This window comes from Pseudopodoces humilis, chromosome 6, assembly GCF_049639895.1.
Source record: "Pseudopodoces humilis isolate 2021_Gansu_Grassland_sample_001 chromosome 6, ASM4963989v1, whole genome shotgun sequence".
In the NCBI taxonomy this organism is placed as follows: Eukaryota; Metazoa; Chordata; class Aves; order Passeriformes; family Paridae; genus Pseudopodoces; species Pseudopodoces humilis.
The window spans coordinates 35,383,802-35,527,980 of NC_142205.1; the positions used below are offsets into that span (position 1 = coordinate 35,383,802).

General features: G+C 35.7%; 1 protein-coding gene across 3 annotated transcripts; it reads left to right on the plus strand.

The window, feature by feature from the left end:
* The first annotated feature begins 11,626 nt into the window (after nt 1-11,626).
* Nucleotides 11,627-97,512, plus strand: GLRA3 (glycine receptor alpha 3). 3 transcript variants are annotated; one of them, XM_088056919.1, is made up of 10 exons: nt 11,627-11,768; nt 32,764-32,891; nt 38,125-38,192; nt 56,009-56,232; nt 59,088-59,170; nt 69,263-69,400; nt 81,581-81,795; nt 83,334-83,480; nt 88,394-88,513; nt 92,259-97,512. In XM_088056919.1, exons 1-10 carry the CDS (start codon nt 11,650-11,652, stop codon nt 92,529-92,531), a joined length of 1,515 nt encoding a protein of 504 aa, XP_087913045.1. In that variant the 5' UTR covers nt 11,627-11,649; the 3' UTR covers nt 92,532-97,512. The 3 variants fall into 3 exon arrangements, with proteins under 3 accessions (XP_087913045.1, XP_087913046.1, XP_087913047.1); XM_088056920.1 differs by having other exon boundaries at nt 92,262-97,512; XM_088056921.1 differs by lacking the exon at nt 88,394-88,513.
* The last annotated feature ends 46,667 nt before the right edge of the window (nt 97,513-144,179 follow it).

Below are 144,179 nucleotides of genomic sequence, written 5' to 3' on the forward strand. Positions count from 1 at the left end.
TAATGCCAGGCTCTAAATGTCTCATGGTTGCCCAGGGAAATTTGTTTCCTGCCCACTGGCTTTGCAAGATGCCTGCACTGTATTTAACTTCAGAAATTCATTTATATGTGCAACCTCACGATAAAGGACGTTATGTCTCACTACTGCCAATAGGCATGAAGCAGCTTTGTTATTAACTCTGGTAACTCAACAATTTTTCCATTTTCCATTTGTTTCACCTAATGGCCTTCACTTATTCAAAGTGATTCCCATATGTAACCAGGCATGCATAATAATGAAGAAACATTTTTCTGAAGTAATAATCCATAATATAATACCTTTAAGAAAGAGCACTGTGAAATAAGGGTGATGCTGATTATATTGAATTGAAGCTTTTTTCCAAAGCTTACTCCTTAATCTCAGTTTTAAATGCAACCATTTAAATGAAACATAATGGTAAAACATAACTTCCAAGATAAGCCTAAATACATTTCTAAACCTTTACCCCTCATGCTGCATGGACTACGTCATTATAATAAAAATAGTCTGTCTCATTTTAATATTGAAAGAAAAATAAACACTATAATTGAAGTCTGGATTCTTGATAAACACTGCTCAGATATTTGAAATACAATGCTTTATCTTATTTTTCACTGACATCAGAGCTCGCTCCATTCACTGCTAATCTTTGTGAGAAACTGAAACAGACTGTGAAACAAGTAAACAATTACTATTGCCTGAGGAAGTAAAGAATTGAGATGCTTTCAAGAAACAATATGAATTAGCTTGGATTTGTTTTATACAGATTTTGTATTACTACTTTTTCATGAATGCAGGACATAATTTGGTTTTTTTAAAGCAAACAGAGCTTCTGAACTATGTCAAAATCTGTCTGTAACTATTGCTGTTGAATCCTGTTCAAACTAAGTGAAGGTAGCAGTCATCTTTTTCCTAAATGTTTTGCTTTGTTGCCTTATCTGCTGACAAGGATGTCTTAAAAGCTTCTACCCTTCCAATTTTATTAAAAGCTTTTGATGAATGAGATATTTTTGTGAAGAGGCTTTTATAGAGCAAAAGTATTTTGGACCTTCCTCTAACAGACGTATCTTGATATTATTGAGAAACATTAGCAATATTTCCAGCAGATCAGGTCTGCTTAAAAATCCTATATATTAGTAATGTCTCAGACATGGGATTTCTTCTTTGCCTCCATCATCAGGGTGGTACTCAATGAGCTAGATGGGTGTCACATCTACATGCAGCTATGCCAAGAAGCAAATAAACAAGAATTTTTTCTCCCATTTTAGAGTTTGGAAAGAAGAAAGAAATAGCAATAGTGTAGAACAGATTCTGAAAATAACTATTCACATCCTCAGGATTAGACAACATTACAATCTCCAAAGCATTTGGAGACTCTTCGGTTTGTCAGAGAATTAAAAACACAGTTCTGTTTCCCTAAAAGTGGTATGAAGCAGTGCTGTAGAGAGAACAGAACTGTTGACAGCATCAGTTTCTCTCTGTGTTCCTGAAGACTGCGTCCTAACCCTACTGAGGCTTAGAAAATGCACAGCAGATTAATTTGCTTTTTGCCATTACTGCATTCCTGCTCCCTTGGTAATAGGCCTCATATTGTTAGATATCCTAATTGCTGAACTGACACACTACATTTGTAATGCAAAACTATTTACATTTGTATTGCAGTTTTTCATCCAACTTCCTTTATTCCAAGGAAGAGGTCACAAAAATCCACTATAGGATTACTCATCAGCCAGATATTTGAGTTCTGAACATTTATGTCTCCAGATTGAAAGTATGAATCACTCTTCAACATCATTTCTGCATATAGACCACAGCTCCCTATCAGGAAATATGAATGAATTTGAATTTGATCCACCAGGGCCTCATCTATTCTAAAATCTCACACTCAATACAGCTGGCATATTTTTTATCTGTGTCTCATCTCCTTAGCTCACATACAGGGCCGGTTCTTTAAAAGAATCCAGAACATAGTTTGATGACAGTTCCATCAATAAGCACTCTTTCTGAGAATTAAGAATGAAAAATAACATTTATATACAATTGAAGCAGTGATGATAAATTGACCTTGTTAATTCTTCCAGTATCTCTGGAATTTTTCAGGGTTCAAATTGGAACTTCAGTATTAAATACATACTAATAGTACATGCCACTTTTGCCACAGTTTTATGGTTTTAGTTGAATCTGAATTTTCTTGTCTACATCTATGACTGAAATAGACTTGCTTCAAGTTCTGCCTCTCCTCAGGGAAAAAAACTAATGTGCAAAAAAAAATACAAGAAACAGCATTCAGAATGAAGAAACTTGATACTCCAAGTTTGATTGCAAGTTAACATATAAGCAGAACAAGATATTTTCCAATGAAGCTTCTTAATTCAGCAAAAACCCTTCTTCACTGATGACTCAAAGGAGTCAGGAGAGGGGCTGAGCAATCACAAATCACAAGTTTAACAAGGGAAAGCGCACCTGGGATGGGGCAGCCCTGGATGTACAGACAGACAGGAGAATGAGAGGCTGGAAAGCAGAGCTGTGGAAAGGGACTTGGGAGTCTTGGCTGACAGAAAGGTGAAACTGAGTCAGCAGCGCTCTGGCAGCCAGGAGGGTGTGACTCTTGAGGTGTCCTGTGCAGGGCCAGGAGTTGGAGTCAATGATCCTGATGGTTCCTTCCAGCACAGAATATTCTCCAATTCTATGATTGCCAGTCTTCAATAAGGCCAAAACTATGAAATGCACGTGACCTTGCCATCCTGCCAACAAGCACAGAACTCCCCTTCACTGGTATTGTTTTGTAGATGGAGAAAGTTTTTTTCCTCTGAGGTAAATAGGCTTTCTGACACTATGAGTACTGCAATGTGATCATGTGAAGTTACAGATTTCCACTTCCTTTGATCCCCTTATCTTCATGTCTCAAAATATCCTCAAGGATATTATCATTTAGAAATTTACAATTACAAACCTAAAATTAGAAACTTTTAGAAACTGTTAGTTTCCAATCCATAAAAAACTTCAGTAAATGCATGTCCTGGGGTGACTTTATGATACTGGTATCCCCAATCGTCTGGTTTATGTTATATATTAAGTTCTGCACCTTTAAGACTGGCTTTGAGAGCAAGAGAGGGGGAAGAAGAAGCGCGCAGTTTGTGTTAAGGAAAAACATCACTCCCACACATCCCGCTCCTGGACTGTGGTGTCTGCAGCACGGACAGACAGCGGGACAGAGCTTCTCTCTGGCTTTTAGTTAGTTCTAGCTAGCTGAGGCAGAGGAGTTCCCTGGACCTTTGTTTGGTTTTTTCCCAATTTTCTTGGATCTGTGCAAGCCTGCTCTGGACTGAACACCCAGCCAAACCCCGGGAGCTCACGCCTGGGGCCCACCGGGGCCTGGGCCTCGGCACTTTCCAGCAACGGAGGGACTGATAAGAACCTGAGCGAGCCGAGCTACACCACATGAAAAGGACTTTTTTTTTTCTTTTTTCTCCCTCCTAGATTTGCCATCCCATCGAACAGCAAGAGGTTTTATTATTTAATATTACTCAATTTCTGTTAAATAAACAGCTTTTTCCACTTCTCTCTAAGGAATTTTTTCTTTTCCCGGACCAGTTAGTGGGGAGGGGCATTTCCCTGGGGAAATCCCCATTTGGAGTTTTCCTTCCTAATTTGCCCTAAACTAAGACAATGCAGTCTATGGAGTCCCACTGTTTTAACTCTGCCACGTAAAAACATCCTCTGAAATACAACTTGGAAAGAACAAACACAGTTTGCTTGTAGAACAGGATACATTTTCTGCTCCATGGGTCAGGACCACAGGGTTCTTCATGTGCCAGTGCTTTGCAAGCACCCACTTAAGAGTACACAACACATGCATGACCTAAGTGAATGTGTGTCTCTGAGTATAGTGCCTCTTCCATTTCCCATCAGCAATCTTCTTCAAGTGCTCATATTAAGTCCCCCAAACAGTTTTATCTACTAATGCAAAGCCTGTATGAGGACAGTGTCTTTCTTCGCAGGAAAACATTTGTTTAAGTAAGCCCTTGAAATAAAAATCTCAGTTCTGCTGCGATTTTTTATTGTTTAATGAATTTACTGCAAGTGAAAAAAGAAATGCACTAATATAAATTTTGTGTGCAGTGCCTGCTCTTTTCTGAAATTCTTTATCTATGTTCAGGTTTTCTTTATTAATAAATTAAATAAAGCCTTAAGTTCCCTATCAACTTTATATCTACACCTGAATTAGAATTCATGTCATATTGAACTAAAAATGCAGACAAGGATGTTACATTTAATATATGAAACATATATGTGACTAAAATAGAATGCTTTTATGATTCATTATCACTTTATACTTCTGAAGAGTCTTTCAGTTTGTAGTTATCTTAGTTTGTAGTTATGCTGCAGTTATATCAAAAAAAATACTTAAAAATTTTGACATTGTCTCCACTCAATGATAACAGAGAAGAATAAATATTTGAAATTAAGGTATATAAATATTGTCAATCATTAATTCAAGATGAGGCTTTAATATTTCTTTTGAACTACATTTAAGACAAAACTTAATGCTGTGTCATATTTAAGCATATGCTGTAATGTATTTATGCACGTGCATACAAGTCAAATATACACATCAGATTCAGGCCATGTAATAGTTAATAAAACAGAGAATAAACAAAACACTATCTACAGCTGAGTAGTACAAGCTGTCTGTCACAGCTATCCCCCACCTACAACTTGACAATAACCAGAGCAGGTTATATACTCCAGCCTCCTCTAAGTGTCTGGCCATCACTCTAACCTCCTGCTGTTGAAGCATCAAGGAGTGCAGAGTTCAGAATGTCTGCAATTGGATCATCCACAAACAAAATAATTGCCGTGCTGGACCAGAAAGCTGGCAAAAGTATTTACTCTTCCTAAATTCATACTTGTGTTTCTTAGCTCCCAGGACATACTGCAAAATCTGTATACTCTCACGATGAGCAAGAAAAATACTGTAAAGTATGGCAGGATAAGAAAATCTGGGCGTTCAGCTTTAATTCCTCTCTTTTTAGGTACACCTGCTGTCACTATGACTTTGCTGTGTCTGTTCATGGCCATTGAGAAGTGTTTTAGAAAGTCGTTTGGTTTGGGGCTTTGGTGGGTTTTTTTACATTTTAATGTATAATATTCCAATAGAAACAAAGGTAGCCCAGTCCAAAGATTTCAAAAATATCTATCTAAACCCCTTCTTTAAGCACAAAAATCAACACAGCCTAAAATATAAAGCATTGAGGTGTCCTCATAATAAGTCTGCTCACCACAAGACCCACAGATTTTCAACTATATTAAAAAATGGTCTCAACCCACACTATGTTTTACACATGTAAGCAATCATACTTCTAGCATCAAAATCCATGGGAGTTAATTTGCACAGAGGTACAATATGCTTTTCTGTTATTTTTTTGCATGCAAAACTATTCCATGGGTGAATTAAAAAAAAAACCAAAACAAAACACTCAAACAGAAGAAACTGGAAGTTTCATACTGGGAAAATGTCAGGCTGCTCTGGATATTTAAGAACTGTTCTGATATGATTACATGGAGTAATTAAATTCAAAGAAAGGAGCACTCAATAACTAGCAGGAATGGTCTCTCTTGAGGCTTGAGCCAGCGAAACACTCACAGTGCCGCTGACTCCAGCAGAACAGCTCACTTGCTTTGAGCTAAGTAGAGTTAAATGGATTGAACCCTTGATTAATTAATGGAGTTAATAACAAAGTACGAAATTAACTTAGAAATCTTTCTGCTTTTGATTGAACTGTGCATACAATGGTTCATGGGCATTTCTACCCTCTTTATAGACTGTTCTGATTTTTCTTTTGTAAAACAGAGAGGAAATACTAAGTTCCCATTGATTCTTATTTTCTAACAGAAATTATAAGCACATAAAGAGAAAATCAGATCTTGCTCCAAGGCAGTCAAGACACCACAGAGAACAGACCAGGAACACCTCAGGACTTCTTTTCAGGGATGACTACTTTTGGAGTACAAACTTATTCTGCATTTATATCCTTGCTGAGTTGTCTTCCTATAAAGTGAATACATACAGACACTTTTTAAAACCATAATGACTAATATTTAACAATAATTTTATACTTTGATATCAGACAACTTTATTTATATGTATTTATATGTATATACCTGCTATTTACAAGATGGTGAGGGTTTTCACATGATACGCTATTACTCTGAAAAATATTTTACATCTTACACTGAAATAAGTCTTAACATTGACTGGAATCTTACACTAGAAGTAAAATATAGACCATTTATCTGCATTATATTTTCTGTTACTACCCATGTCTCCAGATATTGGTGTCTCATATAAATTAGCACAAATATAAAGATCATGACAGATAAAACTGTTGACATTGGAACTTGGGAACTCCATCTAACTTACGAGAATTAAGGTTTAAGGTAGAATGAGTTTGAGAAGAAAAAATATCTGAAGGAAAATACATGCAATTTTGTGTTTCAAAGCTTGTTAAAAGATTGATAGTTTAATTAACCATGAATTAGAAACAATTTCTTTGTGTGTACCCCAAAATTAAATGTAATGGCAAACAGTTCATCCAACCAAACTAAAAACTCTATTTATTTTAGTTATCCCAAGTCTTGATTTTGAGGTAATACATTTTCAGATTTTTTTTGCTTAAGCCTTGTGGTGAACACCTATATTTTTTAGAGAAAACTGTTCAGCAAATGATCTTATACAGACTCCACTTTATTTTCAGAGACTGAAATAAATTTCTAAGCCTTTTCTTGCTTGCTGTGGTATATTGAACAACTACATTTTTCTTTTTAGTGAAGTTCCTTTTATATCTTAAAAATGGCTTTTCTATTTTAGGACTGTTTTTAGTGAAAAACATTTATTCTATTTGTAGTTTTGTGTTTAGTAATAGGTCAGAGCCTCTGGGTTTTCACACTTGAATGAATTACATCCTGGGGAATCCTGTGTACTGAGAAAGCCAGACTAATTAACATAATCAAACATGTCTCAGTAAAACCAGTATCTAAAACTACAGTGATGTCATATCCCATCACAACACCCTTTTAAAATGCCAGAATGTACATACTGGCAATATAAGTGTGGTAAGGACTACATACAAGAGATCTCTATTCCTTACCATCATGATAAATGTGGTTTTCAACTGTCTGTTTGGAAGCCAGTCTTATAAGAAAGTAAATAACTCTGTAGCTCATATAACTTTATAAAACATTTTTGGTTTATATATTCAATGTTTTAACATTGGAGCCATGGCTGACTTGAACTGAATCTCAAGGATCATCAGATTTTACCCAGTGACTTCTAGACCAAACCCAGAATATACAATTGACCAAGAGCTAAAGACTTTAAAGATGATCAGTTTTGCTCCCTCTTTAGGTACTTCAATCATTTAATTGCTTCAAAGAAAGGTAATTCTTCTTCTATTCTGAATTCATCTTTTATCAGGTTTGTCTTGCCAATTTATTACCTATAATTATTTTAAACCTTAATTTTTTTACCTTGACTTCACAATTGCATTTGCTTCATGCAGATGTCTAAAGACCTTTCAGTTTTTTACACAAAGTTTAATCTTATATTAAAAAAGTATTCCAAGCTGTAAAATTCTTGTAGTTCTATTCTGAAACCTTTCAAATTTGTCAGCTTCTTTTTTACAGAATGATTAAACATACTGAAATATAATGTGCCTTTTTACAGATTGATTAAACATACTGAACCATAATGTGTTTATGATTGGGCATACTAAAATGATACTAATAACTTCTCATGACTACAGCTATGATTAGTTTGTCTTAATAGTACAGAATAATGCTATCACACCAAAAAGCACATTAATTAATCATTCCACCCATATATGCACCTTGGTTCCTCTATGTGAATAACTTCAAGTAGCTACGTTATCTTGCATTCAATTGTATAAACTGTGTGTTAATACCCTGAGGTAGTCTATAATATTGACCTATCTTAGCTCTTGCTGTCCTAATATAGAAATTTTTTCAAGCATCTCCATTTTTGGAACAAAAAAAAAAAAAAAATTAGATACTGTTATGATTCACATTAGGAGCACCTTTAGCCAGTAACCCTAAAGCATTTTTGCCTCACAAGCTACTCCTAGTAAACATTTCTCAAGCTCATAAATACAAGTGATTTTCTTTCATATATAGCTGAATTGTGGTTGAACCAGAGATACAGTAGCTATCCAGACTACTGGTTATAAGGAGAATTAGAGATTGACATTAGAATATTTTGGTGAAAACCTTTTTTTCAGCATACTGATGTTTTCCATTTGTAAAGAATACACTTCAATTAACCTCCAATACTACTGAAAATAAATGATGCAGCTCAGTTTTGTATGCATATGGTACACACCAGCTATCATGTTTTGAATTCTGAGCAATACGATTTGATTTTTTTATCCAGGTACGTGAGGCATATATAAATAAACAACATTAATATTTGAGACAGAAGCTCTGTTGATTCTGGTTTTAAAAGAGATGTTCAAACAAGTCTTGCCTTTCAATCTACTGTAACAGCCAGAAGTATCAAAAGATAACATAAAGATCTTCTAAAGATGGGACATATCCATTGGTTTAGCTTTATATAATAAGCAGGAAAATCTACCAGTAATGATATGGAAAGACTAAAAAGATGGTAATTAAAACAATAATGAATTAAAACATTCATAACAATTAGGAAATATTTTATCAAAGTTTGAAGTCAACGGTATAAGCTTGAGTGTTTTGTTGAATTGGAACCTTTTATAAATCAAGGTGGGTTGTTTGAATTCACTCAGAAGAAAATATTTTAATATTCAACACTACCAGCAAAAAATTTTCAAAAGTTTGAAAACAGTCTCATTTAGCAGAATAATATAATGCAACGTTAAACTGGTTTCCTAAAGCACAAGCAAGCATATATTTTTCCCACAAGGATTTTGAGAAGCTTGAACTCTGCATATCTAAAGTATAACCTGCATTTATAATTAATAGAACTGTTCGTATTGGAGACATGGCAAGTGCGTGATGGTAGTTTCAACTAATAGCACCATAAGAAAAATGTATTTGTCTCAATGCAAATAAATTAAATTAGACCCATTCACTGTTGAAGTACATAATGCACAAAGATAAACAGCTTCTGGAGAAGCAGCCTCACTGCATACTCATTTTAAGGGGAAAGATAGGAGTCAACTCTTCTAAATATAAAAAGAAAGTACTCCACTGTTTCTGTAGTGCACCTGAATGTCATTGACAGACTGTCCCTGAGCAAATAGAGGGATTCGTTAGTTTGTTTGTTATTGTGTTTTAAGTTGAGAGTTTTAACAAGATTCTTTCATGATCATTGTTGACATTCAGGTCTACAGAGAGAACAAAAAAAAGATCGACTTTTTGCAAAGTGGACCTAGAAACTTGGAGCATCCCTTCCTTTATGTAACCACTACGAATTAAAAAAGTTCAGGGAACAGAGGAAAAATTGTTAGTGATATTTTAGTGCATTCTTTGCCATACACTTGATAGGTATCAACAAAGAAATCCCAACTGGCTCTAAAGTGTGTGGGAGGCATTAATATTTAGCGATACCTGCTGGGAACAACCTTGAAGAAAAGCTAAAAAAAAAGAATAGGGATGTTGTGAAAATGGACAATGTAAATTAAGAACAGTGGTGAAAGCCATGTGTGGGGTATTTTTTGAAATTAAAAAGACAATATTTCTGTAGGTGGAACATGTGATTACTTTCAAGATTTCTAATGAAATACCTTATTTCTAACTCACACCTATCTTTAGACATAAGGAATGCATAAAATCCCTGTTTCTTATTTCTTTCCTGCATTTCCTCTACTTGATGACCTTTTAATCAGGTTTTTTTCTGTGTTAAAAGTTGTTCTATATTTCACTCTCTCTCCATCTTCCTTTTTCTGTAATGAGTTTATTACGCTTCCCTCAAATTTCAGTTTCTTTTTCTTTGCTTCATGTGCCTTATCTTGCTGAACCTTTGCCTTTTTCCACATCTGCTTCCGTCTTTGTCACTTAAGTTTTCTGTGACTTTTGATAGTTTAAATAAGAGTCTGGCATGAGATAATCGTGTGGGCTGTGCAACTATTGGAGCTGCAGAAGTATTGGGGATGCCATCTAAGGCAAGTTAGTAGCTACAGGAAAAAAAAAGCAGGCAGATCATACTGAGGCAGTCAAGGGGAGGGAGACAGGCCCAGTCAGATGCTGTTCGCATATGCAGGGCTCTGTCCTGAACTGGTCCTCTCAGATCTCTCTTCCCACTGGTTCTCCCAGACACGATATGGGTGTTCAAAAGCTATTGTCTTTTATGTTCACAGAGCTACCCTGCTTTACAATCTCATACATATTTTCCCCTTCTGCCCTTCTCCAGGTGTAGCCCTTCCTGACAAATCCTTCATTTTACTTTTTGCACAAACCATAGATTGACAGGAATTTCTCAAACAATATTTCTCAATATCAACTCATAAAGCCTTACCCTTGCTGAGGAAAGCAGCAGCTGCTTTGCTTGGAATGTTTGGTTTCTCTGACAATAAATGTAATCACGTCACTTTCCTACTGACACCTGTACTTGTAACCTTATTCTCTGTCCCCCCCATTCTCATTAATAACTTTTCGGTTTTCCTCTTAAGATGTTCTTTCCCTTGTTCCTTCTCATAATCCCTTCCTCTCTCCCTCCCAGTCAAACTTTCAGACTCGTTGGGCTTCCCACCATAAGTTCACCCTATGGCCCTAGATCATCTCTCTCTTCTGAAAAAGTCAAATAGAACCGGATATACTTTTTCTGTGTCAATCAGCACCGTTCTTTCAAAGACGAGAGTGAAATACAGAGGTGGGTTTCTCACTCCCCCCGCCTACTTCCTAAGAAAAAACCTATCTACAGACCTACAGGCAATGCAGAAACGCCCCTCTTTCCCCAATCTTCCTCGACACCCGAGGTTCAGGGAGTTCACCCGACCTCTCTGACGGTCGCTAACTCGTGTAGGCATCGACTCCGCCGCCCCTCTCCCCGTGGGAGGGAAGGCGCTCGGGCAGGGGCCGTTCTGAGCGCGTTCTCACCGCCGTCCCCCGCGGAGCATACCCCCTGGAGCATACCCCTTGCCCGGGGCAGCCCCTCCAGGACAGCCCCTCCAGGACAGCCCCTCCAGGACAGCCCCTCCAGGACAGCCCCTCCAGGGCGCCCCCTCGCCGCCGCCGCCGCTCCCGGTCCCGCCCCGCGCCCTCCGCGCTCTCCGGGGGCGGCCGCAGCCGGCCCCCGCCCAGCCTCCCGCCCGCCCCGCCGCCGGCAGCGGCTCGCCCCGTGCCCGGGATGCGTCCGGCGGCCGAGTGCCGGCTGCTGGCCGGGGCCCGGGGGAGGGGGGGGGGCCGGGGGGGGCCCGCCGCCGCCGCGGCTCGGCGCCGCCGCCGCGGCTGGGATTAGGCTCCCGCTGGGCTGCGATGCGGAGCGGCGGGGCGGGCGCGGCGGGGCCCAGCGGGAGGGCGCGGGGGGCCGCCAGGCGCTGAGGCGGGCGGCGGGCGAGGAGCCGCCGGAGCTCTCCAGGGTGCTGGGGTGCTGCCCTCCCGAGCCCGCCGAGCCGCGCCGCCCGAGCCCCTCCGATGCCTCCGACACCGCCGCTCCCGGGCTCCGCCGCGTCTCCGAGCAGCATGGCACGGATTAGGTACCTCCGCGCGGCTGTCTCGGGGTTTTATCTGTGGGAAGCTGCGGTACTGCTCAGGTGAGTTGTTTCCTTTGGGGAACCAGAGGTGTCCCTCTTTCCGGGTTTCGGGCAGCTGGAATGTCCGGGACGGGGGCGGACAGCCGCCTCGGTCACCGGCTTTCCTCACCACGAACGCCCGGCTACCTTCGGCAGGCAGGCTGTGGGCACAGAAACTGAGCTCCACGCTTCCTGAACGGCTTCATAACATTGCGCTGTCCCGAACCTCATTTTGCATTTTACAAGCAGGAGGTTGGGTACTTCCTTCACTTGCTCGCAGAAGGAGTTTCCCTACAAGATCTGTGAATTTTATCACTGTTTTTAGCAGGAACTGTAGCACCCATGGTATTGAAAATTCTCAAGGTGCAAAGTGTCTATACGTAAAAGTTACAGAAAATGATCTGAGTTGGGAATAGACAGACTTCTTTATTACTGTCAGTTCTTTTCAGCAAAAGGAAAATCACGGATTGCATTAGGTCAGAAGTCTTGTGCAGAAACAGAAAAACTAGCTGAGTGAAGAGAGAATTTAGTCTACAGAAGTTCCTTTAAGAGGGAAAGCATTTGCTTTACTACCGACAGTCTAGGATTTGTATTATGAAAGATGGCAACATATCCATAAATTATGACCTGAGTAGAAGACTGAGGTTCATACGGCTTTCTCTGCCCAGCAGAGAAACTCTAGGTAAAGTGATGTAAAGCAATGTTATTATATCAATGTAAGCATTCTTTTAACACATAGCTCTGTAAATGTGGTGATACCAGGCTAAAATGAACTTGAGTCCCCCATGAGAGAAAACTTTAAAAGAAAAATCACACATGTAAAGAAAGAGACTTCAGTGTCATCATATAGTCACTGCTAATGCAGTTAGCCATGCTTGTTATCAACAAACATTCTAGCTCTGTATCACAATAACAAACTACAGCGTATAACATGGCAGTGCCAGACTATTTTAAGACTCACAGTGTTATTTAAAAAAGACAAAAAAAGGGAAACTTAAATTTGAAAAGAGGGTTTGGGGATTATACATGTAAGGGATTTATAACCACGAAGTTAAGTCAGCAGCATGTATTGCCCCATAATGATGGCACACTTCACAAGTGCTCACAGGTTTATACCAAATCTTTCCTTTTTAAAGTTAATTTAATGACATGCTTTGTATCAACATAAATAGTTTATAACGTGATTTTATTGTAATTGAACAAAAAAAAAAGAGATTTTAAGAAACTTGGTCACATGGTATGAGAGTGACACTGCAAGGAAAGAGTCAATGCTTGTATACACTTTAAATTTTTCAGTGAGTATTTAATGCTCAGGGTAGGTGACCAAACACTTGTGCAGTGTAGGCAATACAAGCAGTACTATGCTATTATTATTCTATTTCAATGTACTTATGGACCTTATTTTTCCTCTGCATATTATTTCATGCCATCCTACTGTTGAATTGTTCATCCTTTATTTTAACAATATAAAAACATTTATTCCAAGAGGGGGGGAAAACTATAAAGTCAGTTATGAAAAGCATACAGGTATTTTGCATCACATAAATCTGGACTAATACTGAGTTGTTTCCAAACACATTCAGTTATCTTATTTAGCATAAATTCCAACTATTCAACATCCAGATAACTGTGGTATTTTAATAGCCTTTTGCTCATAAATAGTCACTTTATGATAATGAACATAGTTACTGTGAACAAGGACTATATGGTGGGAGAAAGAGTTCAGAAAGCTGCTCAGCATCCATGCTTATCTTTCATATCACTGCTGATAACTTTAGGTCTATTATTCTAAATAATACATGAGAAACCTGAGTCAGTTCAAAACACATAGGAGTCTTCTCCATGCTTTCAAAATAGAAATAAAAGGTGAAAAAAATTTAAAATATTAAAACCTGTAAATTTCTCAACTCTTCTGGAGCCATTAATTCTATTTCTTCTCCAACTTAAGCCTTGTGAAATTATTTCCATTGGAGCAAAGGGAACAGGGAATAGTATAATGCTGCTTCCATTCTCTGTTAGACACAGACTCCACCCTTAGCACCTATATAACACTTGATGAGAAGATGGATGTGCTTTGGATTTCTAGGAACAGTCAAACCTTAAGTGGCTTATTTGTTCACACATTTTGGAAGAAATGATGTTATCTTGTCTTACATCATGCAACTGTGAAACTTTTCTACTCTGCATTAAGGAACTGAAGGCTGTGTGAGAAAACAGAATGAAACTAACAATAGAAGTCCTCATTACTTGTCCAACAGCCCTGAGGCTATTTAAAATTAATGTTTAAATCATATGCTCCTGAAGATAAAAAAAATTATATTTTTTAGTGTAAATTTAGACTTGCTACTTTAATGAGCAAAATCTCGAGATGCATGCTTCACAAGAAGAAACTTCACCTGATTATTTTTTTTGCTAATTCATTTTTCATTCCACATCAAATGATCCTTCAAATTGCAATGAATGAAACAAGATGCACATTGTTCATTATAGGATCTAGTTATTAATTTGATCTCTGGAAGATGCTGTAGAAAAAAAAATTAGAAAAGCAATGAAGCTGGGAAAGGGTCTGCTGAGAGGAGGTCTTGTGAGGAGAGGCTGAGGGAGCTGGGGTTGTTTACTCTGGAGAAAAAGAGGCTCAGGGGAGACCTTACTGCTCTCCACAACTGCCTGAGAGGAGGCAGGTGGGGATCAGCCTGTTCTCCCAGGCAACAAGTGACAGGACAAGGGGAAATGGCCTCAAGCTGTGCCAGGGAAGATTCACACAGGATATCAGGAAGAATTTCTTCATGGAAAGGGTCGTCAAGCATTGGGATGGGCTGTCCAGGGGGGTGGTGGAGTCACCATCCCTGGAGGTGTTCAGGAAATTACTGGACATGGCACTTGGAGCTGTAGTCAAGTTGAGAAAGTGGTGTTCAGTCAAAGGTTGTACTTCATGATCTTGAGGTCTTTTCCAGTCTTAATGATTCTGTGGTTATCTGTAGTCTTTCATAATATTGTGCATGTTTGTACTTGCTATATCACAGATTTATGCACATATTGACAATGTGTTAATAGATTTTAAACATCAAAAACAATAGTTAAAGCACATAAGACTGGTTTATGCAATATATTTGAGGATAGGGAGAAAATCTATTCTCAGACCCAAAATAAAAATAATATTACTTATTAATATTACTGCCAGTCCAAGCCTGAGTGTGATACTAAGATGGTCCGGGTACAAAAAACAGGCAAAATCTAAGGAAAATAATGTAATGTAGCTTTAAAATAACTGTAATTTACTACCAAAGAAAGAAAAAAATTCTGAGACATAGTTTGAAGATATAATAATGTCTAAGACTGAGTATTCTTCTGAGTTTTCAATAAAGTAATAGTGCTAACAAAAAATTGTCTGGATTTTTCTGAATTCCAAGAGGTCATGATGAAAGCAAGATCATATTTGTAAAGTAAACGTGAAGATCAGCTCTGTGAGTCAAAAACAGTTGCATAACAGCTCAGGAACTTTCACGGACACCAACACTGATTTGTTAGAACTATGATGTCAGGGGCTCGACAGGAATTTGCTTTTTCCTTGAAGGGTGTAGTGTATCTATTTTATATGCAGACCTGTGTATGGGGAAAGGATGAAAATGTAGGTTGCACTGGGGAGGTGAAAAATAAGTTCTCCCTCTGTGGTATTTCTTTATCCATATTAGCAAAGATCAAGGATCATGCTACAATTAGATTATTGCCTCTTTCCTCATTCTTTTCACAGCTCCATTGGACTTGCATTAAAGAAAACAGTATCACTAACACAGATAATTGCACTTAAAAAACAAATTTTTGTGGGAAAAACCTCCATGCAACCTAACTATGTGGTATATCTGAGTTTACTGTTAAAAAAATTTGAATTTTGAAATCATTCCTGCATTTCATTGCAAATTGATTTCGAGTGAATAGCTATGAGTAACAGAAGTTATTATCCTTTAAGCCAGTATTAGCTACTTCATATAATGAAAGAGAAAAAAACACAACTCCTAAGAACTATTAAATCCAACATAGCATCACAAGCATCTTTGAAAATAAAGATTTTTCTGGTGTTCTAATGAAGCTTCAGTAGCTTATTAATATGTTAATAATTAGACCTACAATGCTACTCAAGAAATAAAAGTGTCCAAATCAAGATGTGAATAGAAGTGTGTAAAAGAAAATCCACTAATGCAAGATGACAGCACTGAGGCACAATACCTTTCCTCAGCAGCTCAGACTTAATTTGAAGGATAGTTTCTGTGTAATAAATCAGTTGACAGACTCCAGGTCCAATGAAAAGCACGTAGCACATCTCAGGGAGTAGCAAAGGAAGGGTAGGTGAGGTGGGAGTTGAGACTCATGGCAGGGCAGGAAGGAACAGGATTCTGCCATAAAAGTTTGCAGTCCCACAGCACTTGTACAGCAGAAGAACAGTTCAAAAGTCCAAACTGATGGACAAAGGTGTCATGAAGAGATGTCCAAGGTCAAGGCCAAAGGGTCAGGTCAGCAGATCAGGCTCACGATCAAAATGACAAAGGTACAAGACTGGGTGAATGCTTGCACACTAGATCATGCAGAGACCACGAGAACCTCCTCAGAACTTCTGAGGGTGGGGAAAAAAAGGAAAAACACCCACAGTTAAAAGAAACAAAAGCAAGTCATCAGAGAAGAGAGGTGAACCCCCACTGGGGGTTCTGCAAAACAAATACAAACAGCGCTGTTTCAAAGCTGAGTTACCAGAGCACACACTGAGCCCTGTCGGTCAAACTCCTGTGATGAAGGGTCCTTCTAAAAGTCTAGGAAGAGAGCATCAGTAACTTTAGTCACTACCATTGTACTTTCCAAAACTCAGGCAAATGTGACAAAAGAGGGTTTTGTGACCAAGAATATGTAATTCAATTTCTCTTGTATTTCAGCTTTACCAATTTCTCCTGTATTAAAGCTATACCACTGAAGATACTGAAATCCCTTTGTACCAAATAGGAGTTTCTTCATGAGTACAAATTTGATTAGGGCTTTAGCTGTTCATTCTTTATTTCTATAAAATCTTGGTTATTTTTCTAAGTGATTACCATCTTTATAATTTCAGGAAAGGCTTGTATATTTATATATTATGCATATATTTTTGTGTTTATGGTACTAAGAAATTTAATTTAAGAAAATTAAGGGATAAATTTCAATTAAAACCATGAATCTTTCAATTCTTACAGTGCTAGTGATATTTTCTTACTTTTCAACTTCTCTAAATTCATTCCTACCCAATTGATGATAACAACTGAAAGCAAGTAATATTGTGAGATAAGTGCTGTGCTTCTGTATGGTGATAAATGTAATAGCTCCTCTATGAGATTCACTTTGTCCACACTTCCTAGGAATCACAACACTCAGAAAAAATGAGTTTTTTGTACAAGATTAAGGCTTCTTATTTTAACAGATTCAGAATACAGGCTTCAAATGACCTTACTGAGTATTATGTAATAATACCTATAGGGAATTATTCCTGCAAATTAGCTTTTCTTAAGTAATGAATGATGAAGAGCCCTTGTGTGTGGTGTTGCTTCTTGTCCTCTTTACTGCTTTTCCCACTAAACTTCATGATGTTTAGTGAAAGAATCAGTGAAGGGAGATAGGAAATAGAAGATATCACTTTCACTGGTATATAGGCATCATGAATAGGTCAAGTAAAAAGCACCTTTTTGCAGATATCAACTACCAGCAAAAAGAGAACATCTCAGAGAGCAGGAAAATACACAGTAAAAAACTATGTTTAACAAGAATGCAGGGCCAAACCAGAAGAATAAGAAGAGCACCAGAAAGCCGAATAGTTTGCAGAGTAAAGTCAAGAGAAAAGGGTGGGAATCTTAAAGACTGTACTTTTTTCTAGTGCAATCTAATATTATTTTTTATGGCTTCTGCATCAATATTATCCTTTCTGGCTGATGCCTTTAAATGGTGTGGCATGGGAAATGTAAGTAGTGACAATAAAAAGAAAGAATGAGAAAAAAAGTAAAAAATAAAAAAATAGACTGTATATATTTATACAAGTATAAAAGAATGTATTTCATTATTACATTTCCAGTCAGGAATGTCTAGCGAATTGCTCCAACACTCATTAGTTTCCTAAAGCACAAGCAAGCTTGAATACCAGAGCAAACAGGATAATAACACCCGATCTTCACTTAACTGGACTTCCACATAATGAACAGAATCACAGACTCAAATAGGTTGGAAAAGACCTCTAAGATCATCAAGTCCAACCTATCAATAAACATCCCCATGTCAACTACACCACGGCACTAAGTTCCACGTCCAGTCTTTAATTAAACATCTGCAGGAACAGTGACTCCACACTCCAACATTTTTAATATAAATCTATACCACGTTCCACCCTGTTACTTCTCTGGGCTTACCACTGATGTACAAAATGACTGGAGACAGCAGGGAGAGTCAGGGCTATTTCTAGGTAGGAACTTCCCTAAGGAAGATCAGTCCTCTTCGATATTGTTATTACTGAAGTTTCTTTCTGGTGACATGAAACATTAGCAAAATGCAGTTTCCAAGGGAAACAGTTTGAGACCACAGAAAAGGTAGAAAGATTTCAAGAGCACTCTGGTCTGACATGATCATGGTCTCTGATGGGGCTGTTGAAATAATGGAGCTGCACAAGTAGTGGAGCTGCTGACTAATACAAATCAATGGTTAGAGGAAAAAGCAAGGCAGCAGATTATCCAGAGGCTCTACCAGTGAAACAGTAGAGTAGAACACAGGAATACTAAGCTTTCTCAAACTGTTACTTAGGTTGAGTTAATTGTCACTAACCTGCATGGGATTCTTACAGTTAAAACTAATTTAGGAAAAGTATCATAAGCAAAATGAAAACAGCTATGAAATTTAAAAAAGCAAACTCATTTTTTTCCTCTAATAAAATTCAAGCTGTAGTTATAACTACATCACCTCCTGTCTTAATATTTTGCTCTTTGCTGCATTCCCTCTTTGATACAAGATGGATGGAAAGATGTATAAAGACGTTTAATCTAAAAAAAGTGTTGGCTTGTGTTACCCATCACACCATTGCTCAAGGCTTCATATATGTTGTGCAGTTTACATTAAGACTCCACTGTGTCTAGAGTTTATCTCTGTTCCTTATAAAATACATTCTGAATATATTCTCCCTTTCTGAATTTTGAAAGGTAAAATATGAGCCTAATGTAATCCTAGCATCTCTGAGGATCCACAAATACCAGAATATATCAATTTCACAGATGACTTTCTACAAAATTGGCTGTTAACAATTTTTAACAACACTTAACTTTAATTAATTTTAATTTCTAAAGTAACCACTCAGCAGAAATACCTAGCTAATACGGTTATACCAGCATGGTTCTTAAACGTTTATTTTCTTTTGTTTCTTTTTAAAAGTATTATGACTTTATGTCTTAGTGGGGGACTGCAGAGCTTGGGAACTACTTTGTGAAAAGTTGGTTTATAATGTTCTGGCATACAGTGGACCTCAATTTCTAAAGGGATCCTGAGTTTTTGTCCTGCTAAGTCTTGTATTTTCATAAAGGGTTCAAAACTGCACTGTCCTTTATTAGATTCAGTAACACACAGGAGAGTCCATTCTCTGGGCTGTGTAGGCTAAGACATCGCCGTCTTCAGGGACCAAGTAAATTTCCAGGTTTGTGAGCAATATACCTGCTGAATAAGAGTGCCCTACTAGATAAAATAAATGTCACAAAGTGGTAAATTGCTGGCAAAAATAAACACCTTGAAATCAATCATGACTAAAGCACTGACTTCGCACAACAGCAGAGTTGTGTCTATCTCCTGTGTTATAGGGTAAATGTCAATTCTGTGCCTAAGCACATATATGGAACTTCTGTAAAGGGATGTTCATCTGTGGGATGTTTTCCCTGATGCTATCGGGTCAGATCCATTACTGACTCAGCAGTATTAGAACTAAATTCAAAGTGGACTGATTTCAGCATCATATCTGGAATCTATCCCCTAAAAGACTTTTTTATTTTCAATCCATAGTGGGTTTTTTCATTGCTTCATTCTGCCAGAAAGAATTATTTCTGAATAGTTTCTTTTATATTTTTTTTTATCTTTTTTATCTTTTTATTATTTTTTTTAAGGAGCAGATTTATCAGAGTTTTCTTGAACTCTTAATTTGCAGGACTTGAAGTAGCATAAAATATCTTGTAGCTTCCCTCAGTTCTTGTGCACTAAAAATTGATAGTCAATTGTTTTGAACAAAATATTGCAAGTTTTTATGACACAAAATGAATATCAAATGTCCCCACTTGAGACAGTAATCTATGATTACAAACTGTACAATACAACAGGGAACTGAAATCAAAAATACTATTTGGAACACTCCATATATGTGTTAACATTTTACCTTTTATCTTCAAAACTTATCCCCAAATTCAACACTCTGCAAATGAGCCCTCAGAATACCTCTATCTCCTTACTATTTCTGTTGTTTCTCTACACGTATCTTTGGATCCAAGAGCACTCAAATTTTCGTCTGTAATAAAGATATTAACTTAGTGCCATGGTCTAGTTGACATGGGGATGTTCATTCATTCAGGTTGGACTTAATGATCTTAGAGATTCAAATTGTGTTCAGATTCCCAAAATAATGGTTAACAGAATGCTCTTTTCCTTCCACTTCAACAGGGATAACTCCTTCAGGAGAAAATGGATCTTGCACATAATAAAGCCTTTAACACAATTTGGGAAGGGGACAGTGTCCTCAGTGCTTCCATGGTGATCCAGGGAAGGGGAGAGGGTGCTCCACCTGGACACCTCCCTCATCTGGTGGAGGATTTGTGAGAGCAGTGGGGGATCAGCCCAGGTCATGACCCTTCCTTCCCTCAGCTTATCTGGGGCTCTTTACACAAAGTTCATAATACTGGGATGATAATTTAAGGGGATGGTGCCATAATGAAGACTAGAAAAAGACTAAATATGTATCTGACGGAAAGTTTAAACACCACTTGCAGTGTGTGAAGGAGAATGCTTGTGGTGGACCAAGAAAATTTTGGAGGAAGCACAAAAGGCTAGCAGTACTGTTTTTTTAACCTTCACATTATTTTCTCTGACTTATTCCGTAAGGAATATGCTTCAGTGCATGCATTAGGAATACTGGGTTCTGTCATTATGTGGCATGAATTCTGTCACTCTCAGCATCACCCTGAAGCTCAACTCTGTTCTGGTTAAAGAAAGTCTTATACTGATTTATTACAGGGTTAATCCTGGATAGAATTAATAAAAAGGAAAAAATTACTTAATCCACATATCATGTAAATTAACACAGTTGATTGAACATCACCATTCCTGTCTCACAAAAAAATTCCAAAGCTCTGAAAATATTTTCTTATTTTTCAATACACAAAAAGAAGTTTAAGTTGCAGAAAGCAGGAAAAATCTCTGCTAATTCTGTGGGGAAGATGTTCGGAGTCTTTGAAAATTAGAACAACTTCAGTTTCCATTGACATTGGAAAACTGATTTTTACTGACAAAATAGAAAGGACACTGGACAATATTCCACCCAAGCCTGCCAGCATTTCATGAAACTACATTGAAACATATATGTTTCCTTAAAACTCCATTTCACGAAAACAGTATTTTTTCAACTAGAAATATTTTATCTTAAGTGAAAACTCCAAATTATTAGTAATAACACAGATCTACACTATAATTAGCTGGCTAATCAAAATAAACAATTTCATGAGAACCATTTTGAGAAAAAAATACTTTTTATAGTGACTTTTCAGGCTATATTCAGCTTTTCTCTTTCAGAACTTTTATCAAACTTGTTTTAGAGAAAAAGTCAAATCCTCTAAACAGCCATCTCACATACTCACTCAAGATACAGGACTGATACAAGCAGAGCTTCCCTAAGGCAAACAGAATAGTGTTTCATTGAATTATGGTTCAGTCTTCACAAATCTGGAGCTTAATTCAAAATCAGTTTGTTATCTAGTTTTTATAAACCTCAATAATTTTATTCCAATGCAAGATTTTATGAGATTTTTATGCTTAGTAAAAATTAAGAAGAAACACAGCAAAGAGGCCATTTTCAGTTTTGATTATGGTTTACAACTCATAAAAGTGGATTTTTAAAACAAAACAAGATAAGGAATAGAATACATATGACATTCTAATTGGCCATTAATTATGATTACAAGAAAGACGTCTCTTCCACAAATGTACACTTCATTGGACACTATTTCTATTTATACTGTCAAGACTACAGCAGCCTAATAAATGCAAAGCTGATGGGGTACTCCCATAAATAAGTCCATTAGAACTAAGAAACTCATTTTTATACATCTCTACAATTTAAAGGACATTTTGAGACGTATTCTAAATACAGAATCAACAAAACAGCTATAATCTGTAGACTTCTGTTTGCAGAATTCACAGGTTCTTCCTAGATCTAGGAAGAATTGCCTTGAGAAACAACAGTTTACAGTCAAAAGTCTCATTTGCATTAATTTTCCTTTCAGCCTTGTGTTGCCTCATTGTCATCAGCTGCATTACCATTCAGTATGGTGGTGAAAGACACCAGTCAGTTCCTGCACAAGTTCAGTTGGTTAGGGGAACCATGACAATAAAAGTAATTATTCAACCCTATCAGCTTTTATAGAAGAATATCTGGTGTAATAACAAAGTATTCAAGAAATTATTTTACTTGGTCATTTTGCAGTCTATCCATTATGCCAAAAATTTTTCTGCATTATTTAGTGAATACGCAAACTACTTTTTATAGTGCGAGAAGAATGCAAGTTCCAACTAGTATGTTTTACAGATTCTGTAATATTTTTAAAAAATATTCCATTCCTTTTATCCAAGTACGACCTATCAAAAGAACCGAATCCAAACCAAAACAAAGTTAATTGAATTTTACGAAGATCTAACCATTTTTAATTAAAAATTAAAGTCAAAACCTAAACCCATTTGCTAGGTCCTTGGAAGAGTGAGAGATTTGTCTGAATTTGAATACTTGAAATATTCTCTGTTCCACTTTGAGTTAACCTTTTCCTCCCCCAAAAGTTGGCTGAATAAATTAAAAAATGTCAATAAGCTAAGATATAAGTTTAGGTAATTTATAAAAACAATCTATACAACAGGTTAAAAGACTAGTGGGGGATACTGGGAAAACAATGAAAAATATTCAGAACAGAGTCCTAATTTATAAAATGTATTAATTCATGTGTTGCATGGCTGAAACTGGCAACATTAAACTTGTCTTCTACAACAAAGCAAAATTACAGTGGCAACCTGTAGTTTGTTTAATCCATATCCTAAGGAAGATTGAAAGCCTTGTCCATAAGACTATGCATGAATGCTGAAAAATTAGTTTTCTTCTTTTACCCTAAGAAATTTGCTTTTCCTAAGGAAGGTGTAAAGCATTGTGCTCATATATATGTACCAAGTCACTAACAAAAAAAATATATAAATTTAACATTATCCAGGCTATACTATACTAGAATGGTGATCATGACAGCATGACTTAATCAGATTTCAAATCGCAGTATTCTCTGGTTTCTCGCTCTGTTAGGAAGAGCTGACACATTCCACAGCAATCCAAAGTTTTTCAAAACTATAGTCCATAATTTATGTACTTTATGTTAACATGTGTCAAACGTGTGTTTACTTTAACAAGCTATTCTACCTCCATGACAAACATGACTAAGGAAGACTGTAGAGCTGGAGGAACTCTCAACTGTATTAATAAATTAGAAAAAAATATGGCACCATAAAGGTATCAGGAACATTAAAATATGCTTGTAAGCATTGCCTGAGCTACAGCAGCACTAAAATTTAATGTTAATTCTGTAGCTGAAACAGAAAAATTATTCAAATCTGAAAGAAAATATTTTTCTAATAGTTGCATTGAAATGCAATCCCCTATATATTTAATGTAGCTATCATTTATAATCACTAAAATAATAAAGACTAGATAGTGAACTTAAAATGGAAAGGGGGCCTTTGTGTTGCACATAAGTATTGCTACTTTGGCTGAAAATGTGTCCTGATGCAACTCTGCATTATCTCTGCAGCATTATATTGAAAAATTAGTCTGACCATTTGCACTTAGTAAAAATAAGAGGACAGGAGGGAAACTAGAAAAATCTAAAACTGAAGAACAGTTGAAAATCTAAATTTTACATAAAGTATTTAAAATTTTCTTGAGGGCTTTTCTTAGAAAATACCTTTTTAGTCTTGGTGATACAATGCTTCTGCTCCTCTTAGTTGATATGAGACTCTGGCAAACGTGAGGTAAGAATTCTGTCTTTGTTCTGATAAAATAATTATTATCTGAAATATTGCAGGATATGAAAATCTGCATTTTCATTGCACTAGGAACTGTCAATTTTATGACCTACAACAAGTAAAAGAGATTGCATCTTTAATTAGCAAGAAACACATTATTGTCAGTTTTAGCAGAAATAAAATGAGAAGCTCTTGCAATCTCAGGCTTTGTTAACACATTGCAAACTTAATTCTTTCTCTGTCTTTTACTATCTTTGGCTTTATTACATGCCACCCTCTTCCACTACTCTTTCACCATTGGAAACTTTTTTTTGTCTCTGAGAATGAAATTAATTTATTCACCAATAAATCATTATTCAAATAGAGTTATTTTCATAATGGAATACAAAGGAGTGGGAAGGAAATTATTTCCTTGTATTAACCTTGAACGGTAGAAGGTGACATTTTCTAATTGAGGCATCTAAACTAAGAGTTCAGTTACCCTGAGTTCACTGTACAGGTAAGTTAAAGAGGTTGTTTTTCAAGGATAATTCAGAGAAAGAGATGGATTTTGTGTTTTGTTTTGTTTCTCAGAAGAAAGAATCTCTGTGTGAGCTAGAATGAAACAGCAGTGACAGATAATTTCTGTCTCTTCTGGATCCATGCAGCTGTGACCCCCTGACACAGCTCCTGGCTTTCCAGAATGGCCCTGGATTTTCATAAATCAATTTTGTGATGAATGACCTCTAATCAGAAAAGTCTGTTTATCTTTTATTTTCCATGAAGCATATTAATTTTCAGTGAAGAGATCGGTTTTAAATTTTATTGAAATTTTAAAAATTGCTTTAAAAAATAATTATCCTGTATTCTGAACTCCCATTCCACAATATTTGCTAATCTTCAAGGTTTCCAAATTTAAAATTCTTTATCACAGTGAAACACAGAGACTTATATTTCTCTTCTGACAAAGCTATCTCAGTTAGCCAGTTTAAATACACCTCAAAAGATTGTGTGTCATATCACTTAACTGAACAAATTCACTTCAATGAGAAACTGCAAAAATCTAGAAAAACCTTAGCCTTATCCCCAAAAATCAAACAAATTAGTGTTGTTTATGCTTTACGTTAATGTACTACATTTTTCAGTGTAAAATTAAAGGCAGATTTGTCTTTCTAAAAAGAGCAGGATTTATTTTTGTAAAAACAAGGAAAACACTAATTTGGGTGGGCTTGGGGCCTTCAGCAATCATTCTTGTTATATTCCTTGCTTTTTATTTTAAGCTGTCACATGCTGGAACATTTTACTCTCCAAAAGATATTTTTGTTCAGGTTTATGTATGTCTTGACTAATGTGTGCAAATTCTGCTTACTATAAACTCTGATCTTGTTAGTCCTTTACCTACTTAATTAGTAGATCAGATAGTTAGAGACATTACCATTACAAAACAAAAAAAAAAGCCATCCTATGCTTCTGACCTCATCAAATTAAAAGCTTGCTTTCCCTATTAATTCTAACAAATGTATTTGATGAAGGTCTATAGCTCTCAGAAGAGGCTTTGAATGCTTTCTTCACAGCACAAAAGCTTATTGCTAAAATTTTCAAAATACAAGACACCATCAGATGATCCAAAACCACCAATTAGAGGATCATTTCCTTCCTAGCAGACCCCTTTAATTACATGGTTACACTGAATAATTTTTGATTTCAAAGCTGGTGGATTCTATCACCATTGCTTACAGCTGTGGAATCAAGGAGACTAGTCATGAGGCTAATTCACCTAACCATTGCTGGTGAACCAGTGAATAAGTACCACTAGACTAATTTACTGAAGTCCTTTTGTGTAGTAATGTATGTGAGATGCAATTAAATGCATATTGGCTGCATTTTTTGCTTTCCTTCTAAGGGTGTAATTAATTTCTTTCAACTTCTCTGGGAAGCATTTTAATATGAAGTGTGTTAAAAACATTCAAGCATCAGCTGGAGAGAATGAACCACAAACACAACATCCAATTGCTCCAGGGGTTTGGCCACACTTGCTGTCTGAGAGAATAAGTTAAATAATGAAATGAAATACTTACTGGACCATCACAACAGTAGCAGCACTGTAGTACACATTGTAAGATGAAATGCAAACCTTCTACCTCTCTGAATGACTAGAATGGATTGTGTTTGAGACAAAATTACTAATTTATGATCAGATGAAAAGAATCTCCAAGACAAATGTGACAGTTACTTGGTGTTAATGTAAGATTTTCAAGAAAAAAAATGCATCAGTAGTTTACTTATGAAAGGGAGAAAATGAACTTACCATAAAATTCAAAGACAATTTTTGTATCAATTGTGTTTAAAAGTAAGTCTGTGAGACTCTGGAAACTACTCTCAGGCTAATTTGGATAAATGACCAGATTTTCCTAAATTGGACTTGGAAACATCTCTCTAGGAAGTTTCCAGTGGAAGGTACAGTTACAGCACACCGTACTCTTCCTTTATCTCTGTCAACTCCCTGTAGAAGCAACAAAACAAGAATACTCAGCAAATGGTGTAAGATGTAATTTCTTCCTTCCCTTATGTCTATCTGTTCTTATTAAGCCCTTCTTAATATTTTTTAATAGAAATGCTGATGGTAGTCCATTACTTAGTTTTTTCAATATTTTCAAACAAATATATATCTTTTAAGGTTCAAACCACACACTGAAAACAATTTTTAATAACCCACCTTGAGGATGAATGTTTAAATGAGGGAAATCAGTAAAAAACAGCACTTTCTGCAGTACAAAAAAAGATAAGTCTCAAAGGCAGTAGGCCTAAATTTACATTTGAAAATATACCTTTTAAAATAAAGCTTGTGTAAAGCACTTTTGTAAGTTTCTTTCCCTTGTTTGTGTTTTGGTAAAAATATGCAGAAGGTTAGGATAGATAGAGACAACTTACAGGTAGAACAAAGTAGTTCTTCAGAAAAAAAAAAAACCAAAATATGAGAAAGCAATCTGATTTTTGCAGCCTTAAATGTTTTAGAGAAGGAAACATTTGTGGGGATTTTAAATGCCCTTTGAAGAGTTTTTCCCAATAATTTTCTTTCAGATGAAGGGAAGAGAAAGATGTTCTCTCAAAAACATGCTTACTTTAAATAGACATTTCAGGAACACAGATTCATGACCCGTGCTTTATCTTGGTAACTAAATTGCCAGCTGATAGATGAGATCTCACATTAAAATTCTGTAGATTTTGGTGCTCTGGCAGTAAGCTGTGTTAACAATATTTTTTTTCAGATTTCTGTAAGAGCAGCAATTATTTTAAAAACATAAAAGAATCAATAATAATGTAAACATATTCTCAGCAGAGGATTAAAAAATAACTGAATCCCATCACCTGCAGTCACACTCATATACGTGACATCATCCTAAGGCCTAGCTCCATCTTGAAACACACAGGGCTATCTATCTCAGCTCAAAATGTTCAACTTTTCCATAACTGAAATGTTTCAGTGATTGAAAGTCTTTTAATTTTGATCTAAATTTACTCCTGTCTACTTCATATCCATTTGCTTTCATGACAACGTTACAGTTTGGCTTACAATTCTTTATTCTTTGCAGGTGCATGTCATAGAATATTCACCTCTCTTTTTCCTAGTTGTAGTTAACCTCTGATTTTTTAAGCTGCTTCTAGTTTATGGGCAGCTCTAGTGCACTTTCCATTCTGGAGCTTGAGCTCCTACTGTGCAAGGAGCTGATGCTCATACAATTGCTTAGTAAGTCAAATACCCAGCTGTGAAAGGAACTGAGCAAGATGAGCCAACATTACAGCTATAACTTGCAAAACCTCATTACAACAACTGCAAGCCTGCAACCCAGCCCCTGTGCAGAACCCTGTGAAGACATCATTTCACACTTGGAACTATGCCCATTGCTTCCCTTCCTTAAGCTCCTCAAATCAAACAAGTGCCTTTTCACAGGCTGAAGATTTCCTCATGAGATTTGTAATGTTTAATCTGAACTTAGCCTGCTCTTCTGTGTATCAGAACTCATTCCTTTTCACCAAGCTAGCCATATATGAAGAACAATACCTTATGTTTTATTAAATTGTTTCTTCCATAAAGCTGTATTGTCTTGGTTGGTACAGTTTGATCTCCTGTTAAGCTACTATTAAACTGTGTGTCCAAATTTCCATTTGAATTTGTCTGTCTCTCATTGGTTTTTCTTCTGCCTTTTTTCTTTAGATAAATGTCTAGCATTTTCTGCTGCCTTGAGATATTTATACACTTCAATCAATCTATTTTTTTACTCTTCTTTTTTGATAAACTAAGCTCTAAAAGTCTCTTACTTGAAGCAAATTTCCCTAACTCTCAGGTCATGGTTTAGTGGCATTGCTCAGTACCTTTCCAAATGCTTTAATGTCCTTTTAAAACTCGGACATGGAATTTGATGCAACATCCCAGAACTGTTCTCATTAATATCGTATAAAATAATAAGTGACCTTCATGCTTCTACTCACTCTTTCAATCTTTCCACACCACTGGATAACACAGTAGTGCAGTGAGAACTTTACCACAACTGTGCTGAGTTGTTTGAGGAATTCTGAATCCTTCTTCACTGCTTTCTCCAACTCTGCCCACATTCACAGGTCATACATTTCTTAATATCCTTCCTCTAATTGTTTTAAACCCTTCTACTTAAATGTACTGACTTTAGGAAAGAGTTTGTTTTCTTCATATCATCAGAATTTATGTCTCTGTCAATTCATTTTGCATTTCTTAGTTTTAAACCATCAATTGCTTTGCATTTTCTTTACAGATTATAGATGGCATTGGTGAACACCATTCTTTCTTCCATTTAGCTTTCTTCACTAAATTTAGGATGTGGTAGCTGATCAAGAGAAGCTGCATCTTGTCTGTGTCAGGCTGCTTCTTACTCTCTAACATTTATATCCCACTTGAAATATCTTCAGCTTGACCTAACAGTTTCTGATTCAAATATGACCTTTTGTAAGCAAAGCATTTAGGATAGTTTCCTATCTCAGTGATTGAAATTCCAACTTGACAGGCTTCAAGGAATTGGTGCAAAGCTCATCTGTCCTCAGATTTAGGTGAAAAAAAAGTTAATGGACAGAATAGACCACAGGCAGGAGTAATAATAGTCCTTGTGATTCTAATTTTCTGACCTTGTCTGGTTTTGTGTGACAGCTTATTTCAAACTAAAATTTTTACCCTAAGTTTTGATGGTGTAAATTTGTCTGGTCACAAATCAGTTTTTAATGATTCTTTTGATATTTTCAATTTTTTTCTTGATTCTTTTCCACAACTTCAGTTATCAAATTTCTTTTCAATTGTTTTTGAAGGCTTAGTTTACATTTTAAAGATGTTTGGGATACATCCAGGAAACTGAAGTCAAGTACTGTTCTATCTGAAACTGGAAAATGGTATAAATCCTTACAACTGTTAGTAATATTTGCCAATAATTCCTGTTCCTCTTCTCACAGGAACAACTCAGAATCACTACCAGGGAGAATATCTTGTTGGTAAATTTTCTTCATAAAATATGAACAGAAGACTGTGAGGTTATAATCTCCCTCCAATAAAAGACTTCAGCAAAGTGAAGCTTCTACCTCTGAAAAGAGTGTACACCTTTCTTTCTCAGCAACTTAAAGTCACATAATGACTTTATACTAAACACAAGGCCGTTGTACCTTGCTGATATTAAATTCCTATAATTCTGCCTGTTAGAAAATGCATGTACAAATTCTTTAAAGACCTGTGACAGGTCAGAATGAATTCCCTCTGGAGGCACACAAAGCCATTCCTTATGCAATAGTTGTGTATCAAGGACAAAGCTATGTGCATTATTAACACTAAAAGAAGCTCAATTCTTAGTTCATGGAAGGAGTTTACCCTCCTTTAACCCCTTAGCCAGAGGCCTAGCTTTCACAGGCAGTGTGCAATAAAAATGAAGAGCCCTTACCATGCAGAATAAATTTTTATATTAATCTTGAAACAGAGAATCCCTTTTTAAAATCCACTGCTTTACTCGGGTTTTACTACATTACCAAGTCTAGCTCCTTTATTAAGAAGATGAATATTCCACAAGTCTTAGATTGATGAAAGTTTTGTTTGTCCAATAGTATTCATGAAATACATATTTACAATAAAAGTTAAATCAAAAGGGCAGAATTCTACAGAACTCAACCAGCTGTTACTCATTACACCCCAAGCTTAGTAAAAGGGAAAACATTCCTTGAAGAAATATTTAGTTACAAATTACAGCTGACTTTTGTTTATTCAAAAGTTGTATCTTTTCATAATCAGGCATTAAATTATACAAGATATTCTGAGATTTAAAATTGACTAATAAAAGCAAATATTAATGATGCCATCATATGAAAAGGTAAATTTCACTTTGATAAAATCCATTGTTACAGCAATTATTATTTTTCCCAGTCAGCATTAGTTACCTAAGTACTTTATTCCAAAAATAAAAAAAGCAAGAACTACAACGAGGAAAGATTTACAAAAAGTTCAGTGAAGTAAAAAAAGAGCAAAGAAATCTTCCTTTCCAGAAAATGAAATTCAAGCTAACAATGGGCCTTTCTATATTTGTGTTCAGGACAATTTATGTATATTAAGAATAAAAATATAGGATTGTATATCCTGTAGTATAGAAATTTTATATACCTACGGACTATATATATATATATATATATATATTCCTTATAGAAGACTACTAGAAAGAAATCCAAGTGTTTAAGTGTATGTACTAAGTGTATACTCACAGTAACTTGATTCTCCCCCTTCTAAGTTGATAATACCTAGCAAAAAGTAATCTGACTCTTGTATTTATTTGCTTTATAGACATTAGTGATGTTTTACAGAAACTTTCATCACTACAGGTTGTAATAATGTGATAAATCAGATCAATTCAGAATGATTGATAATGGAAATTATGTCAATAGGATAATTTCAAACTGAACTGTAAAAAGAAAATGTTGAATACTTTTCAGAAACAGAAATACATTCTGCAGCTATGGGAACAAATAAAGAGCTAGGTTAGCTATTGAAGGAGAGTAAAGAAACATTTTTTACTGAAAGAGATACCAAAATATTCAAAACAATTTAGAAATACCCAACAATTTAACAATTTATGAACAATTTAAGAACATACAAATCAACTTACACATTGAATAGAATAAACACTAGCTAAGCAAATAAACTAGAGGGTAAGATTTAATTTTCTGATTTAATATTGCAACTAAAATACTTAATTGCCATTTTTAATTAAAATATGAGCCAACTATAGCAGGCTGCTATGTTCATGTTCTATGTGTGCTCAAATTTGTAACTATAAAGGACTAATAAGAATTCTTTTTTTATTTAATATAATAAATCCAAATTTCAAATTTGAAGATAAAATTTTAGCAGACCTTCTGAATGGAAGTTTCTATAAAGCTGTAACTTTTAACATCCTGAGTAAAAGAGTCTAGAATATAAAGAAATTACATTCTCTGTCTGTGCTCCACATGGCCTCTACATACATACATACCTGTATGGAATTTTTCTATTTTGATATTCCATCCATTGTTAAGAAACAAAGCTTAGCATAGGTTTTTTATGAGTCAGAAAATTCCTAGAATCTTAACATTACTTCCTGTGTTTACATCTAAACAAAAGCATATTTAAGTAGTTCTAAAAGAGTGAATTGATATGGAGACAATGATTTGGGAAAGTAAAAGAGATTTAAGTCCTTCTGTAACAGACTTTTGACTTGAATTCAGCACAAACATGCAAAGCTCTTTATCTTATTTGAGACTCCAAAAGCCACAAATGGTTTCAATTGCACCGTGTATCACAATGTTATTCAAAATTAATGTATTTTCTGACTGTTTTATTTTTTCAGTGTGTTAGACAGCACTCAAGTGTTCCACTAAACAAAGACTTTTCTTTTGGGTCCCATGGGTGATCACAGTGCCACTACTCTGCTCTCTTAGCATGTGCAGAACACACTTTAGAATGTCAGTGGGAGTTTTGCATGTATATGAAGAGGAAGCTATAGCAGATGGAATTTCTCATGTCACACTGAGAAGAAAAGCTTGTCCTAAAATAGTTTCTTCAGTAAGTTCTTAGGGTTTGGGGTTTTTTTTTTGGTATTTTTTACCCACTGTAGCAGTAACTTTTGTTTTAAAAGAAAATGAAACTCTAGGACAATGTTAAAGAGTACCACCTGCCAAGAGACTGACCTGTTTTATTATGATTACACATCAACATAAAACTATGATGATAGTAGTACTATTCTAATCAAGATCCTTAGTATTTTTTTATTTTTTTTTCTGATCCAGGCTTCTATAACAGTACACACAGTTAAAATAGATCAGTCTCAGAATAGACTGCAAAATACGACATTCCACATACACAGCTACTCCTGTAGATGATGTTATTTAACTCTGTGATAATGATATTGATTACTGCTGACTGAAAGTGATATTAATCTTCAGAAGTTCTGAGGAGGAAGTAACCAGTAACTGTGCAGCATAGCAGAATAGGATTTATGTATTAAATGACAGATATAGAAGGAATTTACTGTTTCAATTTCTTTGCTACTACTATTTTTGAAGCATTAACCAACTTGAAAAACTGTCTTAGCTTTCCTGTTTTCCTGTTCCTACAAAAATGAACTATGATTGACTAAATAAAATCAAAGTTTCGTTAGCAAAACTTCTAACAAATTTTTGTTTGTTTGTTTTTCCTTGCTTTTAGCTTGGTAGCCACGAAGGAAACAGACAGTGCAAGATCTCGTAGCATGCCAATGTCGCCCTCCGATTTCCTGGATAAGCTAATGGGTAGGATGTCAGGCTATGATGCGAGGATCAGACCAAATTTCAAAGGTAATTTTAAAACTAAACTTCCAGGTTTTCAGTATGTCAGTATTACTGCTCACAAAAATGCAATTTCTGAAAGAAATACGAAAACTAAGATGTACATTCACTAAAAAGAAAAAAAGAGATGCCTTCTTTTGCCTTTCTTTTGTATGCATGGCAGTTCATTTCAGCAGCAATACACTCTACACCTGCCACTTTCACAGCTGCCCAATTGCAGGCCTTTCATAAATACACCTTATCCTTAGATATGAGTTGTCTAATAAGGTTTGCTGGTTTCTTTCCTTTCCTGAAATGCTTACTGATGGATTCAGATTCCCGCCTTGGACTGCCATAGCATGAAACACTATGAAAAGCAAGTTCTGTGAAAGATTGTCCAAATCTTCTTATCTGTCTGGTTCTAAAGAGTGTGTTAACGACATCAACCATCAAATTCAGGGCAGCTTATCTTAGTTACCAATTCTACCACCAAATTATATTCCTCACTCCTGGGCCCCATTAGTGCCTTGAAATGCCAAAAGGATCATCTTTCATCCTGTTCTTTTCCCTGTTCCCAGTTTTCCACAGAAATTCCAAGTTCTCAATATACAGAATTTTGTCTCGCCATGTGCCTTTTACGCACTTATCACAAAGGAGATTCAATTAAAACAAAGCAGGTTCAAAGACTGAAACAGCAAAGTTTGCAAATGTAATGACTGTGTCTCCTGAGGATCTTAGCATATTATCCAGACTCAGGCACATTAGAGTATTTAATGAAGGATTACACAAAACATATTTTTAATATGAACATGCAAAGTATCATACAGACAAACACCATCCATTCTAACTTTTGTAGTCTGGAAAGTTTAGGTAAATTTGACTATTCTTTCTTTTTAAAACAAGGAGTTCCAGTGTGATAGTGGAACCATATTTAACTCTATTACTGAATCTTTAAACATCTTTAAATTACCCAGAATATACATAATGTTTTGAAAGAATAAACCTATTGTGATTAAAAATTATATTATTCTTACTTTGCCTTAGTTGCTTTCTCCTATGCCTATCTTCCTGAGTCCAAGAGATTCTCTTAGCTCTAACATTTCACTATAAGGCTTTACTCCATGCTTACTACAAAAATTTTCCTTCAAGCTGGCAGTGCTTTCTCCTCTAAGTCATCTGTCACTGCCTTTCCATCTTAATTCTTATTCAGCAAGAAATGTTATAATTTTTTGACATCTCCAAGTTTCAGAAACTTAAGTGGTTTTGACTCTAAAGCCACTGCTATGTGCTGGTTTTACCAGAATTTGCCCAGTCTGATTCATAAGGACCATGTAAGAGATTTGTCAGATTACTTCCTCATCAGCAAACCATAAACACTCGGTTGTGTATATATAAACTTATTACCCAGGGTTTACTGCAGCTGGAAATGCTTTGCTCTTTTTAAGTTAGCGATGCTGATATTTCTCAGGAAATTATAAACGTGCATTGGAATTTCCAACACATCTCTATATGATTTGGGGTTTGAATTTTATAGTTTGTCATGGACAGCGTCCAATCACAATCTTCTGCTGAGGCAACAGTGAAGAACAGGCAGATGGTTTAGAGATTGCAAAACTAAATTCAGTACTTCTTGAAAGTATAATTCAAAGGATTTAGGGCCTTGTTTTGTAACTATTGAAACTTAAAGAGACAAAACCTAATTTGACGTTGTTCCTTTTCAAAAAGTGCACATTCTAAATCTTCTGGACAGCTATGCAGCTTGAACAGATCTGCCCAGAATGATTCAGACCTACCACTAAGAATAAGTATCTCCTTAAGTGACTTTGCCACTTTTTGGTTAGTTTTATTACTCCTACAACAAGTGCTGGGGCTTAATGCCTTTTTGAGGTTTTAAACTGGTTATAGTTTTAAAGAAAGAGGATCAGGACTAATAAGATAACTCAGATATTAATTTAAATAATTCTTTTTGTTCCAGTAAAATTTCTATGCAGGCAATATTTTTAATGACCAATTTTATTTATAATTAATCTTGGTCAAAAAGTCAAAATTATATATTCTGTCTATGTGTTCTGCTTTTGGATATTGAATCTGCATATGAATTCTTGTTCAAAAAAATATAATAGAGAATACATGGTATTTATTCAGCTATGAAATACAACAGGAAATTAAAAATTATTGTAAAAGCTTTGTTCCAGTTGCAATTTTTTTTTTAATGTTATAGATTAATGTTATATTTTTAATGTTATATAGCAAGGTGCTTTTACTCAGTGTCCACATTGCAGACAATATCCATTCCTGCAAATATGCAAAATACTTTGTTGTCTTTCAAATTTGAACACAATTATGTAACCTAGGTATAAAAACTTTAAATATTAAAGTAAAAATTTGGGCATTTATATAGGAAAATGTAAAGTGTTACTCGCCCTGCTATTGGCAAGCATTTTTCAGCAATCATTAGTTTAGAAGCTTTGAAAGCCAGGACTTAATTGAAAAAAAATTAGTTTAGTAACATATGTTCTTCTCGTCTCTTCCGGAAGCTGTTCATATTTTTGGTCTTTTCATTATTTTTTGGCAAAACCTTTGTGTTTTGGAATATTAAAAAGTATAATTTTGTTTCCTTTAAATTTGTTGATTATTTTACTGATTTTATTGCCAAGTGACGTGGAGAAGTATTACTTCTGTTTGATCTTTACAAATATGTATATTTGCAGATTACTACCTACTGTGTACCTTTTCCACTGTGAAGGGTCCTCTTCCACTTCAGCTGTGTGGCAACTTTTTATAGAATTTTTAATCCTTTTTGACTTTTTGATGTTTTTCTCCCTAGTATATAGATATATTAATCTATGAAATATATTTATATATAATATTAATATCTATCTCTTAATTATAAAAGTTCTCTTTATTTCTGTCAGTTTGGCTGGCACAGAGGTAAGGTTTGCAGGGATATAGTTCATATTCGTGTCCCCACCATCATACCTGAAATCTGTGGGGTTTTTTTAATTCAAGTTATACTGGATGGACATGGTACATATTTCCACTGATTACAAAATTGACACAGGTGATAGCTCACTCACAGTGAATTGTATTTCCACAATTCTGAAAAGATTTTTACAATGTCCGAGTTTATATCACCTCAGCCAGTCAGTTTGCTCCTGTTCACTTGGTCTGAAATGTCTTCTACCGTCCTCATACAAAATTCCAGCAGAATGGCTCTAGTATTTGACACAGCCGGCAATTGGAGACAAATGCTGCTACAAAGACTTCATTTGGTTTTTCTGCTCTGACCTTCTTCACTTCCATGGATACTTCTATACCTTAATCATCTTCTTTCAGCTTTCAGATCTTGGCAGGATTCTATTTTTAACGCCTTGTAGATAGCGATCATTGTTAGCTTTTCTGTCTCTAGTGAGTTTTAGCTCTATTTCTTTTCTGCCTCTCTTTAATCTATGTTCAGCTTGCCTGAATTCCTGTGTTCCAATATGACTTCCAGCTTTTACAGCTTCTCATTCGTGATTCTTTTTGACCATGTTTTGGGAAGTTCATTTTTACTCTCAGCACAGTGTCTTTGAGTTAACTCTAAAACATTTGCAGGCTACTTTTAGCTTCTACTTTTGTGCTCCTTTTAACTAGCTATTAATTATTTTACTGTAATTTGAAATTAGGCATCAGCACTGGAGTGACTTAGAGCTTTTTCTTAATAAACACAACTATGTTGATAAAGCAAACTTCTATTTCAAAGTATAGTACTATTTTAAGCAAGATAGCATCACATCAAATTTGAAAGGATGGCAGGTACTACAACGTGGAAGTGTTTGAAAGAAAAGCTGCCTTGCAAACAAATGACTAACGGGAAAGAGGAACAATTCTCTCCCTGGCAGTTTTTAGACACTCTGCCATCCCTGATTTTCCTTTTCCCCTTGATCCTTTTCAGGAGTTGAGCATGTAAAGCTTTTACTGAATTCTCAGTACAGGATATACTCAACAACTCTAAATAATTAACTGTGTACCAAAGCGACTGCAAGTGCTACCTCCTTACCTGAGAATTCTGCTCCATAGGTGTAGTCTCGGGTATTGCCAAGACTGAAGTACGTGTAGAAGTGGTTTGTTAGAATTGCTGCACTAAACAATTTTTGCTGTCAGGAAAGAAAACTGGGTGTTCCAAGTTCTGTCATATTGGCAGAATTTTTAATGGACATTCTGATTCTTCAGTTATTTAATGTGAAATTTATTGGCTATGTTAGATTTTGCTAGTTGCAAGTCACCAGTAGTGGCAGAGCAGTTTCTTTCTACAGTGATACTAAAAAAGAGATGTTACATAAAGGTCTATAAGATCAGTCTTCATATTCCAGATATAGATCTCTCATCATTAGGCTGTTTACAACTAAAAAACAATCCAGGTTACAGTGCTAAACTGGCTTATTGAGATAAGAATATTGAGTTGTAGGAAGGTAACAAAAAAACTTGAGATGGAGAAACCTTGTTTCTATTGGACACAGATTGAAATTGATAAAGAATAATGGAAAAATTAGCATGGTTTTCCATAATGACATTTTTAAAGAGACTTCTAGAAAATAATTTAAACCCTTTTCCATTTAGAGGCAATTAATTGTTCAGTTATCATAATGACTCCTCTGCCACTACTGATACTTCAAAATGCAAGATAAGACAAAACAACAGTTGACTGAGACCCGTGGTAACAAAGGATTCAGTTTTAAATGGATTCCTAAACATTTTTTTAATTTAAGAGAAATGGGAATAGAATCTAAATGACTTTGTAAGCACTAGAGATAAGAGCAGCAATAATCTATTTATTTTGCCAGTGATGACAGATAACATTGAAAGTAGAAACTGCCTTGAGTGAAGAAAGTAATTTTTCCCCATAATTGTTGTGAGAAGTAACACACATTCTCACTGACATACACACAAAATATTTTTACTATATATTTTAAATGGGATGTTGTTTTATTTTTCCTTTTTATATAGAAGAATGTGTGCAGGTTTATACTGAACTTTGTTGCTGTTTGCTATGGGTTTTTTAATTGCTAAACTTTGCCAGATAAGTAGTGTGCCTTTGAGAAAAATCAAAAAGAAAATTATTAGAAACAATTAAATTTAATCATGCATTAAATTATTTGTGAATGCAGCATCATTTCTTCCAAAGTCAGTAAATACTGTTCTTTAATGGTTTATATTGAATAATCAATCAATAAGCAATAATTCTGGAACAGGGACTAGTGGGTTTTTTTTCCCTCTTTTGCAGGTCCTCCAGTTAATGTCACATGCAACATATTTATAAACAGCTTTGGATCCATTGCAGAGACAACCATGGTAAGATATTTTAACTCACTCTATGTTTGAAGTTAAATATGTTCCATAAGCTCTAAAGCTAGCTTCTCTTCACCTGGAACTAAGCAAAAAAGGAAATCCACTTCTAAGAATAGAAAATGGGAATTCCTAATTTGGCAATTGATTTTTTCTAACAAAAATTTTATTATTATACCATCACACACAAGTAAGTAAAGCCAAGGGTAGAAGGTGTTGTTTTTTTTATTTCTCCCTAAGTTTTATTTTACAATTTCTATGAAATAATTATTAGATAGTTATTGGTTTCTATAATGTTCCACCTTTCTAACCTCAAAAGTGCTAATTCATTAAGCCACTTTTTGATAACATTTTTAAATTTCATCATATATAGTGCATATGGAGTTGTATACTTTATTTTAAAAGTCCTTCTTCAATAGAGTTGTTGCTCTGAAATAATAGATTGACTAAAACTTTGAACTGCTCTAGAAAATTTGTCATAAAAAGAAGTGAATTGCATGCTTTTGTACATACATGTAAAATTTGTCTGCTAAAGAAAGAGAGATGATACAGAACCAGATGATAAGATTTTGACAGAATAAGAAAAAGTCAGAGTGTAAAGGTAGCAGAAATAGATATTGAACTGTGAATTGATGAAAACCCCCAGGATAATCTCAATAAAAGGTGAGACATATGCTAGTAATTTGGACTACAGATATAATCACTGAAATTTAGTGAGGGGAGATATTTGCATTCCATCCCTCTACAAGTGTTTTACATTTTTTTGAAGACATTTAAAAATTCCAACGATTTCAGGAGTCTGGAAATGTACTTCGAATGACAGAACTGAATTGATATAGTAAAAAAAACAAACAAAAAACAACCCAAACAAACAATAATCTACCAAAAACCCCTAATGTAACCAAGGACCTGCAGTCAAGAAAACAATAAGAAAAGTCATGTAGTCAAATATTTATCCCCCTGTCTCCAAGAGGTATTAACAACTCCCTGTTCTTTTACCTACCTTGGAATATAGTAGTAGATGTTATTGAGAGAGATAGATGGCTTTTCTTCAGATAGAAAATTACTTTCATTTGTATTTGGGGGCCTTTCCAGACTGCAAATCCCAAACAGATTGACAGGGCATCCAGAGAGATTTATTCAGGTTCAATCAGAGGATTAACCAATGCCCACATGATTAGAATAGTGTTCCACAGCTACTTCCTAATGTCTGGATGAGTGAATCTGGTCCAAAAGAGGTGACAGACCACAAGGTCAGTAGAGTGCAAAGACCTAGCCACTCGATTGCTATTTAAAGGATATATACAAAACCAGAGTTGTTAATATACAAAAATTGTCCTGAGTTTGGGAAAAGGATGACCAAATTCACACCTAAAGTGTATTTTTTCTCCAAAACCAGAGAATTATAAATATTTCCTTTCAGTGCAACTTAAGTTAAGTTAGTACAATATTTCTATTTTTAATGAAAGTACATTCTGCTCAGTGTTACCTCAAAAGCAGATTGAAGCAGTCAAGGTAGACAACAACCTGGTCTGTAACAAACAGTTCCAGGTAATATCATATGTTACAGAAAATATCAGACCTGGTCAGAGCCACAAGGTTTTTAATTCTCTTGTTTTTATGCATTCAAAACCTGGATATTTAAGCATAACCTTGACCTTCATGATGCTTGTGTTCTGTTCATAATGTATTCACTGATATAGCTCAAAACAGACTTCTACTTATTGTCAGCCACTGATGATCTCCCAGAGACTCAAATCTTTCTTTGCAGAAAAACAAATGCTTTTGTTTAGACAGGACTTTCAATTGTGTGGTTTATTAGCTTTTCTTCCCCCTAACACGGATGGTGAAACTTCTAAAAAATATGAAAATCTTTCTACCTTTAAATGACAGTGAAAATAATCTTGCATTATTTAACACACAGAAATTCTGCATGGTTTAACAAAAATCAATTCATTGCAGTTCAGTATGTCCTCAATTTTCGCTATTTTATCAATTGAATTTACTGTATTACTTAAAATTCAGGTACCTACGTCTTAATTCATTAGAACAAATTTTTAGACTCACAAAGGACTTTTAAATTCTTGATAAATACTTCTTTTTTCAACCTGTAAACAGAACAGGTAAGCAACAAGTGCAAAATAAAACCTGGTCGCTGATACCTTGTATTTAAAACTAGCAGCTGCTAATGGGATATGAATATAATCTACCAGTTTTAAGAGGTCCGAATACCCGGAGCCCTGTCCTTGGCTGTCGCTGCAGTTGTCCCCCGGCAGTGTCGCTCTCTGTCCGGGCCTCCCGGGGGCTCTTGCTGATGACCAAAATCTTTGAGCTCCCTCTGCTGCCTCGGCTGTGCATAACAGAGTAAACAGGCAGAAAAAAAAGGGGTTAAAAACAACCCTCGTCGCTTGCACAGTAGCCCGGTGCCAATTTCACATCGCTGGGCTGAACAGCTCTCAGTAAGGACCAGGAGTGTGGCAGTGTGTGTCTCTCGGGAAAGCACACTCTTTAAACCATCTCCACCTGCTCCAACAGCTCAGGAGAGGCAGACAAACCAAACAAGTAGCATAATTTGGCTTACAGCTTGTCAACACTGTAAATTGATTCTTTCCCTTCCCTTCCCTTCCCTTCCCTTCCCTTCCCTTCCCTTCCCTTCCCTTCCCTTCCCTTCCCTTCCCTTCCCTTCCCTTCCCTTCCCTTCCCTTCCCTTCCCTTCCCTTCCCTTCCCTTCCCTTCCCTTCCCTTCCCTTCCCTTCCCTTCCCTTCCCTTCCCTTCCCTTCCCTTCCCTTCCCTTCCCTTCCCTTCCCTTCCCTTCCCTTCCCTTCCCTTCCCTTCCCTTCCCTTCCCTTCCCTTCCCTTCCCTTCCCTTCCCTTCCCTTCCCTTCTCTTCCTCCTGTTATTTCATATTCTTTCTCAAAATACAAATCAGATAGTTTACAGCAGGGAGAAGAATGCCCCCTCTTGCTAGGAAGCTGTGGTTCTAATTGAAACTGGGTGATTTTAAGTGATCATATGAGCAATTTCATTTATGTCATGTCTGTTCTGAGGAGGCAGGCAAAAAAGTAAACTACCTAACTGAAAGCTCCCTAAAACAGACTTTTATCTTTGGCACTACATAGGATCCAGCCTCACCAATTTTTCTGTGTTATCAAGCTGAGTGGTAGCACTAGATCTGTGCATGTCTCGATATTCACAAAGTAAGAACTTCTCACTCATCCTCTGAACAAGTAAAACTCATTGCTTCACACATATAAAGGAAAACCTAAGTTTCATAAATAACCAGTGTTTCATATTTTACAAGTTTCTGTTATTCTGGGATTTTACACATAAGAATTTAGAAATCTGGAAGAATAAAAGATTAAAAAATTGTGAAAGCCCAGAATAAAATTACTATTTCATTATAACATATTTAATACAAATTAACATGTGAAGTTTTACATTTGAGATAAATAGTAATGTACCTAAACACACATAACATTAAAAATCTGACAAATCATTTGGATTGCTTGGTCATATAAATTAAATGTATACTGGCAATATGGGAACCATATACTACAGAAAAGTAAATACTTTTCTTACTGGTGCAGTGGAACTTAAATTTCAGCATTTATCACAATGCCTTGAAAAGTTCCTCTAGAGAGCTTTTGTAGCTCAATCTATGCTTAGCTTGTATTCACACTGTATCTCCTAAGGCTAAAAGGTTTTGTGATCATTAAGAGAAGTGTCATATATTTTGTTGGCAGTTGCCAAAAAAAAAGAGAACAGATTATTCAGTCACGCAGGGTCAGAATAATATCAGTGCCAACATTAAGTTCACAGTCAGAATACTGAATACACAAAGCAATTAGTCTATTTGGTATGTAGTAGGCCATACCAAAATGTCTGCTTTTACTCTACATAAAGTGACTGATAAATTTGCTCAAGGTTTTCTGAGTTTTAAAGGTCAGGTACAACACTGACCTTAATGCAGATTTACAGCAATTTTTACTCAGTGTGTGTTAATACGCTTAGCGTAATGCATGTGCTCAAAGTGCATTGAAGGAGACATCACAGAGATGTGATGGCAAATAGCAACATGAAGACAATTAACACTGAATTAATTAATTAAATTTTAATTTTACACTCTTAATTAATCTCAATTAACAATTGAAAATCATATATCTCTTATTTGGCCTTACCGTGTTTTTGCTCAGGGTTATTTCTTGATTCAGTCTGAAAAGAATTGAATGTTGATAGGAAGCATGTTATAAATCTTTCTGTACTCCCCCCACTAATGGGATTATCTTGCATTTACAAATAAAATGCGCTTTTAAACCAGACCAACCCATTTTTAAGCCACCATAATTACTGTCCTTTCATGAGCCACAACTCTTGAATTTCTTTAGCCTCATCTTTCTTCAGTAAGAGTTTCTGATTTTGTTCTGTTGTACCTATTCTAGGTTGTCTTTCAATAGATTGCTTGGAAGAAGTGTTCACTTGTACACATTACAAACCTCAATGCTGAAGAGTTTCACCAGACATTTTTCCTCAAATTAATAATTTAGGCTGCTGTTTCAAATACAAGGAAAGAGATGCCTTTTTTACTGAAAATATACTGGAAAAAAAAATAATTCCCTGTTTGACAATCAACTTCCTCCTATCAAGACACAGAAAACTGTTCTTGTACAAGTTTGGACATCAGATTATATAGCATCCTTTATTTTCATACACTGGCCTCGGCCACGCTGATCCCTGGGTCACAGAATCAGGAGCAGAGATTTTACAAATTCTAGTGGGTCTACAGCTGTCCAGTTTGTTACATGTCTGGACTAATCCAGGAAAATCCTGTTGCTGAAGCTGCATTCTAAGCAGAGATATCATATCACCCTCCTGAGATACAGCATCTATTCCATATTATAAGAAAACTCTGTAGGATGCAGCCAAAGTATGCTTCAAAAAACACAACTACACGTACACAACTAACACAACTACATATACAAGATACAAATTAGCAAAGCATCCCTTTTTTTTTTTTTTTCATATTTAAAAAATCATTTCTATGCCCATTGGTTTTCCAAGCAGAAATGGAAAACATTTATTTTTACCCTTCTGCTTTAGAACTTTTAGTCTAGAATAACTTTTAAAAGGGAATCTTGGAATTCCCTGGAAATTACCTGGAAGATACAGGTGAAACACTGTCTGGTTTTACAACCACAAAATGAATGGAGAGGGACAAGAGAATACAAGGCAAAGGTAGCACAGCCATGTCCCAGATGTCCCACCAAGCAACAGCGGATCAAGGCTGATGTTTTCTATCACTAACATCAACACCTGTATCACTAACAGGTGTTGAGGACATGTTTTCGGAGGTGTTGGTTAAGGATGAGTTCAATTTGAAGCTGTGCATAGAAACATGAGGGTCAAGTAACTGATACACTGATTTATCAAAAAAAAATATGTCTATGCTACTATCAAATGCATACAGTATCTTCTGCTTTGACTTCCTGGTCCTTGAAGAAATGTCAAATCAGGTATGCGTCTATGCCAACTTCAGGTATAAACAAGTTGTGAAAATATTTTTTAACCCATTAGTCAGAGGTTGTTTCTTAGGTCTAGGGAAAAAGCCTTGCTGCTTGTGTGCTGGGTGACATTTTTTGAAATTCTTCTTTACATTAATGGAAACCTAGCTTCAAATATTTTTTACCACATTTGAAGAAAAGGCTGAATCCAGACCTACAGTTGCCTTGCTACTCTAAGCTATAATTGTTCTGGTTTATCTGAAATAGAAAAATATTTACCAGGGTAGGTGTTATAATTAGGTCATCCAGACATACCAATGTGTCCTTTCTGGTTCATTTTAACAAGCATTCTTTAAAAATTTGCAGAACACTTTATTATACAGAAAGCTGAATAACTCAGTTTATAGACACAAAACTTTCTACTTCCCCATAGCACTTACTGCAATTAGCTACAGAAGACCTGAAGTGACCTCCTTCATCATCAGCTCAAGCCCTTGCTACTGCATACAATGCTGCTTTAAATACTACCCCTCACCTGTTCTAATGCTTTCTAAAACCCAAATGGTTTCTTTACAGACTTATCAAAGGTTCTTCCAGAATGTTTATCTTCTCATTCCAAGGGAGACTTAGCCTTTAATTAAATTTTTATATCCTTTGTTTACCTAAAATCTTCTAGCAAAGCTGGGGAACAGTTCACACCTCTTATTTCCCCCTTATCTGTTTGTTTACATTGATTCCTCTTCCTCTGATTGCTCATTTTCACTTAAAGGGAAAACCATTACTTGTACAGCACTGCACTATGAAATCATGTGGCATTACTCCCATCCCTTCCTGTATCTTCTTTCTTACTTCCACATTATTATATTAGTCTTTTCAATCTGTTTAAAGGCTGTTATCAGGTAGGCTGTTCCTAAAAATCTACATCTGCAGTATTATCCAGAAAAAGCTGTGAAAATATCTAATTTGAAAGCTGAGTTCTACTCAGTCACTGTTGTAGGCAATCTTACTATCTGTGAAAATAAGATTGTGGCATCAGTGCATAGCTCTGTTCACATCATATGAGGTATGCTCTTTATGAAGTTTCTTATTTTGTTGCAATCATGAAAGATGAACTCACTTGGGGTTATGATTATGTAACACTCGTGATGTTTCCTAAAACTATAACACCAGTGTAAAAACATTATTAAAAAATAGCTAAAGAACTAGGTGAAAAGTAATAGTTTAAAAAAATCTTTAGTGCAGCTGCTTCATGATATGTATTTAAGCAATGGAAATTAATCTCATAATGATATATGTGGCTTTTGTCCTTAACTCCCATTAACGCTAATTGGAGTTAAGTCCATAAATCCCCATCTATCACTGTGAGACTATAGCCTGTCTCCCTCAGTTTTGCATGAACCTGCAATTTGCTAACTCTGTTTACAGTAACAAAAGCTATGGAATAGGATTTTAGAGTAGTTGTTGAATGAACCTGAATTAAGAAAATAAAGGATTTTTGGCTTGTCACCTTTGTCCTAATTTCTGTTTTTGAGTCTAGTGAATATGCCCTAGAAAAATTCCCAGTAAAAACATTCCACATGACCTTGAAATTCTTGATTTGAATAAGCTTCAAAGTATCATTTTAGCATCATTGAGAAACTCCATTCTCCCACCATGTCATCATTCTATTCTGAATACTTGGTACTTCCTGCACTCTGGCTGTGCATATGCTGGGTGTGAATTGTTAATTACAGTAGCCAAAGTAATCACTCAGCATGAAAGAGCTGTATGCTGACTTTTATACATCATACAGATATATTGTAAATAATATATTTTTTAAAAGTTGAAATACATATAATTATTATAATACTTTAAAATGAACCATATAATTATACAATTTATCCGAAGTTCTTGTAAGAATCTGTTTTTCGCATAGTATTTTTCTTTTTCCATAGACAATACATATCATGCTATCAATTATGGCCAAAGCTAGTAGAACAAGTAGTATGATGAGTTTGTGAATCAGGCTTTAATTTTCTTTAAAAGTCAATCTGATCACAGCAAGGTGTGGTCTGATACGCATTTTTTACTGACATGCCACTCCCTATGTCATTACTGCCTTCTTTCTGCAGATTGACACCTTCCTTCTCTCCAAATTGCAGGTAATCCCAGCTCACACGCTTCTCTGCTCCTCTGCCTGTAGTGCTCCAGTTTGCAGAGGCTTTGAATTTCTCAATAATTTTATCCAGGGCTCAAAAGCACTGCAAAGCCAACAAAAATCCCTCTTGTCATGATTTAACCCCAGCCAGCAAACCAATACTGCACAGCTACTCCCTCATTGTTCCACCAGTGGGATCAGGGAGAGAATTAATTGGAAGGGTAAAATCCAGAGAACTCATGGGCTGAGATAAAGAGTTTAATAGGGCAAGCAAAAGCTGAGCACACAAGCAAAGCAAAACAAGGAATTAATTCATTGCTTCCCATGGACTGGCAGGTGTTCAGCCATTCCCAGGAAAGCAGGGCTCCATCACACATTACAGTTACTTGGGAAGACAAACTTCATCACTTCAAATATGCCCCCACTCCTTCTTGCCCCCCTACCCCTTTCTCCCCTCCGATATACACTGCGCATGATGCTGTATGGTATTTCCCCTTGGTCTGTGGGTGTTAGCCATGCCAGCTCTGTCTCTTCCCAATTTCCTATGCACCACACCCCCAGGCTCTTCACCAGCACAGCATCTGGGAAAGCAAAAAACACTTTGTCTCTGTTAAAGCATAGAACACCTATATATTATCAACCTTGTGTTCAGCACAAATCAAAACATAGCCCTGTACCAGCCACTGTGAAGTAAATTAACTTTACCTCAGCTCAAACAAGCTGCAGCCTTCCCCAGAGTTCGGAAAGATCCCAACTTGCAAGCCTCTAGGCTTAAAATTTAATTTTGCCTAGGAGCAAATTTAATCCCATATCTTTCTTCCCCAGAAAAAAAAAAAAAAAAAAAAAAAAAAAAAAAAAAAAAAAACCAGGCAGCCACCTCCCCAAGGCATTTCTCACTGGAAACAAGGCAGTGTGAATAGGTACTGACCTAAACTTTATTACAACCATGAAGATAGTGAAGGTGAATTAAAAACAAATGTATTGAATGTACATAACTGACAAAAAGTAGGTATTCATTGTTTCTTGTTTACCTGTTTTTGATGATAAAACAATAATCTTCAAAAGAACTGGTGGAGAATCTGAATTTATTCTCTTGCTTTAAAAAATAAGCAGTCTTTACATTGCCTGATCTCAGTCACTAGGTTTCTTTTTCAGTTAATGGATTTTCAAAACGTAAATGTATAGGAACATAAGCAAGCTAATTTATTGGCATAACAGGATTAGTTAAAGAAGATTTCTAGTCTGCTTTCCATCTACAAACATTGTAAGCTATAATACGTGGGATCTCTCACAATCTTCTTTTTAGTTCCTTTATCTTCTTTTAAAAGATTTAAATTGAATGAAGGTTTAGCTACTTAACTCCTGGTAGGATTGAAGGGATAGAATACTGAAAATTTGATGTTTCTAGTCAGCCATTATTAGGTCCCTTGATTGCAATATGTTTTTCCTTATTTTTGTGAATGTGGCTGCTCTACAGTTTCATAAAACTGATTATATTAAATACATAATTTCCATTTCTTGTTAATGTATATCATATATATACATAAAATATATTTTATGTACAAATATAAGAACAGTTTTAAATGTATATATTTATATTTTACACTGGTTAATTATTTCATTAATTTTGGATTGTTTTGCTTCAATTTTTAAGCATATTAGACCTTACAAGGTAAAAAGACTATTTCCCAGCTTAGCAAAATGTAGGGAAAATGTTTTATATTTGTGCCTGTGACAATGTTCTGGTACTACTGTAGTATTACAAATTATAGTATTTGAGATCTTTTAAAATAAGGATTCACTTCTTAATAAGTAACCTTTACTTCTACCCCTTTCATCATGGATCTACTGGAAGCCCATAAAATTGACATTTCTTCTTTCTCCCTTACTACTCGGCTAGACCCACATGTACTTGTTCACAAAGTTAACTTTTTCATGAAAGGAACAGATTAGCAAATCGATACTGAATGGAGTTTGTGTCTGTCAAAGTTTTATTTCATTGTCTGAGTGCATTTAGTGTGGCTTTAATAAGCTCTAAGACTCCCTGAGTTATCTGGGAAGGTAGACATATCACGGAATTGCAGGAGACATTCAGCCTTTTGAACCAGCAGACAAAAGGCAAAATATCTTAGGGCTTTTCAAATGCCACTAGATGACGTCTTTGGGTAGTCAAACAAATTGTTCTCTTTCTCCTCAATACTGGTACAGTTCAAATATACACAAAATATGATGTGTTGCCATGGTATCTTTGTAAAGCAACATGATTTTCTTAATAGACCTCTTGGTGTATTTCATGCATATCAATAAAATTAAGGTCAACTCATATCTGATCAAGTTTGTTTAAAGTTAGAAATGTATTTCTTCTCCTTCCTGACTTTAGCAGGTGTTTAGACTACAAGAGTTAGCAGGTCTTGCTTCTTGGCTTGACCTAGTTTAGCTTTACCTTTTATTTTACCTTACTTACCTTATTCTAGACAATGTCATATTTGTCTACCAACACAAGGAAAGCATCAGGGAAATTTAATATTGAATTCCAAAAATTGTATTTGATCTAATTCAGTTATATTTCTCTGAGAAGATGAAAAAGAGAATGATTCTCACTAAAGATTTATAAAATTAGCCCATTCAGTCACTCATTGAAACCAGTCATACTCAAAGGGCTAACACAAAATTCATTAATAACAAAATGGAATATATAGCACCAAAAATTCATGTGAGAAAATGAATAATCTCAGAAAAACTTAACTTTTCACTTAGCAAGAAGTACCTTCTGCTGTTAGAGCAAAAACTTCAGGGACACATCATTTGCCTGCAGAAAAAAACAAGAATCTTTTGTCAACTGAGAACATGGCAAGGACCAAATGAAAATAGAGGCTTAGTGTAAGTTGTTTGTTCATGTAATTGTCATGTCCTTTTTCATCTAATCCCTTATATGACTGCTTGAAAGTGCAAACATTTTAAAAGCCCCTGAGCTAAAGCTTAAAAAAGCAATTACACTGAACAAGTTTCAAAATGTGATTTTAGTGTAATGCATTAGGACTTGGGAACACACAGCTTCCATTAAATATGGGAGTAGTATATTCAATCTTTAACTAATAAATATTCTAGGACATGCAGTAGGAGCTATGACAAACATTATTATACAGTATGACAGTACTATAATTAATCTTTTTAGGAATAAGCATCCTGGACATTAACTGCCTTTGACTTCTGATGATTATATGTGAGCACAGAAACTAAATCCAGTATTGCTTCTGATAATAAACTCAACAAAAAAACTCAGTGCTAAAATAAACTGAACCCATCCATTTGCAATGTTTTAGCCCTAAAAGATATGGAACGTAAGCAGATACTGTAGCACATTGTTGAATTCAACTGATTTTGAATGATTTGTAAAAAAGACAAGGGAGTAAGTAAGGCAAAAATCAAGGAGCTGTCTCAGAAACCACTGACTATATTATTTTTTTAGCTAGGGGTTGAATGACAAAGTCCAATAGCTCTGTGCTAATAAGCATGCTGTAAATGACCCAATACTTTCTCTAAGGCAAAGACAGAACTGTAGTAGTTGCAGTAAGTTCTCATCTTCCATCATTTGCAGTGGTGGCAAATGAGGTGTTAGTCACCCCAGGAGAAAATAAAGCAAGAAGCACTCATCTGTGCCAGCCGGAATGCTAACACGAGCTGTACCGCTTCGGAATCCAAGGGTACAAAAGCAGGTGGCACACCTAGGGAGAGAACCCAAGGGCAGAAGTAGTGTGTAAATTTATTTGCTGAACTCTGAATTTTTATTTTTTAAGGATGTCTGAGAGGTCTGACATTACAGGTAACAATGTTAAAGTACTAGTTTTAGCCAGCTCTTTGCCAAATGAGTTCTAGTTATATTGACTTCAATATGAGTATTGATGGATAGTTATTGGAGTAAAACTCTTAAAGGAATTAGGCAAAATGGAAATAAAATTTTAACCAAACCATTCACAGGACACCCATCAGGATATCCACTAGTTCTGAAATGTACGAAAACAAACAAAACCAAACTAAAACCCCAAAAATTAACTTACCATAAAACCCCTCAAAACCCTAGAAATATTGAAAACATTAATACATGCTTTAAAATCAACTGCTCAGAGGAGCTGTTCATCCAAATCCATCAACAGTCTTTTCTGAATAACTCAATTTTTAAATCTCTCTGATATCAGAGGCAAGTTAGTCCTCACCTCAACCTCCCATCCATCTAGGCTGTCCTGCTTAATGGAGGGAGCAGGAGCACGCATAATTTTAGATTTAGACTAGGATTAGAGTTTTTATCCAGGAACTGAGCAGTCCTTATTGCTCATCCTCAGCCTTCAAGGGCTGAAATCTAGATATCCTAATCACCGACAAAGTATTTAGCCAACTAACTTCAGGCAGGACCAGACAGGAAAGTTTTCCACATGTTTGCGTGTGGAACTGGATTATTTTCCTTATACAATAGAATCATAGGAGTGGGAGGATTAGAAATAAAAATTGCAAGAAGAAGTCATTTTCCTAAGGCACGTCCATGAAGACATTGCTGTATGAGGGAGGGACCAGAAAATTCACAAAGTTGCTTCATTCCAAGGGAGTGGTACAGTACTGCAATCGCTCTCAGCCTCTCTATGGGTTCTGTAACTCCAGAGTCAGAACAGTAAGGACATCCTTAGTTTTACCCACTGCCAAAATCAGCTTTGGAAAGAGACATTCCACCTATGGAAATATCCAGCAGCAGAACCCTCTGTGCCATAGACAAACTCTTTATCATAATTAACACCGTATCTGCATTGCTTCTTGTAATGAATGCCCTACAGCTCTTCAGTACAGAAAAGCTTGTTCTCAGGGATGTTTGGCATTACCCAAATATTGGTACTCTGACACAGATTTAATGTGTCAATTAAAGCTAATGACTAAGCAATTGATTTAAATCACAGTTAATTTCTCTTTAGCTGCTATGGTAAATCTTTGATGGATTAATGAGTTACATTTAATGGTGGAGCATGGAGCTTGTTGCAAGTGGTTTTCACTCATTAATTGAAATGCCAAGAGAATAGCTATATGCACTATCCTTGCTGCAATTCAGCCCTCTAATCACAGAATCAATGTTAAGGGATTGAAATGGACCTTAAAAAGTGTGTAGTCCCAACTCCCCTGCCATGGGCAGGACACCTCCCACTAGACCAGGTTGTTCAAGACCTTATCCAACCTGCCCTTTGAATGCTGCCAGGGTTGCAGCACCCAGAACCTCCTTGTTCCAGTGCCTCATCACTCTCACTCTAAAAAATTTGTTCACTCAAACTCCTCCAGGCTGAATGGTCCCAACTTTCTCACCCTGCCTTTATAGCAGAATGTTTTCCTGTCCTCTTATCGACTTTCTGGCTCTCCTCTGGACTTGCTCAAATAGTTCGCTTCTTATGCTGGCAACACAGGAACTTTAAACAGTACTCCAGTAATAATGCAAAGATGTAATAAAAAATAAATAATCCCCTTATTTGCTATAATAAGTAAGACCAATGAAAATATCACCAGTGTTTTTTAGCATGAGAAAAGAGATGAACCATTTCAGTTCAGTCTAAATGTATTGAAAGTTAAGGAAGGATATTCTTGTCTTTAGATTTAAAATGTTTTCTTCCTCCCCTTTGATATACTTACAGAAAGCAATCAAGAAATAAATTAAGTCATAACACAAGTCCTTTGCATTATCAATTTAAACAAATACATGAAACTTTTCATGTCTATACTCACAGAACTGACCACCCTGTCCAGTCCTGTATCATCCTCCCCTGCACTTTCTTTTACATATTCTTTTGAACAATTAAGCCTGCACCATAAGGAATCTCAGTAATGATGGAATTCCATCTATTAAGCATGAGGAAATACAAGGCAATCCTTCAGAATACAAAAATTATATTTGCATTTCTCAAACGTGAGTGTGAATTTCAACGTTCTTCTCCTACTTTGATATGGCAATGGCATTGGTACCCTGCATGGAAAATGACTTGACAATTTGAGTGGCTAACTTCAATTTAAATATTTGAGTTTCAATTTCTGTTTCTAGTTTCAAAACTAGAAAAGTTTTGTCAAAGGCATATTGAAATTTTTATCTGACAAACTTTTGGTCCAGTCTGAAATTTTCAGCTATAGAAAGGAAAACTAGAAAATTCCATCAATTTGGACAAAGTAATTACCTAAAGTGCAGCCACAGTGCTATAGAACTGTATATAAATTTAAAATGGAAAGATGTTATTACTAAAAGTACTATTATGCCACAGGCCATCCTGTCTAATTATACCAGTCAAGGCAGCAATAAAAAGCATGTCAAGTTGCATGTTTTTCAGACACCAAGACAGTAACTTTTGAAAATCTCAGCATTATAAATTAAAACTATCAGTGTGTTCTGTAGCATATAAGCTTTTCTTATACGGCAGTAAAAATGAGCTTTCAATAGGAGTGTAAGAGTTAACACATAAAGAAAAAAATTTCCACAAGAACAATATTTATTATAGTGTCTTATGTTCATTCTTAGCAGTCTTCTTTCAAAGTCTGTAAGATTTCCACGTTAAAATTTTACAGTGAGTTAAAACAAGTGAAGGAAGAATAATTTGACTACATTATACAAAAGACAAGACTAGATTTCGCTTAGAAGTATATATTAGGCAAAATTATCATAATATTTGGAATGGCAACAGAGGGAGTTCTGTAATTTATGCATGAAATTCTGGAGACTTGGTTCAAATAACAGCATAAAAAATTATGAGAGCAGGTGATATTCAATGTTCAAATGAGGGGCATATTTTGGGATCTCTCAGATCTGGAAGGATTCCACATGCAGTACATATGAAAAATGCATTAAAGAAATAGTGAGAACTGGGAAATTAGTACTGTGAGATTTGTGCAAAAATCTCCATAAAGCTACATTCTGTATGTTATGGTAATATAGCTCTATCTGTACAAGTATAATGAAGTAGAAATCAAAACACTCTGTAAGTGGTTCAGATTTTACTGTGTGCTGGAAATTGCTAATCAAAATGTTAGTACTGAGGTCCATGGTGGCCTGAGCCTTGGCATGGACAGAAAAGAGCAATTATTTGATCTCTAGTTTTTATTTTATTGAGCCTTATGAAGCAGATGAACAGTATCCTGACCCTCTAAGAAGGTTCACCTTGTGGCTAAGGTTTTGAAGTGTGGTGAAGCAAGTGCAGCCCCATGTCTCTCTCGGTCTGGAGAACCAGGGTGCAGCAGCTGCTCAGACAATGGCAGCCTTGATGTTACAGATGAGGCTCTGGAAGTCACCACAACTGCAATGATGATTGTTCCCCCCCCCAAGGGACCTTTCTGTCACAGTTATTTGAATTAGGAGCCATTCTTTCAGGCAAACAGCATATGACAATACGGAGCCTCTTGTAGGATAACAAATCAATTCAGGCAGTTTGATTCAGGTGTCTGTATTTGCATCAAAAAACCCTACTTGTTTAAAGCACTTAGGCCTTGTGCTCATAATGTGTAATTATAAATTGATATGATGAATACTTTTCCTTCATAAAATAGCAGTCAAATATATCTCTTTCCTTTTGATAGATTAGGATTTTTTTTCTTTTTTGTGAACAATGATTGCCAATTTAAGTCAGTTTTCAGGGGAGAGACAGAGAGAACAATGAAAAATAACTCAGGTTGCTTCAGTGAAAAGTTTAACCAGGACTTTTTTTTTATCTTAAAAGCTGGAAACAATTTAAACTAATAAACTTTACTCACACTGACATACAGCATAACTTATTATAATCTTGAAAGGATTCCATCATTTGTCATTCTCCATTTTCCTTTTACATTTGGCCTTCCTGCTATGCATTTTTCACCTTTTCTGTCTCACACATGTGAGAAGACCTTTACTCTGCAACTAATCCTGTCCATAAATTTTTCATGTTCTACTGAGAAAAGTAAAGTAAATAGACATACCTCAGGTTATATAATTTAAAATATAAAGCTTGGGCTGAAGTGCAAAGTCCTGAGAGCTGCAGTCCTCCACACCAGTGCCCCAGGTTTAGAGCTAATGCTTCCTTCAGCTCAAGGATTGCCCATGCTGGGAAAGGCAGCGGAGCCATCATCCTCCTTCTTCTTGTCCTTTTGATTTTACACGGCAATCTGGAATGGTAACTGGTGCTTCATGGTATTTGGGATGTCATGCAAAGAAATAAGGCTATATCAGGGGTTATTATTCCCTCTTACTAGAGGACACCAAAAATACAGTTTTTGAGCACTGAGGTACAAGCTCATCTAAGAATTTTGTCTTACTTTAGAAACATACAGAAAATACAGGCTTGTTTCTGCATCTATAAACCTGGCTCTGGTTGTATAACTTCGTGGTACTAATTATAAAAAATACCAACAGGTTCTCATAAGAACTTTTTATGGCTTTTGAGGCTGTCACTACCCATGATGAAAAAGAAAATGTCTTTCAGTCCTTTCCTGAAAGGGATTCTGGTCTGTTTATGTGTGTGTGTTTAACAAATTAATCAACAATTTATTTCTTTAAATATAGCAGTTAACTATTCCTATGCATTTAATGTTACATGCTTCCACTTGGTCAGAGAGCTTTTTTCCTCTCTGCTGGAAACAGTAATTTGAATTAATTTCATTCTTCAAGTGTAGTTTTCTACTTACTTTCTTTGTCCTGTAAATTTTAAAGGTTATGTGAAGATAAAATTCTTTATCAGGACTTTCTCTGTACAATTTACAATATTCTAAATTGGCAAGACTTGGTAAGCATATTTTTAGTGTATTTGGCTACCCTTAGACAAACTGAGTAATTAAATTGACCAAAAACAGCAGGATGCTGAAGATACGAAAAACTGTTTCTCATGAGTAAATGTTGCATATTGAGGTTTCTGTCGCCTTTATTAGGTCCATTGGCACAATTCTGCCCACTACATGGCTGCATGCTCCAAGTTTCCTAAGAGCAATATCAATAAAATGCTGGATTTTTAACCAACAATTTCTGCACCAATGAGGTTTTAAAGAGTTATATAGTCTAACCTATAATAACCAGTATCCATAGTTTTTGGCTAAATTGTATTTCTCAGCCCTGTACACTTCATTTCCCATTCTGACCCAAAAAGTTTTCTTGTTAAAATAAATTTCCATCATCTTTTTTAACCATAAACAAGTGATATTTTTTACTTTTGTTATACTTAGAAATGTCATGTAAGGTCTGACAACCAATTGCCACTTTCCCCCTGCAGGTAACCTATATCTTTCTCTACTTTATTTTTACCTTTCCCATTAATGCAGTTCAAATAATGAGGAAAATCTTATTATGACCAATAATAGTATAGTTCCTATGCTTTTATGTTCAGTCTCAGTTCTAAATGCAATGTAACGAGAAGCTGTTATTCACCTTTATTCAAAACCAAGTGTTTTCAGAGTGGTAAGGTTTTAAGAAAGTGTGGAGCCATAAATACATTTCTGACAGAATGTATGTGCAGCTCCTAAACGACTTCCAGAAGTTTGAAGCACTCACTCATTTTTTCTATAAAAGAACTCTTGATTAAGACAGGACTTTCTGCAGAAATTAAGGTGACTTCACTTGTAGCTAACCTAATTTATGGTAAAGACTTATATTGTTTCTACCCTGTTTGAAGAGAGGAAGAAGGAACATGTGTCCTCCTCAGACTGCTGCACGACAACTTACTGCCACACAATATTCAATGGGGAACTGAGGCAAAGAAAGCCTATGTGGTGGGTCTAAAACAAGTAAAGATTAGAGAGAGAGAAAAAAAATTAATTTAACTTCCCTTAACCTGAGACAGGTTCTCACTGACAGGGAGAAGGAGGTGGGAATACCCCAGGTTTGAGCAAAAAAAGGTAACATCATAAAACTCTTTTTATGCTTCTCATTTCAAATTCAAGATAAATTTGTGATAGGGGTTGAGTTATATGGAATTATATGAACTGCACATGGAGGTTGGATTTCCTTATCTTAGGATTTTTTTCAATTGCCCTGAAATGCATCTTTATTCTTATCCATTGTGGCCCCACTAATATAAATAGGTATCATTCTGGCATTCAGCTAAGTAATTCTTTTGTCATCCACAGATGGACAGGGGATTACATGGCTAAGAAATGAAATAAAAGCTAAATCCCTATGCTTGATAAAGCTTTGCTTGTTTTCTCTTTTATTCAGGATTACCGAGTGAACATCTTTCTCCGTCAGAACTGGAATGATCCACGCCTCGCATACAGTGAATATCCAGATGACTCTTTAGATTTAGATCCATCCATGCTGGATTCAATTTGGAAACCTGATTTGTTCTTTGCTAATGAAAAAGGTGCCAACTTTCATGAAGTTACAACAGATAATAAGTTGTTGCGGATTTTCAAAAATGGAAATGTACTTTATTCCATCAGGTGAGTTTTGAATCTAATGATCTTTTCATGTAGCAGCTCAAAAGCATAATTAGGAATTGCTAAAAAATATATTCAGTTTCTAGTCACACAGAACTATTATGTGTGAGTTTTGAATGCAGAATTTTGTCAACATTCATTGTTAATATTAAAATAGAAAATGATTGCTCATTAGGCATGCACATAGTAAAAGTAATAAGAAAAGTATCTTTTGCATTATAAAGTACAGGTACTGAGCCTAGAGGAGCTGGGACACTGCACAGAACAAACAGTCCTGTACTATTATAGTCTGAGTTGGCCTATGTATGAGTTTCACAGTCTGTAGCCTCCAATGTCATGACAATGCAATGTTACTTCCTTTCTCCCTTATTGCAGTTGCACTTCAACATGAAAACATGGCCTGTTTGAGGAAGAATAACATTTAAAGATTAGTCATTTACTGCTGGAGATGGAGAGAAAACTGGAAAGTAAATTTTTGAAAAGGTTTTAAGAAGCTGAAAGCAGCAATCATAAGTACTGACAAAATCTAATTATCCCACTTCTCTTCCCTCCACTTTCCTTTTAATACAGACATCAGCAGGCATTTTACCACTGACTTCAAACACCCAACCTATTGAGAAACACATTGGATATAAGTATGCTAATGCCCCACTAGACAGTATAGATTTGGTATTGAAGCAGTGACTCACTTGTGCAAAATGTTAGTCTTTCCAAAATTAATATACTATTGTCCACTCAGTGCTTTGCTTTGCATGCCTTTACGACACTGAATTAATGCATAATTAGACTCTTTGAAGAAATATCAGGAATCTGTGAACAGTTTGGGTACTGGAGAAACAGAGAACTTTATGACTTGCATGGATGTGTCAGTGGCAAGAGAATCTCCCTCCTCCTTCCCTCCTTCCAGTGCAATTAGGCAGCACTTTTTCAAGCTTACACAAAGAGAAAGGGTTGGGTTAACATTCTTATGAGGATTTCATATCCAAAAGGAGGTTAGTCTGCCACTCTGGGAGCATTGTCAATCTTCAGCGTCACAACATGTATTCTGGCAGTAGAAACAGATTCAAAGCAGGTCAAAAGGATTCCTTCTCTGGATTCAAGTAGAAAGTAGATTTAAATCAATTATCTGCAGACTGTCTGAGTCATCCCAAGAGGCACTGGCTGCTGTTCCACTCTAATCAAATAACTCCCTACTTCTTCCAAACACATACAGCACACAGTATAGACCCCACCACTCAGCAGAAACAAGTTTAGATTGCACCTTCAGTACAATTCAGACCAAGTCCATGGCCACATAAAATGGAGTGAAAAACCCCAAATGTGAGAAATATCACATTAACTTATAAAGGCAAACATCAACTATGCTGACAGAAAATACCAGATAGCTCCTGTTTCCTATGAAGCCAGAAGCTTATGAAGTTTCTTATGAAGCCAGAAATTTTATGTTGCCTTGATTTAATTAAACTACTATCGTTTCTAAAACAGATTTAAAATCATATAATTGGCATCTAGTTTAGTTATGTGCATTTGAGTAAGTTAACCTTCTGATAAGGGGAGATTTGTTAATTGTTAGTGTGCTGACATTAAAAACAGAAGTTTCTAAATTTCCTTCTTTCGAAATTTCCTTCTTTCTAAATTTCTCCTCATCCCTAATTGCGCTGGAACAATTAAGGCAAGAAAATAATGGAAGGTAGCATTCCCAGCTCAATGAATACTTAATATAAAATACTAAAATATTTACTGAAGCACAAAGTCCAGGTACCTCTAAAATGACTTCCTTTGTTACCAGCCTACTAGCTAAAATTTGTCTTTGGAACTATTTTTAACAGCATGGGAATAGGGGATGGGTCTGACTTCTCTCCTCAGACTCTCTAATGCAAACCTGTCACTGTTTGGCTAAACAGAAATTATAACAACAATGAATCAAGGAGGTTTGGTCAGAAAAATAAAAAAAGTAAAAGAAATATACAGCCATACTTGCCAGCTATTGCCCACTTCCCTTTAGCCCCAGTGCCAAAAGCAGAGGAGTGTATTCAAGGGAGGGGGGATTAGAGCATTTCCATGCTAGAAGAGCCTTATGTGTAAGCAGCTGAACTGAAGCTCCTCAGGTTTTTGTTGGACATTCTATCAACTGAACTGATTAATGAAGGTAGAGTCATGGCCCTGAATAATGAATGGGTACCTAGGAATGGCCAGGGAGGGAAAACATGTGCCTTTTTCTTATATAAATTCTTCTTTCTGATTCCTTGGAGAAGTTTTACTTGAAAGGTAAATTATTGTATTTATCTAAAATTTAAAAATACCACTTTGCCTATAATTTGCAAAGAATTCACAGGAAGTATTAGGACTAACACCGATGCACAGCTACAGTTCAAAATTGCAGGCATATTTAGGTCTACCATCAAAATCATAAAACATTTAAACTTTTGTGTTGACATTTTAAACACCTTATTTTAGGAGAGTAACACATAAAACTACTTTTCCTCCACAATTTTCAGCTGGCATATGTTGGGAAATTCTTGCAAATTTGGGTAAGTTTTATGCCAAAGATTTGAAACAGTCAACAAATCTGTTGTAGCACAAAAGGGCACACTGTTGCTGCATTCCTTTAGATTTGTCATTAAGTTAGTCAACCCTACTGAAAAATTTATTTTTTTGAAAGTCTGTATATTTTTTTTCCATGTTGTCATACTAGGCTGAGTTAGATGGGTTCAGCTAATAGAGATCTTTTTTGAGAGCTTTCTACTGAAACATGTATTCTATTTCTAGTTGCTTCCATTGTATTCATGCATTCTTCCTGCACAGTTCTATGGCTTTTTTGGGGGTGTATTTTTAATGGGTTTTTTGTGTTCTTTCAGATTGACTTTAATACTTTCCTGTCCGATGGATCTCAAAAATTTTCCAATGGACGTGCAAACATGTATAATGCAGCTGGAAAGCTGTAAGTTTGCGTAATGTATTATCCTATACATACTTTTGCAGGGCTTGTAACAGCTATACAGGAAGTAGGAAAATCCCTTGTAGTGGTACAAGAACAAATTTTCAAAATTAATTTTCTATTTTATCAGTAGAATCTGTGAAATATGCATGATTTTAAGAGGAAGAGGTTCTTTCATATCTATTTGAACTGAAAATCAAGAGTTTTTTATATATCTGAAGTTATCATTAAACTTAAGTACCCAGTGACAGTTTATACAAAATTTCTGCTTATAGGGTTTCACCATAAGTCTTTGTGTGTTCACACATACAGAAGGTGAATAATATGGGAGCGCATAAAGGAAACATAAGAATAACTTAAAGAATTTAAGGGGATTGTTGGGATTTTGATTTATGGGATTTTATGTGAAATAAAACTATTATATTCTAAGATATATATTTTACTTATCTACCTCTTTATTTTATTACTTAAAAGAGGATGGAAAGTGTAAAGCAGCTATGCCATTTCAAGGCACAAACCCAAAAGGAGAAATCAACCATTCTATCTGATGCATTATATTCTCATCTTCCTTGTGATATGAAGTATTTTGGAATTGCTGTTTACCTTAAAATGAGAGGACTTTGAATGAGAGTTGCAGCAGAAAAATCTTTATAATGATGCAAAGAACAAAAATAAAATAAAGTAAAGCATTTTTTGAAAGCTTCCAGCAATCCTAAATTTGTGCAGATTAATGACAGGAGCAAGACAGATTAAGAAGTATTCATTTAAAGATCTAGTTTTACAGTTTTAGGGATGATAAGTAAAATATTTCAAAATAAAATAATTTTTCATATAGAATGAACATACTGGACTATTTGAAGCATCATAGATTAGAAATATGACACACATAATTTTATTAAGATATTTTTGGAGGTTTTTTTCTTCTTTTACTGGGACAAAGCAGCACCTAAGGGAAGAGGAGGTAATCATCTATCAGTCAGTATATCACAGCTGTTTGTTGTATGGTATGCTTTTATAGAATATTGCAGGGTGAGTATAAAAGCCAGATTTATTATTACAATGGACAGATGGTAACATTATGAAGCAGCCTTTCAATATGAGGACAACACCTGAATCTGACAGCAGAAATTTTCTACTAAAATCATCATTATATGACACAAATGTTAAGGAATTTAGGGCAGTATTATATATCCAGGATTTGAGCAAAACTCCACAGTCCACCTGAGCAGATGATCCTATCCATAACCTCTGTCACCTGTATAATTAATGTGACTAAAGAAAAGGTTAACAGGAGGCAGTTGCATCAGAGTACATGCAGATGGCAAGTATTCTCACTAAATACAATTATGCTTCAAAGAGGAAGAATTATTGTGTTTGACTGAACAAGCAAAATGTATCATTAAAAAAAAATATATTATGTAAATTATGAAATTTTTGCTTTAACAGCTTCATAAAACTCAGCTGCTTTTTTCCTTTCTTTCAGCTGCTGTGAGGACAGGTCAGACAAAAACTAAGTTTTCTGGAACAAACAGGCATCTGGTTTGCTTTAGAGAAACCTTGCAGGAGCCCACAGTTCCCACAAACTGCACCACAGGGAACCAACATTTATTAGTTGAATAGCACTGTAGATGTTCTACTGTATTTTCCAGCAGAACATTTTTCACTGAAGTCTTGTTTTTAATCATTGAGTTCAGTGGGAGTAAATTCCCAGCTGCACATTCACATGGTAAAGAGAGGCAGTTCTCACAAAAGAAGAGCTGAAGAAAATACAGTTTCAAATTCTTTATTCACAAAGATCAAATTTGATTTCATAAGGAAGTTACAAGTAATAAAGCTTTTTCCATATTGCCTTGTCTAATTCTATTTTACCTGTAACTTCAGACATCAAAAACAGACTGTGGGAAAAGATGATGGCCTGAGGCAGAAAATTTTGCAGCGTGTGGGAGCTCTGGATGTGCTTACATGTCTGATAGCAGAATAACCAGTTATGTTTTCAAGAACAAGGCAGCAGTTCCCTGAGATTATTTTGGGACAGATCCAAAGCAGATATGTGACCTAAGTTCCAAGATCCTAGATTTTTGAGAGCAGGAATTCACCTGTCTGTAGCCAGTTTCTCTGTACAGGAAGGACAGGAAAGGAAATAAACTACTTGGAAGTTTTACAAAATAAAAAAACCAAACAAACAAACAAAAAAAAACCCAACTAGTTTATATGAGAGTGAACTCTGAACAATTTCCAAAACTTAGGAGAGGATGAGCAGAAACATTCAAATTCCAGGCTCTCTGGCTAAGAAAAGGCATCCAGTTCTATGTAAAATTATAGAAGAAAAAAGGAGGATGGGTGATTTGGCATTTTCCCAGGCTTCACATCAAATTTCCTGAGGTAAGAACTGACATAACCCTGAGAGCCCAAATCCATCCAAGCATCTCTAATTTCTAGGCCACAGTGTCATACTCTGCTCTGGCTGTCTGCCTTGCATTTTTTGGTGCACATTGAGGCAATGTAAACAGAGCGATCAAAGCACTAACCCTAGTGGTTAATGCCTTGTCTGGGGAAGTAGAAGACATTTGTGTTCAAAACAGAGAACACAGCCCTCTCATGTCCTGGGTGAATGATCTGACCACCAGGCTATGTTATAAAAACCAAAGTGTTTGCAGGAGCAAAACAGGAGTAGCCATGCTTCCAGATGTTTCTTTTTGAAGTGGTGATCATTGCTGGTTTTTCCACAGAGTGCCAAGCTGTGTAGGACATTGTACATTATGAATTTACAAGGCACATTTGTCTCATGGTTTCTGTAAACTGTGTCTGATCTTGCAAGCCTTGTTCCTGCATGTGTCACTAAGCAAATTAGTATAAATTGCTCATCTTTTATTTTTGCTCATTTTACCACTGTGTTGCAAAGGCTGACAAGAGACAGATCATGAGTTTTGTCTCTCATTTAAAGTAGTGATTTCTTCTAGTACTAGATACTTTCCTTCAGTATTGATACTGTTGTCCCATCATGGAAAAGTCTAAAAGAAAAAATCAAGTATAGCCTTTTTTCCCAAATGAGATCTTTATTTTTAGCTGGCTCATGTAATGTTTTCTCCAAGGTCGGTCTAAGCAGCTGGATTTGCCCCTGGCAAAAGTACTTCTTTAGATCATGAAGTGTCTGAAAAATATTTAAGTGGAAATGTCTCCTATTTTTAAAGGATTTATTTTACCAAATGATTTCTCAGCAGCTAGAATGAACTGCTTTTTTATCTTAGAAAGGGAACAAATGAAAATGCACATATGAAATAATCCCTTCTACAGTTCTGTGCCTTTCACCAGGGCAGCCTATAGGCATGTAGGATAATTTTAGTTTTATTCTGCTTGAATAAGATACAAAGAAATGTCATCTAGATACATATTTATTTCTGTGGCCTGTCTCCCAGGAAAGAAATAGTTTTCTTTCATATGCTAGAGCTTGTCTTCCTTTTTCAAGTTTTGCTTTTACCTTAGAGCGTTCTTTTATTCATAAATTGCAATTATAACTTTATGTGACATTTAATATTCCTGAATTTTCAAAGAATATTGAAAAGACTAAGTTACAAAAGAAAAAATATACTATGAAAAGCAACATAGGTAAAGTATAAAACATTTTCTTACCCCCTAATTTTAATTTTATATTTATTTTTAAATTTAAGTGGCCCTTTTTTCCCCTTTTTTATTTATGGAGGCTTTTTAGTTTTTCTAAGCAATCATGCTCTTGTCTTCTGGATTGTTAAAGAAAATTCCCTCTATACCACATGATTCTTATTTGAGCAATTTCTTTCCCCCCTGTCTCTAATTTTGAGCTTGTACAAGGGGAAAGATGGGTATGCAGGCTGCAGAAGTACAAGGCAATGCATTATAGAAAAGTATGTGCACGTTTTTCCTTTCCCACAACTGCACAAAGGCAATGTAAGAAAGATAAAATAACTGGAGTGTATTTCTCATCTGCCAGGGAATCCTCAGGTCTCTACATGAATGACAGAAATTATGGGCACACTGGGCCAATGCCTGTCTGTGCCCGAAGGTATAGAAACCATACTGCTTCTCTCCATTTCAGTAGCACAAAAACTATCAACTGCTCAGGCTGTGGCTTTTATTGTTCAGATGTGTGACTCAAACTATTGTGTCTATCTGAAGCGACACATGACACACAGCTACAAACATCAGGATACTTGTAGTCTTCAGCTCCTGACCAATGCAGGATGAAGGGGCAGTAGTAACTGTATAACTGCTGCTGACATTCAGAAACTAGAATAAATGTGATAGCTGAACACCTATAGGTTTCAGCAAGGGATAGTAGGTTTGAGAGATGTGCTAGAGTGCTGAGCTGAAATGTTATTCTTTTCCAAAATTCAGGCTAAGACGAATAAACCTATAACTCCCCAGGGAGAGATTCCTTCAGACGACTTAAAGGGCAGTGCAAGGGGCAGACACCTTGTAGAGCTGCTCAGAAGTACATTGAATAAAATCCTGCCTTCTTGGAGCTCCAGCACAAATCTAGCCTTGAAATGAATCACAGCTCATTTCTGAAGCTAATATATTTAGTGTGTAATGTAGAAGAATTTGTTCTAACCTCAAGCCAAAACCAGACTCGTTAGCTCTGGCATATCTTCCCCCTGCTATGTTGCTGGGAATTCAGGGCACAACTGAAGTGTCTGTCATGCTCTTAGGAACAGTAATGTGCAGGCAGCTTGTCCCAGAGGCAAACTGCTGGGATGCCTAACAGAAGAGCAGTGGAATAACCCTAGTCAACATGACTGTAGTTCTTGCTTCAACTGGAGACCTGAAGTGATGGGTTTACTGACTAAATCCAATGTTACTTTTGGACCTGTACCTTACTAAAAATTAAAGAAATGAGAATGGAATTTAGATAAATCATTTGGATTAAAAAATAAAAAATAAATTTTGTAGTTGAACTAAACTCTTTTACAAAAAAGCCAGATACACTCAGTTGTTTTATGCTGTTTTAGACATGTGAATGTGAGGAAAAGAGTTGGGTTTTAATACACTTGTAGGTATTTTTAAATGACACAAGGGAAGCACAGCTGTCCTGTAATTAAACAGAATGAGTAGAAAATTTACAGGATATATTGATATTCAGCTGGACCACAAGTTTGCCCATGATTTGGAAAGATATGCTAAAGGTGGACAGACAAAGCAATTAAAATAGTGTCAGCAAATGTGATAAAGGAATTATGTTGTAATTGCCAAGACAATGAGGGTTCAAAGGTGTAGAGCCTCTAAAGGTACAGGGGAGGTGCTTGCCTTGAATAACATATAAACATATGTGACAGTGTAGTCCTTGGAGAAGCAAGAGAAGAGATGTTAGACACTTCAACAGTTCTTCAAGAAACACTCGTTGGATCTTCACTGTCTTGTCTATGAGATCATGGCCTTTTCATGCCTACCACTGATACTGAATTAGCTAAAATAAAATCTTCCTACTCTTTGCATGCAACTGATAGAAATATCTTGGTTCCAAAGAGTTCTATAGAGTAATGTGGACTGATGTGAGTTGAATGGGGCTCTGTTAATTTAAGGCAGGCTTTAGTCCTATATGTTCAAAATTGGATGAATGGAAAGTTGATATTTATTATTAATGGCAGTGTAAAACAAAAACAAAACAAAAGACAAAGATACAGTCTAATTCTTTCTTTCAAGAACCTCATATGAGTGTTGATTTCACCATTTTTGAAAAGATAAGTATTTCTGGGAAAGATGAGTCAGACTAAGGGAAAAGTTTGGTTTTTCTTTGAAGACACTTTAATGTCCTTGATACTTAGAAATATTTCAGCAGGATCACATTCTTTTTTTCCTGAATTTTTTTCTGGAACCTGTAACTGAAAATACTGAAAATTTTTAGTCTAGCTAAACAATTTTCAATGCTGTCTAAAGACTACAGTTACTGTGTCTGTCTTGTCCACCATCTGCCAGAGTTTTGTATCAATTACATGAACTAAATAAAATACCACTACAATTTAATTTTATTTGATGTCCAGTCATTAAAAACCCTCCATCAACTATTCCAGGCACAGCTCCTGAGAACTACTTTTCATCAATGTCTTATCTCTTCCACCTTCTCCCTGTGTTAGTGTGATGGAATTTTACTTTAATTTTGTCACACTTATCACTCTCTGTTGCACATTGTTTTCTAAAATAACATTTCTGCCTACCAAATCCAAGTTTCCCAATTGTTTCAGGCCCTCTTCCCTTCTAGTAAATTCTACTTAGTTCCCTAGTTTGTCATATTAATCTCGGGCAGAGCTTTCACTCTGCCAGTATATGCTTCATTAACTAATTACCTGGAATGACTTCAGGCTCCTGAAAATTACTTGTCTCTTTAAGAGAACAGTTTGTACAGAGACTACAATGCCAGGCATTCACACACTTCTTCAGTTTTCCTGAGAAATACTCCGCCTGGAAACATTCTCCTCCTGGGATGATGTCTTTGTCATATAATTACCAACAATTTACTGCCTGCTTTTGCATTTTAGATGTGCAAGACCTCAGACTTTGGGTTAATAGAGAGAGTATTACTGTAACCTAACCAGCCCTGTAACTCCTGAGCACCACTGTTCAAACATAATAAGGTTGTTTCTTCTATCCTTTCTTTATGGTTCCATGATACCACCTAGATTTTATATAATTAGTAATATCTTTATAGAATTAAGTAAGACCAAGTGCTGCATAGTACCCAGACAAAAAGAAATACATTGCCAGCTGCTCTCTCCTTCAGCCACAGAAGCCGGTGTTTGTCCCATAAAAGACAGCTTAACAACTGTACTTCCTTTCCCAGCCTTCATTCATTCGTGCCTTGAAAACCCAAACCCTAACACTGCATTTCAGTGACAGAGGTCTTTACTAACCCACTTCATTTTGTTTAGGTTGGCCTGGTCCTGAAGACCATGCTGGTTTATAGCCTCCATTGCTTTCAGCTATTAAAGCAGAATAAAAGATTTCACTTTTTGCACCAGTGAGCTGCACCCTCATATACTACCTAGGCTAGTGACAGTCAGTCATTTATTCAGCAATAAAACTTACCCACTAGGAATTCCCTACATAACACTGTACTTCCCAGTCACTGGTAAAAAAAATATCTGGTAGCAATTTATAATAGTCATCAACAACCCCTCACAGTCAAAAGAGAAAAACTTCTGGTTTTATGAGAGGCTAAATACCATGTTTGGTTGCATTAATTCCTTATAGGCTCCAAGGAGAAATGTCTTGTTCTTTATAACTGCTGCCTATTTCAGTGCAGTTCTTACAAGTTACATACTATGTCTAACAACATAACTAGCACATATAGCACGAGTTTGTACTGGTAACCACACATCCATTCAGAATAAAGCCTACACATTTCAAGACTACACTTTACTGCTCCATTTGCACAGAGATAACTGTGTAATGGAACACAACTTCTGGGAGTTTTTATCTCACAGACCATTTGGAAATTGCACATAGTGTATTTCTAATCTTCAAAAGCAGACCAGTATCAGTAACAGGCATTTACACTTTTAGTTAAATATATGTTACTGAATGACATTTTTTTTAATTGCTTTAAAGATAATGCATATTTGTTAGTTGGGTAGCCAGTAGCCAAGAGCCAAAAGCTCAGGTGGACTTCAGGTTGTTATTTCTAGAACAGGACAGGGACAGTTATTACAATTAATCAGCAGAGGTCCCAAAATTAGTGTATCAGGGGATTGTATTTTAGGCTCATTGCATATATAACACCATATACCTAAACTGTAATAGTATAAATACTTTGGTACGGTAACCACTGATCGTTTTAAAGAGTGATTTCCATAGAAATATCTTTTTCCCTTTACGCACATTGCACACAGTGCCAAGAGCATTCTGAGTGTTAAGCACTGTGCTATTCAGCAGGTCCTCCTCATAAAATTAATTGAAAAAAGATATTTTCTTTCGATTTCATTCAAGCTGATTTAATTTAGCATACTAGTGGAAACATTATACTATTTTAAAATTATTTGATATAGCATAAACTCACATCTCCATTAATTTCTCTATATTTTAAGGCACCTTTAATTTATGACTGTGACCTTGACTTACAAAACTGGTTACAGTTTTGAATGCTAACACTATATTTGGGCATTTAAAATGTAAACATGACAAAAATTAATTATCATAGTAGCATTTTGAATATGCTGCTATTGTTTGTAGTATATTACATTACAGAAGAATTAGTAGGCAGAGTAGAAAATCAAAATAAAAAGCACGCATTAGAGATGAATGAACCAGATTTAGTGAAATACATTTTGACACAGCAGTTGTTTCTTGACAGTTCAATGAGTTTTACTCAAGGAATATCACTTCTGGCCATAATCTACATGCTTCGAGCAGTAATCTGCTTTACACACAACTGCTTTTTGTCTGAATTCATGCAAAGTTCGATAAGATATATACTTCTGATTTTTCACAGTTTATGCCATTTAATAGTGAATTCTAACTGTGTTTATGGAATATCATGCAATCAATCAGAAAAGCAAGTGTTTTCTTGCAGTTTTGATATGTCCCTGGAGCGGCTTGAGCAGCGTCTGATCTTAATTACTTATTTTAAAAGGATATGGTGGTATCATTTTTATCATATTCATCCAGCCTCAAACAAAAGTGCCAAGTAATTCAACAGTCAGCCTGAGTTCCTTTGAATACCCTGTATAAGGGTTCTTCCCAAAAGAAACATCAAGAATTTAGAAGGAAGAAGAAATGTAGAAAACATTTTTACATTTATAAACATTAATTCTTAGCTCCTAGGTTCATTCAGCACAGATAAGAAAAGATGAAGTGTATCTGAGTTTTTGGGTCAGCAGATCACGTCATTGAATGCCATTAATAGGTGTATTAAAAGGGTAGCGAAGTCACTGAATATAATGGGGTAAGATTTATGCCCACACAGCAAAGAGGTTACTTTCTTTGCTGAAACTCAAAATGTCAGTAATTTTGGGCAGACAATTACTCTTAGAAGGTTCTGAACAATATACTTGAAACAGCAATTTGTTACTGAAAGGTTAAAAGAATTTCTGGTTCTCAATAGTATTTTTTCAACAATTTATTAGTATTGGACTAAAGCAGAAAGGAAATATTGCAAAGAAGCTGAAAGCTATATAAATTAGATGAAAAAATTATCATTCTGGTACCTTCTGGTTCATTCTAGTATATGTAGCTCAAACCTGAATGAGAATATGAAGCCTTTTTTTTCCAGCTGTAATAACCAGATAAATTTTATTTAGGAAAAAAAAAATAGATTGAAATGCCTGGGAGAATTAACAGATCACATATTCAGAAGAAATAGGGATATTTTCCCCAATGATATGCCATGCAAATTTTTATCTGAGAGAGGGAAATAGAAGGAAAAAGTACTTGTCCTTTGTAAAGTCTGGGCCTTGATTAGTATGTATTTTGCTGTTGTATCTAATCTTATACACATGCATGAGGTATGGATAAGTGCAGGAGAATGAATATTGAAGCTGAGTGTTTTTTAATATCATTATATATCACATCAGTTAATATGAGAAGATTATAATCATTTGCTTTCCCATGTGTTGTTCCAGTTTCAGAGAAAATCAGTTTTTCAATTCAACTAATACTACTGCAGAATTTTAATTCATTCTTGTCTTTGAACAATTTGCACTTAACCATTCAAATTGACATAAATCCATAAACATAACTTTGACAATCCACATTTCACCTCAAGTAAAAGCAGGAAGAGATCTGAGTGTGAAGGGCCTATTTTATCCTTCATGGGCTGGGGAGAAAAAGATGTTCCCAAGCACACAAGAGTTTTGGATGTTTAGCTAATTTAAATGATTTTGTTGAATCCATTAAAAGACCATCTAATTATTAAGATTTAAAAGAGTTTCATAAGACAGCCATTTTGTCTCTTCCAATTCAGTGTGGTATAGAATAGCAGATAAAAATTTGTGATCAACGAGTATAAGCATGCCCTCTGTATTACCTCCTTTTTATAACATTTATTTTAAATATTTTAATTTGATATGTTACTGCTTTTCAAAGTCTGCAACTAACTTAGAGTTTATTTGGGTTTTTTCTTTGTTTTAGTTGGATACACAATGAATGATCTCATTTTTGAGTGGCAAGAAAAGGGAGCGGTTCAGGTAGCCGAAGGTCTCACTCTGCCACAGTTTCTGTTGAAAGAAGAAAAGGATTTATGTTACTGCACCAAGCATTATAATACAGGTAGGAAAGAGATTACAACTGAAAGACATTTAACATTTATTGTTATAATAAATGTCACAGTTGGGTTGTATTTTAAATGTTCTCACTGAATTCAGAAGAGGCTTAAAACACACAGGTGTATTGTGCAAGGTAATGCAGTCTTAAATAACTGGCAAACCAAAACTACCTGAAGACTGGATAAACTTCAATTTTTGGTACCTTAAGTAAATATAGAGTTGAAATAATTCCAAAACTGTTCAGTCAGGGGTTTTACTTATTCAGTAGGTGCCGTGACCCCATTTACAATGTGGGATCTGAAGCACTGCTGAAATCCAAAGGTCTACACGCTGTGCACTAATCATAGCCTGTCTCAGTCGGGAAAAAGGGACATAGCATGGCTGAGCCAAGCTGTTCCTGCCTTAATTCACGCAGCAAGGGGGCAACGTGAATGAGCTGAAAGGATTTTAGTGTGCAATGGCAAGGTGTACAAGCTAGACATGAGCATGCAGTGACAGGACAAGAGTGAATGGATTCAAACTGAAAGAGAGTAGGTATGAGGAAGAAATTCCTTACTGTGAGGATGGTGAGGCACTGGAACAGGCTGCATGGAGAAGTTGTGGATACCCCATCCTTGAAAGTGTTCAAGGCCAGGCTGGATGGGGCTCTGAGCAACCTGGTCTAGTGAAAGGTGTCCCTGCCCATGGCAGGGGAGCTGGAACTAGGTGATCTTTAGGGTCTCTCAACTCAAGCCATTCAATAATTCTCTAATTCTATAATTCTATGATACTGAATCATTGCCTTTGTTGAACTGAGGTATTTAGCTCATCTCTGGGATTATTTGAAAAAGTAGGGGATTAATATTAATATTAATATTATAGTTATTATATTTTTATTTTTAATTGTGAAAAACTATATCAATAACTGAATCACGAGCTTAATAATCCTGAAAAGCAAAGCCTAAGTTGCATAGTTTATATATTTTCTTGAGAAAAAAAATAAAAAGTTAAAGGTCTTCCATTCTAATCCACGTATCTTTAAATTCTTGCTCTCCAGTATGATTAAACATTTCTTAAAATTCAGCAGAATCATTTGGATTCTGCTGAAATGTCAGGGAGAGAAAATCAAATAGATGGTGTTCATAAGGCATGTCCTGCTACAATCAAAATTAAGGAGGAGTGCTTTCCAACACTGAGTTTTATCGCAACTGCAGTAGTGCCCTAAGAGAAGGGAAGGTTCTGTCATAATTTCCATTTAGAATAGGATGATACTGAGAGAGATATTTTGAACTGTTCCCTAAAATAAATTGGAAACACTTAACGTGCACTTCTGTTGTACAAATGCTAATATTTGAATAATCCTTAAAAACCTTCTAAAATATATGATACATATCCTATAGCAGAATAATTTTTTCACTCAGATATTTCTTCATTAATGATAAGATAGGAATTCCTATTTTTTCCTTTTTTCCTTTCTACCATAATCCTTATGACAAATAAGAAAATTTTATTTTCATTATTTTCCACTGTCTCCCTTGAAATATACAAGCAACTTACCCTTTTTTTTTAGGATTCTCCTGCTTTTATGCCATTTAAATGTGTCTGCAGTTGTATTCTTTATCCGGTATATGATATTAACTGATGAGAAACCATGATATAGAGTATTCTTCTCCTTTTTCTAATGTTCATTTGCATAATATGACGCATCAAAAACCTCAGAGAAATTGAGACATTACTGTGATGCTTAACCTGATACTGAATGGAAACCTGGTTTAAAATTTCAGAATTTCCAGTGATTTTCAAAGCCTCCATCCAAAGCTGAGTTGTACTCTTACTCATTTGTCTGAGAACTTACATTATAATCGTCAGAGTTTAAACCTTGTGTTTTTTACTAAAACTTCATTTTTTCAGTATTTTGAAGGCACAATATTTTTCTTCACAACCTGTTTCAAGCCTATTTAACCTGGTATTCATTTTTATCTAAGGAAAAATAGGAAAATATGCTATGCCTACACTAGACTAGGTTACTTGGGCTCAAATTGTATGTGCTGTTTGTTCACTGTGGCCCTAACCTGAGTGGAGAAGCAGGAGCAACAGATGTTATTAGCTGCATGGGAGGCCTCATGGCTCTCAAGATGTGGCTACAAGTGTGCTTGTCTCCATGTAATTCTGTCCCATTTAGGTGAGAAGAGGGGACAATAAGTCTAGAGGACAGTGTGGCCAGTCAGCAGCCTTTTGTATTCTGTATTGCTTTGGCCAAACTGCATTTCTGTGGCCAAACATGCTCTAAGAGGTGAGTGCAACCTACAGCCCTTGAAAGATGAAGATCAAGCCTGTACTGAAAAAGTAATTGGACCATTTAACTTGTCCACAAAAAAATCAAGGTGTTTGGTAACACAGAAACCTTGGAAGCCTGGATGCAGTTAGAGGATGGAAATGTTAAAAGATGTCAGCAAAAAATAAAGCAATTGCACAGCTGTGGGACCTGCCTGTGATGGGCAGAGGGGAAAATTGGGATGCTGATGCTGAGCAGGAGGTGGAAGAGTGTGTCTCACCAGAGGAAGCAGCTGAGTGGCCTGCTCTGAGTTACAGCACCAAAATTACAGGTACAGAACTTTGTCAGGGCAAATCAGAAAGAAAAGGTGGTTTTACCCATGTAGGACTACATTTGTTGTGATAGTCTCTTCAAGATAAAAGTATTTTGTTCAAAGTATTTTTTTTAATTCAAATCTTCAGTATGAAGCAAATTAAACCAGATTAGGAGGGTTTGGTTTCTAGGAGAAGTAAGAACTCCTTTTAATTCTTTGTTACAACCAATACTATTAACTACCATTTGTAGGCTAAAACCCCATAAACATTATATTAAAAGAGAACAACAACTATTTTCACTGTGTTACTTGGATACATCATCAGTAATGTGCTTTTTAAGGCTTCTGCAATGAGATATTGCAGGAAGATATGCCTTTAGGATACTTTGCAAGAACAAAAATTTTAAAAAGCAATTTTTAAAATATGATGTGAAGTCTATTTCTCTGGCCTATGACAGATTAGATAAAATGAATTCTTAAAATAACGCTAAGCAACTACAGCTGGTATGTAGTAAGCGACCAAAGAAGAGTTTTCAAATTAAATTTAGTTACAACACAGGATGGAAAGCTCTTCTGAGACATCCTGTAAAACAAAAAAAATCCCAAAATTCTCCCCGTGAAGCAAATTAACATGAAGCTTCAGGACAGTATGTGGAAAGTCATCAGTGCATGTCTCATCAGTGTTTCATGCCCAGTTGAAAATGGTTCACTGTAACCAGAGCTCAAAAAATAAACTGTGTCTAAATATAGAGATATAACAGTTTCAGCAGCAGTACAGCAAAATGGCTCATCAAATCTTGTGTTCTGAGGTGACACAACAACATTTCTGATAATTTTCATTTTTTGCATCCACAGGCATATGCACAGTGACCAATTTGGAAAGTGAAGTAGAATCATAACAACCAGAAAAATCACACATTAACCATTTGCATTACAAGGATGGTCTTGTTTGCCGCCTTCCTATGTGACATTAATTGCTTCCCTGGGCTATTATGCAACACCTAAATTTTATTGCAATCACAGATAATTTCAATCACAGCTGCAAAAAAGCTGAAAAAAATATCTAAATATACAGTAACATGAGTTTATGCATAATAGCATTGGCTCAGAGGCACAAATGAGTCTAGGCTTTACTCCTGTGTCGTGGATAATGCTTTACACCCACACTTGAGCGATGCTGCTCAGAACTGTCTTAGGTCCAATAATGCCTTTTGGATCAAAAAATTGGATGTAGTGGTCCTTGAAACAGGGGAGCTGTGATTGCTGCCCTCACCACCTGGACTGATAAATTCTGTACATGACCATTTCTGATAATTGCAATCTTGATGAACAGCATGTTTCCTTAGCTCCACACTCCCCATCTGACTTCCTAATATGCACATCCCAAAAACAATTTTTTCTCATGATCCCATTTTTCCTCCCATAGCCAAAAAAGTTGCTTCACAAACTGTAGATTGTGGCCCTTCTAAGTCTCACCTTCGACTGACCTAGTGCCTTATATTCAGCCATTTTGCTGCCAGCTTGATGACAGTGATTAAAGGAGACACAACTTCAATGTCTTACTCTCACAACAATTCAAATCCTTACTTGTGTTCACAAACAGCTAAACCACTCTTTTTGAGACTATAGGAGTGATTTTTAAGATATTACTTTTTAACTCCCTCAGGTTTTTTTTCATAGATCATTCCTCCAAAAAGGAGGTTTGTACTTTTTACCCAGGAGATAGTCTATGGGTGTGAAATCTCTGAAGCTGCTCATTCCTTTGCTGAAAAAGCAGGAATTATAAACAGTTTTGTAAACAGTCTGTGGCAGGCTGAGGATGTGACCGTCCCTAGATGCACAAAATGGCACTTCCTGACTCCAACAAGACATTTTTCTCAAGGGCAAAGAGGCCACAAATGTCAACCCTGCACTGATCAAAATTTGAGCATTCTACTTTAAAGATTCATTGAATAAAAAATTCATCGTCTGTCCTGGAAGTGGAAACATCACATCTAGATACCTCCTTAGTTTCTGTGTCTCCCCTCTCTGCCCCTGCTAACACAGTGCAGCACATGACAAGTCTTTCACATCACAAGACTTCTGTTCAGCTTGACATCTCTCAGGCTCCCAGGCCCAGTAGACCTGCTGCCTACCCAGTCCACCCCCAGCCTCTATCAGGGCAGGGGGCTGCTCCATCCTCATCACAGAGATGTACATTTGTCTTTGCCTTGATGTTGTGCTGGGCTCTCCAGCCCACAAAGGTCCTGCTCAATGCAGCTCAGCTCTCCATTCTGAGGGACATGAGAACTGCAAGTGCAAATTTACCAATTTAACTTTTTCATATCTATTTTCAGCTGTCTTTTACTGCAATCATTATCAGTCTTACACCAATGTCAAGTTTATCACCTGCCTCCGAATTTTTTTTTTAAAAAAAAAGGAATGTAAAAACCCTTCCTGTATGGGAATCTATGAGGTGACAGCCTCAGCACTGACTTCCCCCAAAATATTGCTGAATTCTACAGACCGTGACTTGAAAGAAAAACTGAATGTTAATACATTCCTAGAGTCGTTTAGTGAATCCTGGCTTTAGATACATAGAGAAGTGTCTAGTTCTATATGTTGGACACTGGAAAATCATAATTTCGATTCAGGCTCTATGAAGATAAATACGGTGTTTTATCTATTTTATGATCAGGAAGAAATGAGTACTTTTATACTCAAAAGTATAAGCAAAATACACTCAAATTGCAATTTATATTAAAGAGCAAATTGGAAAGTTTCTAGAGAGCACACTTACCAAGTGCTTTTTTATTATCCTGACTTCTTAAAAAGGTAAGAAAATAATTTCAGCTAAACTTACCTATATATAATCAGTTTTATAGTTACAATCTCTTGAAATAATGAGCTTTGCATACACATAATTTATGAATTTTATTTGTTGTTTAAAAAATTGTATCACTGAAAGGCAAAGGAACAGAAAGCTGTATTTCAGTAATAAGCAGAGTTCCTCTCAAACAAAAGTGTCACGTTCTTGGAAGAATAAAAAGGAAATGTCTTTACTGAACAGGGTAAAATCAAGTGGACTGCTTTTCTTGTGGTGATTCCGATAATGACTCAAACAGAAGAGAAAGTTAAGGGGACAGTATTGCCTTATGGAAAAGTCAGTTTATGTATTTCATTCTCATTCATCCTCTGTATGAAAATCATCTGCTATTTTGTCTGCAGTGTTATACGTAACATGCTGCTGCCAAGAGATGTTACCTGCAATCTTATTTTAGCAGATGCAGAGAAAAAAGAAAGAACACAACAAAAGGCAGAAGGAAAGTGCTGGTGGTCTATGTGATCCCTCTTATGGCAATATAGTTTTATTTCCTCCTGAGACTGTCTATTTTCAGCTAAAACTTTTCAGTTAGAAGATAAAATTGTCCTCAGAAAATTCCCTTTCAACATTAATTACTTCCAATATAAAAAGGTTTTGGGTTTTGTTTTTGGTTTGTTTTTGTTTTGGGGTTTTTTGTTTGTTTGGGTTGGGGATTTTTTTGTTTGGTTGGTTTGTTTATTTGGTATTTGGGGCTTTTTTTTTTCATCAATCCATTTTGTCTGAAGACAGCTGAAGCCAATAGCCACTTTCTTACTGAGGGCAATGATTTTTGCCAGGGTGATTCTACCCTGTATACTAGATAAAACATTAGGGTTTATATATGCAGGGTCTTTAATAAAAATGTTGATTAATTAAATGATCAAAGATTTTGTGTCAAGGCAATTCTGATAAAACTTCATCTGTTCTTTAACACACAAGTATTTAAAGGACGAGCTTTCTACTACCTAGCACTCTGAAGTTCCCCAGCTCAGGAGACAAGTGACAGAACCAGCATTAAGGAAGGGCTGGAGAAATACAGCAAAGGGAAGGTGTATGATGGCCAGCAGTGAGATCACATTTGCAGTGTGTATGTCATGAACTATCCTCAGTGTGGGTTGTCCTGCAACAGGTGTTTGTCTAGAGTAAATATTTGTCCTTGTACAGAGAGTAGATAGGATTACTCAAAGCATTGCAGTGGCAATCATTTAGTAAGAACCTGTAAGGATCCAAGTATTAAAATTTAGTAGTAAGAATTCAAGGTATTGAAGTATAGAAAACAGTCAGAGGCATAAGATACAATAGCCATATTACATCTATCTATACAAAACCTGTTTCTTGAGTCCACCTATTGTTTCATTTTGGAAGAAGAGTCTTTAAGTTTTGCCTTGAGAAGAAGGAACTATCATTACTTTTATCTCTATAAGGAAAAGTTCAGCTGGTTTTTGCAATATGTTATCTCTTCCACATAAGATGTCAAATTCTGGTTGTAACATGTCTAAAAATGTTGAACACAACAGAGGTTTAGAATAACACCGAGAGGCAGATACTCTGTCTAATGTAATTTTCAAGCTCATTTTGAATTTAGGATCTCTGTCAGGATATGGGGAATAGAGGAATTGAGGTGCTTAAGAAATAGCTTTCAGGAAGACAGACAAGTGGCAGAAGCTCTCTATTGTATTAAGAGACCTAAATCTGAGTCAGCCATTTAGGATGAGAATATCCGAGCCACTGAAGTTGTCTCATTCTCCCTTTCTCCTTCCCTGCTGTCTCTCAGTTTTTTCTCTAATTTCATGCTAAGCCTTTGTCTCTAGCTTTTTTTCATGAGGAAAAATGAAGTGTTGTTGCACAGGAACATCATCACAGCCCAATTGCCCCAGGATTCTGTTAGCAAATCCCTATAGCTAGCAATATTTTGATTGCTTGTTGGCTATCAGTCACTGGTAAAATCAGAATTGTGTAGTCTACATCCGTACTGACAGATGTGTTGGAATCACAATATGAAATATTTGCTTCCCAGATCAAAGACACATATTCTGCAGAGCACCATAAAGATTTATTCAGATTTTCTTAACTCAGTTCAGTTTTGCTAACCTTTAAATCATCTCTATTCAGCAAGCATAAGATTCTTATTTTAAGTAAATAGATTAATGTAATTTCATTAAACTGTACAGTCTTTTAGCTACAGTTCTCTCTATATACATAAGATATTTCACAACAAATCATTTATTAACATTATCAATGACTTACAAGGTCAGACTACTATTTTCTACTATCTAAAGTAGCATCAAGAATCCTCAGCAGATAACTTTCTGTTCTGCATGGATAAAAAGTTGAACTCTGCATGCTTAGCTCTTTTCTAATTTGTTTATACTTATTCATTTTTTATTTTATTATGCTATTAATTTTTAATTTCATAGTAGTTAATAATTGTTACTCCTTTCTTAATTATTTCTCAGGCACATTATTCCCTTGACTCAGAATCCTGAAGTAATTCTCCCTTATTAAAACTTTCTGTATAGCTTCAAAAACAGCTACTCAGCCTTCCTGGGAATCATAACATGTTTATGACATTGTAGGTGTACAGTAATAAAAGCTTTCCCCAAAACACACCTTAAGGTCTGCTAAAAGGAGACAAACACTTTTAAGTCCTACCAACTCTTACCTCTGGGACAGTTTGAGACAGATGAAACTATAAAAGAGGACTCTTTATGGCCTGAATTTACAACTTATGCTTGATTTCTCTTGCACATCCCACGCTACTGACAATACATTTTAATGACACAAGCATACTGCTGCCTGCATAGCCCATTTTTTAAACAGCACATGCTAAAGTCAGAGGAGGCTGTGTAGTGTGAAGGTGACCTGAAGTAGCAAAATGCTCTTCTTGGGTTACTCACAGTTGGCCATGCAAGAAACAACAACAAAGAAAGTGTGTGATCTAGATATTGACTCCAAAGAAAAGCAATTTATGCTTTCTGGGGGAAAGAAATATCATATAGACTGACACAATTTTATTTTTTCACTATACTAATAGTTTCAGCATGGACATTGCATAGAAATCTTGCCAGTCCAGCAGCTCTAACGTTGTTACCAAAGAATATGGGTAAGAGACAAAAATGCACCATCACATGCATATACGCCAGTACATTCACCTCGCATGCACAGGTAACAATGCTCATCAAGTCAGCACTTTTGGGCCCTTTCATGCACTTAAATCCCTGGTTAGACTAGACTTACAAAAACAAAAAATGTAACCTCAAATCAGGAAAAAATATTTATTTTGGGAAGCCCTGCAAACCTTTTCAATCTTTTGCTTTACAAAAATCCATTTTATGGATTGTGTGCACACTTATATTTAGACAGCTTTAGTCTGAAACTACCATCAGGTCTTAATTTGTTGCTCAGCCACAATAGCACAAGGGATTCCTATCCTCCTGCTAGGCACTCTGTGACATTCACAGTGCCTGTCAAAATGAACTCGATCTTACCCTTCATGTACTACAAATGAATTATTAGAGCAATGCTCTTAGTTACTTGTCTATCTCATTCCCCAGCTGAGGTGACTTTATGGATATGTCGTTTCTGATCCATTCAAGCATCCAGTCAAATAGATTAAACCACAGCTAACCTGGCTTGAATTTGAAATGGAATTCAGGAAGGGAAAGGAGACCCACAGCTTCAGGTGGGAAAAAACAGCACAGCCTCTTTTGGCTGGACTCACATCTGCTAGTACAAGGGGTTTCTTTTTTCAGTCAGCTACATTAGCCAAGTTTATGCAAGTGGTTCTGATTTCAGCCAGGAAGGGCAAAAGCTAACATCGGCTCTTTCACACTTAGACCAGCAACTACTGCAACTGCAGTGCTAGACTGACTTCAATCTGCAGCTTTTCTCCAATACTTGGTACTGGAGCAGCAGAGAAGAGGGTCTAGCTGGGTAGCCACCAGTCTTCTGGAGGAGCTGCTATATATTAATTTGTCAGAGCTGCTATATATTAATTTGTCAGAGCTGTACAGGAAGAGAGGAACACAGTAGTCTTGACTAGGAAGCACTGGAAGTATGCCTGGCAAGTCCATAAAGTCTCTGGGTCTAAGACAAAGACAGGACTCTAATTCACACATGTTGTGAAGCTAAGCAAAGGTATTTTTCTACTTTGAGACACGTCCACTTTCTTTTTCCTTTTTCTCTTTTTCAATTTTTTGTTTGTTTCAATTTGGTGTTACAGGTTTTGAGGCTTTTTTTCCTTGGCCAATGATATTTACAAAAATACTAAACCAAGCAAAAACATACTTTTGTATAATTCTTCTGACACATCATTCAGTCCTAGTTCTGGCCTCTTGATTATGCCTGCTTTTTGATCCCTTTCTCCGTGGTTACAATATATTCCATTTGCACTTTTTTCATTTATAATCTCTTTAATTTTTTTAGGATTCTGTTGTTTACAACTATTCTTCTCTTCTACCTTAGTTCAATTAGATCTGTCAAATTTGCAACCATATAAAATATTCCATATCAGAGCTACTACATTATTTACTGTTCACCGTTTAGGACCACAGAATTTTTGTGCTGAGTGGTCTGTAATAGTTCAAGTCCACTGAAGTCCTCAGGAAAGAAACTCAGATCTCTTATCCCACATTTCTCTGGATGGAAAAAAAAACAACCTACAAACAGTAGCTAATGTTTATTGACATTTCATATATGCGTATGCATATATTAGTCAGTCTGATGCTCCTTAGTTTTCCTTCCTAATTTGTTTTGAAAGGAGAATATAAGACCTTATAAGAAGAAAATTTTGCATGCTGAACAATTCTTACTGATATGGTGCCAAATAAAACGGCTTTGCTTAGACCTAGATTGGGCTGATGCATTTCTGTCACTCCTTACCACCACAATTTACTGTGATGTATGAGACACAGACTGATGCTGTCCAAGGCTGCTGAATTAACAGAATGAATGTCACCAAAAAAAAGAAATCTTCAGGGTAAGAACCAGTTAAAGAATATGATTCCAACAAAGGCCAGTTAGGGCAGAACTTCTGGTATATGGGGTGTAGTGAACAGCTAAATGAAAGACTAAATTGCATAGGTATCCTTTTTAAGGCCATGGAAGAGAAGCATAGGGTAATATCCTGGCCTTTCCTGAAGTAAACACCAAAATTCCCATTCACATTTTTAAACCAGGATTTCATCCTGTGACTGAGGTAGAAATCAGTCTTGAAGCTGGGGTAGCAGATGGTTGAGGCAGGATCTGGGACACAGATTTCGGGAGTTTAGATAGGATTCAGAAAATGCTGGCAATTAGGAATGAAACTAATAATTGAACTTGCAGATATAAAACTCCTGAGATACGAAATGTAACCTTAAAATTAAACATCATAACAAATGTCTTTCTAAATTTTTTTTTAGTGCCTCAGGAGAATAAAATTGTCATAAAATTGCATTCATTATGACATCATAGAAAATCTAGTGGCCTGTTAAAAGAACTATTATGAAAATAATGAAGTTCAGAAGTACTTAATATCCCTAGAATAAAAATATTTCTTTGACTTTATCTGAAGTTCATTTCTGTATGCCTAACACATATAAAACAAAATACATTAGTATATGATGGGCTTATAAATCCATTACATAATTTTTTTAATCTGATAAGCATCAACTCTCTATTAATGTGGAAAAAATTCGTATAAAATGACATTTTGGCAAATGGAAATTGATTAGGAAAATATCTTTCAAAAATAAGTTGAAAACATAACCAAAGAGCTTCATACCACTTAAGAAAATATAATGATATAGCCTTCCTTCTTAAATTTAGAATTATAAAATGTTTTTTCCTCAAAATAAGGAAGAAAACTGAGTTATGTGTAATTGTTGTTGTGAGAAACTCTTTTATGTATACACTATTTACAGTAACAGCATTGCCTTTAGCACCATTCCTGTGTGACTTATATGGCCATTGGGCAAAATTAAAAAATCTAGATCTGTGAAATAATCTACAGCTTGAAGGGTGGAAAAAAAATTCAACCACACAATAATCTGGCTAATATAAAAATATGAGTTTATTACATTTTTATGAGCTACTAATAGATTTGTTGTTGTTTTTGTTCTGGTTTGAATAAGTGTGTAGAAGTTGCTTTATATTCAGTATCTGGATAAAACTAAATCATTTAATTACCTTCCTAAAGTTTCCTAATCTCTGGTCTTTCCAGTCTTCAAACAGTGTTTGAAACTTGATCGTTTCTCTTATGAGCTGGAACAGTTTGAATGGGGACACAGCGAGAGATTTAGCAGATTCTCCTATTGATAACGTAATGCTCATACTAATACCACTATTTTTCCCCAATTTTTAGTTCAATAAAAATAAAATTAAGCTTAAAATTAAACCAAATATAAAGGAGATATTATACAATGGGGAAGCAAACATTTTCCTTGTGCACAGAAGTATTTCCAAAACATAAGTTTCAAAAACGGGTGATCTCACAGAGGAAATGTAAATTTCCTATTGTTATAATGAATTGTGGGGTTTTTTTAATAAGAAAATATATAAATTTCGGACCATATCAAATTCTTAATTTTTCAGATATTCTCCCCATTTCCAGTAGATACTCCTGTTATAATTGGGTCTGTCTTTATTGCAAGTCACTGTAGAGAATTGAAAACATAAATCTTTTTCTAGTGAACAAATATAATTGACACATTGTACATTCTTCAGGAGTGTGCACTAGATGTTGACAGTAAAAGCATTCTATTTCTCTTGAATATTTCTTCTTTGTTGTAAAAAGGAAAGTTTACGTGTATTGAAGTCCGGTTTCACCTTGAGAGGCAGATGGGTTACTATCTCATCCAGATGTACATCCCGAGCCTCTTGATCGTGATTCTCTCCTGGGTGTCCTTTTGGATCAATATGGATGCAGCTCCAGCCAGAGTGGCTTTAGGCATAACAACTGTACTGACCATGACAACACAAAGCTCAGGTTCACGAGCATCTCTTCCAAAGGTAGGCTAAATTTCCTTTGTTTGTACCATGTTAATCATAATGTTATGTGAAAAACACTTTCAGCCAACCTTATGTGTTTTAATTATTAGCATCCAATAATTTTCTAAATCAAACAAATAATTTTGAAATATTTAGGGGATTTTTGATTCTCCAATCAAATATATTCTATTTCTCCTTTGTCTCAACTATATAGCCAGCCACATGTCTAGTTAATTCCATAAACCCTAACAAATAGTGAAAACAATGTTATTCCATGTTGCATAAATCCTGCTTAACAATTGACTGGCTCATCCTTTCTCACATTCCAGTATCTGATTACATGCTAGCGGATATGACTGAAATTCTAAAGGCCATAGATTCTTACCATAGATGCTCAATTATATTCCTTGCTCCAAACTGCCTAAATTATTAATTAGCTCACTAGTTACACATTTACATTAAAATGTAGAAAAACGTAAACCTTAACAGCTCCAAACAATTGCATAAAAATGATTCTCAACACAATGAACACCACTTAAAGTTTATTTCTATATTAACTAATTCCATTTTCTGAGTTGTAATTGCTTTAAATGTGTTCTGTTTCATTTATTCCTTGACCATCTTCATGTTCCATTGCAGTTAATAGAGATAAAATGTATACAATAAAAATACACAAAGTTCAATTCTGTATTAGTTTTAACATTATATTTTTAGGTTGTCTATTTAACTTTTTTGTTAAGTAAAACAAATAGCCCTTGCAGATTTGAGCATGCTTTGTGTCCCAAATATATGGAACTGGATGCATCCAAAGTTAACATCAACAGATAAAACTGAATGCTCTAAAAACTCAAAAAAAGCAACAATGTAAGAGGTTAACAGAGAGCTGCAGATTATTTTTGTCACATTTTGAGGCCTGAAGTTAGCTATGTTTACTTATATAGAAAAACTCTTGTAACTCTGCAAAGACTACTTTCTTGCTTGAGATCATGTCCTGCATCTGAACTTGGCAATACAGGATTGCAATGAGCTCTAATCTGTATCTGATTTTTAGTTATTTCACTGTGTTAGATTGACAGGATTAATTTGAAACTATGCATTCAATTTACTGTGCCTATATTAGCAGAAAGTGAACACATCAGGCCTCTCCACCTATCTCCTTTCTTGTAAATTTTTATTCCACATCCATTTTAATTCAGGAATTCCCACTGGTCCCACTAGAAGCTGCTTTTTGCATCCTCAGTGCCATTCACAGATCTCAGTCAGACAAATGAAGGAAGAGCATGTGTATTTTGAGGTTTATTTGGTTTGTGATGTAATACAAAGTATACTGTAAGGAACTGTTAATGATTTGAACACATTTTGTAAAATAATATGTTTTTTAAACAAAAATTTAACATGGATTGAATTGTTGTTCTTATTGTTGTCTGTCATGCAAAGTTTTGTTCGATAAAAATACTGTTGGGATGTGGAGGTATTAATGCACTTCCTCCTGCCATGAAATACTAAACTTCACATCTGTGCTTTTAGCATACTCAGGCTTCTCCTGTCTCCTCTCATAGGTGTCATACGTCAAAGCCATTGACATCTGGATGGCGGTGTGTCTGCTCTTTGTATTTTCTGCACTTCTGGAGTACGCAGCTGTTAACTTTGTGTCGAGGCAGCATAAAGAGCTTCTGCGGTTCCGGCGCAAGAGGAAGAAGAGCAAGGTAAAAGTAATGGTGTTCACAGCTTTTAAAGGGTCTGACTGAATTATGCCAGGATCCAGGGTTCATTTGGTAAACATACTGCAGCTTGAAGTGGCAATAGAAATAAAATGGCAGCACAGCATAAAATTCACTATGGGCAGAGGGTCACTACAAGGACTATGAATTGCATAAATCCAACTTAAATTCTCGAAAGAGGGATTAAGAGGGATTTAAATGAGGCATGGGCCATGTGGGAGCCATCTGCACAAGCATGAATTTCACTCTGTTGGAAGAGTTAGATTATACTTCAGTGAATGAATGTTACTAGTATTTGAGGCAGTTTTTACTACACTGATATCCAACAAATGTTGTTTCCTAATTTCATTCTAATACTCAATTCAAAGCCTTAACAGCTGTGTTTCATGCAAATATTTTTGCAATACTCAAAGTACTTATTCAAATAACATTATTGGTAAAAGAACAAACATTTTGCTTTAAAAGGCTGGTAAGTTTGGGGTTTTTTCTTCCATCCTGTAATTTTGTTTTAGTTGTTCATATTATTAGCAAGAAACTTAATTATAGTAATGGTTATAAGAGCTGGAGCTATACAGACTTCCAGTAAAATAACTCACTACCCTTGTGCGAAGCCAAACAGCTAAGGCTACAAGTTTGAATTCTGAAATCTGTAGTTAAATCAAGCAATAAAGAAAATCTCTTATAACGTGTAACTCCTACTTCAGATATTACAAAGTGTAAATAGTTCTCCAGCCTGCTTATTAAATGAGTACCCCTCCAACAATATCATGCAGAGCCTGTGGATCTGTGGATTACTAGTGGATGAAAGTTTGACCAAAGCAACACAATTCAGTTCAGCCATATTTCATTCCTGAAGACTTAGTCTACCACCTACATCACCAGAAGACATTTTACAAGTTTCCCTCTTAGAAGATACTGAAAATCTGCACTGCTGTAAAGCCTACCTAAGCAGTCCCTATTAGTAAGACTCCCTGTTTAAAGGCAGGCCAGACAGTCAGGTGAAAATGACGCTTTCATACATTTGCCTTTCCCCATGTGTTGAGTCCCAGACTTCTTCAGTGGCACAGAGAAACTCAAACTGTAGACAAGAGGATGATTCAGACTGCAAGTACCTGCATTCAACGTTTGACCCTGTGAAAAATGTGCTTCTTTCTTCCTGCTGACAGTAGCAGAAAAAACTGCAGTTTTGTAACTTGGAATATGGCAGCTCTCTGAAAGCTGTCCTAAGGTTTGGAATGGGAAGAATGGGGTGGGGCAGATGTGAATTACTGTACAGGGGTAGGTAAGTCACAACAAGTGAATTGTGTATCAAGCAGCTGTGGTAAGTGATATATTGTGTCACTATACTTTTAATCCATTTAGCTTTCTCACCATGTATTGTTGTTCTGGATCACAAGCAAATTTACCACATTCAACTTAAGTGATATCTTTCTTAAATGCAGGTCAGTTAAAATGACCACAGGATTAGGAACTGGCATATAGTACCTTTCTTCCTCAGAATCAAACCAAATCTCTTTTCAGCTCCCTCTTAGCAAGACTTCAAATTCACCAAAGACATTCATTCAGCAATCACAATCAATTCAATTTCAGCTTAGAGGTATGTGAGAGAGGAACCACTATATAAATGGACTTCTAAGAGAAGACCTTTTAAAGAAAAAAGGTTTGTGCATTAATAACTGCATTTACTTAAGTGTTTTTGTGGATCATGGTATTTTTGAATTCACATTTAAAAGTCCTTATTCTAATTTTATTCTTCATTAGACAGTCTTTAGCTTCAGGTAGATTGCCTGCTAAATTCTCATAAAATTACAGGATTAGAATTAGAGCCTTTAGAGTGTACAATAAAGTACCAAGTACTTCACTTTGATTCTGAAGGATGGAGACATGCATTTCAATGCTTTTCTTCGTAACGTGCTTCAGATGTTGGTATTAAATATATTTGAGGGTATAGGGCTTTCCCTTCCCCCTGTACCTATATGTTTCATCATGAGACAAGATTCTCATCTAAATTTAGCACAAAATGCTTTGTCCCTATACAAGATTATGATTTTAGAAAAATAGTAATTTTTCAGAAAATATTAATTTAATGAAATGTTTCTTAACTCACTCCAATTTCATGTAGACCTAGAGCTACTGGACAGATTTAACCTCTGAGAAGGCATCTTCTCAAGCTCTAGAGACAACTCAACTAATTGCTTCTTTCTTTCTCGATGTTCTATGAAACCTTTCCTTGCCCAACAAGTATACAGGAAAGAGCATGGAGATTTTATCTCTCAAAAAGAAATTTGGATCACTTCTTAAACCCTCTGGTATACGAATAATAAATGAAGTCTTACAGATTAAAAATTGCAGCTAATAACTTCCTTACCACAAATTTTATTATTTATTCACCACAACTTAAAACATGAAATGCAGGCCCTAGGATCATAACTCAAAGTAACCTGATTTTCCTTCTTCTTTTGTGTTTTTTAAAGTCAGTTACTGTAGCTCATGATTATAAATTTTGTATGTTTGTTATTTCTTTGGACTAGGTCAAGCAGCCACTGGCTCTCAAGGATTAGATTGTACTGACTTTGAAAACTACCATATATTAAAAAATGTTCATTTGACCATAAAGTCAAGAGGTGAAAAGAAGTTACGTAAAAAGGCTACATTTTAAATAAACTTCAGAGGCTTCCTTGAACATTAAATCTTCCTTGGCAAAGAGAAAAACAATATTCTATTCAGTATTTACATCCAAAACTATTAAAGAAATAAAGCAGCTAGGATAATTTATTAGAATTTTTCCTTCTGTATGCTTACCATCTTGGAACATTTTACTTTGATCGGGTTTTTCTCTAGGTGAATTCTAATTGTTGAATACAGATTTTTTTGCAACTGGCATTAGGGTACAGCAAATCCTCTAGTGACTTGACATGTTGCAAAAGTGCAAAAATATATCAGTTTGGAAATGTTTCATTTCAAATATGTGTAGGGAAGCTGAAGAATTTCCAAAGTCTGTTTTGTTTGTAATTAAAAATATATGCTTGTTGCAAGAAATATTTATTTTTACCAAGTAACCAAAGAAATAGTCCTATGATTGGATTTCAGTGTCTTTGGGAGGTAAGTGAATCCATTTTCCTGACTTAAGATCATTCATTCCTAATTTATTCCAGCCAAAAAAAAAAAAAAAAATAAATCAACAAGCTCCCCTGAAATCTATTCCAATTGTTTAAAAAAGGTTTTTTTTACTAATGCATTTTTTGGCCTGTCATGGCTTGTCTAGAAAGGACAGAGAAACCAGACTACTTCATTCCTTCATGCCACCATTTGCATATTTCTATTCAGTCTTTTCTATAAACATTCCCAGTAGATACAGTTTTTGGTTTTGGTTTGCTTTGGGTTTTGGTGTTTTTGTTTTGGTTTTTTTTTTCTCATCCACCTTCCCTGGAAATTCTCCTAATAAGTCCATATAATTCCTCAAAACTATGTTTGCAACACGAACAACATGAAACCTATACAGTTGAAAGCAGCTAAATGATCAAGTGATGCAATTAATACAGTTGTTTATCCCAACCAATTTACCATTTGCCTTTTAAACAACATCATTTTACTGACCCATATCACAACAGTGATCTTCCATATCTTCTGTGTCTTTTTCCAGAGAAACACCCTGCAGAGACATTGGCTTTCCATCTAATGCAAAGCTGATTATTTCTGGCTAAATGTCATACTTATTGATTCTTCTGTATTTTTCAGATGCTTTGTTCGAATCATTGAATTAAATTTTATTTCTAAATAAATCCTCAAACAAATTTTCAGGTTTCACAGTTTGGATTTTTTAAATTAATTAAAACTATGGGTATGTCCTTCTGAAAACACAGAGAAACTGGAATCTCTCTCTTAAGAAGCACATTTGAACTCAGATAAGACCCCTGCAGTAAATTCCATAGTTATACAAGTTACAGTTATGTACAGAACTGCAACAAGACATTTTGACATCCAGAGTTCTATCCTTTCCATTTTCCTTATGCTTTTCCACTTACAGTCACTGCCTTTTTTTCACACCATCTGGTTAATTTGTGGCCTCCTTTCCCAGACAACAATAGCAGCAGCATCAAAGGCAATTCTTAGGTACAACTGCACCCTCTGGCCACCATTTTTATGACTGTAAGTATGGACTTCACTCAGTGATTCCAAATTACTTAGAGGCAAATTTCTTTTCAGAGGCCCTATCCAGTTTGTACAGAACTAGCAAAAATTCTGTAGTGTCTGGGATTGTGTTATTAATTCATTTATAAATGAAAGCTGTTGTTGCAACATAATGTGCAACCTACTCAATGGTGTTTTCCAATAAGCATCACAGTAGATATAGGAGATTTTTTAAAAAGGGTATAATGTCTTTATTATTACACACATGGCATAATGAATCCTGAGAACAGAGGAATTTTGGCTCCTGGTTTGAGATCTCATTTGATGCTTAGTGTATGAGCTACAGTTCTTTGACAAAAAAGAAACCTGGCCAGAAAAAAAACTATTCAGAAATATTATGATGCCATTCCCCCAGAATGAATGCTAATTATTCATTTCCTTCCTAAAAGACAAAAGGAAAAAAATGGCAGAAATCATACAGGGATACTGAAACACACCTTGATCATTGTTTTTTCTTAGTTGCATTTACATTCTATGGGAAAAATATTAACTCTGTACATATACTGAACAATAACAATTTGATTTTAGGTTAGTTGTTAATGTATTTAGGTTTTGGGAATATTCAGTCTATTAGTTCTATTTTCCAAATCTAAAGATCGCCCTATCTTTAGAGAGGAAAATAGACATGCACACTAGATTGTCTTTAATGGTAATCACGCCTTTTTTCTTTTGTTTTCTTTTTGGTCAACCATCCGTTTTGATGAAAGTATTTTGAGGGAGTTCTTGATGGAAATGAAATCAGTGAATCATTACAGCATAGCAATGGCTTGAGATGTGCAGGACGTATAGACGGGACTTTGCCTCAAGTCTACAGTACAAATTTAAGGGTAAACTATGAAGAAGATGTCCCATTTGTCATAATGTGATATCCAACCATTAACAGAGGCCCTGTCCCTTTGTCTACAACATCTTCCCATGTGAACTTCATACACCTTCATTGCTACCTGTATGTGATGACGTGAAATGTTAGTAAAGGTACTGTCTTGTTAATTTCATAATCCATTTTGGTCTGTTTAAATCTGGATTAGAACATTAGAACATTAGAACATTAGAACATTAATACTAAAATTTTACACTGCTTGTAGTGGAAAACAATCAATACCACTTCCCTTCTCAAAACTGAGCAGTAAAAAAGATAGTGTTCAAATTACCAAAGTCAAGGCTTCAGATAAATATTCAAGTCATTATGACACCTTACAATCAAATGACTAGAGTTATTTTCAGCCTTTATATACATTTTATTTCTCAAAATAAATGTATGAATAAGCACACCAACAGAAAACACCATAGTCACAAGATCACAAAACTCAGTTTTCTATTCATTTCCAGCTAAGTATTTTGTAGAACAACACTGATACAGAAGTAAGTGAATTGAAATTATTTCCTTTAGACCACAAAAGAATTCTAACTTTCCAAATAAAACTTCTTATCTAAGTTTTTTCCATTCCTTAATTACAGTAATTTTAATAGAAATTATAAAATATTTAAATGTAACTGCATGCAGAACAACTTTCAAGTTGTTAATTCTAAAGCTGAATGGGTAAAAAATGCATTTAAATCAAACTCTTACTAAAGTTCATTCATAAAAAGATTTTCAAAGTTTTATCAAAAATCTATAGCAAATAGTTTTCTTTTCTTTAGTGATGATACACTAAAAAGGACACAAAAGAAACAAAAGCTTCATTATCACTTAAAAGAATAATTCTATTAGTTCAGCCAATATGCAGGACTTTTTCAGGGAGATTCACTGTAAAGGCTCTCAACTGAGTGATACAAGGTATTGTCCTTCAGATGCTTTCTGCATTTGTAGACTCAGACACATGTATTCTGAGACATATTTCTGATCAAAAAGAGGGACTTCAGACAAGTCAATCAATAGAAAAAAAAGAAAAGGGATATCACTGACATAAATACCTTCAAAAAAGCACTCAGAGCTAGCACAGATAATAACAGTAACCATCTTTCCTGCTGTGCACAAGCACCCTCAGATATGAATCTGAGGCCAACCTAGTGATTTTTCTGCTTTGTGAATCTGCTGGAAAACTTGCAGAACCACGGTTTGAAAATTCAAGTTGCTGCTCCTGAAAAGAATTCTGGCAGTTCTTGGTATGCTGCAGAAGGTGTCCTTTCCTGCATATCCACCAGCCCTGGCACTTGGGAGTCACTTGGCTGGATCCACCATCCTGCCTACCCTTGTGGAGACACCATCCAACAGACACTGGGCAGAAATGCTGGGCTCCTGCAAGGAGCTTAGCATCAGTTCAACAACAGAGAGCATTTCCAAGCAGTCTGCTTGCAGGTGAAATACAGGAGGTCTGCAAGTGCAAAAATAAGGAGAGACCTGACCTTTAAAACCTTCTAGGGGTATCATTCCACTCAGGTAAACCTAAAACAGTGACAAGAAAGTCTTAGTATATACTGTGTGATCCTGAAAACATACAGAACTGAAATCTGCTACTCCAAAGAATCCTTTTATTATCTTTCTCTGCCTGTGCAGTCATCAGCATTATTTTCTGGAGGAGCATAAAAAGACAAAATCCTGAAATGTACATATGAAGATGTTTAAATAGCAAGCTAATAGTAAATTCTCACAGTACATGCATTTCTAACTTAATATTTCTATTATATGGTGCATGACTACAGCTATTCTAGAATGCAACTACATTAAAGATGTTATTTCCCATTCTTGTCTGACAGGAGAGGAACACTATTGCAGTAATTAAATTTCTGTTTTATCACGTCATCAAATAATGATCCTATCATTTTGTATTTCTGTTTTTCATTTCCATAGTAAAGTCAGTCAGTGATTTTTCCTCCTCCTATTCTTTTATGTTAATTTTTCTTTATTTTTATTTCTAAAAGGGAAATTCTAATACAGATTTTATATATAGTAGTTTCAGTGAACTTTATCAGTCTCTATGTTTACTCAATTTACATATATGAAGATGTGTTTCACTTGGGTGACATCTACAGCTCTGCTGGATGGTCATGCTGATGGCCAAATAGTTCACTACAAATTAGGAAATTCATCTGCATTCTTTTGTAGCTAACATAGTCAACTTATATTGATAATAAAACCCGTGGTTTTTTTTTAAAACAAAGTAATTAGCAATTATGTGACAGAAGCTTTAAATATTTTTCAAAGAATTAATTCTTCATTGAAAAGTGTTTTCAGATTTTCTAAACGTTACAGACATTTTCAAAATTAAAAATTTTGAACTTTGGATTTAAGTTGTGCTCATTGAGAAATTGTATTTGTATAAAATAAAACAAAAAATGCTTCTAGCTACTGAATTGAAACTGTAATTACTTTGAAACTTGCTTTGGCAAATAAATATTTTTTAGACTTTTATTTTAATTTAAGCTAAGAAGAGCTTTAAAATATCAAAACTTCTCCTACAAAAGAAATATTGGCAGCTGCTCAACTATTTTTGGCAGCTGCTCAACTATTTTGTAATACTTATGAAAATCACTTCTCAAAATACTTAGTTAAGAATTAATGTAATAAATTCTATATTACATAAAAATGTAAAATCCTAAAGCAACTAGACTAAATTAGACATGAAAAATTGACATTCCTGAATTAAAATTAGTATTGAGAAAATGGTGAATGCCATCAAAGTCGCATAATTATTTTTGAGTAATCTATGTAAAGAAGGAGTACACTGGAATATATTTCAGAACTAAATTTAGCCCTGACTTCACTGATTATGTATCATTTATTTGTCTGCATATGTGCCTTTTTTATTACTTAAGGATACCTAGTTAAAATAAAATGGATGTCTCCAGTCACAAACTACATTTTTAAATTGTATGCTATGAAAATATGTGTATCTTCAGAACATCTACTGTTTCCGTGCCATGTGATTAAGAATCGCTTTCTTTTATAGTTCCCTAGTCCTGAATGTCTTTGCCAGTTTTCCCCTGAACTGACAGAAGAGTGAGTCAGAAACAAAATCTGGCCTTTAGCTTCCATTTCCTTTATTTTAAACTAAGACACTTTGCTTGCTGTTCTCTTTATCTGACGCATTCACAGGGAACAGCAGAAATTAGGCATACAGTTCAGATTAATTAAATATACAGAAGCCAAATAGGCAGAATTCTCACTAAGATAATGAATGTGCATATCATTAGTGATTTTATGAAGAGTATCTCTAGAGGCCAAGATCCTGGGTTGTAAGGCAATGTACAGACTTAATAGCTGTTTTCTAAAAGACCAGTGTGAAATTTGTCCGTTTGAAGACTGCACATATTTACTGTGAATGAGGAAACTTAAACCAAAGCAGAAGTTCTTTTCCCTATTACCACTAGTTTAGTAGGTTTTCTCATTTCTCTAAATAGATTACAGAATCTATAAACAAATAGAAAAATTCTGTTCTTGTTAGCAATCCAGCAATATTTTTGGCAGATTCTGATAGGGATGAAATTTCAACAAGTTAAGGTGTGGATTCAAGAAGTCAATGAGGTAATGGTGCAACTGCTATTTAGCAGCAGGTAAGATTTCTGTCAATAATACTTTAAAAAAAAAACAAACAAATGTCTTTCTCTTTTTCTTTCTTTTTTTTTTTCCAGCAGGATGATGATACACGTGATAGTCAGTTTAGCATTACAGCATACGGAGTGGGCCCATGTGTGCAAGCAAAAGACGGAATAACACAAAAGGGGCCAAATAATCCTGTTCAAGCTGTACCAAAAAGCCCTGATGAGATGAGAAAGGTGTTCATTGACCGGGCCAAGAAGATAGACACAATATCCAGAGCTTGTTTCCCGTTAGCCTTTCTGATTTTCAACATTTTTTACTGGGTAATCTACAAAATCATCAGGCATGAGGACATTCACCAATAACAAGATTTAGGCTTGCAGTACATAAAGATCTGGCTGTCACCCTCAACAGGAGGTTTTTCGTTAGAAATGCACATCAGAAAAGTGATTGGAAGAGTTGAAAGCAATGATGGGGAGAAAGAGGATCCTGCACGGCCTAAAATGACCAGCTACACTGGGATGAAAGAATGACACCCAGAGAAGATACATCTGCTATTGCAAACTCTCCTTGTCAGACTAAATATTTACAACTTTTTCATTGAAAATCACTCTCTACTGAAGCTTTACTGCCAAGTATTTATACATACTGTTACATAGTGGTATAACTGTACAGTATTCTTTGATGGTCCTTATTTTTTTTTAATTATGGTGTATTTTTAATTTTAAAAATGTTTCCAGAATAATCTAGGTGAATCCCACAGTGTTACAGAATAGATTAGTGTTTGTAAGTTTTATTTTAATTTTACAATATAATGACAAATTACTGATTGGAGGAAACAGTTTAAAGGACTTGATCTATTCTTAAGGACAGTACTGGTGGTTTTATAATTTAACATACGTAACGTATTTAAGTCATGTAATTTATTCAATGTACCTCATATTACTGTTCCCCTGGAAGGTGTATGTTGAAATAATCTCGGACAGCACAAGGTATACAGTCTAACAGTCTACATCTCATATGAGAAATATACTAAAATTTGTAAAGTATTGATTCCTGGAAGGATTTGTTCCTTTTAATTACTTACACTTTCATAATTGAAGCATATTCTTTAATCTTTTTTATATTTTTAAGTGGTTTTTTTTCTCAATTCATAAAACTCATACAGCTTGTGAAATACATAAATTACATCAAAATTTTGCAATGCTTCATTTTGATTCATTGCAGAGATCTTGGACCAAAACTAAAAGCAAAGAGTCAACTGCTTCACAGAAGCATTTGGAGGATGAATACAGTTATGTTTATGCACATTCATCTCCTATATATTACATAATGACAGGAAGTTTAATTTATGAATGTGTCAAATTTTCTGACTCATTCTTTGAAGTTTGTTAATATGTCTTAGATACTGGTTAAGAAGCTCTTCACAACTTTGGAAAACCTTGCAGCTCTTCTAAAATATAAAAAAAGACCTGGATGGTCTTTTACATTAACTGGATTTCACATTAATAAATAGGAGAACAACTATTAAAATGTCTAGAAAAATCTTCCCTGTCAAGGTTTAAATAAGCCATATTAGTTGCTTCTTTTAATTGTAACACCATACATCACATTTATGGCACCGTGTCTAGGCAAGAGTATTTACTTCTGTCAATCCATTGGCAAAGCAAAAACATGCTATGATGTGGAATATAACATTTAGAATTATTAGATACTCTAAGTCCAGTAGGTGAGGCTGATTCTCATTACAAAATATTTTTATTTTGAGTACATTTAAAATCTGTGCTTTGTTGATGACCAGAATATGTGTACAAAAACAGAATTGGCTGGAGGCAAACATCTGGTGCACTGCCAAAGGCACCCTGCATATGAAGTAACAGAAGCAATGTAACTCTGCGGTGGGGATTGTAACATAGCAACCTTGGGTTTTGTTTGTTATTCTTTTCCTCCCAGGATTAGTTAAAGAGATTCTATAATAGCAGCTCTTACATTTTCTTAAGTTGTGTCAGGAAGAACATGTATAACCCACCTTTATTTCAAAACTATTATTCTTTAATAGTTTTGCTTCATTTATAATCTAAAATTAATCCAATTCACTTTTTTTGATTTTTTTTTTTTCTGATCTTGTGTCTGCTTCTTTTATCTTTTTTATTTCTTTATGTGCATGTTCCAAAAAAATCTCATTCACTTTTGAAGGTGTGAGGGCGTATCACAAATTTATGGCTGACATTCATCTCTCTCAAATTAGGGTTAATTTTATTGTATGAAAAAGTTATGTTAACATGTTTCTGTTATCAGCAAAATCAACTGGGTTTTGTTTAAGGGCTGTTTTCAAATGCACAAAACATTTGGCAGCTGATTCTATTTTGATACGATGGAACCAAGGTCTCTCTGGAGCTGATGGTTTTGTAGACTTTTTTTAAGGGAACCATAACATTTAGCAAGGTAACAGAAGCCTCTGTAGTCGACTAACTGTGTGTTTTTCAAAAGGAAATAATTACTTTAAATTTAAGTTTAATTTAGATTATTCCTAAATTACTTTGTAAAAAGTCACATGGTAGAGAAAGAGAGAAATGTCATTTAAGATGGTAAGAAACTTCAAGGCACAAATGCCTGCTATTCACCACTGACGAGGGAAATAGTCCAAAACTGCCAGCAGACATGCCAGCCCTCTGTGCAAAGCTGGAATCAACAGCCACTGACATCAGCTAAGATTACTGTAAGAGATGATTTTCTTTTTTTTGCAACTGTATAATGAAGCAGCAGGAAATTATGTTGAGTTGCAAGAATTGAAAGGTACCCTGCAGTATTTACCAGACTTCACTGTTTATGTTGTACTCCCATCAAAGAGGCAGTGGAAATGCAGGAAAAAAAATCATCAAGGAAATAATGCTTGAGGCAAATGGTATCTAGCAGGGTTCCTCCTACATATAAAAAAAGCCCCATCCATTAGCAGAAGTAATAGCTACCTCACTTCATTATCACTGAAGCTGGCCTCTGCAGAGAGCAAGTCCTTGGCAAAGCCACACAAGAAGGCTTCTCATAAGCACAATGCCTGTGTGACAGGATAATGCAGCTTTGTCCCAAGTCATCACTCAACACAGACCCTGTACTGATCTCATGTGATTTCTGTGGACCAGCCCTATACTTCAAAAATTAAATACTGGCACTTAGAAGAACATTGTAACACAATGAGAACAGAGGGAGGCACTGTAGGATCTGGAGGAATACCGCAGTAACAGAGCTACTGAGGAGCTGACACAGTCACCATAAAGGGGAAAAAAGGGATTAGGCACCCTTAGTATTTTTTCCAACCCTACCCTGTCTCCTTAGGTACACTTGCTCAGGTGGAAGCAGTAACTACAAGAGGAAACAATTTATATCATCTGCTGCAAAATTTATATTGTTTTGTGACAGTAGTTTCTACCTATGCAGATTGACTTCCACACCATCCTTTCATGGTGGAAAGAGAAGTGGAACAGGAGGAAGGTACGGGAGGAAAAGTCTGGGCTGTGCACAGCAGAGCAGGGGCCACAGGGAGAGAGAAAGCCCAAAGCAGAGCCTGGAACCTCTTACATGAGTGAATGGCTGAATCCATGTCACCCCTCATAAGGCAAAAAACTTCAGTACCTTGAGAGAGGAGCAGAAAAGCCCCTTAGAGGTGCAGTAGAAATGCTCAGCTATTACTGTACCAAACTCCAAATTAATTTCCAAACAGCTAAATGCATTTTATTTTTAAAACTAGATCCAAATACCAACACAATAAGCTTGCATAGTTAGAGGGATGGCTTCTTTCTCTATAATGCTGCAAAACAATGTGAAGATGAAAGGGAATAAGGAACATTAGTATTTTATTACTTAGAATTCATCTATTTTAACAACAAAATAAAGTAGATTTTACTTTCAAAGACTTTTTACAGCAAGTAGTATTATTTAAAAAGGTTATTATAATTCAGAAAGAACAGAGAATTTACTTAAGATTTAATTATTTTTCATCTCAATCATACATTAGTTTTCTTTGGATTCCTTTTCTTATAGTTCATTCCAAAATCTGCTTTATAAAGATTCATTTGTGATGTATGAGAGATTATTCTGTTTACTCACTAGACAGAAATATTTAGGTGATTAAATTTGCACTTTACATTTAAGGAGTGAGGTATTGCTTCCACTGTGTATAATCCCTTACAGAACTGTAGACTGATAATGTAGATAAACATAGAATATAATACAAAAGATAGAATGTGTACTTATATTTTTTAACAGTAGGGAAAGATAAAAAGTCTTCCTTAACCTTAGAAAAGTAAAAGTATTATTTTCAGCAATAATTTTATAGTAGAAGGAAATGAATCTATACAATTCCCAGCCCAAGCTGACATGATTGGTTGCAAGATACACTTTTTGTGCAACTTCTGCTCTCTGAGCTATCATAGAAATTAATCTAATCCAACAGAATAGAGTTTGGCTTTAAAATGTGAAACTGCTGAATGAGCTAGAAATACATACAGTACCCCTGTGAGGTAGTAAAATAACTTTCCACATCTTACTGCACAATCATGTGGTTATTTAGGTGAGTACAATACCAGATTTCACAGCTTTTTTCCTTTTTGAGACAACTAAGAAGAAAAACATATATCTCAAACCAGACTACTTGTTAGTAATAAAATGGGTGTTCTGTTTTGGAGTGGTTACAGAAAAGGTGTCTTCAGGCAACAATAACCTACAGTAATTACTGAAGTACTATCAGTTTGGAAGGCTTGTGGAAGCAGGTTAGATTGCTAGAAGCAGTGGATTATTGCCAGAAAAAGTGTTGGCTCATCCAGTCTTCTTGACATTCTCAAATATTACTGAACTTCTTCACTTTCATCTTTGTGAAATATGCAAGAAACATTTCTTACATTTGTATTTTAATGTACATCAGAGTGATATTAACAGATGAAATGGACTAAAGTAGCTACTGATGTTCCATGAATGTGGAATTGTGAGCTGTATAAATGAAATTGTGCCATAAGCTTTTGACATAAAGGTTTAACATAATATATGGTATTTTGTGTGTTAGTGATCCTGGCTTTTTTAAGGCTACAGAGAGAAAAAATAAAACTTGATATGATAGTGTATTAATAACTTGTCTGTGAGTTTTCAAAATATTCTCCTGTGAGTTCTCTCTGACAGCAATTTCATCTCAAAGTACTTCCTTTTTTGGCAAAAAATCTATAAATGTGTTGTGCATGGATTTGATTAGATTCCTTTTTATTGTATTACAGTATCATATTGCACTTAAACTGACATTCTCTGCAGTCAGAAGTGTTAAAAATGTGAAATTTATGGTGTCACCCATGTCATTGTAGATATTTTGTTCAAAAAAAATAAACTTATCTTTTTTCAGAAACTGTGAAATAATTTTTATATTTTTTGGTAATGAATTTAAAGTCAAAAGAGGGACAGAAAACCACACTGGCATAAAAGGATGAAACCCTCAGCAGTAGTTACAATGCACTACCATTAAGTATTTCAGGAGTGAAAGCAAGAGAGAGGAGTAGAGTGCCTTTGATTGTTATATGGGCTCTAGCTCTGAAAAAACAGCCTTGTTCTGAAAACTCAGAGAAAGTTATCCTGATAAATGCCTATTGAAATAAGTACAGCCACTCCAAAATAGTCCTGCTGAATTTAATATCAAAAAGGCAAAGAGTTTCACTTGCAGCAAAATAGCCTTATGAAAATTTTATAGATCTCTGAGCCCCTCCTATGTATTCCTTGATAGAAAACTTGAAGTTAGCAGATAAGAAGTCATTTGAGAGCAGTGAGTTCTTCTAATCTGAGTACAGCAGTGTTAATACTCTTATAAAGAGCACAGTCAGTAACAGCCACGTCTTTAGGGGACAACACAGCTGTTTGTCACTCCCTGCCCACATGTGACAAAGGGCAACATCAGTTCATGCCTCTCAATTTGCTTATCATATTGATGGGACACAAAACAGCAACTTTGACATACTCATAAAAGGAGTGTTTCCATTACTGATTGCAAGTAATTCAGTTCTGCAAACCTGTAGCTTGGAGCTTTATAAAATGGAAATTTCTCAAAGGAACAGTCAAATGAAAAAAGAACACCAAAGAAACCTTAGCAAAAATCTGGAGTGAGCCTTCACAGAGCCCACAGATCTGCTCAGATCTTTGCTATTTGTGACAGCTGTTGCTCCAGCAGATCTATAGCATCTTGTCTTCCCTAAAGCGAAGCACAGCTGGTACCTCTGTCTTTATTCAGATATATTCACAAGCAGCAATGTCATGAAATTACTGCAAGTAGCAAAATGTTATCATGATGTGGTACGCAGTTCCCAGAGCATGAAAACTGAAAATGCACTGTACCGGGTGTGCAACAAGCAATTAAACAAAAAGTAATAATGTGACCCAAGAATCACAAGAAAAAGAAATAACATCTTAAAGAGATCAATATGTGAGTTATGGCATAAACTATGTGGCCCTTTCAACACAATGTTCTGGAAAAACAGATATCAAATATCCTCTTTTCATGATTGCATATATAGTGACCTATTAATTTTAAAAATACCTAGCTGTTGCAAATCATTTTAAAATATTTAATTTCACATAATCCATACAGTGGATTTTATTTTGTACTATCAGGATCTGAGAACATTTTTTTTTTTTCCTCAGAATAAGACACAAGCTTGTGAATTTAAAACCTGGAACAACAATCCTCAAAAATCACAGACCTAGAATTACAGAGCAATTTTCCTTTTGGAAATGAATCATACTTTCTCAAAAATGTATTAATATTCCCAAAAATTTAATCAACAAGTATATATTTTATATATGATATTTTTCTCATTAGCAGAAATGAAATATTTAAACATTTATTTCACAGAGTTACAAAGTCTCACATTGGCTGAGGTTGAAAGGGGCCTATGGAAGTCCTCTTGTATAAACCCCCTACTTACAGCCAGTTGCCCAGGGCCACGTTCAGATATCTTTTGAAAATCCCCAAGGATGATGACTCCACAGCCTTTGCAGGTAACCTGTGCCAGTGCCCAGTCCCTCTCAGAGTAAAAAGTGTTTCCTGATATTCAGAGGGAATGTCCTGTGTTTTGATTGGTGCCCACTGCCTCCAATCTTGCCACCGAGCACCTTTTAGAAGAGCCTGGCTCCATCATCTTTACATCTTTGCATGCTTCACAGAGATTTTCACAGGAGTTGATGAAATCCCCCAGAGCTGGATGCTGTAGTGCAGGTGTGGCTGTGCCAGTGCTGAGCAGAAGGGAGCCATCACCTCCCTCAAGCTGCTGGCAGCACTCTGATGGCATCCAAGCCTAACATTAGCAGTCCTTGTCACAGGGGCTCGTTTCCGGCTCCTGCTCAGCCCGAGGCACACAGGACCCCAGGTTCTGGACACCGCTGTCCAGCTGCTCATCCCCTGCATACACTTCTGCAGGGGGTTGTTGCTCCTCAGGTGAAGGGCTTTGCACTTTCCTTCACAAGGCTGAAAATACATTTCTTGTAATATTAGCCCCCATTAAAGTAATCTGTATTAAAAACATCTGCTGAGGTATTGAGTTAGCCTCAACCCTACTTATGTTTTATTTCCTCTCTTAACAAGCCAAATAACATGCTGACCTGACTTGAAAACTTCTCAGTGTTACTTTGGATGTGTTTCGTTATTCTCGTTAGGCAAGTTTCGTAGGTACCGGAGACATTAAAAAGTTGTTTTTAAAAGTACATGATACAGCTGCTTTTCCACCTGGATATGAGGAAGAACTTCGCTGTGTGGGTGAGTGTGCCTTGTAACAGATTTTCCAGAGGGGTTGTGGAGTCTCCCTTATGGAGATATTCAAGATCCGTCTGGGCACCATCCTGTGCTGTGTGCTCCGGGATGACCCTGTTTAAGCAGAGAGATCAGACCAGATGAGCCACTGTAGTCCCTTCCAGCCTGACCCATTCTGTGATCCTGTATGAAGTAAGAGCAAGCCTCATGAAGAGATCAGAACATATCTACACGTTACTCCATACTTAAAGTATGTTAATTAGGATTAACATACTTTAAGTAGGAGGTTATTGGATATTTTTACAAACTTCAATTATACTTCATTACATTATACACGAACCAGGCGTCCCTCCCCACCCATTTCTTGCTTTATTGTAGGAAAACCATGGATTCTGAGCGCAGTATAAATTGCACCACAAGATGGCGTGCCCTCATACGGATTGAGGCATGTTTTGGGAACAGGCGCTCCGTTTGAAGACAAAAATCTTAGCAAAATACGCTTTTCCTGAAGGCATTCCATCCACTGGCAGTCATTATTAAAAAGAAAATTTATAAAATATATTTACTATTCATGCTAAAGGTCAGAATTCATTTTGAAAGTGATGGAAAAATTGTGAGGTGATGCTGTCTTAGAAACACAGTTAAACCTTGAAGATGTTTGGAGTAGATTCCTCAGGGTAAGGATGCCTTCAGAGTACAGGTACAGCTACAGGTACAAATGCATCACTTATTACATATGCACAACAGTCATTCCACTCATTAACAGCATGTATTGTCATGCTGTCATAAACACGAAGAAGGAAGTATAAGAAAGTTTCAGGGTGACTTCACCGCAGCTTTCCAGTAGCTGAAGGGAACTGTCAAGATGAGACTTTTTACAAGGACGTGAAAACTTTATACATAGGTCAAGAGGGAGTGGATAGAAACTGAAAGACAGCAGGTCTAGATGAGATATTAGGAAGAAATTATTCCCTGTGAGGGTGATGAGGCGCTGGAACAGGTTTCCCAAAGAAGCTGTGGATGCCCCACCCATGGAAGTGTTCAAGAGCAGGTTGAATGGAACTCTGGGCAATCTAGTCTAGTGGAAATTGTCCCTACCCATGGCAGAGGGGTTGGAATAAGATGATCTTTAAAGTCCTTTCCAATCTAAAGCATTTTAAGATTTTTATGATGTATAGGTTTCACTGAGGAATGGCCAACTTCATATTATCTCATATATAAGTTGTGGTGAGCCCATAAACTTCAGCAATATTAACAATGTAAATCTGTAACTCAGTTTCTCTTTTGATAGCTTGTTTTATCACCACCCTCTTGCTTTCCTAGCAGACTTCACACCTTTACACATTCACTGAACAAATATGGAAACAGCAGTAAGAGCACCCTGAAATTTGATCTGAAATGATACTGAGAAGATTATTACAGATAGATACGACAGAATAGTTGCAGACTAGAATAGATATACATTGTACCTCTAATATACATTTATTGTTTTTCCTTCATTTCTCAAGAGAATACAAGATACTGTTTCTTTCATGATTAAGATGTTAATTAAAATGGACCACGATGAACACTATTAATTTTGAATTTAGTACTACTTAATAAAATATCTCTCCAAAATTAAAGAATTGTGTGTTAAAAGCTCACAGAAGTATTTACGACTTAAAAATCAAGGAATATTGTGATTGTTAAACTCTTTTCTCCACAAGCTTTGCAGGCTCTCCTCAGTGATCATTCAACTGAATTACTTTACAGTTTGTATTTAACTGCATTGACAATAAAAGAAGGTCAGTAAAAATTAGTAAGGAACAGCATATTTTACTTCAATAGGAAACTTTTGAATTGTATATGACTGTGGTCAGACGTAATATAGAAACAATTTTATAGTACACAGCATTTTGAGAAAATAAATTTAAAAGCACTTTCAAAAATAATCTGTCCCCTTTCCAGTAGCCTCACATTCAGTTAAGGTTTATAAGAAAAAACTTATTTTTTTACAAAAAAACCCTTTGAATTTTGTTATTGAAAATATATGAGACCAAGTAAATTTCTGAAGATTTCTGAAGCAGTATCAAAGCAGCTTCTAGATGAGGGAACAAGGAAAAGATTCTAATGATTGTGGCAGTAATTCAGTGTTCAAGCAAGATCTTGATATAATAAGGCCCCTTTCTGAGAGCTCCTTACATACCGATTTCACCCCTGAGTTAATTCCTTTATTTGTTAATGTCACCACCAGAATGCTGCTTTCATTTGAAAGGCAGTACATTCCAACACCACCCTATGACACAGGGCAAGTGTATTAATTGGTTTATTATCCCTGCTCACCTTCTAATTATTTCTCCCTTGTGACCAGCATCAACATTTCACAGAGCTGCTCCATTTGTAGAACAGTTACATTGCCTTGCAGATTATTAAGCCTCTAACACTTTATTCTCACCTGTAGTACTCATGCTTGTGCTCCTACTCTGATACTCCCTGCAAGGGAAAGTATGGACATATTAACATGAAAACCCCAAGCATTCTCTTGGCATAAGAGTTACTAGAAAATTCCTCACCTCTTCCTTTACTACCTAATCCTGGAATGACCTCAAGATTTTTCAGTATTAGTGGGTCCAAATAGTCTTAAGTCTTCTTTCTGTAAGTATCTTTTTCACTACACATTTTCAAATTATCAAATCTATGCCTAAATCATATCATAATTTTTTTTTTTTTTTTATTCATTCCTTCCTTGTGTTCACCTGGGAAGCACCAAAGGGACTGCAGGACAAGTAATGTAAACACAGAAAATCCTATCCACTCTCTTTTCTCTTTCCCTGTCCACCCTCATAATCTCTCCTGAGCCTGTACTAGCTCTCATCCAACCTTATCCTACTCTCTAATACTCATGAGATGTCTACAGGGTAATTTCAAGGTACAGCCAGCATTAGTGCATTTGTCAATTTTGTAAGGGTACTTAACCTTTTTTAAATTAAAGCAGAATACTTTACTTGTAACCACCAAAACAACATAATCTGCATGCCTCCTGGGGCATATGCAAAACTATCCAAAACAATTTTTTTTTCATAGTGTCTAACCAGGCTTCCAGACCACTCTGAGCTGTCTACCTGGGAGAAAAACCTTGTAATATCATCTCTGTGGGAATGTTACAAATTATACATGCCCATCCATCTTGCCTGATGTAAATCTCCATTGATAAAGGTAATTCAAATTGCATAGTCAATAGTTTTAATCAGTGAGTGACTGAGTTAATTCCGGGCTGCAATTTTCTGAACTTAATATCCTTAACAGAATTTTAGTGGCTGGAGTTTCTGTGAATCTGTTTTGAACAAGAATTTGCTGTTGAGACTGTTTGGGTAGCTACCAATATCCTTGTCTTGTGGGTCTGAAGTCAGTGGAAAAATGTCTGAGAAATTGGATCAGGATGGTCTACCTGCTTACAAAAGGCAGTGGTTACATATCTCATTGTAGCTGGAATTTTAATCACTGTTTTTTCAAAGGAAATTGAATTCTCTTCTTTGACATAATCTTTCCAGAAAACTTCAGTTTACTTCAGACCTTAAACAGATGTTCCCAACTCATGGAGCTAGGCAAACTGTGAGTCTTTTCCAGCGTTTAATTGTTGTGTGCCTGGAAGTTAATGAGCTATTTATTCTCTTCATAAAAATAAAGTGCAGCAGAATCTAAACTGAACATCTGAACCAAACTTGAACATCTGTAAAATATTCTTGCCATCTTGCCTCTCTTAATTCTGCTACCATCAAATCTAGCTCTGCCTTAAGCAAAAATATTTCTTCAGACCTCAAGAGTGGCTGGTTTCAATTATAATATAATATTTTAAATAGTAAAATAAATACGGAAAATATTGTCAGATGGTAACATAGTACCATGCAACATCCAAAAATACTACCAAAAAATTATTTCCATCATACAATTTTTTGACACATCTTTTATCCTCTAACCTATTTTTTTGTTTGTTTGTTTTTTATTTTTTAATTCTAGGAATAAAACCCTATGGAAACAAAGTAAATATTTTTGTTTGTGCTGTTTATATTTAGACAGTAAATAGTCAGCAGCGGTCAAAACAAGGAAAGAAACACTTTAATCACCTATCTCTAGACAACATATTTGGGTTGAGATTTAGAAAAAAACCACTTTTTTCTTTTTATTTCAAGTTTTTAGAAAATATACATAACTATCCCAAATGGGTCATGCTTTTGTTCCTTTCCCACTTCAAAACTCAAATTGAAATTTTCTATATCAACTTTTTAAACCCATTAAATGATAACAACTCTTGTCTTTCCCCAGACAATAAACTTATTAACATAAAGCAAATCCTTTGTGGAAGGAAGTGGACTCCAGAATCTGCATGTACCCTCCAAACAGATATACCATTGAACTGAGATATTTCTGACACTGCTCTAAGTCCAAACATATAAACATCCTCCTTGGAGTTTCTGTGCTGATAAGAACTTCCCTTTGATCATCCGAAACAGGAGAAATTTGCACAGGTGATGAAACGGATTCTACCTTTATTTTACCTGCAGAGGAATCATCCTTGGCCATTGTAAAGAGTAAAAATTACTTATGAAATAGATCTGTCTAAATAATTTGTTTTCTTATAACTGTGCAAACAAAAATTTTCACAGTTATAAGAAAACAAATTATTTAGACAGATCTAAAAAAAAAAAATAAATCAGGCCAAAGTTTGTTTATTTTTAATCAAAGGAAAATTCATCTTTATATGAAATCAACAATTTTATTGGAAATATAAATAGGTGATAAATAAAATAAATAAAATACATTGAGTAGAATTAAAAATTATGACATTATTTTCAGATATTTTGTAGTGGGCTTAACCAGTCTGAATTCCAGATGCCCACCAATGCCACTCTGGCACTCTTCTCCTCATCTGGATTGAGGAGAAAAAATATAAGGAAAGGTTCATGGTTCAATATAAGGACAGAGAGAGATCATTCAACACTTACTGTAACAGGCAAATCCCAGAGTTGACTTGGAGAAATAAACTGAATTTATTACCAGCCAAACCAAAGCAGGATAGTGAGAAACAAACCCAAATCTTGAAAACACATCCCCACTACTCCTCCCTACTTCCCAAGCTCAACTTCCCTCTGTTTTTCTCTACCCCCTCCCCCTCAGTGGCACAGGAGGGTGGGGAATGGTGGTTGTAATCAGTTCATTATCTCTGCCACTCCTTCCTCCCCAGGAGGAAGACTCCTCAAACTCGATCTTCCTCCATGTGGGGTCCCTCCCACGGGAGACAGTTCTCCATCAACTTCTCAAACATGAGTCCATCCCACAGGCTGAGGGGTACACTTGAAATATTCCATAACTAAATGTTTTGATTAAGAAAAAAAGGTCCAATACCAGTTATGTGATGCAAGTTTATATATTCAGTGTATCTAAAATGTGTGTTTTAAGTGAACATAAAATCATAGAAGTAAAAGAGATTTCGGAGTTGGCATAGAATCAGATATATATGTGTGGACAGATACTTATTAAACCTGATTAAAAGAACTTCACTGCTTCTCAGCAGCTCATAATTCTTACTCTCAGAAATTCTTTTCTAAATACCTTATGTAACTCCTTCTTTTTGCGATTTAGGTAATTATTTCTCATTTTATCTTCAACAAACAGGGAAAGCATTACTCCCTTCCTCTTTGCTAATGGCTTATTTACTACATTCCTTCTCCACACCATATTTCTTTATTTTTCTCTTTTGTTTTTCAAGAAAAAAAAATAAAAATTACTTATTCTTTTCTCGTAGATCATGGTTTCTAGAGCTGAAATCACCGTTGCTTCTCTCCTCTGTGCATTTCAGCCAATCCTCTGCTTGTTTTGGAGAGGAAAAAACAGAACTATACCAAGTATTCTAATGAAAGCCTTGCTAGTGAGGTGCAGAGAAGAGGGATTACTTTGCATGTTTTGGTTATAGGGTTCTGTTTATATGTTTTCTTTTTCACAGCTTCTTGCCTCTGCTGATTCATGCTCAGCCGTACCATACTAATCCATATATTTTATTTTGTGCATAAATACTAGTAAGTCTCCTACTTGCTATATCTATAGCTGTATTTTGCTCTTATTTGAGCCAGATATTTTGGTCACATCTTGTAAACCTTCCTTTTAAAATTCCTTCCCCAGCTTCAGAAGTCTTCAAAGGTTTTAGGGCTGTGTCAGTAGAGCTGTCCCCATCACTCAATAATAACAAAGTTTCCCTGTCATAGCCAAGATACATATTATTCACATGCTGTAATGAGAGTGCTTTTAAGGAAGAAAGCATGAAATTTTGAGTAAATATTCATCTCATGCCATTTCTTGCTTTCAGAAAATTAAAAACAGATTTTCCATCCTTCCCTTTTCATACATACGCTCATAGGCACAAACTGATTTCAAATGGAGGATTGTCTCAGTGTTAGACAGCTGTTAGAATGTTCCCAGCATATATCTGTCATCTAAAGAGGAGGAGTCTCTGTTACTGGATGCAGAATTTTTGTGATAAACCTTAGAAGAACATCTCAGTGTAATTCCTCAAAGTGTTTTGGTTGCACGATAGTACTTTTTTAGAGAGAGTAAAGAAAAATCTGAAATTGCTGATTAAAGCACTGACACATTTAGGTCATAGCAGTGTCATTTACAGAAAAACATTTGTCTTCAGAGAAGAAAAGGAGGTGAATTCAGAAATCTGTAGTATCTCCATAAAAAACTGTTTTTAAAGTTGTCTTTCACTCCTAGAGAATGTGTAATTCAATTTTTTGAGTTTTTATATAATTGCAATGATCTAAATTGCAATAAAATACAACACAAATTAATATTCTTACATTTGGGTTTCCAATATTTCCAAGAATACAGCCACACCTCTATTCCCTCCTTCCTGTTGCTAAGGACAATGTGTTCAGAATCAACATTTATTTTTAATTTTTCTCTTAACCTGCCAAACTGTTTTGCATGTCAAGGATTATTAAATGGGACTGCCAGTTATTTCAGAGAGCATGTGGGAGAAAAAAGACCTAGTTATCCTTCCAGAATCCAGAAGCGTCAGTAAATCCAAATGATTCCCTTGATGTAATTTCAAACATCTGAAAAAACAAAAGTAACCCAATGTAAATTATTTGCCTTAAATCATTAAAGAAGCAAGAAAAGAGACCCGATTCTTAGTACATTTTGTTTCATATAGTTATTATCTGTACAAAATATATACAGAAGAAGGCATTAATTTTATAATTGAGAGGGAAGGCAATGAAGTATTTCCTCTATCAAAAGTAAGCTCTTTGACGTAAACCAGTGGCTGTTTTTATATCAGGTATCTCAGATCCACTGTGTAATATTTGTTCTTTTTAGCACTTTCTAAAGAAAATACATTAACCATTAATTAGTGATAGTGAACTGTCCTTTTGCTTCCTTCTTCCATATCAGTTGGATCTTTGATTTCTATGTGAGAAGGGGAACATGAGTTTATGTGCCCTCTGGGAAGCAAAGTAAGTATCAAGGAGTAATAAAACACTGAGAATTTCAATATTTCAAGAAGAGTCTTTCTTCCTTTACCTTAATTTCTTTTTCTAATAAGGTCTTGTGGTTCATACTTACTGGCTGTCATGGTTACTAAATATATTAAAATAAGCGACAGAATGCTATTTCAGTGGTGCTATAGCTGTGATGTAGAGAAGTGGATTCTGTTGGAACAGGAATGAAATCAGAATTCCTTACATAGTATGGTAGGAAGAATTCCTATCCCTTTTTTCTATTTGGTTTGTTTATTTGTTTGTTTGCTTACCTTAGGATCCTGGCATTGTTGTTTTTACTTATAGCTCATCCAAGAGGTTCTATAATCTTGACTTTGCTCTTTTCCATGCTTGCAATGGAGTAAATTACTACAAAAATACAAGGTTGTAGAGAAGAAGGGCTGGTTGTGTGACAACACTTAAGGAAACAAAATAACTATCTGAAGACTAACTGTAACTTTACAGTGATTTCTTTTGTTCGTTTGTTTTTTTTAATAAAATAAAAGGAGACAATGAAAAGAGAAAAAGGGATAACTGGATAAAATTTCCACAGAAGTATTAATAAATAAATATTTTCCACAGAAGTATTAATAAAACACATTATTTTTGACATGGAAATTCCCTGGGTGGTTCTGGTGTACTGTCACACCAGGGCCATTATGAAATCATAGGCATATATATTCCTGGTTGCAAACACTCCTTCAAACAAGTAGATGCACTTGATTAAGTTACATTTAATAGCTGCTGCTTGGTCAATCCTTTGACTGTTTAGAAGCACTTGGTACAATTCCAGATCAACATTAGCAGTGCACCTGATCCATCACAGCAAGTTCTGTAACTCTCCAACAGCATGTGACTTAAAATTCGGTTTCACAACCTCCAAATACAGCTGTTTGGAAATGTGTAAAACAGTTTCCATAAACTTCTCAATGACCTTGTATGAGAAGAAAGGAGGAGCCAACTTCCATTCAATAGTATAAAACAGAAAGTCTTCAAATTATTCAGTAAACTAGAATCTGGTCTGCTTGAAATGCCCAGATTTAGAGATGACTATCGAATAACTGTCATGCATTGCAGGACATCAAAAGGCAAAAGGAATCATAGGAAGCATAATCAGATACGCTTGCATTAGGAAAAGATCCCTTTCACCAGTCCTGGAACTCTTCTGAATGAATATGTTCAAACACCTAAGGCAGATCCAGAGAAGGACTACAGATTGTAGATTACAAAAAGATTACAAAAAGAATATGAAATTTGTCTTTCACATGAGATGGCTTGAAGAGCTTAGGTTTTTTTAATCTGGTAACAGAAGCAGCAAGCATATATGACTGATTTGCAGAAAGTGAACATGATGAGGGTGTTTATCCCTCATCAGGGATAAACACCAAGAACAAAAAAAGAACCCTTTTAAAGCTAAGAAAGAATATCAGGCAGAAAAAAAAAGAGGTCATTAGTATTTTAGACTTTCTTCTTATAGATGAGAGTCCTAACTTGTAGAGTTTTCAGTATTTGGAATAGATTTCTAGTGAAATCAGTAGGACTAAAAGTCTTCAAAAAGAGAACTTTGAAGGAACGTAATGTGCTTTCCTACAACAGAATGGGATTTCTCTCAGTGACTTATTCCCTTCTAGTCCATTGTTCCCATTATTGTGTGAATATGTTCTGGTGCCCATACATACACTATATGTGTATGCAGATAAAACTTGCAGTGTGTAGAAACTACATGTTATTGTACAGTGCTTTTTACCCATGGCAGTGTGTTTTTACCCATGGCAGTATTTGATCTGACTGCATGCATGTGAAGAGTAAATAGAGATATGTGAAAGGTTGGCTAGGAATTAAATGTCATAACCTTTTGCCACTGCAAAGCAAAATATGTACTTTGGGTGTATAGCCCTGAGTCAGTGTTTTTATTGACATTAAATTGTTATACAATATTTTTATTTTAGATAAACACAAAGACAAAGCAAGAACAAATACATTTTTCCAGGAACTAGTTAGGGTACCTCAGTATACCCTGAAAAACAGCGTATAATTTAAGAGTGACTCATTTGGGCACCAGCTTTGAAGGATTGTTCAATTCCTGCTCTATCATGGACTTACAATTAGTCAGAAGAAAGCCAAGTGGGACCTATTTTTACTATTGTTAGTTCAACCACAGTGTTGATGGAATTACTGAAATTGGTACTAACTCACTCACTGTATTGAGTGCAGCACAGTCTTCAAGAAGGTGCAATAAAAAATTAAGGCAGTCCAGCAACCCACTGACAGTGAAAGAGGTGATGTCACCCCTTCCAGCCTCCTCCCTGATACCCAGACACACAGCCCTGCCCTCTCCCTCATACCAGCTCTGTGGCTGCCCTTCAGAAATCTGATTCAGCTCACTAAGCTCACTATTTCTGTTTTATTAATAAAAAAAAGGGAATGAAGAGTCAATTCCAGGTGCCCAAAGTCAGGACCATGGGAGACAAGGCTATGTTTTTAACCATAAAATATTATTCAATTGATTGAGTCATGTGAAACTACATGCACAGTCTTTAAAAGGGATGAAAAAAAAACCACTTCTCAAGAGCAATAACACTGTTTCCACAAATGTCTTTTAGGCAATCATTCTGCCAAAACATTGAAGAACAGAAAGGAGACCTAATTTTTCAAGGATTATACCAAAAAATACACTCATTTTCATTTCATTTAGTCATTCATTAATCTTTAAATTGCTTCTGGATAGATAAAAATTTCCATGTATTTGTGAGTGTATGGTATGTATATAAATAAAGAATAACCCAGTTGCCCATCTCATGTTTCAAGACTCATTATTAACATTTAAAGCCAAAAAATATCTTTGGCATTGGTGATTAGAATATTATCCAGAACAACAACCCAAAGTACCTAAAGAAGCAACATTATTTGCCCCATAGTACTGAAGGGTTTCTTGGATATTTCCTTGCTAAAGGAGCAAAAAGAAGTTGCAGTATTTCTTGAATCAGCTGGCAAAGGCCCAACCCAAGGCCTTTCTCAGGCTAGCAATCTGTTAGGCTGTTACTGAAGTCCTAAGCAGTCCTCAAATTGAGCTGGATTAGTTTGAACAACTGGACATTTACTGCCCCATTTTGACTGAAATGATCCCAGGAAAAAATACATGAATAATTCAGCTAACAGAGCTGATGGAACTGTGGTTTCTGGCAAAATTTCATAATACTCTTCCAGGTTTGAACAATTCCAGCCAGCTTACTTCTTTTGTGATGTGGAGTTATGCCTTAAGTCCCTCATGAGACACAGGGATAAGACCCGTGGCCTGCTGTCTCCAGCACACTCAGCTAGTTAAACCTGAGCTGCTCAATCACTTCTACTGCAAGGCAGAATCTGGAAACCATCACTAAAAAAAGCTGAAGTTCTTCTCCAATAAATTCTGCAATTTTTAATTGTATCTAATGTTTTTACAGATACGGTGTCTTTTCTACAATACTGATTACCGTGTTATCTAACAGCTCCATTTGTATTTTTACACTACATCTTAGGAGAGAAAAAGATTCTTTTTTTCTATATGTGAATACAGAAATTATGAATAAGTACCATGAAAAATTATTTTAAAAATTTAAAATGAAAAAACCAACTCAACAAATTACTTAACACTAAGCCAATAGCAGCATCATGTCCCATCCTTAAGTTCTTTAGTGATGCAATGTTAACAAAAGAAACATGGGATGGATTTAATGTTTTATTTTACTGCTTTCATCCATCTTTTTTATGCTCAGTGGTATTAGCAAAAGCAGTGCAGCATGTTCTCAGCCACTCCCAACAGAAAAACCCAGGAACAACCTAGGCAGTTGGAACAACCTTCCCTTCTCTTTCTAAAGAATCAGCATCCACTTGCTGTGCATTTGAATAACATTGTTCTTCAATAAAATGTGGTAAGGTTGTGTTGATTTATTTGCATTTTTTTTTTTGTATCTCACTGATAGAACCAATCCTACAACATACTATGCATAGATAGCTCTGCATGACTTTATGCAAAAGCAATCCCAATGGTTTCTTCTGTCTTCCTTTTCAACACCTATGCATTTCTTGCATTTGTAGGAGTTCTTTGCCAAAGAAATGCTTTCTTTTTCTGAAATGCTAAAATAACTAGTTATCCTCAGACCCATGGATTACCTCAGCAGAAAACAGATTGCAAATTTTTATGAGTGTCACACCTTTCTATTTCCCTTAAACTCTCTTTCAATTCCTTATTTTTGTTCAAATGTTCCCCATTGTGAAGGGAATTGCATGAAAATCACAAGTGCTGCAGTTGTACTGAGGAAATATTGCTGTGCTTTGTAATGAGTCAGACTGGATGGAGTCAAAACATATGACTTGGTCTTAAGAAATTCTCACTGAAAAGTAATCAAAATTGCAGCTATACATCTATCTGCTTTTACAGAGTATATAACATCTGGACTGAAATTCGCCCATCATCCAATCTAAAGTGATAAATATTCTCTTTTTTTTTTATTTGTTAGATCTACTCTGAACTATAAATATATGATATTTTTAACCCTTAGAAATTTATAGAAAAATCTGGAAACAAATTTCTGTGTAAAAATTATGATGCCTAATCAGAATATCTTCATTTGTTTCCTCTTTCCCACAGTGTCAGTGGAATGTTTCATGTCTTCATGCAACTTCTGAAAGCTTTATCTCACACTACTCAAAGTCCAAAAACGAAGTTATAGACACAAACTTCTCTGTCACTGTAATTAAAGCCACTGGCATGTGATCCTCTATCTCTTCTGGTATCTTTATTTACACCCTTCACTTGATGCAGCTTCCTCAAACTGCAACGTTCAAATGTGAATTTGTCCCATGAATGCCATTGCTTTTTATATCTGCATTTTGGAGTGTTTTATGATGAAAGGAGAATGATGAAATTCACTTTACAAAAAAGGGCTGAATGAAAGTACTTGCACAGTTTTAGAAAGCCATATTTTTTATGGCACAGACTTTAAACCTTGCTTTCACACAATCATGGCAATTACTCTTTAGAAGAAATAGTATTGGAAAGGGGATTGTTGCAAAAGGTGAGAAAAATTTTGCACCAAACTTATGGCTAAATGCCCTCTGAATGTGGAAGTTTTTGAAATCTGAAATAAGTCATTCTTGTTGATTAATTCAGAGTTTTTTCCATGAACATGGAGAAAGATTTCATTTATTTGTTGTTTCCCTTTTTTGTTTTGTTTAGTTCTCATTTTTCCCTGAAAAAGTCTGAATGAGTTGCCTTGACAAGCATTTTTTAAGACAAGATATATTCCAGGGAGTTAGTGTAAAAGAATTTGACTTCATGTCTTCAGAAGAGGATGGGGAATGGTTATGGTGTATTTAAGAATAATAAAACACAAACCAGAGTGAGATCACTTATCCTGAAAGTTTTCTTTTATCATTATCTCACCAGTTTCACCCACTCATTTGAATATCAGCTTGTTTTGAGAATGTTGATGTACTACTGTCTCTCACTTGATCCTGTTAACTCAAAAATACATAAAAGGCAGGTTTTGGTGCCACTGAAGAGTCTTCGTCATGAGTAGCTCATTTCACACAATCTAGGAAAATGAGGATGGAGAAATCTTTCACCCTGAAAATTCACCTGGTGAAGTGATGGAGGAGGAAAATGTTGTACTATCTATTCTACAAAACAGACTTGTTTCTTGTGGTCTTTGGCTCAGTAAAAATAAACATCTTTTAAGCCTAAAGCAATCTCCTAAATTTAGAACTCTCAGTTGTGTACATATTCTTGTGGACATTATGAAAACAAGAAGTTCACTGTTACATGTTAAATTTATACTCAATAAACCTGCCAAGTGTGTTTCCAGTTGACTTAGAAATATGTCAAGCTACTGCCTTGGAAAAGAGGATATTAAAATGTTTGTTGATAATTTTGTTTCCCCTGGAAAAAACATTGAGGAGAGAAGCCTTCCCTGAGCAGTCCCATAATGATAGTGACCATGTGTTTCAATTCACAGTTTGTTCTAGTTAGAACATACATGAAATTGATGAATTACTGATACGCACAACTGTCCTTGCTTAAAGAAAGGTATGTAGGACAATAAAATCTTCAAGCAAAATACAGTATCAGATCAATTTACAGAACTCTTATCTTGAATGTACTCATCACTTTCCTGCCAAAGTCCAGTGTCACCAGGTGTACAGTTGTCACAGCAAAACTCTCCCTCTGACAATTACTGTTGGAGCTTTCATTCAGAAGTGTGTCATCTGTTTTCCTGTAGGCCCAGTGGGTAGATCACTTAGGTGAAAATAGGTGAAAGCACATGGTATGGCTGAATATCACCTGATTATTTTGAATTGTATTGTTTACATACACCTATGTACATGTATGCTTATATAATGTATGTAAACAATACCTTGTATATTGGCTAATTGAAATATTTTTTATTCCTACAATTCCTGCAGAAGACAGCAAATATTTAGCAAAAAGCCAAGAATTTTACTCTGTATTATTAGGAGACTGAAAATATATGTGGTGTTATGGGCAAGTGTCCTGGGTGATCACTGGGGTTACCACTACATGACTGACATACAAAAAGTTCACTTGAAAGAGGAATTACTGTAAGAATCTCTGCCCTAACTGCAAAAGAACCTTTCTACACCATCAGTCCATTCCTGTATCTCCTGCCTTCTTGTAGCCATAACTGGCACAGAGAGACAATGTTTTCCTACTTTGCTTTGTTTTCAGTCTTCCATAACAGAAACAAACAGAGAGAAGTCATGCATTGTATTAAACAGTTATTGCAAAATGAATCATTATCTGACATACATCAGGAAAAAAATATGAAATCAATTATGGCATGTTCTAGCTACAGCATTTGGAATCTTGCCATTTGCCAAACTTATTTTCCTTTCTTGAAAACAAGTAAATGTCCACTCAGTTTGCTTAGATACTTGTTACTACCAATTTTCTTATCAATCTTAGCTGTTATTTATCCATATAGCATCATCAGTATTTGTTCTTTAAGAGCCACAAACTTCCTACCACCAAGTGAATGTACTCCCAAGTAAAGAAACACACACAAAAAAGGAAGAAAACACCAAAACACACAAAAATAAGGAACTTCTTGCTGAAAAGAAAAACATTTACCAAAGCCCTACTCTGTAGAGTTCTCTAAGGAAAACCTCAAAGGTCTGCATAAGAATGTCTTCAAAGGTCTTGACAGCAGGCTCTCTCAAACCAATGGGGGAATGGGAAGGGCCTCAAATTCCAAAATTTGGGCTATGAGCCACAAAACATTTAACTGCTGCTTAATTTGAAGCACGCAAGTAGTCCAAATGACTGTAAGCTCTGTGTGCCTGTGTCTACCTGCTTACTTACTTACCTGCCTGCAGCTAGCAAATTCTTTTCCAAGCATGGAAGTCATTCGCATGGAGATGTGTCTTCAGTAGGAAACTAAGTGTGTTGTCACCTAAGGTAACAAATGCCTAATAAATTCCTAATGAAGACAGGCAATTTGTGGCTTTCATACATTAGCAATTCACCACAGCAGATTGCGCTACAACAAAGGTCCAGCTTGATCTCTAAATTCATGTTGAAATTCTGAACAGATTTATCTTCATAAGGACTTTACCTCATACTAGCAATCTTATTTATCATGTGCTAGTTAAACTGAGTAACAATTTTTTGGAGAAAACAAGATGTGTGAGAATTCATCTGTTTACTTGAGCTCTAAATTACAGCTCATCTGGAAACAAATAAGTCTAATGATTACATTGAGAATAGTCTGGTGATCTTTATCATGTTAGTGTTACAAAACAAGGAAGTTTCTTGAACTGTTAGGATGCAAATAACTACGGAGGAGGGGAGTTGACTATGTGTTGGGACAGATATTGGTCCCTTGTTAAGGGCCTTCTTGGCAAAATTTGCTAATTAGACTGAATCATGTAGAAGGTTTTAAACTAAATAACTTTTTTCTTGGCAAGCAATCATAAGGTTAACATTCTTTTAAATATCCAAGCCAGGGCTCTGGTAATTTGCCTGATTTTCCAGATGAAAAATACACATGTAATGTTCCTAGAATATTGTTTGTTATGCTTTAGGTTTTTTAGTGGAGATACTTACCTGCTTTATTGCTTTAGAAAATGGTAATTTGAGAGTAGTTGTTTTTTATTGCTGTTTCGCTTTGCTTCATTTTTGCATCCATTTGCAGACCTATGCTGAATGAAAAGCTTAGTAGAGGCAAGATTCTTCAGTTTTGCTTTCAGGTAAAATAGATTAGGTTAGCAGTATGCCTTTGGGTGTCTTTTTCTGCTTTATATTTATTTACCTGGTAGAAAAGCTGAGGTTCCTTGTCACTGCATGCATTTTGCTTATAGTAATTACCCTGATGTAAAGGCTTACTTAATAATCAAAGACAGAGTGAGGCTTTTATAATTGCGGGGTTTGGATTGGTGGTTGCATGCAGTTGGTAAGAGTGTGAAGCCTGATGCCTGCTTTTAGTGCTCTGAAATTATTACTGTTTATTAAATATTAAGAAATTTGCTTTTCCCTTCCAAAAGAACCTACATGGAACCAAGCTTATTCCTGTCTTGCTTTCAGATATATTTTTTCTGAAATAGTGTCTCTAGGTACATTCTAAGTAAAAATTTAATGCAACTCTGCACTTTATCCTGTAGTACCACACCTTTACCATGGCTCCTGAACAGCAAGCCAAGTCAGTACAAACCTAGAAGAAACAACTACACATAAAAACTCATATAAAATAATTATCAAATTGCATTAATATAAATTTAATTAACTTAGTTAAATGGCAAAGCTCATCCAATAATTTCCAGTAAATATGTACATGTTTTTATTCATACTCCCCATTAATCACATGAATATTATTCTTTGGCAGTTTTACTCTTTGAACATGTTTATTGTAGAGGTGGGCAGCCTGCTTGCATGTAACAGAGAATGAAATTTGGACAAATTTGTTAAGAATACTACTGTAAATGAATCAGTTTCGATGAAGTGATTACTGAAATTCACTAATGTAGAGACTGATTTAATTTACAATAATATAAATAAGTAATAAATAGAAAATGTAAATAAATAATGAACCAGAACTGAAGCACAGAAAAGTATGAGACCATGGGCTCTGTGTAAAATTAGTATCCCAGTATCCTGATTTGAAAAGACAAAGGAAGTAACGAGGAAAAAGATAGTGCAAGGCAAGCACAGATTATATTTTCTCTAATATGTTCCTAGTCTCAATCATTTTCAGTTTATCAAATTTCTTGAATGTCATGTAGTCTATCTATCTAATAACCCCTCCCAGGTACTGGCACTACATTTCTAAGTGTCTCTCCAGTTTGCTTGAACACAGGTTTATTTTTTAATATAAAATATCATTTAGCAAAAAGTTCAAAATATATACAACACCACTACATGATGAAACACCTCTCTCTGTTTTAAAATACAGCTTTATTCATGAGCCCCCAGTTCCCATCCTGTAAAAGACAGTGAAAGTTCTCTCTAGCTTCTACACAACCATCTCCAGATATGATCCCGAAGAACTTTGCCATATGCCTATCTGGTCATCTCTCAGATGAACATCACTCAGTTTAGTCATTATTCATTCTGAAGCTGTTTTATACCTTTGATCGTCCTTGTTGTTCCTTGAACTTTTTTAATTTCTGTTGTAGGTCTATATTCAGCTCAAGTGAGATAAGGAAAAAAATCACAGAATTCTAGGAGAAGATGAATCATATATTTACAAAATGGCATAAACATTTATTTGGCGTTTGCTCTTGCATCCTTTTGTAATAATTCTTAACATTCTTTTTTGTCCACTGCTGAATGTTAAGTCAGTGTTTTGACAGAGTTATTTATCATAGCACCGGTTCACTTATGAGGAGCAAAGTTGCAGATTCCCTCATGTAAAGCTAGGATTTTCTTTCCTTACGTGCATCTTGTTATACATATCTAAAATGAATGTCAGATGCCTCCTCATTACATTATCAAATAGGTATCTAAGGTCCTTTAGCTGTCTTTAAATGCTCTAATAAATAATTTTATCTGAAAACTCTTTCACCCACTGAGAAAATAATTTTCTAAATAATTTAGAAATATGTTGATAGGCCAAGATGCTTATCCAAGATGCTGTGGAGTGCAGTGGAACTATGGTGGTAACCTCTCTCGTAATGAAAACATACAAATTCTATTTTGATTATCTTTAACCAGTGTTTTATCAATGGGACCTTCTCTCTAATTCCATGATAACTGAGTCCCCTTAAAAGTCTTTGGATAAAAACCAAGAGAGGTAAACTAGCAGTCAGATTACCAAGAAGGTTGCAATGCAGGACTTCTCTTTAGTAAAGCTATACTGATTCTTCCCAAAGGATTGTAATTATCCATGTTTCTACTCTCAATTAATTTAATCTATATTAAGGTTATGATCCCTTAGATAATTAAATGTTTAAGTATTTTGCTTACTTGAGTCACCTTTTAAATGACATGAAGCTATCATAATTAAATGTTTAAGTATTTTGCTTACTTGAGTCACCTTTTAAATGGCATAAAGCTATCTAAATGGATGAAGTGCTACATCTTTTTCAAGAATGTCCTGCGCTCCACTACGAACAGGCAATCTGATCCTTTTACAACTACACAAAATATAGATGTATAAGTGCACCCCCAAACACCTACGCTACCACAAAATGTTATTCTGTAATGGTGATGCATTACAATGACTCATTTCTGACAGCTAAGCTTCTTCTAGAAGCTGGAAGCAGCTTTCATACAAACAGATACTTAGTCTGGAGAACTAGAGATAAAGAATGGTGTTTGGTGACAGAATTTTTCATCATCCTTTGGGCTCATTCTGAATTCCTGACTAACCAACAGCTGGGAAACCTTGTATTAGAAGTGACACCATTTGGGTTAAAGCAATAAGAGATACTAAACTAGATAGATAGATAGATAGATAGATAGATAGATAGATAGATAGATGACAAAATAAAATTAAAGAAACAAAACAAAACATGAACAAACTTAAAAGCAACATTACTAAAATACAATAGACAACTGTCAGTGATTTCCAGTCTAATTTCTTGGCAATTTTTCAGAGAAGTAGAGATGTTTGGATGACTCCTCATACAGCTCAAGGCTCCAGGAAACAATATAATACTAAGTTATTTAAAAGCTTTGCTTTAATATTCATAGAAGCAAGGATTCTCAAAGCTCATAATAGAGATTCTCAAAGCTCATAATAGACTTTCATTATATGTAATGGTTGTGAATAAGCTTTGATTCTGATAAAGTCTTCAAAGTAATTGCAGACTATCAATTTTTATATATATGAAAGAAAAGCACCCAGAATCTTGTAATATAGCTGAGGTGAGAGGCAAGCAATTATGTATTTCAAAGTACCAAAAGATATGTAGCCAGAGTGGAGCAGGATAAAGGAATAGGAGACTTTAGAAAAGACACATCTTCTAAGACATAGGCACAGAAATAGAAATCTTGTCCCGTCTGTACTATTCTGTCATTTCAAAGGATCCTAGAGAATGTCACATCATTTTTGAGTCAGCAATTAAAACAGCTTCTTATTTATTTCAAAACAAAAGCAGCCTCATGAAGGAAGTCCCTCAGTTGCCTCCAATTACTACATGCTGGTTTGCATTGCAGGGCAGTCTCAGAATGCATTAATTGAAACACTTTTGGGTGAGACAGATTTACAGCGCAGGACTTCACTTCCACATAGTAACACTTCAGCTTATAACAGACATTCACTTCATGTGAGCCAAGAGCTTATCTGAAGTAATCTCTCCCACTGCAAATGTGTTGCATGGATGTCCTCAACAACTTGCTACCAGCCAAGGCAGATATAGCCAGAATAAAAGGGACATCAATAGCTCACACAGTGGAACAGTGCATGTGTGCTATAGCACCCAAGTACTGCTTTGCTCAGCCTTCAGAGCTGCATGTTGCAAAATTTATAAAATTGGATTGTTATGACTCCATGTGCAGACTAGAATTAAGTTTAGCTTATGGTACTACTTAAAATGTATGCCTGGAATTTACTCTGCTTAAACCCAAAACAAATTAACACTGAGCAGGAAAAGTAGTTGAGTATGTGCAGCAGATGTATTTTCCACATTTTGATAATCAAAAGTGATACTTGGCCTGAAGTTCTGTTTTCCTCAGTTCAACTTTTGAGTTAGATGCCAGGTGGTAATAAATACCACCTACTTTGGTGTTACACCTGTAAAACGTAGCAGTTCCAAACTCAGGCACTTGAACACCACTTAAGGTCAAGTCTTCAGCTCTTTGTTCTCTCATGACAGATTGAGAAACCATATTATTTTAATACAAGTGTTGAATTTAAGGGCATCCAGCACACACACACACACACACACAAACCCCAACTGTAATTTTCAAACCCTTGCAGGTGTGCAAACATGCCAGCAGAGTACATGTATCAGTCAGCCATTATTATCATGCCTCTTTGCATGAGACAGATTCAAAATTGTACCCAAGTATCCCACAAACCACAGTCAAGGATGAAATGAGCAAATAAAAAAGATTTATTATTTTGTCACAGCTAAAAAAGTCATAATTTGTCTTAATCCCAGGTCTTTTCTAAGCATTATTCCATTTGTTCATGAACAGATGTTCAGCATAGACTACTTGGTGAAAACATATTTACTTTACTTGACACACAAAAAAGACCAATATTGGCAAGTTTGTTTAAACAAGGAATCCTCTAGACTATGGAACTCCTGAGGCAGCTACAAGATAGATAACATCTAGCTTCTGGAACAAGGGCAATGAGGAAATTGTTTCAACAAAGCAACAGTGAAACATATGGAGTTATTACAGACATCCACGTAATAACTGGGACATGATAATTACAATGTCAATCAAGGTGGAACATGATCAGAAACAGATGAAAGGGAAGGCAAAGATCCAAGCAGAAAATATTAATTTAATTCAAGTGAAGACTAAAAGATGGTAAATACAAAAGGAATTTAGACAGATGACAGCAAAGATGAAGACTTCAGCAGAAGCTAAAATGAAAATTTTATAGTACAGGAAGCTGTACAAAAGATTCTGCAGATAATTAGAGTAACCACAAAGGGTACCCAAGGGAAGACGGCTTTGCTGAGACAACAGGATAACTTGGCAGTGGCCAGAGAAACGTGATGGAGCTCTACAGCAACTAGATACAGTGTTCTATTATGTGAGTCCTTGCTGTCCAACAAATGGACATAAGTTCATAGCTTTAACTCTCCTGTGTCTGACTTTCCAGACATCACATTGCTTTTCAGGCACTCTATTCTTTTCTAGACTAATCTCTCCAGCCCAAACATCATTCCAGCATGCAAAGATAGCTTGGAAATTTCTACAGTACAGGTAAAGTGAACTCTCACTGAAGCAGAATGAAATGCTATAGAAACTGAGAAGGGAAACCTGGCTGCCATATTTGCCAGTAGGAATTACAGCACATAAAGTTTCAACAGCAGAAAATGGAACAGATGAGACAGAGAGGTGTTTTGTTGTTACATTACTGTGAGTCACATCTAATGGAGTACTGTACAGGATGTTAAAATCATAATAATAATTCCACAAAAACTGGTCAGATGAGAAAAGTCAGTGCTTCTTGAGATGGATACACAGTATAGATGTTTTGGAGAGGACTGCATAATTGGCAATTACTTATTGCTTTTCTGAAAATCTGTTTGCAAGTAGGATATGAAGAATGACTTTTTCTGTGTAACATACACTGCTGTGATTCGCAAGACCTCAGTAAATTTGCAGTAGAATATTCAAAGGTACAAAGAGGGTACTATGCCAAAAGAAGCAGTCAGATGGTTTAGACCACACAATACAAAGGCCTGCATGACAGTCTTAGGCAGGTATTCACAATCAGACAAGGCTGGTGATAAAAACTGAGCTCAGATGAGTTAAGTGTTAGCAATCTCTAACCTACACTGATATTATTAGCAGATTATCACAAGTATGCCTCAGGCCTAATGATGAGGACATTATTTGTCTGAAGTATTTTTAATGGGAAATGGCAGAGGGAGTGTATTGTGATACTATCTTTTCAAATTAGTCACAAATAATTATCAGAAAACTTCCATTAGCAAGAGGTCTCTTATGTGAGGCTCAGAATCAGTGAGACTAGCGTATCAACATAGGCCATTGTCAACCAAAATCTCATTAGCTCACAGGGTTCTATCTGAAATGCTATGTTCTTGGTCTCACTGCATGTCTGGTGGTGCAACAGTTAGGAAGAGAAATCAGAAAGTATAGAAACCAATGGATCACATCCTAATGTGATGATGAATCCAAGGAAGGTGAATTACAAAATCCAGAGGACAGACTAAGGATCTAGTCATGACAGCTGGAACAGCAGGAGGTGTAAATCAAGAGCAATCCACAGCAACACTCATCCAAGGCTAATATGTAAAGTGGCATTACAATGCATGTCCCTATGCATGATTGCCACTAAGGATCAGAAAAGTGATAAATTTGTTATGCCCCCCCTTCACAGTTACTTCTGACAGTGAAAGAGCAGTGGTGTAAATAAGATAAGCGTAATGGTCCTACATGATCTCTTTGCTGTGTATTCTAGTTTGCAATGATTTGGGGTTTATTTTGTGGAAACACATATTTGACATTGCTGCTTTGTAATTGATCTCAGAAAGAAGATAGTTGTACTTAATTCCTTTAACTTTTTTTTTTTTTTTTTTAAGAAAAGGGAAGAAAAGAAGAGGTAGAAGGACTGTTTCACATCTCAGGAAACAAGCTGCTTCCTTGGTCTTATTAAGATCTGGAAATTTTGCCAAGACAACATTTTTTTCTTTCTAACACTGAAAGAATATTTGTGATTTATGTGCCTAATGAAGTAGTATATTTTACCTGGGTCCACCCATATGAAATAGCTTTAATTTTTCCATCCCAGATAAAATTGTAATATTTGTTAGAATCTTCATTAAAATATATTCTATACAGAAATAACATGGATCTTATATGAGATGTGAGTCTTCCTAACATAAAAATTCATATGATTTTCTGTCACTAAGCTAAGAGACAAAGTGGAATGCTAATATTTACACCATGTTTTCATTTTTTCATGCTGTCACAGCTGTCTTAGATTAAACAAAACAGTTCTATTTTAAAGCAAGAGACTGTACAGTTACTTTAAAGAATTAACAGAACTTCTAGAATATTTGTTTTTAAGAGACTAATGAGAGATATCAATATTAAATAAACAAACCAAAAGACAAATATGCACATTATCTAAATAAAAAACAAGTTAGAAGAGTAGTTTGGCTATATATTTATCCAAACATGCATACATATCTGAGGTTAGCTATTTAAAATAATAAATATCTCCATTATTTTATTGTCCTACATACGGTTTTATTTCCTTTCCATTTCCATGTATTATTCATAAGGAATAAGGAATACTACTTGTACAGCTAAATTTCTCCTTCAGTGACACAAATTTAATAAATCACAAGACAAGATATAAATATATTTTTACCCACTGAAGTGAAATGAAGGTCTATACTTTGATGTAAAACTGTCAAACACCACATTGGCTTTACTGAGATTTCAAAAAATATATTCGGGAAAAGTACTGAAGTGTGTTGATTTGGTTCATATTTAGGTGGTGCCAATTCTAGAACCTGTATTAACAAGAAATTATAAATGGAGATCAACAGATCTCTTCAGTGTTGCTTTTGTCACCTTTCTTGGTGACCTTTCATGACCATTCCAACATCTAATAAATTACTTCTGATGGATCTAGAGTACAGAAAATTCAATCTTATCTAACAATGAATAACTGAAAATTCAAAAAAAAGCTACTTATACCAATTAACCTAGGCAATTTTATTACCATTCATAGCTTTTCTGCCTCTTTTTCACATATTTTCTGTCCTCACATCTTATATCAAAACATTTCCCTGCAAGTTCATCTCCATGTTTTAACTTTATACTAGTTTATGCCTCATTGCATATTCTGTAGATGTTTAGACCATGCTCCTGTATTTTCTTCATTATCATCATTATTATGCTTAAGGCTAAATTAGTTACAGATCAGCATGCTCTTATGACAGGGGTGTTCAGATAAAATAAACAAAAATAATGGCTTTGTATATATATATATATATATATATATATATATACTCAAAGTGCTTCAATTTACAAGTAAACATTAGGAATAGTATAATAGTATATGAGTAGTTTCATTGAATTGAAGCTGCTTACCTCCTAAAGTTTAAGCACATGTCTAAATATTTGCAAGATCTGATCTTTAGAAGAGGAATAGCTTTGTATACTAACTGCATAATAAGATCCTTTGATTTTGTCTCTGAGGCAAAAAAAAAAAGCTGTGACCTGTCACAATTTTCTAGTTTATAAATGAGAATTATTTCAAAATTATTTGAATTTGGACATAAAAGAAGCAATGAAGCCCTATATATTCCCCTGATATTCTCATATACTTTTGGTATATGTAATAGGTGTTTTAGAAGAGTTTAACATAAAAACAAAAGTTTTGCTTTGGGATTTATGGTATCTCATGAAGATTAAAAGTTGTAATCCTGTGAAAAATTTTCATCCATAAGGACTCCAGCCAAGTTCTGCCTAAAGAAACATAAATCTGGAATTTCTTTATTGAAGTCAATGGATATGTTCCAGCTTTAAAGGGTTGCAAGTAAGAGTAGAGTTTCGCCTCACATTATAGTCACAATAAGAAATACTTCAGAGTAGGATATTCAGAAAATTATTTTGATATAGTCTTCCTCTGGAAGGAAATATTTATAGTTGTTATGCTTTCAGCTGGAAAAATATGGTTATTTATTCCAATCCTTGCAAAATGAGGCTGATAGTTTTGCCACATAGGATGAACACAAGACTGAGTCATGGTTACAGTATGCTGGGTGTGGCTACAAAAGAAAGAAATATTCCTTACCTTGACAATATTTGTTTTTTGGGGGGGAGGTGAGGATGGGGCAAATATGGGTGATTTTATCAGTGAATGGGTGTGTTCCCAGTAAATTAACTGGGTATGCCAGCTGAGTGGGGTTCTCTATGAACTTTTAGTACCAGAACATAGTAGCAAAGACAGCAAATTGTCTAATAAGGAATCATAGGCAATCATGAAGTTGTAGGAAAACCCTTACACTAAGTCTGAAAGTGCCTAAAGCATCTGAGAGAAGGATACATTTTTCATAACAAGTTTTTCCAAGTTTCTGCTATTGGGTGCAAGGACAGATAGATCACACATAGTTACCATATTTGTCCATTTATAACTTCCAGATTACTCACTAAAATCCAGTACAGTTCAGCAGCTATGTGGATTAAACACAGGTGTCAATATCATGTGTAAAATGTTAGAGCAGAGCATTTTTCCTGTTGCTTCTGGTCTGGAACAGCCTGCTGCTATTCCTTCCTGGAACCCACTAGTCCATTATTTTCATCCAGTCTTCACCTTCCACTTCAAGCTCCCTCCTCCCCGATTTCCGCGGCTCATGCTCCCTGTGACCACAGACACACTGCTGACAGTACCTACCCCCTCCTTTCACCTTGCAGAAGTCACCTGAACATCTGACTTATCTGAGTACTTCTTCTCAGAGATCAGAACTTTAAAAAGGCATGGGTTACTAAATGCAAATATTTGCTCAGGTAAGTAACGCTGTCTGTCTGTGCACGTGCGGAGCACATTCCTTCCCACCTTCAGACTCCATTTCTGTGTGTCAGGTGAGAGCCTCAGGACCTCTCCCAGCATCCAGCAGATCAGGGACTGCCAGCTGGGCACAGGGAAGTGTTGGTCCAGGGAGGCAGCCCAGATCCCAGACCCACAGATGCTCACGGTGCCTCCTGTGACAAGCGCTCAGGCTGGGCCTGTGACATGCACCGGGCCCAGGTGGCTCCCCAGGCCCTGCCACGGGCCCCTTGAAACCATCCGTCCCCTTGTCACCTGCTGGGACAGGGCTGTGTGCGGTGGCCTGTGGGATCCACAGACATTGACACATTCTGGATACATAGGCAGTGGCACTCCCAAGGAGGGGAATCATGGTGAGCTGAAAAACCATCCTCATATTTAGCCCCACTGTCAGAGGGACTGAGAAGAGGTGAAGGCCCCTGGCCAGATAATATACAAACACAGTCCTTCACGGGGAAAGCAGCATCGGACAGAGATGGATACTCTCAAAAAGCATATGTAAGCAAGAAGAAAGTTACAAAATGTGTCTCCTACCTTGAATAAAATTCTTTTCTTTTTTTTCGTTTTGTTAGTGTTAGTCCCATTCCTTATGCTTCTCACAACATCCAGTGGTCGGGCTGGCAATGTGGGAGCCATTTCACAGTCTCAGAAAAGTTCTAGCAGCAGGTAATCCAGCTGACGGTGACCTCTTAGGCTTCTGGGCTTTGATTTTTTTTTGTCTAAATATCACCACTGATCTATCTAACCTACTCTAAACTGAAAAACTACTAAGTTTACTGGGAAACCAAAAAGTGTTTGATATACCCTATGTACTAATCTGAACAGTACATTCTGCATCAATCTGCCTTTTAAATATCTGCTTGACATAGAGAGCCCTATAAATGTTGTTGCAGGCCTGAAGAAGGCTTTTTCTCTGCTTCAGGGCTTAGTAGATGGCATGTTTGCCAAGATGATACACAGAGCATTGGGGGGTGCTGGATGTACAGCTTATTCTTCCAGATCTCAGGGGAGAACAGGAAGCTCTTAAAAGTTTGTTTCTCTCTCATTTCCCTTATTAACACACTTGTTCTACATTTGTTTTGTATTCACCTCTGCCAGTAAACACCTTTCAGCAAGACCCCTAGCAATTATCTCATGAATCAGAATAGTTGGGATGGACTTTAAAGTGAAAGCCTACTTTTCAGTGAGTTAACCAAAGAGAATTTTCAACCTAAAATGAACATGTCCCAGAGAAATATCTGCATGCCAGAATTTAGCCCTGATGCTTTTCAGCTGAAATTCTATAATTTAGTTCTCCTATGAAGATTCTCACTTCCCACATGAGGGAGTGTAGTGGCACATGTGAGGGAAACTCAAACAAATATGACTTCAAACCTCTCTTATTTTAAGCTCTTGTATCCCAAAAAACACTGCCAGGTCACATGAAATCCCTCAGAGTTCTTCCCTGAGGACTGGCCACACATTGCAACAGAACTGCAAATATTCAACACCCTTCTTACTCTTTCTTATTGCTGCTAAGTCTTTTTAAGGATGGACACACAGACAGACAAGAGACAGACAAAATATTGTCTATATGTCAACCTGCATACATTGAAAATTTTCTTCTGGAGATCAAAAATTGATTTTCAGGAACTCAGTTCACACACTAATTCAATGGCACATTAAATAATAAAAGATAGCATGCACCAAAATATGTACTAGGTATTTCACCTACTATTCAATGAAGGGAACAGGAATTAGTCTGGACAAGTTGGTCCCTCTTCTTAAGACTGTGTTTACCTTAAGTTCCATTGTATTTCCTTCCTAACCTCAATATCCTTTCTTGTCCCATTTTAGGAGCACAGTTCTCATTCCATCATTAAAGTGCTACTCAATTCTCTGTTACAAAAATAAAAAATTACTAAGACCTCAGTGATATGTTAATTACGAAAAGATGGTAACTAAAATATTGTTAGTTTCTTCTAGAAAAACTATTTTATTTTCTTTTATCTAAATATACTCTTCTCAACAGACCTTATCATTTTTCATGCCAAGTGTTTGCTGCTTTACCTGTGTTCCCTATGACAGTGAAGATATTTTAGAGAAAGTCTTCAATAGCTGGATTTATTTTTCCTCAGTAAAATGCTGATAATGGAACAGAGACTTTACCTGCAAGGAAAACATTACAGCATATGACAGTAAATGTCATATTAGTCTAAAACATAAAAAAAAACAGATGCCTTTAAGTTCATAACCCTTAATGTTGTTCTGCAATAAAACTTGGGCTAGGCTCTAAATCTTTCATTACTGACAGCTAAAAGTAAATAATCTATTGTAAATGATGTAATTTTCAAAGCCCCTTTCTTTCTCTTTGCAATGTCATAAGAAAGCTTATGGCAGCTTTTATAGCTGACACCTCAAAATCCCTGATGGCAAAAATAATTTGCTGTTTAAAAAATGTCCTTGTTGACTATAAAAACAGTGAAACCCTGGTTTCCAGTGAACCCATGGTCAGGTCATCCACAGATTAATGGGCTTTAAGCCTAGAAGGTACTATTATGATCATTTGTTATGACCAGATACACATAGCAGAGCAGATCAGCAAGTAAATGCTGTATTAAGTCAATAATTTTCTCTTGAATTGAATTATATCACAGTAGAGAAGAACTGAACTTCTATCAGCTATATTTTAAGAAATTAATGGGAACATAAGCTGGGAATACATGGTTGAAAGAGAGCTTGGAAGAGAGCCTTTACAACTGGATCCATGGTAATAAAACTCCAGACTCATTTGGCAAGCCAAATTTAAGGAGAAAAACACTGGTGTTTCTAAAGAAATACACCTACAGAGCTACTCTTTCATCCTCTGGACTGTGCATTCTCACTCAGAGATGTAAATCTCTTAGCTTCACCTGCAGGTGTACACCTTGCGGGATGGCTGTGACTTTTTGAAGAACAGTTTAATAATAGTGATATTCTTCTAATGTCCAATCCGAGATTTTTTAAGGGTCAGTCTATATGTATTTGTTCTTGTGCCAGCATTGTTCTTTAACTTAAACAGATCAGTTCCCTCATGGTGTTTATCCTTGAGGAGAGCAATCTTAGCCACTCTTGGCTTTCCTTTTACAAAGTTAAATAAATCACACCCTTCCACTACCTTTCATAACTTAGGACCTCCACTTCTGTTGTCACCCTTGTAGTCTTCTCTGCAAATGACCTAGTTTCAGTTTAATTTTTTGCATGTCTGTGACTGGAGTTTTAACTATTCCAGATGACTGCTGCTCACTGGCTCCCCTGGAATCCTCCTGGTGGGGAAAACTTCAGTCTCATTTGCCTTTTTTCATGGCTCCATCCCTTGAGCAATTTAGGCCCATGACATGACTATCAAAAATGCTTTATTGTTCTCTTCCTTAACTACTTACAACTAAGAAGATGCAATCTTACAGCAAATATCTTTGTTATCAGCCCCGAAATCATATGTTCACAACTATGCTGAATCTCCATATAGATGACATTCTGAACCAAATCTCTTCTGAGCAGATCAAACAGTAGCAAGAGACATGCATGCATGGCTAAGAACAGTTGAAGTCACGGAATGAAATTACTAAACCTTCTTATTTAACCACAACAGGATTAAGCTTAATGCTTCCTCATACAATAATAAGCATTTAGAGGGAGCAAAAAGCCAAACTTGGCAGCATTCAAGTACAGAGAAATCTAAAAAAATATTGTAAATCAATACACAGTGGTTAGAATCTTTTTTCCGGTAAAATTTTATTAAGCTTGGTAAGGTTTTTTTGTTAAAGAACAAAGTACTGAATACAATGAACTTACTAAAAATTTTGCATGCTTTCATACATCAGAAATAAGGAAAGGGAAAAAGGAGACACAATTTTTATTTCCCAAAATGTGAACATAGACATAGCAAGCACCAGCTTGTGCAGAAAAGTCTGTTTGAGATTAAAGTTGCAAAAAATAATTTCATAACTTGCTAACTACTTGCATTTCCTGCCTCTTAAATGAATTTGCTTTAGTAGTGGAAGGTTTTCTATACTTACCCTTGAAAGCAATAGTATTTCAGTGAAATGGGAGTCTAGGTGCCTATTTCTATAGTGAATGTCCAGAGTCACCCTTCTCCTTCCTGTTCTTAGTGTCTCACCCTTTTCTTTCTGCAGTCGCCATAAGATGGACTGTAACAGGAATAGTTGAGAGCCATTCCACATGCAGGAAGTTAGAATGCTCTTTCAGGAGGTAAAGGACATGATTTCAAATCTTGACAGCTTCTCAGAGAAAATGCCAGACTCTCTCTATGTTCAATGTATGACTATCCCAACCTCCTGCAAAAGAAAAGGCGACCTCTCACTGGATTTGTGAATACACTCCTTCCTTTTGCTTTTCTGACAAAACCTGGGAAGCATTCCTTTTCAGCAAAGGGTTTTGCTAAGAAGTGGGGAATGAAAGTAAGGATCAAGCTTATTTCAGTACAGCAAACAACAAAACATATCCATTTAATAGAAAATATATTTTTCTTTTAATTATCTGGTTAAGTAGCCAAAACAGAAAACTTTATTTTTGTTCCATTTTCCATATCTTAGTCATTGCAATGTTCTGCAGCTGCATATTTTGACACTTTGACAGATGCTTCCAGATCTGCCCAACGGCCGAGGAATGACTCTCTTACTTGGAAGCGCTATCTGAGGCATGGGAACACATAATGCTTTTTAAAGGGAAACTGAACTACTTTTTAGACCATTATGTGTACAAAAGGGAAAGAACCATTCTGCCCTGCCTTGTTTCTTACATCAAAATGCTCACTGTTACTGCTGAGGAATATTGGCCGTTTGATCTGATTCTTTATGGAATTTTGTTATTATGCTATTACTTATTATGGAGCTGTGCCTCAGGCACTGACTTCAGCTCTTTCTAAAACTGCAGATGATCAGTTGGAATTTGCGCAATAATGCCGATTTCAAAACAAGACTGTGTTTGCTTGTGCATTCATGCAAATTTACGGGCAAAATATATACCACTTAAGGAAGAGTGCTTTTGACAGTTTATATTAGAAGATTACATTTTAGTATCACAGAGCAAATCCTAGATCTTTTCTTCATTTTCTTCACATAACTGAAGACACAATCTGCATTTACAATACCATACCTCCTGTATACAGTATGGGGTTTTGTGCAAAATGGCCATTTTGTTCAGAAAACACCTCTGGCTTCTTTAAAATGCAACCTTTCAGTCCATTTGTTTGTGTTCTGGAATGCCTTCAATCCAAAAGATATCTTCTGGCACCAGACATCCCCCAAAGAAACACACTCCTAACTTCCTCAAAGGGGGTCACTACTTTCTTTTTTGAAATGTTCTTTATGCACATTTACTCAAGTAGCAAGACCTTTGTTTTCAATTTTAGATAGTTTAGTTCCTGTTATTTTCTGTAAAGTTCTGCAAGGTCTTGAAGGTTATCTGTCCTTTGTTCTAGCTGAGAGAACATGCTTCGGCAAGTAGATTTTGCTAGAGATCTAAAGCTGAAGTCAGTTCAGTCTGTTCTAAGAACATGGGGTATTTATATATTTTTTTTAATTTGAGTACATTGCATATTAGTTCTGAATGCTCAACAGATTAATGCCATCCCGACAAAGTAGTGACTAAATTTGCATTAAAAGAAAGTCTAAATTCTGTAAAGAATGTTTCACAAAATTAATCTTCTGAGACTATATCATTCATATGATTTGTATAAGGATAGTGTAAGCATGAAGAATTGCTTTTAGTTACATCATTCAGAAGTGAATTTATAGTTGTTTTTCAAAGATAATTTGGTTTATTCGGTATCTTTGAAACATTTTTATAATTGCGGTTGTTATTTTCTTTTTCACAGTTGAAGGATTGTGCATGAATGTACTTTGACTTGACAGCAAACAATTATATGATGTAGTGTGTACAGTACTGTATGTGATTTTGTCAAAGTCAGAAAAAGAGCTATGAGGTTAAAAGATTTAGAGGAACACATCTACTTAGGCCATTTCAATGGTTCCATCCACAGGATTAAGTAGAGGGATATGTTAATCAAGATACAACCAAAAAAGTTCAACAAGGGTTTTGAGAACAAATTTAAAGGTTGATGCAGTCTGATAAGGATATTGTCTTGAACACAGATAGATTTCAGTGATGTCTGTCAGGTTTTTCTGGACTTCTTTTTCCCTTGCATTGGTGCTTCCTCATGAAAGAAAGGAAGTAACAATAGATGTATCAGTGTTCTGACTCCTGAATGCACAGAAATACCAGTTTGCTAGAAGAGCAAAAAATATTTCAGGGTTTAAAACAACATCATCCATGTGAAAAATAAGTCTACATGCATTTTAAGAACTTCTAAATTTTCATGCTTAAAGTTATAATTTTTGCTGCCTCTGAAGTTTTATTGTCATGTTCCAAAAGCTCAGCAGAAGTTTCTAGGATTGCTCATTCATGATGCTGCACTTTTCCATAGACACCATTGGGAGCATTTTATTCTTCACCTGTTACAAAGTGCACCACCTGGTAAACTGCTCTTTACCAGGGCATGTCCTCCTTACCATATGTTTTTATTTGTTTGATACATGAGGCAGGGCCATCCTACAGACACTTGTGGACAAGAAAGAGGATGAGTTGTACTCTGCAACATCACCTGATGTACAGAAGTGCTCTTCTCATGGTAATACAGAGCTTGGTGGATGCCCTTTTTAAGACAAAGTATATAACGTCTCTGCTACTCCCTAGAGGAAAGCATAGCTGTGGTCAGCATCCTCATGCATTACCTGGTGAAGTTTGTCGCTCCAGGGTGTTTGAAATTATATTTTTGCTGCCTCTGAAAAGACTTGCTAAAGTGTGTTGAGCCATGCTGCTGGAATGAATTGATGAAATCATGAGAAGCAACAGTTAAACTTGAGATTGCCAGCAGACACTGTGCTTGATTCCATTTCACCTGAAGTAACCTTCTGGGGAATACTCTTTTCTGTGATTGTTTTTAATTTGTTTTATCATGCTCAATTAATACCCAGCCTTTTCACATCACAGTCAAAACTTCTGCATGGCCATCAAAAGGCCATTCAACAGTTTTGGGTTAAAAAAATTATGAGTGAAGGTGATATCTTACCAAGTAATATGCCACTTGATCTCCTAATAGTGTCCAGCCTGGTGGTGTGAAAAAATGCAACCATATTCTTTCAGTAATTGAAAGCTGATCACAATTACAGATTCAATTGACAATCTCTGAGACAAGGGTGACAACTTTTGAGACTTTGAAGAAGTTTTCTCTGGTTATCCTAGGCTGATTACAGTCTTCTTCCACATCATTAACATTCTCAAAGTGAAGGGCTGTACCTCTACGTCAGAGTTTGGTTTAGGTAATTCACAGTCACTGATTCTTGGGAATCATATTGCAAAACTTCCAAATTAACTGTTCCACTTAGCAATGTTCCAGAAGTAGAGGACTTCTTTCTGTTTCTCCTTCTGAAGTAAAGGTCAGAGGAATGCTGCGAACAGCCTGTACTGCTGTTCCTAGAACCATAAGCACAGTTTGTGGCTTTGGAAACTGTGAAGTTGCCAGATCAAGCAGAAATATTGTATTATCAGAGGTAGTTCCCTTTCTTGGGAAATTAATAAGTCCCCATCCTCCTTTTCATCATTCAAGAAGTATACTTATGTATGCAATCAATCTGTTTTTCTAGAGAATTACTTACAGACTGCTCCTTCTGCTCCTCTGGGCAGTCCCTTCCCTTCACCACTGTAAATAGACACCGTTTCAAATGGAAAGTCTTACAACTACAAGAAGGGGTAGACTTCAAGTCTTATTGCAGTTTCACAGTATTACAGAATGGGTAAATGTCCTACAGTGACTTTATGATGCTTCTATCCTCAATCATCTGTTCTGTTGATGCTGGATGTTAAATTCTGCACCTTTATGACTGGTTCTGAGAGCAAAGTTGGGAAGAGAAACATGCAGTTTGTTATCAGAAATGACACTCACTCCCCTGCATTCTCTCTCACAGACTCTTGTCTGCAGAATGGACAGACAGAGAGAGCTCTCCTTTGTTTTTAGTTAGGTTTTTCTTTTTAGCCAGCTGAAACAAAGTTCTCTGGACAGTGGCTTTTCTTTTTCTTGGAACTGATCAGCCCTTCTCTAGACTGAAAACCCAGAAAAACACCAGGAGTTCACATCTGTGGCCCACAAGGGCCCAGGAGGCAGTATTTTCCAGCACAGGAGGGACTGATAAGAGATGGAGAGAGCCGAGCTACACCCCACAACAAGGACTTTCTGAATTTGCCATCTCTTCAGAACAATTAAAGGTTTTATTGTTTAATATTATTCATTTTTTATGCTTGTAAATATTTTGCTTGTTAAATAAATATTTTTTTCCACTTTTCTCCAAGAAAATCTTTTCCTGACCCAGCTGAGAGAAAAGCCACTTAAATCTCCTTTCTAAAAAAAACCCTTTGAGAGTTTCCTTCCAAATTTGCCCTAAACCGTGACAGTAAGGGACCACTGGAGGTCCTCCAGGAGCCTCCCTACTTAAGCAGGATTCTCTAGAGCATGTTACTCAGAATTGTGTTCAAAAAGCTTTTGAATCTCTCCAGGGAGACTCCACTACCTCACTGGGCAATTTGTTCCAGCACTGAATAATCCAGACAGCAAAGTTCTTCCTCATGCTCATGTGAAAAGTTGTGTTCCAGTTTCTGCCTGTGGCCTCTTGTCCTATTGCCTGGCACCACCAAGAAGGGTCTGGTTCTTGACACTCTCCATTCAGACACTTAAATTCATTGATAAGATACTCTCTCAGTTTCCTCCTCTCCAGGCTGAACCAGGTGTATGATCAGTATGTACTCACAAAGTCAACAGACACATGCAATAACATGCAAGAGAAGTAGAACTTCCTGAAGTCAAATCAGAATGAAACAGTAAAACCACAATGGTACCAAATAGGCAACATATTTTTCAATTAGCTTGAGCATGCTACTGGAAATTTTTCTGAAGCCAATACAAATTATGTGGCTTTGGTTTACCAGTATTTTCTGTGGAAAAAATTCTATTCATGAAAAATTTGGACCAACTTTATTGAAAACTACTTGCAGAATAGATTCATAAAACCTCAGAGATTGGATCTTCAAAGTATTCTTTCACTGACTGCAAATCTATTTTTTATTCACTGGTGATACAAAGATGTCAACATTTAGGAACAAACAGAGGAGCTAAAATCCTGCTAAAGACACATAAGTGAATAATCATGTGAATGTACTTGTGCTGCAAAGAATCTATATAGCAGCTATTAGCATACAGTAACTACAGCTAAATTAAACACTAGAAATAAATTCATTAAGTAAACCAAAATGAAAAACAGACTCTCATGTGCCAGAGGCAACATTTTTTTTTTTTTTTTACATCTTCCATCTTCCAAATACAATTATACCATCTTCCTGGAGTCATCCTGAAATAATAATTCATTTCATACTCACTGGCTGTAAACATCCTGGTATGACACAAAAATATTTAATTTTTTTTTTATTTATTATCTTTTATTGTTCCATGGCTAGGATGTCTTTAGAATGAGTTGCTCTGAGGTGAGAGAGCACCAGGCGTAATCTAAAATTACTTTATAATGGATTAAGAACTAATCATTTATGTGATCTCAAACATTTCATGTCATGAACTCATTAACTCATTGTCTCCAGCTATGTATATGCACGACATGCATACAAATGCACCTATATGCTCTGTCACCTCAGCATAATTATTGGATCTCAGGACTGCAAAGACTATCAAGAGGATAAGACAGTTTTTATGCCTCAGAGAAACTAATTTGCTTATAGGAAATCACTTGTTTCATCAGGCAGACTTGGGTTTCATGGTTATGTGCATGGTTACATCTTCACTCTTGCTCCAGAAAATACGGGTTTAGTGAGTGCTCTATGTCAAATATACCAGTGGGTACCTACTACTCCTTAAAGCATATAAAATCATGTGGATGCCAATGTTTAAGCCACAGAATCCTTCCCACTATTGTCACTAAACTGAGGTAAAAGATGTTTTACAGAATACAGTGCACCTCAAAGATTTAGTTCAATACTATAGCTTTGAGCTATAACTACTTTGAGACTTTCTATGAATAATTCCTAGGGAACAGAAGATTGCCATAATAGCCACTGCTCAAAAGTCGGGATATTTGCCTTCTTTATTAGGACACGTAGACAGTCTGTGACGTCCTTTCTCTTGGGACACCTCTAAAGGATCGTGTGGTGTATATCTGCGTTTTTATTGACTATTGTTTATTTGACAGTGACTGTACTAAAGACAGTCTATAAACACAATAAATTGCTAAAATTTTAATATGAATTTGACATTTTCTGACATGTTTGTATAGTCTAGTTTCTTAAACATTTGGACATAATTTGTGAATCTGCTTTTCTTTGGAAATTTGGAAGAAACAGATGTTTAGTTGCAATTTCCCTATCACAGGATATTCCATCTGTATTTCACAGTTATGGTATACTAAACTGTAGTTACCACATAGTGTGTGTTTACTTTTCTCATTTTCAGTCTCTCTTTAGTTCTGTTTTCCTTATTTTACTTTAATTCTGACTACATATGCCTTTCATAATCACAGAATTGAAAATTCATTTAGATTCTGTTACCAAAAAATGCTGCCTGATGCCAAAAAAACAAAGAGAACAGCTGTCTCAAAGTAGGTTGTTACTTAGCTGTATTTTATTTACCTCATCTTTTGTAAAAATATTCCTTTTTAAATACTAGTCACACCTAGTTAATGTCAAGAAAATGACATCTCCTGCTGATACAACTTCTAGGTTAAATGACCAGAAACTAGCCCATGTAAGAATTTGACAGACACAGGTCTTTCTGCTTTACTTCTCTATCTATTATTTCATTCTTTGTTTTTCTTGAAGACTAATTTTGCAGTATCTAGATGTAAAAATTAATCCACGGTTATGATTAAATGACTTTTGTGTTGGATTTTCCATTTCTATTTGGAGTTATTAATTGCAGGATTTTTTTTAAGCCCACAGGGTGAGACAGGATTCTTTGCAAGAAATTATATTGTCTAGAATTTAAATTAATCATGTTGGTATGCGTATAAACAAATAACAAAAATATCTCACATAAACCTGGATGTTTCTGCAGCTACATAAAATGTTCACTTAGTTTCAAATCCACAGGCATACTTCAGAAACCATGAAGGACTACTTAAAGTGCCCTAGTTTCAAAAGAAAGACATTCCCTCACACCAAAACAGGTATTACTGTACAGCCTCACTGCCTTATTGTTAAAACACTTTCTAGGGAGATAAGGATTTCAGTTCATTCACTTTGTGGAAAGTCTTGAACCCCTTAGCCCCATATTCTATGTGACTGCTTTAATTGCTAAGGTATTCCACAAAGCAGAAGACAGATCACTTCTACCACTTCTTTGTTAAATTTAAAAAAGTTGTCAAAACATACATAATTTATTGAAGTTAATCTGAAGCTGCTCAGGTAAGTATTTGGGCAGAAAACCCTCATTTTTTTCAGACTACTAGATTACATTTCAGTTTCAAACAGCTACCTGTTAACAGTCTTAATCCTAACAAGATGACAGTCATTGAAAATAATGGAATCTTTTGCATTAGAGGAGTTTTTCCACCAAAAATACAGTCGTTTACACAGTTCAGCAGGACTTTTGAGAATCAGAGTCTTGGGTTTAGAAGCTCAAACCATCTACAGATCCATTTTTGGCACTATAATTTTTTTGTGGATCTCGGCCTGAAAGCCTCTGAGCCTTGAATTGAACTAGAACAGTACTATGAGAAACTGCAGCGATCTGCCATGGGAGAGCTACTGCTGCCTTTGGCTCCCAAGCTATCCGCATGCCAGGAGCTATTGGTGCTAGAAGTGCTGTACCAGCTACCATGAGGACTGCCTCCTCACTAATGCTTGAAAGATGTAGGGCAAAAGACTAGTATAGACACATCTCTGATTGTTTAGGCTGATTATTTGTTCTCAGAGCAATAGAAGGAAGCTGTGCAATGAATTTGTGCAATAAATTAAGTGTTAAGCAAAGTGTTTTTCCAGTTGCTGATATTTTTGCAAAGTTTGCCGATTTCTCCAGCTCTCATTCCCATTTTAGTTTGATACTGTGCTAATTAACTGTGTCAATTCTGCCTAATTAGTCATAGACCTAAGTGAATCAGCATAATAATTCATGTGTGTGTCTTAGCTTCATTGGTTTACATTTAGTCACTCAGTATTTGATTTGTCTTGATTCCTAGATTCCTAGTGTATGATTTTGAATTTGCACATAGTTACTGTCTAAATTTTTGGACATCTTTGCTGGTTGTTGAGACATCCTGCCTTGAACTTTATCTGCTCCAGATGCCAGATGTGGTTAGTAACTTTGAGCTAGAGCCCAGAAACTAAAAAAAAAAAAAAAAAAAAAAAAGGCAAAAACAGATATGGAAAAAAAGCTACAGTGGTGCCAAGATCCACCCTCACTTTTCATGTACAGAAGGTACACTGAAAACTTTGAGTAAACAAATGCTCCATCTACATGCTACACACTGTGAAAAAAGGACCTCAGAAAAATTGCAAAAAGGAAAGCAGAAGGCATTAGCCTAGGAGTAGACTTTGTACGCACTAGAGCCCTCTGATTCAACATATATAGAGTTTACTTGTGTCTTACTCCTGGGAAGCCCCTATGTAACTGAATTGAAGAGAACATATTTTTACCTTACAAAAGATACGCATGAATTAAATAAACAACTGTATTTACTTGTAAAAGCAAAAAGTGCAAAATAAAAGAAATAAATATATTCAGGAATATATTGATGATAACAACAGGGATGATAATAAGAGTTATGGTACTATTCTTCTTTATGAAAACTACTCAATTGTTTTACAGAATTCAAGTAAGTTAATAAGCTTTACAGAGACACAGAATATTTTTAAGTGTATTTTTAATGTCTTGTACCTCTATAATTTATGAAAGTAACACATGTATTAAAGTCTGTTAAAACCAATGCTGTTTTTTCCTTCATTCCCTAGAAAATACTGGCTTAAAGTCAAATGATAAACTCTATGGTTAAATTGTCTTTAGGTTTTGGAATCTGAACATATCAGATTCTCATAAGAGCTGCTAAACACCTGAAGCTTGCTTCAAATTTATTTAGAATCACTCAGAAACTAGATTTATGGGCTTGGCTTTAATCCCATAAAATCCAGGAGAAAAAAGAACAAAAATTCTTGCTGTGTAAGTGTAAAAATATCACACATTGAAATTTTTTTTTTCTCATTTAAACAAGCACAATTTTTTAAGTTATGGAATCAGATTAATTCATCAGAATGCTCTTCGAGATGAACATACATATGCTTTTCTTGGCACTGATCTCTGTCGGTCCTACCTAATGCCACCTAAGCCAGAAAACAAAACACAAACTCACTCTATAAATACTGTTGCTCTTCTGCCAACTTGTACCAGTTTAGGCATTTCATAATGGGCTAATTCATCATTCAAATAAAACAAAATGACATGGAGAACCAGCTTATTTCCTAGAAATATATGTCAGCTATTTATATTGCTATAAACACACACAAATATACATTGATTATTGAGTGCATATTGATATAGAGAGGACAGAATTAAATATACCTAAATTAGGGGGGAAAAAAAAATCAAACTTTCTTCAAAAATAATGTTTTATCTGTAAAAATTGTTCTGAAAAAAAAAAAAGTGTGGAATAGATTTAGTGAACTTTATAGACATTACAATACTGCTTAATACCAAAACCAGGATTTTGCTCATTCTGAACAAAGATCCACATATTCTAAAATCCTGTCTTTGACAGTCACCAAAACATATGAGAATATATATATATACACATATATGTTGTAATTCTTCCACATTTTGCTATCTCACCTTCAGTGATGGTAATTTTGTGTCTAAGGGCACAGGAGCATGCAATTTCCAAAAGTTGGAAGTCAAGCAAGCAAGGCAGAAGACCCACTTGGATGAACAGGAATCTTCTTTGTAAATAAGGCAAAAAAGGAAAGCATATGCACAGTGGAAGCAGGGTCAGGTGACACAGGAAGAACAGAGAGAAGTTGCTTGCCACTATAGGGAGAAAATTCATGTGTCCAGAGTTCAATCACAGCTGAAGATGGCCAGAAATGTGGGGGACAGTAAAAAGAGTTTTTTCAAACCTATTAAAGACAATAGGCAGAGTAGAAATAACACCAGCCCATTACAGGGAGAGGATGGTCACCTCACAAACCCGGACACAGTCAAGGCGCAGGTGTTTAACACATTCTTTGGCTCTACCTTCAACATGGATGATGGAACAAGGGGATCTCAGTGCCCTGAGCTGGAGGGCCATTACTGCAAGGATGATCAATTCCCAGTCAACGCTGAAAGTGTGTGGGATCTGCTGCTCCAGCTGGATCCCTACATAACTATTGCGTCTGATGGGATTCAGTCAAGAATATTCAAAGAGCTTGCTGATGTCATTGCAAAACCTATCTCCATGATTTTGAGCATTCTTGGGAATCCAGAGATGTCCCAGCTGAGCGGAAGCTGGTAAACATTGTCCCAGATTTTAAGAAGGTCTAGAAGGAGGAGCCAAGAAACAACAGGCCTGTCAGTCTCACTTCAGTGCCTGGTAAAGACATGGAGATTGTCCTGGGAGGTATAGAAAAACACCTGAAAGAAAGTGCAGTTGTTTCAGCCTGGGGAAAAAGAGACTGAGGGGAGACCACAATGCAGTCTGCAACTTCCTCAGGAGGGGAAAAGGAGGGGCAGGCACTGATCTCTTCTTTTGGTGACCAGCGACAGGACCTAAGGGAACGAACTGAAGCTGTGACAGGGGAGGGTTGAGTTGGATATTAGAAAAAAATTCCTCACCCAGAGGGTGGTTGGGCACTGGCACAGGCTCCCCTGGGAAGTGGACAGAGCACCAAGCCTGACAGAATTCAAGACATGTTTGGACAACGCTCTTCAGCACATGTTGTGACTCTTGGGATTAGTGCAAAAACATTCTGGGAGTGCTGTGGCTGTGCACTTTTTTGAAAACTACTGGAAAACTTTTGCAGATGTAGTTCTGCATGACGCAGTCCAAATACATGAGGCATGAAGCTGAGGAAGTCTCAATTCTTATTCAATTTGTCTTTACCTGCATTTTTCCAATTTGAAGAAAAACTGATATGAAAATATCTTGCTTTTATCCTGGTAGAACTATAAAGAATTTTAAGTAGACAAATTCTAATGAGAAAGGTGAGACAGTTTCTTGGGTTCTGCTACCAACCCTGCTTATAGATGCCCTCATAATTTCTAACTACTTTATGTTCTCTTTCATTAAGATCTTTAATTGTGAAAATTTAAATTTTTTTTAACATGACATTTTAAGAAAATAGTTTTACCCTCCAGTAAATTCAGTGTGTGGTAAAAATGAAATATTTCCCGTCAATATTTTTTTTTCTCTAGTTCAAAGACATATGGGACAATCTTTTCAAAAAATATTTCTATGTGCATATATAAAATGAAATAAGGTTAAACTATTTTGCTACTAGCTTCTGTCTGATTTACCTCAGGCTGGAATTAATCCAATAGTTGTTGAGGGTTTTTTTTAATTCTGAATTGTAACTACATATAGGAAAATATGAAAATTGTGTATCAGCTACTTTTCTGTCAGAAATTGTTTCAACACAATTTCCCTTTACATATGGCATTCTTTAATTTAAAAGAATGAACTTCCTATAAGAAAAAGGACCATGGTGTTGACATTTGAGATGTTTGACTCCTTTCTTAATTTCATCTAATGTGATAATTTCTAGAAAGTACATCACTCATCAATTTTTTACTTCCTTTTTCATACCTTTTCTTTTACTTTTGGTTCACTTTTTCTTGTTATTTCTGAATGTGACTACCTCATTATTCTGACCAGTTGTTAATCTATGGAATACTACAAGTATTATGTAGCACTTTTTGCAAATTGTTTTCTGTACTCCAAACCTTTTCTTTCAGTAGTAGTAGATGTTCCCTAAAATATACATCTCACAATCACCATGCAGCACAAAATAACCTGCCCCAACTCAAAAAAAAACTCTGTATGAGGCAGCTTTTTATTAAAACAGAACATCCACAAAGTGATGCACCTAGACAGTGACTATTTGTATAGAAAAATGGAGGGAGCCAAAATAACAGTTTGAAAGATAGCTATCACCATCAGACCATATATAAAACTGGAGAGTAGAATAAGAAGCTTGATTTCATGGTTCCCTGCTAATTCCTTATTTTTCAGATTTGGAATGAAGGTTTTCTGGGATGTCTCTCTATTTTTTTCTTTATTTCTTTTTCTTTTTTTCGGTTCTTACTTTTAAAGGTTAAAACATAATCAAAACAATATTTCTTCTCAACTGGATAGTACTCAAAGAAAGCACATTAGTAGTATCTATCAAATAAGATAATTAATAAGACTCCAGGATTTCAAAAACAAATATGAAAATCCATATAACTGCGGTTGTAATCCTTTAAAGAAATAGACAAGTCACTTTCACTAGAATTACACAGGTGTAAGAAACTCAAGTTACTGTATGGGGTAGCTAGTGCAATTTTAATTGCTCATCCTAGCTTTTTAGGAAGCCCTTTACAATTTGAGTGTAAGCCTACAACATTTTCTTTGCAAACATATAGACTTTTGCAGTGCTTGTTGGATTGATAATCAAATTAATAGGGAAGACAGTCAGTCTTGCTTATAGTGTGTTGCCAAACTTGCAAGAGGCATGGGAGGGGTTCACATATTTTTGTTTTGGTTTTGCTGCCAGCTGCTGTACTGCTACGGTGTTTAAAGACAGTGCCAAATACAGGGTTTTAAAGGTTCTCCTATAATTATATCAGATAGAGAAAGGGTAGGGCATGCTTTAACACTGAATCTTTCCTCATTCATTTAGAGTCTGTCTCGAGCCTTGAGAAGTTTTAACATCTTGCAGAACTGCCTTCCTAGCAAGGCCTCATGCTCATGTTCTCATTCTTCCAGCAGACTATATTTTTTTAATAGTGTGTATTACTGATTTTCAAGCATGGGATTAAGCCCAAATTACCTTATCTAGTAACTTTTTTTAAGTGATTTTATTAATAATTCTTCTGTCCTCAATGAACATTGTGCTACCTTAATTGCTTAAAGATTTTATTTTTTTTTTAAATAATTCAGTTTCTAAGGGGAAACACAAGTAGCTAAGTGTTCCCCAGTTATATGGCCTATATGCAAGACAATGGATTGAAATATTTATCACTGTGATGCCTGAGATACAGACTGAACTAATGTTGAGCATGGCAGAAATAATTTGATCCAGGAAAGGCATTCTGGAGAAATAGAAAGCCTCTCTGAATGGGTACTCAGGAGAGGATTTTTAAATCTTTTGTCCTTAGCTTCCTAGGCAGCTATTTTCTTCACCTCTTCTCTGGATATTTGTATTTTCTTTACTTCAAAACTTTTCTGTCAGTAGTAGTAGATGTTTCCAAAATAACAGGAATCTCTCTCTTAACATTCCTTCAGTTAGAGGCAATCTAAAAACCAGTTATCGTCTCTCTTGTGTCTCATTGACTGTCACATCCTCCCACATGTTCTGACACATCTTTTCACAAAAACTGTGTACTTTTTAGACATTCTCAAAAATCAGGAAATTACACTGTACAAGTCTCTATTTCTCTTTTTTATCATCTCCAGTGACTTCCCTTTTCTACTTTATATGGAAAAATGATCTAGACTTCACTGTATGGTCCTTATTAAGGTAATAAACAGACCTTTTATCCTCATCAACTACCATTTCTATTATGACAATACTACTAACCTCAATTTCTTGTATTTTTTAAAAAACACACATTATTGTTTTCCTATCCTGCCTGCTATTTTTGAAAAGGCAGACAGCAACAGAACTGGTTTTTTTAGTGTCTTACTCGAAATCTCACCATGAAAGTCATGACATCTTGAGTATATAGCATGAGCACCGTGAAAGAAGATTTTTGACATCTATTTTCTACTTTGATGTACCCTGTTTTCTCTGATTTGGCCCAAGTACATTACATTTGTGTGCAAGTCCAGCTGTTGTCTTGGGTGAACAAAATAATCTAGCCACTCACTACCATGAGCTGATATGATGTTGACCTCTAAAAATGCATTTTGGCAAATCTCTGAGCCTGTTATTCATTCATTTTCTTGCCTTCTAAGTTAGTTAGATATTTCTGGCAGCCAGTATATGTTTTGAATTCTTTTGTATACACAGCTAGGTGTAATATCTGAAATGTAGCATAGATGCATAAGCTCATCTTCTTATGAAGTAATTTATGCCTTTCAATGTAATACATGCAAAGAGAAAATGCAGCAATTGCATTATGAATAACTCTCTTGAACTTGGAAAAATGTTTCATACTTGCTGTAAGTTAATTGTTAATGAAAAAATACACACCACATTATGTATGTGGCCTGAGATCTGTCTTTTAATTACCCCATGCAAAGCTGGACATTCGTGACATTTCTCTAGTTTTGTTTTCCACCTGTTCTTCTTGTTAGAAGCTGGGGAAATACACTGAGCTACATACCAAAGCACACATGCTGATTAGCTGTGTTTGCGTGCCCTTCTACACACATTGCCTGATAATTCATTCATAGGTGTGTGAATTTCTTAGTCTTTATAACGACTTGGATAACACCTTGAAGAAAATGAGAAGATGGTAACAAAAAATGAATGAACAGTGTGACATATATCTGGAAGGTCATATTTCTGTCTTCTCTACAAAAACAGATTAAAACTACCTGGAGCTCCTTCACTTTGATGCCACTATGGTCTGTGATGAACAGACCACCATAAGCTGCAGATTTAGTAAATGGAGGGAAATGGAAGAGGAACCACAGGCATAAAAGGAAAGCAAAAAAAGATTTATTGCTAGTCAAGAGGTTTACTAGAAAGCAATAAATGAAATGACATTCTGTACACAAACAATAGGCAAAGGTTAATAAACATTCAATA

Excerpts from the sequence above, each read along its gene's own strand:
- GLRA3 (XM_088056919.1), top strand. The coding sequence starts at position 11,650 with ATGCCTCCGACACCGCCGCTCCCGGGCTCCGCCGCGTCTCCGAGCAGC. Across the intron at positions 11,769-32,763 it reads GAAGCTGCGGTACTGCTCAG|CTTGGTAGCCACGAAGGAAA; the intron begins GTGAGTTGTTTC and ends CCTTGCTTTTAG. Across the intron at positions 38,193-56,008 it reads CCATTGCAGAGACAACCATG|GATTACCGAGTGAACATCTT; the intron begins GTAAGATATTTT and ends TCTTTTATTCAG.